General features: G+C 38.6%; 1 protein-coding gene across 5 annotated transcripts; it reads left to right on the forward strand.

Annotated features, from left to right (window-relative positions):
• The first annotated feature begins 20,197 nt into the window (after positions 1-20,197).
• On the forward strand, positions 20,198-120,753 carry LOC149230756 (uncharacterized). 5 transcript variants are annotated; one of them, XM_089379052.1, is made up of 6 exons: positions 20,198-20,464; positions 20,910-22,990; positions 119,824-119,873; positions 119,997-120,094; positions 120,296-120,358; positions 120,489-120,753. In XM_089379052.1, the coding sequence occupies exons 2-6, from the start codon at positions 21,035-21,037 to the stop codon at positions 120,542-120,544; spliced, it is 2,223 nt and encodes a 740-aa protein (XP_089235178.1). In that variant the 5' UTR covers positions 20,198-20,464; positions 20,910-21,034; the 3' UTR covers positions 120,545-120,753. The 5 variants fall into 5 exon arrangements, with proteins under 5 accessions (XP_089235178.1, XP_089235176.1, XP_089235177.1 ...); XM_089379050.1 differs by having other exon boundaries at positions 120,296-120,753; XM_089379051.1 differs by having other exon boundaries at positions 20,928-22,990; positions 120,296-120,753.
• The last annotated feature ends 23,426 nt before the right edge of the window (positions 120,754-144,179 follow it).

Consider the following 144,179-nt stretch of genomic DNA (forward strand, 5'->3'; position numbering starts at 1 on the left):
TAAAACTTGAGAATAGAGAGATAATAAAATGTCATATACTTTCCCAAAACTAAAGAGCATCCCCAAATAAAAATAAAAACTTTGAAGCACAAAAATGACTTGCACTCTTGCAATTTTTTTTAAAACAAATGGATTCACCTTTACAAAGTCCATATAGGAAGTTAACACCTTTTAAATATACAAAGAACCACATTTATTTTATATAGTGAATTTAGATGGTTACCTTTAGTGCTATAATTATAATTACCAGTGTTCTACGAGGACAAGTCCTCCAGGGTGGGGGATGCGCCCCGGTGCTCCCCTACGCTCCGGGATGGGGAAACTCCTGGGAAACGTTTCCCCCACATCCCCTTTTTGGGGATACTTCGGGGGTTTTTTTTTGGCGATGAAACGCGACTCCTATGCAGGGGGGACAGGGGACGTCGGGGGGATGCAAGGGGGATGTTGGGGGGATGCAGTGGGACATCATGGGATGTAGGGGGACGGGGAGATGTCGGAGGGACGTGTATAAGTCCCCCCATTTTTTTGTCTAACAATTTTTATAAAACATAAAAAAAAATACAAATTTAAATATATGAAAAAAAAAAAAAAAAAAAAAAAAATGAAACTATATTGAAACTTGAAACTGGTTAAATTTTTTTTTTAAGTAAATAAATAAATTATATTATATTAAAATTTATAACTTCATAAATAAAATAAAAGCAATAACAAAAATAAAAAAAACTTAAACTATATTAAAACTTAAGACTTAATATTTATTAATATTATTTAGTATTTTTCGAGAAATATTACTAGTATTTCAATGCATGGTTCTTTTTATGTTTACTTTTAGTTTAGTATTCTATAGCTATTTTAGAATTCAACATAATGTCAATGTCATTGTCACATGATGAATTTACTTTTTATTGTTTTTGAAAATTTGATGCGCATTGATAATTTCAATTGTCAAATGATGAATTTATTAATTTAATTTAAATGTACCTTGCATCATGCCAAATGATGAATTTAAAAGGAACATTGCTCAAATGATGGATTCAATTTAGTAATTTACTTTTAGATTTACAATACATAAATGTCAAATGATAATTCATAAATGAGTAATGATGATCATATTTAGTCTTAAAATGTACATTTCATAATTATTAAGATTTTCTATTTAGTTATTGACATTTTTTGGATTTTATTTTTTCACATTAAATTTTCAATAATTTATAATTTTTATGACTATGACGTCCCCCTTTCCTCGAAAATTCCCTAAATTTTGGAATTGTTTATATGTCCCCCTTCCCTAAATATTGGGGTTGTTTATATACGTTCCCCTTGTGCGTATTTCCGCTCCCGCGTTTTCCCGTCGAACATTGATAATCACTCGGACTAGATGAACATGTTCCCCTATAGATGAACATGTTCCACTATATAAATATTAGGAAATGTAGAAGTATGGGAAACATTTAGAATGATAAAAAGACTAGATGAACATGTTCCACTATATAAATACTGGGAAAAGTGGAAGCCTGGTATACATTGAGAATGATAAAATTGTTTTTGATTACATCCTTAGAAAAAAAACTGATGTTTTGAAGTTGAAATCATCAAACAGTTGCTAATTTATAAAAATCCTACTTGATGCTCATTCTTAACCATCTTAATGTAACGATAAAATTAAGAACTCCCAACAAAGAGTCTTTATCATTATCTGAAAGTTGTGCTTGCCATTAACATACACTTTGAAATATTGCCTTGTAATTAGGGTTCCAAACAAAAATTTATTTAACAGGCCTTTTTGTAAACACTTGACAGACGATCATTTTGCAGGCCTTTTTGTAGACACTTGACAGACAAGCATTTTATAGGCCTTTTCGCGAATGCGTGACGGACAAACATTTTGTCAAACACTTGGCAATTAAAGATTTTGTCAAACACTTGGCCGGCATCTTTGGATAAGAACCCTTTTTCTCTATTTTGGCAATAAAAAATTGCGACTGACTGTAGTCCTACGGTAGAACTGCTAGCAGCTTAGGAAATGACAAAACATTGGTCTGCAATCATTTTTTTGAGCCAATATTCCTTCGAACAATTGGTCTGCAATCATTTTTTTGAGCCAATATTTGTTCAAACAATTGGCAGACGTCCTCTCGTAGCGTGGAAACGAGTGTGCAATATGTAAATTAATTTGAAGAAAAAATAAATGAAAACACAGAAGTGGTATTTACAAATAACCCTACGACGAAAACATGACAAGCCTCTGAAACAAAAAACCAGGTAAATTCTTGTGTAATTCTTAAAACAATCTTTGAAAAGGCAAAATTTAGGTAAAAAGCATAGTACTGTTTTGGTCAAAACTGACGACGAGTCTGTATCAAAACGATATCTGTGCGACACCATCACATCAATAATTTGGAAGGCGAACTTACTGGAAGCCTTGGTGACAAGCTGAGTTCTGAGGTCAACCCTTTGGTGGACTTATCTGCAGTCTACTTCATACAAACCAGGGAGCCAAACAAAACCCCTTGAGGAAGCTTGCTAGTTTAAGGAAATTCGAAACCAAGAACCACATAATTTTTATATTGTAATTAGATTTTTTCTTAAAAAATATTTTCTTTCTTTTCTAAATCCTAAACATTTTAATTTTTTGAATGTTTAAAATTATAAATTATGTTAATTAAAAAAATGATAATCCAATTTAGAATTTAATGAATATATTAATTAACGTCCAGTAACATTCACACATATAACCAAGGTAAAGATCTATAATCTTTTATTTGTGGTTTATAATTTATATTAATTTATAATTTATAGTACTCAATTATTTAAATTAATTTTTTTTTTAAATTTATTAAGTTTTTAAATAACAAAATATAGTATAATATATTTAGCATAGATTTTATAACATTTCAATGGCATAGACGCTAAAAGATATGTTTATGATATTTTCTTAGATTTTTATTTTATTATAATTATTTTGGGTTTTTTTAATATGTACTCATATTAATTAAGTTGATAAGCTTTATTTTGAATGAGTTTAGTTAATCTTCTAGTCTAACTTTTTGTTGTGTCCGTGACACATGTTTGTTGTTAAAATTATTTAAGTTGAGGTGGGCGTTGGAAGAATGTAATAGGTGAGATATATTTACGCCGAAGGCATTCCTTTAGGGGACGGTTCGCCACCGACCTTCGTCGTCCGTGGAAGGCCACTTGCAAGCTGCCAAGTGTATGGTTGCCCAGTGAAGTTGAAGTCATGAGTGGAATTAGACGATGATAGGATCTGAATTGGGCATGCTCATGCCATCCCTTAGTTCCTCTATCAGAGATGACGAGTTCCAACTTTTGGTGAGCCTAGTGGATTTTGACGATGACAGTTTAATCAATTTCTCAGATTTCTCAGATTTCGCTGTGGATGACCAACGCGATGTTGGGGAGATGAAGATCATCTTTGGTATCTTCGATTTTGACAACAATGTTCTCATTTCCCCGATGAACATTTGAGGGTTTTCAACAACTTGGGAGAGCGTTGGATTGTTAGAATATGATAGTAGGTGTCGACTCTGACGGTGATGGATACGTGAGCTTCGGCGAATTTATTATCATGATGACAACTTCAACTTTATCTGCCTAATCAAGGAGTGTGCTAAGCTGTGTGGTGACAAGAATACAAAGCAAAAATGTAAACTCTAATTTTGAGGTGAAGATCAAGAGTAAATTTATGTGTAATCGACTTTGAGAATGTAAAAATATTTCTTCCATTCCTCTTGTTGCATGTAAAGGGGTGGTCTGGAATCTTTTAACAAACTATCTATAGTATGATATTCAAATTAAAACTATAACTTATTGAATTGTTGATTTTGCAAATTTTGATTCCCAAAAAAAACTTATCATTAAAGATATATTATTTTAGGTTTACCATGATATTAAATCAAAATTAAATTTAGTTTAGAACAAAAAATTGTGAAAAATTATTAGTAATATTAAGTTATATAATTTTTTATTAAATTATAATTTTTTATAATTAAAAATATTTTTAAATATATAAATGAATTTATCTATTTTTAAAAAAATATGATATTAAAATTATATAATTTTGATTAATAATTAATATTTATAATTAAAAAAAAATTAACTTTATCTCAAATAATAATAATTAAAAAATTCAAACTATAATATATTTATATTATTTCTGGTTTTATAATTCTTTAAACATTATTTAAAAACTAAAACCACATATTTATTTAAAATATATATAATAATCAAATATTACCATTATAAAATAAAACAATAAATTAATTTTTTTTGGAGTAAAATTTGTGTAATCATAATTCTATTCTAAATGCAAGAAGCAATATAATTTTGAATCATAAAAATCAACATACTCAAACTAAAACAATATATCATGTTTAAAATTATATTTGAAAATTTTGATTATCCTATTGTATATAAAGATTATACCGAATATGAAAAAACTATTGATATTAGGTTAACACTTACATGTGAAAATTATATGTGAAAATTTTGATTAATCTATTTTATATAAAAATTATATTGAATATAAAAAAAACAATTTATATTATGTTAAAAATTATATTGAATATGAAAAAATAATTTATACTATTTATAAGTAGAACTTCCGCGTAAATTACATATGACTATTATGGATCACAGAAGCCTCAATTCAACAACTTATATTATGTTAAAGTGTTATGATATTAAATATAAAATAATTGAAAATAAAAATATTCAATATTAAAATTTATATATTTAGTATAAATAAATTATGTAATTTTTTTAGTTATTTATATATATATATATATATATATATATGAGTGGTATTACTATCATTACGGTTATAGTGTATTTAAGTGGAAAAAGTGAATTATTTTATTTATGGAGTTTTGGTAATGTCATTAATGAGATAGAATAATGTGCTTTCTTCTCATGAGTCATTTGAGCTCTTTCTTCACACATTTAAAAGTTGATTATAGTAAGAGCTTCAAAGTCATTGTTTGATATATCTATTTTATCTTCCTTTCCCTCGACCTTACTCTCAATTCCATCGTCAATCATATTAAAATACATTTGAAGGTGGTGAAGGAGTTCACATTATGGTATTTCTCAAGGCAAAACAAAGCAATAGTGAATCAAGCTACAAACTATGAAAGATGCACCCTCTACGTGAATGAGAAGGTGTCTCACCACCCCATTTCTTGAACATGACAAGTGGTGTTGGTTGATGGATGATCGATTGATTTTAAATAATGTGCAAGGGACAAGGTGAAGGCCAAGGTGTGTGAGTTGCATTAAGATCATTAAGTTGAATTGTGTGTTAGGAGGGTACAGACAATACCTGCCTATGTGGAGTCTATTACTGTGGATGTTAATCACAACGAGGCAAATCTTAGGAAGGAGCCCCACTTGTGAAGTAGCAGGCATTAACCCTAGGAACCTTAGTCGATATCTTCTGAATATTCTATGGAGAGTTGGTGAATGCATTGTGTTGTAGGCCAAAGAGTGTGAAGGTGCTACATTTACTAGTGTCAAGGGTCAAATTGCTAATGTGTTTTCTTTTCTTTGTCGTGAGGAATCTGGGGCTTTCGTGGTATGAAAGGGTACATTGAGGTTTTGTACTAGCATCAAGATGAAGACCAAGGTGTGTATGCTACATCAGGGTCATTAAGTTGAATTGTGTGTTAGGAGGGCAAAGACAATACCCACCTATGTGGAGTCCATTATTATGGATGTTAATCACAATGAGGCAGATCTTAGGAAGGAACCCCACCTACGAGGTAGTGGGCATTAACCCTAGGAACCTTGGTTGGTATCTTCTGAATATTCTATGCAGAGTTGGTGAATGCTTGTGTTGTAGGCCGAAGAGTGCGAAGGTGCTATATTTACTAGTTTTAAGGTCAGATCGTCGACGTATCCTCTTTTCTTTATCAGGAGGAATCTGGGGTTTCCGTGGTAAGAAATGGTACATTGAGGTTTTATACTAGCATCAAGGTGAAGCTTCATAGTTTACTAGTATCTGGTTTATGCAAGATGCTCAAATTTTTGGATTAGAATGGTAGTGGAGGGCCCAGTAAGAACCTTCCTATTTTTGTTCATGCCTTTGTAATTGATTTGATTTTCATGGAATTTCTCCCATTATCTCGCTTTTGGTGGAGGACTCTATCATAGCCCCAAATGATGACCTAATCACTTTAGGTCTCGCTGGGTTGTTGTTTAATGAATTTGACATTGGTGGTGGTTTACTCCCTTCACATTTTAAGACAAGCAAGTTTAACATCGAGTTCCCCATTTCTTCATGGTGCATTCAGTATGGTTCAAGCTACCTTAACACTTTGTCTCATACTTTACACAATTGGTTGGGGGAAGCTCATTGGAAGTCTAAAATTTTGGGGAGGCCCTCTACTCATAGTATTTCAAGGATGCATTCTTCCCATTCCTAGGAGAAAACTCTTCAAGAGCTTTAGGAGGAATTGTTGTAGTTGCAACTCAAATACAACCAATTAGCTGCTATAGTTTCCACCATAATGGACATCCTAATAAAAAAAACGTTGAAGCTCCAACAACCTTTGAAGGCCACTTGTAAGCTGCCAAGTGTTCACACTCTTTATCCTATTACAAAATGCCACATATCAAAGCCACAACTACATCATTAAGTGTGTTTTTTTTTATATGTCGTAGTTCAACTGTTTTACATTTTGAAGGTGTGTTTTGATATTTTTTTTTGGTTAAATTTATTTAAAATTGGAGATTTTGTTTGAGATGAACTCTATATCATTAGAGTGTCTCAAATATTTTAATCAGTGTCTCAAATATTTTAATGGTGTTGGATTTATTTATGCATTTAAAAACAAATTTTAAACAACAAAAACACATAATCTAATTAAAAACTATATTAAAATTCACAAATCATATACTCATAATTTAATATATGTTTATTTTATTTAGGGATTTGACGATTACCTCTCAATATGTTTTTAATCATCTAATAAGGTTTTTTTATAGGCTTTGGGGTTGCCTAAACACTCCATCATTTCATTGTTCAACATATGTTTTCTTGTTCGATATATTTCATTTTTCTCATTCATTGATCCCTGTCCACACTAGATATTCCACTTAATTTAGCAATCTCATTGCTCACTGATCCAATTTAACCCAGTAATCACCGCGACACATTCCCCCCCTTACCAACCTCACTGTCAACTAACACATAAGGAATTAGTCTTCAAACGATTTGTAAATATAGAACTGTTAGGCCCCTATACTACTAGTGTGACCCCTTATTTTTATTAGTACAACCACTTATTATATTGATGTACCCATGTAGTGCCCATATTGTTACTATTGTGCCCCACAGAAGCCCACTAGTGTTATTATTGTGCCCTTACATTATTATTGTTATGTCGGCTCTGATTATGTTATGACCCCTTAGACTCCTATATATAGAAAGGAGGTCTTGTCATTTGTATCATCCAAGAATTGTTCATTTATGTAATGTAAAGGAGGTTGCCCCCTTTAAGTGGTTGAATTTTAAGGCGTTGATCTATCTTTTCTATCTTTTTCTTGAGCTGGTTTCATAACATTTGGTATCAGAGCTTTGGATTCTAGGGTTTCGCTGCTCCAAACAGGTCATCATGGAATTTTCGCTATAACTTTTTTTCTACAACATTTCAGAAGCTAAAAAAAAAACCCATTTGCGAAGAAATTGCGCTGAATCTCGGGACGGATTTTCAGATCTTTTCGCACTATACTTGCGGAGATATGATCTGAGGAAGTTGGTCTTTTTGCAGACTCCTGAATTACATTCCAAATAGGTGACTTGGGGAAAATCGTCATAACGTTCTCTCTGAGCATCAGATTGCAATTTTGTAAGAAGGTACAGAAAGAGGATAGACTATAGTTTCTTGTATATATTTTTCAGTGCCAAAGGTTGAAATAGTGACACGTGGCACTCCATACAAGTTTGCTCTTCTAGAAAGGTCTATAATCAGGTCATCTTGGGACATTGTGCATAACTATTTCTTGGAGAATCCAATTTGGATCAGACGGGTGGCATTAGAAATAGGACACAGAGGGCTACTACAAGTCGTAATTTCAGAACTTAAAGATCTGAAAGTACAGAGTTACAGTCATTTCAAGATCGAGCTTCTAAAATCAAGAAAAAGCAAGATGAGGAAGTTTGATGGCAAGGATTCGGTAAATTGGATACTTCAGATGGAGCAATATTTTGATCTACATGGTGTACCACTTTTACAAAAGGTATGTATTGCATCTTCATATTTATAACCGGATCATTATGGTATGAAGGGCTTTGTTCTCTTAAACAACTTGTTACGTGGTAAATTTTCATGGAGGAAATGATAGCACATTATGAGGATACAAAGAGCAACACCTTCTTTAGAGCAACACCACAACAATTGGAAAGAGTAAAAGGGCTTTGTGACATAGTGGAAAGCAAAATTATGGAAACTAGGAAGCATACTCCTCACAACTATAAAGATGGAAGTGTTGTTTCTCCTAGCCTTCCACAACCCACAAGGGTTACACCACAACAATTGGAAGAAAAAAGAGAAAAAGGGCTTTGTTACAATTGTGATAGCAAATGCACTAAAGGTCATAAGTGTGCTGAGAAGAAATTATTTTACATAGAATATGAAGAGGAGGAAGAAAAGGATCAAGAAACATCAAAAGAAGAAGATATAAGCCAGGACCCCACCCCAGAGAAGGAAGAAATGAATCAGACCATATCTTGTAAAGCATTGGCAAGAATTACCGCTCCTCAAACTCTCAAGATAGAAGGACATATGAAGAAGAAAAAGGTGCAAGAAGTGAAAGATCACATCGAGAAAGAAGAAATGAATCCAACCATATCTTGTAATTCATTGGTCGAAATTACCACTCCTCAAACTATCAAGATAGAAGGACATATCAAGAAGAAAAATGTTCAAGAAGTGAAAGATCACACCGAGCATCAAGAAATGAATCCGACCATATCTTGTAAAGGATTGGAAGAAATTACCACTCCTCAAACTCTAGAGATAGAAGGACATATCAAGAAGAAAAAGGTTCAAGCAATGGAATATCACATCGAGCATCAACAATAAGTTCTCCAACTTTTAAAGGATAATGCCACTTCAGTGCAAAATCAAACGAAACAACAGGTAGATCAACATCGTAGTGAAAAATGTTTTGATGTAGGTGATTGGGTATTTTTACTACTACATATCAAGCAAGCTATTTATGAGAAGGAAATGTTGGCAATACTACATGCACTTAAAAAATGGCGACCTTACCGAATGGGAAGACTCTTCAAGGATGAGGATGCGGAAGCATTGTTTTGTGCTATTTCTATTATCCAACGAGATTGGATAAACAAAGAAAGGGATGAATGGAAGAAGGACGAAGAAGTATGGCCACTTATTCAAAAGTTGCAAAAGATCCCAATTCAAACAATATTGCCAGAAATTGAAGAGGAAGGAAAAATCATATTGGAACCTGGAGCAGTCACAAAAACAAGAACTCGACAGCTACGAAATCGATCAATTTTAATGTATCTCATCAAGTGGAAGAACTTACCCACTGAATATTCCACACGGGAGGACAAGAATTTTATACATAAGCATCAAGAACTACTCAAGCGTTGAGGACAACGCTTTTTGAAGGAGAGGGGCATGTTAGGCCCCTATACTACTAGTGTAACCCCTTATTTTTATTAGTACAACCCACTTATTATATTGATGTACCCATGTAGTGCCCATATTCTTACTATTGTGCCCCATAGAAGCCCACTATTGTTATTATTGTGTCCTTACATTATTATTGTTATGTCGGCTCTGATTATGTTATTGTTGTGGGGAAAAGTATCCAACACGGAATGACCCTATCCCACTCTAAGGGTGATAGTTCCTTAGCAACAGTTGAAGCAAAGCTATCTAAATTTACTTCTTTATGACATGCAAGAGATGAAAGGAAGAGATACACTTACCAATGTCTTGCGCAAATGGTCGATCCAATCTCCTCTATTTGCCGCTCGCTCCCAGCTCCAAGTCTTCTCACGGGCCCAGCTACACGAGATCCTGCGAACAAGACAAGAAAAGGAAACTACAAGAAGCATGCATTCATAATTGATTCAAGGATTAGCATAAATCAAATACGCAAGTAAGACAATATACCATTGAAACACATGCGAATAGAAGAACCTCAAATGCTTTATTAATATAAGGAAGTAAGGTTCAGGCGGTGATACAACCGTAAGAGGTCCAATCCAGCATCACCTTCCCGACGGAAAGAAATCTCCTCTTCACCTCCCTCAAGCAATCACCCAATACTCTCAACTGTAAACCAACAACAATTCTTTGCACAAAATTCCGGCCTTCAGATCCCATGGGATGAGATCCTTATATAGAGTTTTGGAGTGAAGATAAGTCAGCTTGATGTGTGACTTGTTGTCCTCTTCAACTCCAGTTGTTCTTCAGTCCTTGAGTCCACTCGGAGTTTCTACCTTCCACTTGGAGTTTTAGAACCTCTTTACTCATCATTAGGCGAATCTTCTGATCCAAGTGTCATTTTGGAAGCTTCCTGGGCACTGGCACATTGAGAAAAGATTCCTCCACATGTCAAAGTACGCCCAGCGTAGGTAGCCTTTGTTGCACTTGCTATGCAGCGCAGGTACACCATAGAGCTTTTGACATTCAGCGCAGATGCTTAGTGGAGCAGCTGCTTTGATCCAAAATTGACTTGTTTTTGAGTGTTTTTCAGTGGAGAACTGATTTGCAGTGCTGTGGTTTGCTGACCTTGTTCCTCTAAGGGTAAGAACAACATGTTTAGGGACTTTGGATCCCTCAGATTATTGACATTTCATGCTCCATGTTGTAAGGCACAAAAATGTCTATAACAGTTGCCCCCTAAAGTATGAGGTCGTTTATCGGGTGAAATGCTTTATTAGGAGGATCCGAAGTTCATTCAATCGTCGGGAGGTGACCTGTAACAAAATACAATACAATACATTATCTTTTCATACTTTCTTTTCATGATCTAGCTGATGCGGGCATTTCCCATGCTCAGCTTTATAAATACATTTGCTGTACATAAACAGACGATCGTCTGATAATAGATTGATAATTCTCTGATTTTAATTATCATCCTTTTAGTAGGATGATCATCTGCTGCACATGTCTATGTTTTTATCTCCTGAATATATATCACAGCCCGGATGGATGAAACTAGATCCGAGGTCTTCAAACTTGTCTGATCTTCACTCTAGTACAAGTCGATCCATGTGAGAATTTCTTGAAGTCGAACATGGAAAGACATCGCTTGATTACCAGTCAATAATGTAAACTGTTAACAAGCGCGAGAGGAATCACCGATAATGATGATGACCCTCAAGGTACTGCAGCACAATTCACGTGGCGTGAATATAGGATCTGACGTCGAACACCACGCAAAGTCTCCCGGTTGAAGGTCATTAATGTATACCTATCGCCGGAAGTGAGAAACTTGCCATTGAGGCATGCAAGCTTCAAAGTACTGAGGGGGTGTTCCTAGATCAACTTCTTGGATAGTGAGCTGATGTCGAGAAGAAGTGATCCGTCAAAGGGGGGCCTTAATGAATCCCACATCAGTGACACGGAACGGAGCTAGTGATGATGGTGAAAACGATCTGTGAAATATGATTCAGGGTGGCGGTCATGGAAGGACGAAAGATGATGTATGGTAGTGGATGGGACCCGGTTGACACTTTCTGAATGACATCTCTTGAACATATAACGACACTGATGTGATGGATCGGTAGCATTACCCCATGTATGGATGGTATGGCGAGACCATGGTGAAGGGACCGGTCAATGATAATAACACAACCCGATATTTACGGAGGCAAAAGTGTCATGTTCAAGAGCGACTTGCTACCATTAAGCTTTGAGGTTCTTCCCAATTTTTCCCCAGTCATTTCTGACCAGTACCTCTTTATTTTTGTCAAGCTTGAGGAGGATAACATATGCTTGTTCTATAACCTGCCCTTCAGGAAAGCCCATCGCTATGTTTTAACGAGCTTAACGATAGGGAAACTCGTTCTTGTCTAAAGACAAGTTTGTCGCTATCTAATATTTTTAACGAGCCCAGCGACAAAGACAACTCGGTCCTTTTCATCTTTAGAGAGTCTGAAAAGGGTACATAAAGTGGACTCCGGGGGTCCTTTTTTGTCATCTAATCCCTTAAGTCCGAAAAAGTATAAAACAATACAGAAGGGATGAATGTTCGATATCTTTATCGAGCCGAACTAGACAAGCGCTCGATCTTTTTGTGCAATAATCCCTCAGGTCCAAAAAGATTAAAATCTAGAGGAGGGATAGCTCTTCCGGTCCTTTTAACGAGCTGGAAGGCCAAAACTCGGCAAACTTTTCATATTTTACGAGTCAGTGAAAAGAGCTCAAAGAAGACTCGTATTTTGAGGAACGAGTGATAAACAGGGATAGCAGCAGATTCCAGGTACAGGTTGGAATTTTCCAATCACGGCAGTGTCACAAGGATGGCTAGGTGAATGATCGGCCAAATGAAAAGTGGAGGTGACGGCGCACAAACATGACCAAGGCTTTTATGGCTAATGAATCTATGGTCTCAAATGTTTATTTACCAGTTCATTTTTTCTGGATGAGCTTGACCTCTGGGGGGGAAGCCTGCTCACATGCTTATGTTTATTTTTTAACGAGCATGAAGTCCGCGTTAAAACTGCTCGGATCTTGCGTTTATTTTTTAAGGAGCATGAACTTCGCCAAAACTGCTCGTTTTTACCAGTCATAAAGTAGGAAGGTCTCCTGGTAGATTGCTCGCTATTTTTTAAGGAGCTTCATCTCGCTATGCTTTGCTCCATATACTCTCTTTATGCAAGCTGGGTATCGACTTATCCTATGGGTTAGAGGGGTTAGTCCTACCTAAAACTAAAAAGCCGCCCGTGCTTGCATTCCAAGAGGTTTGCATGCCCCCAGGTGTAAGTCTAATTTCAAGGTCGCCCCTACTCATCCGTCAAAACCTTTGTTTTTAACGGGTGAGGCCTACCTCTTTCAGGTTACCCAAAGATTGCTCTGCTAATCCTTTCAAACAGAACTTTCTTCGGCGACGCCGACTAGGCGACAGTGAATGACGATGCTCCGCCACACACTTAACTTTAACAAAAGAATCTTTTTCCAGAACAACCCTACTTCCTAACAGCCCCTTCTTCCTCATGAGAGCCGGACTCTTGCCGGCTCTTACTCTTACGAAGATGAAGGAGGGGACGGGGTACGGACTAGTCATATTCTCCCGCGGAAATTCTACTTTACACCCAAGGTTTTCTCTGACCCCAGCAGACCAGGATGCATGCCCCCTGGGTTCCGGCCCTACTTTCCCGAATCACTCGCACTCATCAGGAAGAAGAACCGGAGGTAGAGACCTTTCTTGATCGAAAAGACCATTTAGGATAGGTATGTGACTATTTGCGATGCGTGATCCCGGAAATGAAAGTTGGTCTACGAGCTTGACCATTCTTCCTTCGTATGGAAAACACATTATTCGAAAGAGTGAGGAGACTATTGCTTCCATGCAATATATGTAGTCTCTTCCAAGGAGTAGGTTATAATCCAAGGGTCCTTGGACGACCATCAAATTCATCTTGACAGCCTTCCCTTTCAATGTAATAGGCACATTAGGTAGAATCCCTAATGGTCGACTGGTTCCTTTGTCAAAACCCGAGAGATTCCTTATCTCAAGCAAAAGCATTGGGCAACCCAGTGCTTTCCAAGCAATAGAGGACAGGATACTCACAGATGCCCCTTCATCAATGATAGTCCCAGCCATCACCATTTTGTATATTTGGACTATAATTCTAAATGGTATACTGGCTGGTAACCAGGGTCTGCCTAGTTGGTTCCAATCAAAGGACACAACCAGGTTGCTTGGTGGTGGGACCGAATACACGGCCGGGTATGATCCTGACGATGCTCCTTCCTGCGATAAAGGAGTGGGCACATTGCCCTGATGTTCATCAGAATCGATGTTGATGAAAAGAATCTGGACGGTGTCATCCTTACTCTCCTCGGTAGGGGTGTCAGCTGAAGATGAATCCTCAGTGACTGTGGTATTTGAAGATGAAACTTCTGAAGGGAGAACCGGGTCAACTACCGTTTCGACCTTTGGACTTTTGTCCAGTCCGGATTCAGTGGGTTCATTTTCAGTGACTGACACTTCAGCTGGCCCTATGAGCGGGGCAGCCGTATTTTCGACCAACGAAGGACTTGGCGCGAGTTTTTGGTATCCAGGAGGAAGTAGCAACGGTGCAACCGGTTGATCTTCCAAAACTCTCTTTGCTTCGTCTAAAAAGGGACAACGGCGGAGGGTGTGATTGCCTTCACACAGTTCGCAGGGGAATCTCATTCCCCTTCGTTGTCTAGAACCTTCACTTTCGTTGGTCGACGGTAAGCATTCCACCTGGTTGTCAGAGGTTGACACTTCCGAACTGTGCAAACGAGGGGACCAGTCCCTTAGTATCGGGGAATACCGGGACAATCACGGTGGAGGTGGTCCCCTCTACATATGACACATGGCGATTTGGGCCCGGTCCGTGCTGTGTGTTGATTTTTGTTAGATGCCTTTTGCTTGCCCCCAGGCGCCTTTGGCTCCTTCTGCTTCTTTTCTTTCTTCTTCTTTTCCTTCTTCTTTTCTATGGGAGCTCCGCTTTCGGCGGCTTGACCTTTCGAAGAAGAAGGATCGGAGGAAGGCTTATAAGAAGTGGAAGGCTAGAGGGTAGCTCTAGACTGGTCTAACTGTTGACTCGACTGTTCAGGAACCGTGGTGTTCTGAACTACAGTGGTTGAGAATAGCCAAACTGGCAGGCCAATTGTCAGTCCTGGAAGTGACAACGTGGCCATGTGGGGCGCACCAACTTCTCCCCAAGAGGAGAAAGGGCTAGGGTTCCCATCATGTGGAATCCCTTGGTTGGCGTGTTCCATGTTCCCAACCTCAAGATCAACGCAGGAATAAGGGGTGATTATGTTCCGTTTAGAATGAATTTTATATGACGGCGCTTTAGACACAACTTGCTTTTTCAATTTTTAAGAGTCAAGAAAAAGCTAAAGATGACTCTAGTCTCCTTCGATGTATTAACGAGCCCGAAGTGACAAATGCTCGGATGGAATTTTTCAGTTATAGAGTTTGAAAAAGGCCAAAAGAAACTACTCTGGAGTTCTAGGCAGAGGGTGTGCCAAACCTTTCGCGAAACCACAGAATACGTTTTACGGTACGAGTGGTCGATCTTCGTGAATGCTGTGTTCACTGCATCCCGATCAGTAGGGCGGCCGACACGGCTTCCTATGGATAAAGGCTTTGCTCCTATAGGGGTCCCCCAATATACGCGACGGTACGCGGGGGCACAAGTCCGTATTAGTGCTATCGTCCCTCAGGAGGAAACACCCACCTTCGTAGAGATCGACGGTCACTATGTTTAACGACGCCGGAACACGTCTCTACCTAGACATCTACTGTGTTTCGTTATGTTTCAAAGCGTTGTTAAATAAATTCAGTTCTTTTTAGGTTGATCTTGCTTAGCAGTTTGCCTTTATGGATCACCACGTGATGTATGATACAACTCCTAAATGCAGTCTAAGAATGATAAGCAAGCTTTTTTCAATTCTTTCAACTTATGAAAATCTTAGCTACGGAGGGAAAAGAAAGACATCATCTTTTCAAACAGATCATAGAGCACACACTGATGCACTTTTCCTAAATCGACATGCAAACTGTCAAAATGCACATGCACAATGCAAGTATTTCCTTTCTTCTTCCTTAATGTTGATGTATTACAAAAAGAAAGCTGTTGTATAATTTCGAATTCAATTTCAAGTGAAAGAAAACAAGTTTTTGTCCAATAATCAAAAGAACACCTTAAGATTCACTCGTTTCAACACAAGAAGTACTGAAATTCGAACCATATAACGAAAGCAAATGTTCAAGCAGCTATGAACAGTAATAAACTAGCTCTTAGAATCACAACGACACTTTCTTACAGGCCTAGATCCAAGAGGTCACAGCAAGACTAGTTCACTTTCGCTACGGGAAACTGTGAATGAAAGCAAGAAATACAATCAGAACAATCACAGTTTCTTCATACAACTGAGGTGGAATGAAGGCAAAGAAAGGTAGTTTCAGCTGGGTATACAGGTTGACAACAGGCTGCAAAAACAATATTGAAAACTGGGCAACAGACAGTAGGGAACCCCAGTTGCACAAGGATAAACTGGATCAGCGCAGGTACTGCACTGTCAATCTGACATGTAGCGCAGGTAGCCCCTTCGGGACCTGCGCTGCAGCGCAGGTAGCCTTTGCTGTAGCTGCACTGAAGAGACAACTCTCATCTCTCTCAGATTCCGGGTCACAGTTTGCTCAAAAATCAATGGTTTTTGGCCAAATCAGAGGCTATTAGCCAAGTATACACTAGAGGATGATTAAGGAAGATGAACACTATCACAAAGAGCTAAAAAGAGTCCTTGTGGATCAGCTCTTCAAATCGTAAACATGCCCAACACTGAGCTAGAGTAGCTACCCTCTACTTTGCATTCGAAGGATTCGAATGCAGTTCGATTCGGTACTCCCTTTGTTTAGGAAATGAATAGCAAGAAACACAAGCTACCAACAAGACACGATCCCCAGCAGAGTCGCCAGTCTGTTGTGGGGAAAAGTATCCAACACGGAATGACCCTATCCCACTCTAAGGGTGATAGTTCCTTAGCAACAACTGAAGCAAAGCTATCTAAAGTTACTTCTTTATGACATGCAAGAGATGAAAGGAAGAGATCCACTTACCGATGTCTTGCGCAAATGGTCGATCCAATCTCCTCTATTTGCCGCTCGCTCCCAGCTCCAAGTCTTCTCACGGGCCCAGCTACACGAGATCCTGCGAACAAGACAAGAAAAGGAAACTACAAGAAGCATGCATTCATAATTGATTCAAGGATTAGCATAAATCAAATACGCAAGTAAGACAATATACCATTGAAACACATGCGAATAGAAGAACCTCAAATGCTTTATTAATATAAGGAAGTAAGGTTCAGGCGGTGATACAACCGTAAGAGGTCCAATCCAACATCACCTTCCCGACGGAAAGAAATCTCCTCTTCACCTCCCTCAAGCAATCACCCAATACTCTCAACTGTAAACCAACAGCAATTCTTTGCACAAAATTCCGGCCTTCAGATCCCATGGGATGAGATCCTTATATAGAGTTTTGGAGTGAAGATAAGTCAGCTTGATGTGTGACTTGTTGTCCTCTTCAACTCCAGTTGTTCTTCAGTCCTTGAGTCCACTCGGAGTTTCTACCTTCCACTTGGAGTTTTAGAACCTCTTTACTCATCATTAGGCGAATCTTCTGATCCAAGTGTCATTTTGGAAGCTTCCTGGGCACTGGCACATTGAGAAAAGATTCCTCCACATGTCAAAGTACGCCCAGCACAGGTAGCCTTTGTTGCACTTGCTATGCAGCGCAGGTACACCATAGAGGTTTTGACATTCAGTGCAGATGCTTAGTGGAGCAGCTGCTTTGATCCAAAATTGACTTGTTTTTGAGTGTTTTTCAGTGGAGAACTGATTTGCAGTGCTGTGGTTTGCTGACCTTGTTCCTCTAAGGGTAAGAAAAACATGTTTAGGGACTTTGGATCCCTCAGATTATTGACATTTCATGCTCCATGCTGTAAGGCACAAAAATGTCTATAACAGTTATGACCCCTTAGACTCCTATATATAGAAAGGAGGTCTTGTCATTTGTATCATCCAAAAATTGTTCATTAATGTAATGTAAAGGAGGTTGCCCCCTCGAAGAGGCTGAATTTTAAGGCATTGATCTATCTTTTCTATCTTTTTCTTGAGTTGGTTTCATAACAAGAACTCTACCTTAACTTTTTCAGTTTTCATGTTCATGCTATGAAAGTATTGCCAGGCATTGTTAACTAGGCTTCCGCGGCAGCATGCAGATAAAACACCAACAAGGGTCACATGGTCTCGCTTCAAGCCATAGTGCTTCATTTTTTCAAAAAGGCTCAGAGCCTCCTTCCCACACTCTTGTATCACATATCGCACAATCATTGCATTCCATGAGACCACATCCCCGCCAAGCATTTCATCAAACACTTTACGCACATTATATATAACACCACATTTGGCATACATGTCTAGGATTGCACTTGCCACAGTGATATTATACTCAAATCCACTTTTAATTATCTCTCCATGGATATGTTTCCCACAACCCAAGGATGCCAAGCTTGCATAGGATGCCAAGCTAGCTTGACGCCTATCCTATACATATTTTGAAATAACTTTAGGGCGTCTTCGAACAACCATTCTGCACAAACTTTGTAATCATCACATTGTAACATGGAAACACATCCTTCTGAGGCATTTTCTTAAAGAGCTTGAAGGGCTCATAATATTTATTTGATATGGGCACTAGGCTAGTTTTTAATGCATATGATTACAAATTATAAATTAAAAGGAAAAAAAGACAAAAATACACTAAACAAACGAAATTTATTATAACATTTATTATTTTAAACCAAAATACAATTGTTTCAATTTAGTACTTCTATTGACCATTCTTCGCACCTTCTGGGGCAATTGCTAGTTATGTTAATTAGATTTATTCTAGGTTGTTGAGAGGGATGATTGTAATCCTCTCCACTCAAGTTCAATGACTTTGCTATAATAACTTCTAGCTTTGTAAAAAGTTGCATGAAGTAATACAAATCAAATGTAGTTGTATGAAGTGCTCCCTCCCATTATAAATTCATCTTAAATTTTTATCACGGACATCCAATTTTTTAAAGCATAAGTTTTTATAATTTAATTCCATATCGTATATTAATTATTTCCTATTCTATAAAATTAAATGATAAAAAATAAAATCTAGTTTTTTTAAATAATTTTTTTAATCATTTAATTTTATATCATGTATTAATGTTTTCCATTTTTTATTAATTTTTTTCTATTAAATAACACAACAAATATATATTAAAAAAGAATGTAAAATTAGAACTCACAAAATATAACTACTAAATTTACTTAGAATAATAATCTCACACACATTTTTAATAATCTCACATTCCCTTTTTTTCTAGACTAAGCAAGGCACAATTACATGTCATATAATATAATGTTTGAACCTTGAATTTCACAATTTATTAAGCTTAAAGGCTCATTCTACAACCCAATGTTATGGTGATGTGTAAGTATGCCCGTTCTCACTATGGAGTTGACATGTGTTTTCTTAAAATACAAATAAAATATTCTCTAAATAAAAAACAATGCCCCCAATAATAAAAAACATAAATGAATATGCTATGCATGTTTAGCTAATTTTCCATATGAAGTAATATAATTTCATGTAAAATAATTAGAAGTAAAAAAAAGTGTTATATTTTGCACTCTAAAAGAAGTTTTAAGGTGAAGAAATTTGATCCCTCTAGGCTCATGTTAGATCCAGAGTTACATGGATCTAGATTAGTATCGCCAATTGAGTTGTCTTGGCTCACACTCCCACTCTTAGCATATATTCGATGAGTGGTGACCATGAACCACACTTGACTCTACAACTATAATATGATTTCTACCTAAAGAATTTCAATATATATTAAAATTATTATTAAAATATAAGAAACAACCAATTGAATTGCCTACACTGACCTCACACTCCCACTATTAACATATATTAAAATTATGTGAAGCAATGGTAGATCGAGTGGTCGAGAAATTATGTAAAGTAATGATAGATCGAGTGATTGAGGTGAGTTATTAACTCTCTCACCACCTGTAAATGACATGCTTAGCTTATATTGATGAGGCACCTCAAACACAACATGTTTAAGTCCTATTGATCAAACACAACATGATTAGCTCCTATTAATTAAACAATGAGCAAGATTTTCACTATCTTGACAAACATATATTAAAAATAATTATACATCTTATTAATTTTAGAGAAATAAATAATATAAATATATTTAATTTTTTCAATGAAATAAATATTATAGCTATATTTAAAAAAAAATTCCAACTCGTCAATGAAATATTCTCATGATTACACTCCTTACGCCACCACTAATAAATTTACTTTTCAGTAAGGCTGACCAAGGACGAAGCAACGCCACAACTACATATTTTAGTTTTGACCAGATGAAGCCGCCAGCTTGGAAGATTCGAACTCCAAATCCCAAATTCTGGTAAAACCCGAGAATCAAGAGATAACGGAAGGATGTAAAAATAGAAAAACTTAAATACAACAATGTTGGAATCGGGCGACAAGATGCAGTATAAAGCTGGCGTATAACGCCCGAGAGCGTTTAATAATATATTTTATCTCGATCAGCCCCTTTCCTGGCAAACTGTGCACCTCTGGCCTTTACGGCGCACAAATCGACAAAGGATGCAGCAATTTACAAACCAGGTATGCAGTTCTGAACTGTCGATCTGTGAATGCGAAAGCATGTGTTAGGCCGTTTGGCTTCGTCCATGCCAGAATTTGCTGCTATCTTTTTGAAAGTGGCGAAATGGACAAATTTTGTTTATTTTTAGCTTCTTGTTTTAAAGAACGATGCAGAGGGTGTGAAGATTTTGGATGCGTTTGTGCGAATTGAAACATGAGAGAAGTTTTGTTCAATTTGAGACTGCATTTGTCGAAATTGATTTAAAACTTTTTTCAGAAGCAAATTGATTTAAAACTTGTGACTGAAGAGTCGGAACTTGTGAAAAGAGGCAAAATTGGATTTTATTTTGTCAAAATTGACGTTCAGGAGGTACTATACATCTAAATAGAAACAAAGTCTGTAGAGAAAACGATAAATTAGATAGGACATAGCATTCTGAAGCATTTTTATGTTAATCTTGGCTAGACGACGCGGCCTGTGCAGGCGAAGGCAAGAAAATTGAAGGAGCCAAAAGATTTTTAAAGAAATGCTAGTAAGAGATTGCAGAGATAGGGTTTGTTATAGTTATCTCTGTTTACGAAGGAGAGCCAATGAACTATGATTGCAGGAATTCACTCAAGCAGTTTAATTGCAATACCACGGGGATGGCCGTACATACTTATCAATGGCGACGGCGTGTGAAGCGAAAGCTGGAAGGTGATTTGGAACAGATAGAAGCTTCGACACTTGCAGAGGCGGAGACGGACATCGGGAATGAGTTGAATGCATTGAGAGAGGCCCTTCGGAGCCAACATCAGGCGATAGAACAACTGCAGAGTGAGCTAGAGGAAGAGAGAAATGCTTCGGCATCTGCAGCAGACGAAACGTTAGCTATGATTTTGCGTCTCCAGAAAGAAAAGGCTGAGGCGCAGATGGAAGCCTCTCAATTCAAAAGGTTTGCTGAGCAAAAACTTGCACATGATCAACAGGAATTGTTGTCCTTAGAAAATTTGCTCTATAGAAAAGATCAGGCGATTAAAGCGCTGGAGTTTGAGCTTCTATCTTTTAAGCATAGGATGTTGAGCCTTGGTTTTGACGAATTTGAGGATGGGAATATTAGGTCTCCTGAAAGGTCTGGGTTGAATGACAGAGAGGGCTGTTTCTCTACATCTGAATATTCTAACAGGAGGATAAATTCTAATACGGAGACAGTAGATAGCTTGGATTTCTGGGATGGACAGACAAGAGACTTTGTTCACAGTGATGCCAAGGAAGCAAAGAGTGGAAGGATATGTCTGGATAAATGGAGTGATGCTGCAAGTTCTTCGCGGCCACAACACGCCCAGGGAGATGCATTCTTTTCGGAAATTTTGCCGGGACATGGCTTCGATTGTGGTCCTTCCAATCTGCTGTTTTCAGACGACTGTTCTTGTTTGAATGAAGCAAAATACCTTAATTTGAATGGAAGGCATGGTTGCAATAAATTTGATGTTGACGAGGCAGAGAACATAGCAGTAGATGCCATTGAAAAGTCCCTAGCAGACGATAACCTAACTCTATGGGAATGTGTTGAGAAGTTGTTCCAGAGGGTGCAGCAGCTAGAGAAAGGGACACACAACGATCAGTTGGATATTGAATGGGTTGCAACAAGGAAGGTGCTTCAAAGAAATCTAACAGCCTATTCAGCTAGTTTGAGAGATGGGTCGAATAAATCTTTTCGAAGGCTTTCCAGCAAGGGAGAAGCTGATGAAGAAAGTTCAGGTGGGAGTGATGGATTATCAGATCCCAATGTCAACAGCTCATCTTTAGGAGAAAATGTTACTGAGTGTGAGAATGAAAGAGACAGAAAGTCTGGTATGAGTGATCTGTTTGAAGACCGAGATTCATCTTCCCAGAGACATGGCTCACACAATTTGACAAAGAAGGTGCTAGAGACCAAACCAGTGCCCAGTTCTGAGGAAGGAACGAAGTCCTGTCAGAGGCTCTCTGCAGAGGATGAAGTGGTGTCTGACAGTCTGATGGTCAAAGAGATTGTAGAAGAAACTGACAAATTGGACATGGTAGGCATGTTGACTCCAAAGGAATCAATCTCCATAAATGCTTCTTTTACTCAACCTATGGATGATGAAAACAACATAAAATCTAGCAGAAGTGATGTTTCTGACCAAGAAAACATAACTACAAGGTCAATAAGATGCAACTCTCCGAAAGGGAATGGGGCATATAATACTGTCGTCGGCAAGGAAGTAATGTCTGTACATTTTGATGGCGACATATATACAGCAGGGCATGTTGTTGACAGTCATCCTGTGGAATTGAAGCCTGAGACTGAATATGATTCTGTCCAAGCTGAAGTTAAACAACTTATTCATAGAATACAGTCATTGGAAGAGGAGAGGGACTCTATGAGACAGGCAATTCAGTATTTGAAAAGACAAAATTCTCGTTTAACACAGTTGAACAAGATGGCGCCAGAGGGTTATGAAGGACAGACACCAGATAAAATCGACAATGTTACAAGACGGCTGCCTCCACCGGAAGGCTCGTCATTTTTTTCTATAATAAAGGTATCTTTGTTTTTTCTTCTAATGTTAATATAATTCTGTTTTCAGTAAGCTAAATTCTTTTAGCTTCTCTTTCTCTTTCCTGATTAATGTTTGTTCTTTCAATATCTTTCAACGCACAAAAGTATATAGTTATTCTATTCTATTTGTTGGCATGTATTTTCCAATTATGATATGCTTTCTTTGTTTTGGAAAACTTACATGCATGGCCCAGTAAAATATTGGTTTGTACTGTGGTGCAAGCCTATCCACTCTGCTATAAGAATATATACACAAATCTCAACATTAGGTTCACCGTTCAATACATTCATTAGGATGATGGCTGTTGTTGCGGCTCTAGTTTTTGTTGAATTTTACATCTGCAGGAGAGAGATAAACACAAGCATGCACCCATATATCAAAGACCTGATCTAAAGTGGAAACCCATAGCCGGGAAAACCACACAAAGATATATACATTACCCTTGGCCAATCCAGTGAACACCAGTCACTTGAGGCTCTTTTTTTTTTTAGACAAAGGTCGGGTGCTATGCATTAATCTGAAAAAAGGAGGAGGCTAGAGCCTTACATAAGATGCTTCAGGAGCATTTTGAGGCCAAGGAATTACAAAAAGGAATTTTTCCTTGGTCCTTACTTTAGCTGGACTGTTCCTATTGCTACTTATACTACTATAGATTTTAACATACTGCTGTCCCCAAAATTTACATTTACAAAACATGGCTAGTCAATCTCGATGTGGCTAATCTTTCTTGCAGTTGATCCCTCTGGATCCTGTTCATCTTCGATTGGCTTGGCGCTGGAGGAGGATGCAACGTCTTTCTTGTCCATCATTTGCTTGAGAATTTCAATCCGCTCTTCAGCGTGGCAGCATCTGTTGTGTAGAGTACTGAATTGTTCATGAAGGGAGTGGACCCTGTGCAGAAAGAGGTTCATCTCTGCTCTATACTTATCGTGAAGGATTTTGACTTGCTCTTCCAGCCGATTCTCCAAGCTACGGACTTGGTCCTCCATCCGATTCTCCATGCTGCGGACTAGGTCCTCCAAGGCTCTCTGTTGAGCTCAGACTTCATTAAACTCCATGTTCAGGTCCCGGCAGTGGAAACAATCCTCGGGGCGTTCCATTGACTCCTTTGTTTGAATAGTGGCGCTATTCCTTTGCTTTTGTCCTTGATGCTGTCGGCTCGCTTTGCTGTTAAAGGGGGTAGTTCTACTCAGGCTCTCGGGAGTATTGCGAGCACTTAAGAGAATGCTATTAGAATGCCTGAAGCTGTCGCTTATACCGCTTGGGGATCGATTAAGCTTGGCAGCGCTCCCACTTTTTGATAGAGTGAGAACGAATCCTCTAACACACTCTACAGCATTCCTTCTTTCTGGCTTACAGAGATAGGCTGCAAAATAGGCTTCTCTCCCAAGTTTACCGCAGAGAATTTCGACTGTGGGTTGTAGCTTTTGCGCTAAAGGGGTATTTAGAGAGTTTCTGCGAATACGAAGGCGGGAGAGGGATCTGCTCTTCCCAATGCTCCACTGACTGTTTCTGATCATATCTTGACTGAATTCGATTTTTTTGTGGCAAGGACGATTTTCTGGTCTATGGATCGTGATTCCCCTGCCTTGAAGTGAGCTTCTGAGCCGACTGCTGATACAATTTCTTTCAATCTGGTCTGTTCTGACCTCTGATCTAGTGATTTGGTTGCTGTGGCAGATTCTATTGGGTAGGGTGCCCCGAGTGCTGATTAGATGTGCGTCCTTCATGGCAGCGATTGGATAGTTAAGTGATCATTGCAGCTGAGTTGGCCTTTGGGTCTATCACAGGCCTTGTTGGCATGGTGGTCAGCCTTTTTGTTGAGTCCCCTTAGGATGTGAAAGTAATGGGCTTCCTCCAGCGTGCTGTGCAGGACTTGGTTTCTGCTGTTGATTTGTTGCAGCAGTATATTTGGCGAAGTCCGCTTTTGCTCCATGAGCCAGATAATAATAGCAGAGTCACCAAAAACGTTCACTTTCTTGATGCCTAGTTTGATCACTTGATTGAGTCCTTGAAATAAGGCCAGACCTTCGGCCCGATTGTTGGAAAGATTACCCAATCCCCATTCAAAATGCAAGATAGGCTCACCATTTGCGTTGCATATGAGGCCTCCTGCGCCTGCAAGACCAGGATTAGACTTTGAGGCACCATCGAAGAAGAGGCAGTATTTGTTGCAGTTGTTCAACCAAAGAGCAAATTCTTCTTCCTTAGGCCTCAGCTTCCAAGCTGTAGTTGACTCCTTTAGGCTCAAATTATCCTTTTCTTGATCTTGGGCGCTGATGATGCTACCATAATTAATCAAATTTCTTTCTTCTGCACTGTAGCTGCTGAGATTGACTTTACTGTGGGTACGAATTGTCACAGCCTCTACAGCTAAGCTGATGGTTTTATGACACATAAATCTGGAGTTGTGTCCTTTGTCTTGGAATACTTTCTTGTTTCTAGCTAACCATATGCTCCACAGAAGAGTTAATGGTAAAGTATTCCATATCCTCTGTGATAGTTTACTATTCTTGCTCTTCCATGGGCAAAGTTTCTTCCAATTTTGGACTGTCTCTGCTATGGATGACTTAGGATTCCATTCTACTCCCCCTAAAGATGCGATATCTTTCCAACAATTTGCAGCTACTTGGCATTCCATAAACAAATGCTGTATTGTTTCTTCCGCTTGAAGACAATTTGGGCACCTGGAAGGGCCTAGGATACCCCTTTTTTTGAGGTTCTCAGCTGTTAAAATCTTACCTTTCAGGAGGAGCCAGCAGAAGAATTTTACTTTAGGGGGGCCTTGCGCTTTCCAAACCAATCTCCAATGACTCCATGTGTCCTGTGGGAAGGCACTAGCACATAAATGGTGGTACCCTGCTTTGGTTGTGTACACGGTTCCTATGGGGTCCCAACGAAAACTATCTTTGCCTCCTTTATGAGTCGGAGCCTTACTGTGCAGGTGGTTTTTTAGAGCGTTGAAGCTTGTTTCCAGATCCCTTGGGTAGTCCGGCAAGGTCCAGCCAATCCAAGCTTGGGAGGAGCTTCCCCACTTAGTGATTTGGGCTAAGCTCCATATTCCTCTGTTGTTTAACCAATTTATGGCTGGAATTGCTTCTGCATTGGATCCTATAGGGCTTTGGCCTAGGATTCTGTCTTTAGAAATGCTGATGCTACTTCCCTCTCCTGGAACTTTGGAGATGTGCTGAGCCATGAGCGGGATAATTTTCTTACATAATTTCCAGATGTTGGAGCTGTCTCTGTTGGGTATATTAGTTTCCAGAAGCTTGTGCCTAGAGCTGCTGAGATACTTGGCTTCTAAGATTGATTTCCACCAAGCTGTATTCCCAGTGAATAGTCTCCAAACAATTTTAGCCCCGAGAGCTAAATTCAAAAGATTTGGGGACCTTATTCCAAGGCCTCCTTTTTCTTGGGGCTGGATGACATTTTTCCAACCAACCAAGTTGAACTTTCTCTTCTCCGAATTCCCTCCTTGCCAAAGGAAAAAACGAAGGGCCTTTTCTAATTTATGATGGAAATTCATTGGAGCTTGTAGCAATGAAAAGTGGTAGATAGGGAGAGAAATCAAACCTGATTTGAGAAGAACAAGACGTCCTACTGGGTTCAGCCACATGGCTCCCCATTGTTGGATTTTCCTTTTGATTTTGTCGAGGATTTCGTTCCAAGTTTCAGTCTTCAGGGGACCCTTACTCACCGGCATCCCTAGATAGGTGAAATGACTCCAATCGAGCTTGTAAGAGACCTCTAAAATATTAGCAATACTTTGAATGGTGTGAGCTGTTGCATTCCATCCATAGATGCAGCTTTTGACTTGGTTGATTCTTCCTCCAGAGCAGTCCATGAATTGGTCCATGATCTTTTTGAAGCGCCTTGCAATTGTGTTCGAAGCTCCACCCATCAGGAGGGTATCGTCAGCAAATTGTGAATGATTAATATTCTTTGTGCCTTGCTCAAATTGGATACCTGTAATTAAGCCTATTCTTCGGTTGTAGTCCAAGGCTTTGCTGAGGGATTCAGCCATGAGGATGAAAAGGTAGGGAGAAAGGGGGCAGCCTTGCCTGAGGCCTCGGGAGGATTGAAAGGCTGCACAAGGTCTTCCATTCACCAGAGGTGAAATCCAAGGATTAGAGATACAAGCTTGGACCATATTGATGAAGGAGGTATTGAATCCTATTTTGTTCAAAACAACAAGAAGGAAGGAGTGTCTGACTCTATCGAAGGCGTTGGCAAGATCAAGTTTAAGGATGAATCCTTTTTCCTTTCGACTAAGACTAGAGTGGATGGCTTCTTGTACCAAAAGAATGGAATCGGAAATGTGCCTGTTGGCTAAAAAACCTCCCTGGTTTTCCGAAATTAAGGAAGAAAGGAGAGGCTTGAGTCTTGAGGATAATATTTTTGTGATTATTTTATAAGCAGAGTTGCAAAGGGATATGGGCCGGAATCTAGAGAAGGTGGTTGGCCTATTCTCTTTTGGGATGAGAGCTAAATACGTTGAGTTGGTATAGCCCCCTAGTTTGCCTTTCCTAAGGACCCAACGAATCATCTTGAGAAGGTCCTTTTTAATCATTGGCCAATATTCTCTGAAGAAGCTGATTGGGAACCCGTCAGGACTTGGGGCTTTGTCCGGATGGAGACTCCAGACAGCCTTTTTGACTTCATCCTCCTCGACTTCTTGGGTGAGGTTGTTATTCATTTCTTGAGTAACTTCTCTGGTCATATGTTGGAGGAAGTTTGAGTGAATTTTTGTCCTCTGTTAGGAGAGATTTGAAATGGGAGGTTGCAGCAGCTTTTATGGAGTCTTGGGTTTCATGATTGATCCCTTCACTATCTCTGATTGCGTTAACTATGTTTCTTTCCTTCCTGATTGTGGCTTGTTTATGGAAATAATAGGTGTTTTTGTCACCATCATGCAGCCAGGTCTGCCTAGATTTTAGCCTCCATTTGATCTCCTCATCTCTAGCTGTTTGGCGCAGCTCTGCATACAATCTGATCTCTTCTTGTCTTGCTTGCTGAGTGAGTCCTTCCGCTTCAATACTTTGCTGTATTTTTTCGAGGTTTTGTTTGATATCCTTTTTTAAAACCTCGGGTTCCTTGTAGTTGATCTTTGCCCAAGTCTTGAGAGCCTGCCTAGTTTGCTTCAATTTTGTTTCCCAAATGAAAGTTGGGGAGCCCTCCACGTGCTGAGACCAAGCTTGCTTAACTATATCGCGGGCTGCTGGAATTTGGTTCCAAAGGGTGGAGTATTTGAAAGGGAGGGGGCCGAGGTGACTTTGGCTTTGCAAGGTAAGAGTAATGGGGTAGTGGTCCGAGGCGGAAGTATTGAGGATGTCTGACTGCCCGTTGGAGAATGAGGACAGAAAGGCGATGTTAACAAGGAAGCGGTCAAGTCTTTCCATAATGTTACCAGCTCCCAACCGCCTATTGCTCCAAGTATATTTGCGATTCTTGGGCTTTAAATCGACCAAGTCCTTTTCTTGCATGATGTGTTCCAGCCGGTTTCGGAAATGATCAACGCCGAAGTTCCCTCCTCTTTTTTCATTTGAGTGCATGACCAGATTTAGGTCCCCTGCTAGGATGAGGTTGTTACCATTTTCTTCTTCTAAATCTTCCTCTAAGGTAGTCCAACAAACTTCTTTTTCCCTGTAGTGGTTAGGAGAGTAGATGTTGTAGATTTTTACTTCAGCGCCATTGTCCTTGCTTTCCAATTTAACACTTATCCAATGCTGTTGTGTTTTGATGAGGCTACAGCTCCATTTGCTTGTATTCCACATTGTTAAAATACCTCCTGAAGCTCCTCTTGCTTCACTAGTGCAGCCACCATACTGTTTTTGTTGGCCAATGAATCTGCTGATTTCGGACTGTTCTAATTTTGTCTCTTGGATGAGTAAGATATCAGGCTTTTCACTTTGAATTAACTCCTTGAGGGCAGCCTTTTTGGAGGGGTGCCCTAATCCCCTGCTGTTCCAAGACAGCACTTTCATCATGATTTACCAGTGGTGTGCAGAGGTGCTCGCCTCTCTTTGCCTTTGATATTGTTTTCCTTGTCCGAGATTCCTAGAATGTAGGTTTCAATCGGTGTCTGTGATCCCATTGCTATATCCTTCTGCGCACTTTCTTCTCTTTGTTGTTTTGCCGACTTCCTTCCTGGCCCATGTTTTTTTGGAATCTCACTAGATGCTCCTAGATCCTTTGATAAGCTTCTTGTGATTCTTGTTGAAGTAGTGTCCGGGGAGGGCGGAGAGGGATGAGGGGATGAGGGGATATGCTGATCTGATAAAGGGTCCTGAGGAGGTTCTTCTTCAGAAAGGGATGCGAAAGGGTTTGAAGAAGGAGGGATGGAGGGATCAGAAGAACGAGGAGGAGAGGTGGGGAAAGGACGAGGGGCTTGCTGTGAGGATGAGGGTGGGCGCTGATTAGATGAGGGATGATGGGATGGTCCCAGTTGTTCAGATTCAGATTGTTTGAAGGATGAGGCAGATTTTTTTCTTTTCACTGTTTCCCATTGGTCCTCCTGCTCTGATGATTCAACATTTATAAGTTTTGGGCATCTGTTAGCAAAGTGTCCGTATTCATGACATACCTTGCATTTGAAGGGTATCTGTTCGTAGTCCAGCTGTTGGATATGGCACCAGTCGTCCACGTTCAATTTGATTGCTTCCGGTAGGCCGCGTCCCAGATCTACTTCGACACAAATTCGCGCACAGGCTTGCATGTTGTCCTTGGGCTCACTGCGGTCTATATATTTTCCTACCGTGTTTCCTATTGCCTTGACCGAGTCATCTCCCCAGCAATGAAGAGGGAGGTGAGGAAGCCTGACCCAGACAGGAACAGCGCTTGGAATATCTAGTTCTGGGTCAAAGTCCGGGGTCCATTTGTTGAGATAGAGGCCCCGGGAGTCCATGAAGTAAGGCCCATTTCTAAATATCAAGTCCTTGTCCTCTTTGGTTTCAAAGTGGAAGGTGAAATAACCTCTTCCACAGAACCTTATTGAGATTTTCCCCTGAGTCTTGTCTGCCCAGTTTCTCTCCACCCACCGCTGAACAGTTTTGGGTGAGGGCCATAAACCTGTAAACTGGCCGATTAATCCTTTCTCTGCAAGAGATATTGCTGCCATGCGAGGGATGGTCGGGGGCAGAAGAACTTCTTGAAGCACATCGAGTTTTTTAACGAACTTGGTAGCCGTCGGCCTTGGCCTTTGCTGAGGCAGAGATTTGATCAGGTTCGAGAAGGCTTGCTGCAAAGCTGGATCCCCCCCTGGTGGATCCGGGGGATCCATGGGGATCTAGAGCCGGCGGGATCGCTGGTGCGAGGGTTCTGATCGATGGAGGCTCAGGCGCTCAGGCGCGCGCGCGTTTTTTCTCAGTCACTTGAGGCTCTTTACAATTGAGACAATATGCCAGTTAAATAGGCTTCCTTCACGTGATTATCATGTGCCACCATAAACCACTTACAGTAAACTGACCTTTGATTGAAGTGAGGTTAACCTAAGAATCCCACGTTTAAGTCTATCTGAGAATCTGGGATTGCTATAATAGCCCCCTTACTTGTATCACCTAAAGTCAAGTCTCAACCTTAATAGATGAATCCTTGAATCAAGGTCTTCACATGCAATATTTTCACGTCATTCCACCTGGCCCAGTGTGCTTCTGCTAACGCTTGCTTCAACCACTGGAATTTCGTCACTGTTGTGTGGGAAGTTCTTCAGCAAAGACTTTCTCATTTTCAGTCTGTAGGATGGACTGCACAACAACAACTGCAAATTTGCTGCCTCTTTCATTCGTCATTCCAGCCTACTGGGAAACCATCATGCTTTCTGCATCAAATTTTAACCTAATGAATTCCATACCCTTTCTCCACGTCTCCCATTCTCAAACCATTCTCGTGAGAGAGTCTAGGTCTACTTGGGCTTTGATACACTTTCAAATTCACAAGAGAAAATAGCAGAAATAACAAGCAGACATAAAAGCCAAGATTTATGCTGGAAACCCTTTAATCAAGAAAACCAACTTCCAATAGATATATTTATTATTGTTGGCCAATCTGGCCATTCAATGCACTTTACAATGGAGACAATAAGCCACACACATTACAATGGAGACAAGAAACCACGTAAATAGGTGACTGTGTGCTAATACTGTGTGCCACTGTAAACCACCTACAGTAAACCCACCCTTGACTGTGTGAAGATAACTAAACAGTTTTGATGTCAAAGAGAAAAATTGTAGGGCAATTAATTTGATGTATAAGTTCTTATTGTTGTACTTAGGCATCTAGGATAATATATAAAATTAAATGATGAGCAGAAGAAAGTTAGGCAAGAATTTAAGCACCTCTCTTTTAAATGGCAATGCCACTCAGACATGGAATAAGGTAGTCAGCCTAAATTAGGGGGCATGCTAGCCATATTAGTAGTAAGTCAGCATAGAGAAGGTCGCATGACTCTAATACAAAAATGGTATAAAGAATTGAGACTCTCTCCTGATTTGTTCATTGCTTCATTATCATTGATCATTTCCATATATTTTTGCATCATTTTCTAATCTTTGGGCTGAATTAAAGTGATTTTGTATCAAAGATGTTGAAGAATCTAGGGCAGTTAGTTAACTAGATTCTTCTAGGCATGATAACTATTTGTGAGGTGTTTTCAATTTTTCTTCTTATTCCATTCTTCACTTATTATTATTAGAGTGTGTCTTCTTTAGTTCATCAAATAGCTACCAAAACAAAGAGACAGGAACACAAGATGTTGGCTTTCTGCCAGGGTCAAAATCTCTCCCTCTTGGGGAGGAAAACCCGCACAAAATTCTTCTTATAGAGATTCCAATTGATGAATACCAAGACCTTTGACCCTTGACCTATTGTGCCACTCCAAGACCAAGGCACCAATCCTCTTCTTTGTCACTGCTGAGATCATCATCATGACTGCTCCTTCACCGAGATCACTGCTGCATCATGACTACTCCTTCATTGAGATCATTGCTGCACCGAAGTCTTCATTATAATCTTTCATGACTGTGATGACACCTTGATGTATGATGAGATCCTTTCTCTAAGTTGAGACTGTGATCATCCTTGTTACCAGAACTATGACTGTATTGAAAACTTCACCGAGTATATGATTTTGTTCTTTTCACTGAGATCATCCTTGTCATTGTCATGCTGTGCATACATCTCTGTAATACTTATGCCGAGAGTGTGTACTCCTATATATCATTCATCCGACAACCATAGATACTTTCTCCATCCGAAATACTGTAATAATGTCTCCATCCAAGATTCCTGTAACACTTAACTTAACCCAGATTTCAGAGAGGAATGCGAGATCTTAAGACTGCGATTACTTACTGTAATCTCCACCGAAACTTCAGAGATATCCGAGATTCTGTCTGCCTGCACCCATCTGAGATTTCAGAGACTTGTCTGAGATTCTGTTCTGCACTTTTGCAGATACCCTAGCTGGGTATTTATAGTAGTTCGTTCTCCATAATTAGCTGACGTGTCCATTGAAAAGATGTGTCTATTATTTGAGCCGACTTGTCTTTTATATATATTTGCAGGCTGACATGACTATCTTCTTCATCGTTTAGCTTGCAGACTTCTTCTTGTGCTTATCTTGGAGGATTGTGCTTGTCTTGGAGGGCCTTTTAGACTAGTAAACATTTACACATAGGCTGAAGAAGAGCTCCTTACACATGACTTTGATTCTTTGACTTTCCTAGACCTATGAAGTGAGCAAGAAACTCATTCTTATAATTTACAAAAATAATATTTCTTTTTCTTGACAAGTACAAAGATCAAAATTACATTTGTAAATACCAAACCTAGTTACACTTTTCTTCAACAAAAGAGTAGGATAATCCCGAGGATAAGTGAGACATTAGTGTCTAGAGGCAATATTTCATTGTTTTGGGTCATTTATGGGTGAATTTCTCTGATAGAAGGAAATTGTCTTCCATTGCAGCTTTGCGACCTCTTGTATGTCTTAAATTTCAGACATTAGAGAATGGTGACCTACATATTTAAGCATAAAAGGAGAATGCTTAATTTATGAAGTAACCTTATTGATTTTGTCATACATTGCTGAATTTTTGCCTTATAAGGAAACTACCCACGATTTTGTTACAGGAAACCTAGTTTATGGGTGAGATCTATACTCGTAGAGAGGGTTGTTGGATAATTCTACATATTATTAATAGTGTTTATATGAAGGGATAGTGATTTGCATATCATGTGAATGCCTTAGGGGCAACTGATTCTAAACATAGAACTTTTAGAAATTGCCAAGGTTCTTTACTTGTAACTTGGAATGATCATAACTTTTGCATTTGAAGTTTATAGCATATTGTTTCATACTTAATTTTGGGGTATCTCAAAATATCTACATGTTAGCATAGTCAAAATTTAATCTAGGCACCTCTACTGAAATATTGAACCTAATGGTTTGTGTGTGTGCTAAAATGAAAATTCCATTATTCCATTAGCCTACTAGTATATTGTTTATGAAAACATTACGACTTAAAAACTCTCTGACTTAAAAAAACATTGAATTCCATTAGCCTACTAGTATATTTATTGTTTATGAAAACATTACGAATTAAACCATAAAGTTGTTAGAAGCTATGCATTTCAGCACTTTTTATCCTTTTTGGAGGGTAGATGTGAATCATAATGTGGCCACTTTTAATTCACATATGTGAGCTAAAGCAAAACAACACAATAGATAACCCAATACATTAGCTATTCTGCGCTCACTAGTGCACTCAAACCAAGAGACAAGAAACAATCAAACAACACAGATATTTCTGACTGCCAGAAAGTCGATAATGATCATTCCACTAGTTTGATACAGAGTAGATCCAAACTCTCACTTAGTCGCCTCTTATTCATGCCATCAAGTATAAATAGCTAACTTTTGTAGTGAGTTAAGCTACTTGGGTCCACAGGTTGACCCCCAAGCTAGTTTACTACAAATTTCATTATTTTATATTACTTTTCATTACGTGTCAGAGTACAAGCAAGATACTAGCGTGTTTAGCATGATACAATAAAAAATATACTAAAAAACAAGGATATGTGGGGTTTCTCACTCAAGTTATCAATCTGGGCTCAACTGTACCCATTATTTCCCAAAATAATGCACCAAGCACTTTAAATCTTTATCATTATTCTAATGTTAATAAAGAGTATCATTAAGGCAAGGATCTTCAATATCTATTTCATCAATTGAGCTATTCTCATCCTCACTTGTAACTTCCTTTATAGATTCCTCAAATTCCAGGGGCTGCCACCTCTTATCTTTTCCACAGTGCTGAAAATGTTCTTTAAAAGAGAGTTCTTGAGGATACTTTCCAACATAACTTTACCATAAATTTTTTAAATTAGATATTCATCAATGAGAACTAATGAACTTATTACCTGATGCATGTTCACAACTGAAATCTGGAATACAATGAACACAAAAGCGAAAAACCACGATCAAACAAGTACAAGAAACTTGAAGATTTATGATTGCGCAATGTTTCACTCTATTATTGACATATCTATATTTAGAGTACTCGAGAACTGAAATTGATATGTACATGCAAAAGTGACATACAAAGCTTCTATCTTTGCGCTTGTAAATAAAGCTCATCCAAAGAAGGAATACTTGGATGAGAAGAAAGATAAAAAGTTTTTATATATCCACTTCCCATCTATTGAATTATGGATAATTTTGACTTTGATTATGAAGTCTCATCATTTCCTTCCTGGTGAGAAATTTTTATTTTCCCGATTTCTGTTGATGGTATACCCTTTCCAATGAAAGATGTAATACTCTGTAGGTGTGTAGTCGGGTTTACAGTATGATCTTGTGTGTTTGCTGATAGTAGCATTGGAAGAACATCTTCTGAATGTTTTGTGCTTAAAAAGGGCAAAATACTATGAGGTCTAAAGGAGTTTGAACTTTGAAGTGGAAAGATGTTGAATGTCCTCCTTGCTGTATAACAGATCTTAAAGTAGTTAGTTGAAGCACTTGTGTAGAAGATATTTTGTTCAGTCATTTGGGTTGAGGTGAACCTTGAATAGGAGAAACTGCACAGATAATGTTGGGCATTGATGGTTGTAACTTTATTAGCTCTGACATGTGTGGGAGCAAGAAGTTGAGCGAATCCTTGTCAAGAGCAAGATAAGATTGCTTGTTGTATGAAGTCCTGCTTCCTGCTTAAGTGTGTAATACTCAATTTCTAGAGATTCCCATGAAGTGTCTGGAAAACTTCTAAGGGAGTAGAAGACTATGAGAGAAATCTTGAATGGCTGGAAGGAGAGATGTTGATTAAAGTTGAGATAATAAAAGCGGATGGTGCAGAGATGACTTTTGATTGAGTCCACAACATTGAAGGCTCATTGTCCAGTGGTGAAATAGTATGCTGTGTCTCAACTACCTATTGGGCTTGGCAAATTATCAATCAACTGTGTTTTTGAGAGACTGCAGGCATGAAAATAGGTCATAGTTGAGGTTGTCTTTACTAATGAGATTCCTCATGTTTTCTTTGATTTGTAATGTTGTTACTCTCTATAGGAGTATGTTGATTAGGGACAGATTCTGTTGACATAGGATGTTGATTATGATTGGGTGTAAAATGTGTTGTAGTTATGGGCACAAGGGTCAAATGTATGATGCCTTTTGCCTCAAAATCTAGCAGGTTTTGTGAGAGACCTCAAAAGACAAGGGTTGGACTAAGATACAACAATAGGGTGGAGGCCACTATCACCTCAACACTCCACCTTCTGCTCTTTAGTGGAATTTCACCATAAGGGAGGCTTCTCAATATAAGCCACCTAACAGATATTCTCAGGCAATAGCTCAAAGGTGACAGTTTTAATAGGCTCGGTTAGGGTACTTAGACTAAGAACAAAGTTTAATCCAATGTATTAAGGAATAGCGTACCCTTTAAGGAACCTACAAGGAAGGCCTATAGCCTAGGATTTGGATGATATGCTCCACAAGTGGCGCACTTAGGCATATAAGACCAATAAAAGGCTTGTAAGAAAGATATGATCAACAAAAATGGAGCCACAAGCCTTCAACAAGCCCTAAGTTGAAGCCTTGATGCTAGATTAAGGTTCCCTAGGGTAGAATTGCCTAGGGTTTGTGACATCAGCCCTAGGGAGGCTATTCCAACCATGCAAAATACATGATTTAGGTGCTACAAGGTTTAATTAACAAGAGAAACCTCGAAACAAATCAACACTTCAACCATAGTTGAATTTGGTCCTATGCCCTAGCCCTAGCCCTAGTCCTAGCGGCTTGCCTTGAAGGGCTGAAATTGGTTAAGAGAGAGGAAAGAATGAATTTTTATTAGTTTTGACCATCTATGTGGAAGCAAGTGCTTGCAAACTACTTGGGTAATGGAGTCTAAAGGAAAATTACTATGGAAATATCAAACCCTTGAAAGGAGTAAGGGGAGAAACCCTAAGTTTCCACTTTTAAAACCTTAGCTATATTTCAATACGGAGATAGAAGCAAGAGAAAAGCTCTCTAGGAGGTTCTCAAGGGATGTTCAATATTCTTAATTAAGCATGCAACATTTCACCAAAATTTTCATACAAAATATGCATTTAGACAAGGAATATAGGAACCCTAGCAAGGAAATTGCATACCATAACCACAAAAAATATATTAAATAATAAAAGTACTCACAAGATACCAATGAACAATCCTTCATTATCCCAAATTGACATCTGCATAAAAGACTAGCCTCCAATAGCAAAATATCCACAAAGATAACATCTCCACAAGAGTAGCAAGGTACAAGAGCTAGGCGGAAATCTTCTAAGAGGGCGAAATAGTCTACCAGTGATGATGAAATAGTGAGGTGACCTTTTATTTATATGAGGATTACCTCACCTAAATTTATCGAAGAATCCCCTAAAACAAGTTTGATAATGAGTAAACATAAGTAAACCTTGGATTACATGCCAACCTACCAACTCAACATGAAATTATGCCGAAATAGACCCACACGTGTGAGCCATAAGCCTCTAAGATGATGTCATGCCCTTTTTGGGCTCAAAAACTATGTGATGGTGAAGAGAAAGTTGAAGATGTCTCCAAGCATCATAATCATCCATCATTTGAGGAGTAGTTCTTAAATCCAACCTTAAAGTAGCTCAAAAGGTCCTAAATCAAGCTTGGGTGCCCCCCATGTCATCTCCATGGGTCTCCAGGGGTCAACGCAGAGCCTCTTTTCTCCACCATTAGGGCTCCATTAGGTGCAACAAGCCCTCCCTAGTTATCTCATGGAAGACCATCCTGATTCCTCATAGGGGCTCTGAAACATGGCCTTCCCATTAGGCAGTGTTAAGGACAACTTGGGGTCATGTTGGGTCCAGTGGTGCAATCATCAAGAATCCTCTATGTTAGGCGAAAGAAGATCAATGTCCTGGGTCTTGGGGGAACTTCGGATTGTGCATCAACTGCTCAATTCATCATATATTGCCTAATGCTCTGCTGTAAGTGGGAAATGCTGCATCTACTAAGTCATCCACCTCTTTATAGGGCTTAGGCACTTGTGGGGTGGGTGCCCTCAAGGCCTGTGCTGTTGTGACCACTTGGCTAGACCAACTTAAACTCAAGTGAAAGCAACTATTCATTAGAGACTAAGATCATATAAGCATCTAAGTGGACCAAACTTGTATGTTAAGGGCATATAAGATCATATAAGCATCTAAGTGGACCAAACTTGTATGTTAAGGGCATTTTAATATTTGAAACTGGGATCACCTTCCAATATCTAACTAGACCAAGTATTGTAAAGGTGTTTCCTACCTTGGTAGTGGTGGCTAATAGTCAACCCTATTAAGCGCTTCCAGCCCCCAAGGGGAGGTGGCATTTCCAAGGTTAACCCTTCAATCAATAGGTGTTGGTATAAATAAGTGACAATGGAGGGGAAAGGCTTCATGGCCAAGTCCCATGGTCAAAGGGACCGCTAATGGAGGCATGAGTTACCTTAATCAACTTGCTTTTTTCACCCCTCTAGTGTGCCTTTTACTTCTTCATAATTATGCTTTTATTTCAGGTGCATAGCTCAAGGGTTAGAGCTTGCTCTTTATGATATATCATTCAATTTTACCCCTTAAGATGAGACAATTTATCACTCACCAGGTTTGGGACATGCAAGGGTTCCTTTTGATGAAATGGAGCATCAAGTGCTCAAGAATTGAGTGATGGCTAATGAGGAGGGTAGAGCTCATGCTAGGATTTTGCCCATGCGCTAACTCATGTCTCAACCATCTTTTTCATTTTGATTTTCTTTTCTTTCATTGTAGAGATATTATGCTTTTCTATTCTTTTAGCTGCATGAACCTCCAGGGCATTGTTTTCTCGACCCTACTCAAGGATGTGGATAAGAGGGTGCTAAATACCAATGAACCAATGGCAGGTTAGACTAGAAGAATGGAGATGGTATATAAGGGGTTTATAATGTGACATGGAAAGTGTCAAGTATGGTGTAATGGAGAATGGACATGCTATTTCAATCTAGGTTTGTTAATTTTAGATAACAATGGTATGTTCTATGCTTAGCACAATTTACTTCAATGTTCCTTTAGCAACCCAATAACAAATTCCAATTATTTCTAATTGCAATCAGATAAACCATTAATCACATTGATAGTAAATGCAAATAGAACATAAAATAAATGTAGAAAACAAGAGGACACTGGATTTGGCGGATGCCGGGGAAAAACCCCAATGTGGGGAAAACCCTTTGATCAAAGCTTCTTATTATTATTCAATAGTTCAATAGAGAGAGAGTACAAAAGTCAAATTGATAAGCCCAATTCAAAGTCAAATCAGCCCTGTCAAAATTTTGCAGTCAACTGTAGTCAAACTTCAACCCTAACCAGAAAGTCAACGTTGGTAAAACAATAACAATTCTTCCTTGAAGTAGCTCGGTCTTCCTTGGTCAAACTTGGCCTGATCAAGAGGATAAATTCAGCGCAAAACAACTCGATCAAACTCGGTCAAAGGAGAGAGAAAAATGTTGTAATTTTATGTGGTCAAACAACAGTGAAACCTGAAGTCAACACATGTCAACCAACCCAAAATTCCTTGATTTTTGTGCCCAACAATGCGGCTTGAGAAAACCAAATCTTTGACCCAAAAACCGAAGTCAAAATCAGTCAAATGCACCTTGGTCAACATTGGCAATCTTGTTCCTGAAGACAAAAATTCAACTTATAATTCAGCCCAGAAACACTGTCCTCCTAGCCGCATGTGTGAGAGAGAAAGAGGCTTCCCAAGAGCTGTACGAACCAATCTAATGAAGAGAGAGGAATGTGTGAGTTATGGATGTCCAAATGAGGTGTGGGGTCTCTTTTATTTATACACTTCGTTGTGGGTGAAGAGACACATCCATTAGGCTTCTTGAGCCTACATTAAGTTGAGGCCGACCTAAACAATTTGCACATGTGTTGTCATAAATTCAAAATCACACTTTTGCTTGTCCGAATGAGATGATCTTTATATCAATCTTGGACCTCTCAAAAAGAGGAATCTAATGTCATCATCATCTCCATCAAATGAGTTGTCCCAAGGTGGAATTTGGCCCTAGTTGCCAATTTTAACTCTCCCTCTCAACTAGGGAGAATTCCACCTGCCAATCCCTCTGTCGTCATTATGCCATACTGTTGTCATGTACCATCTCTGTGATCTCTGCTTTGTTGAACCATGAAGAAATAATGAAGAAGAATTGATTAAGACTCTCCAAAAGTCAGTCCAGAGGTAGAACCTCAAATGATCCTAGATCAAGTTGTTGAACACCATGCATCCTAGTCACAGGGAGTACGACAATACACGATGCGTCCATCAGTAGTGGTATGGCTCCTAACCACTTTTTCCAACTCATTGGCCATATGAGAGGTACTTCCCATGAGTCCCAGACTCCATGGATAGGATGTATGTTGGGGCATCGATAGGAGAAGGTGAACCACTCATCCTATGCATATGTCAACTATAGGGGGAGGTGAAGCACTCACCCTACATACATGTGTCCGAAATCGTAGGGGAAGGTGAACCACTCACCCTACACACATGTCAACCATCATGGGGTGTCATAGGGGAAGGTGAACCACTCACCCTGTACATAGTGCATCACTAGAGGAAAGTGAACCACTCACCCTATGGTCGCTCATAGCTCCAAGAAGTACCCCAAGCCCCTAAGAGCTCCCAGAGCTCAGTGTCCAACGCATGCGGGACCCTCATAGGTGGGTCTTTCCACGACTCCAAGTCTCTCACGGAAGGCTAAGAATTTGACCTTCCCTAAGGGCTTCGTGAGAATGTCTACAACCTTCTCATCCGTCCTATTGTGTTGGAGCCTTATTGCTCCCCGTTGTACCATATCTCGGATAAAGTGGTACCTGATATCAATGTGCTTGGATGTTTAGTTTAGGTATGTTCTATGCTTAGAGCAATTTAATTCAATTTTCACAGTTAGCTCAATAACCTTTCTAGTTTAGCAATCACATCAGCATTAAAGTAAACTGCAGATAGAACATAAACATAAATTACAGAAAACAAGCCAAGACAAGAGGACACAAGATGTGGCGCTAACCAGGGACAAACCCCAATGTGGGGAAACCCTTGATCAATTCTTCTTATATGTTCTTCAATAGTTCAGCAGAGGGAGAGAGAGATAGTACATTTACAACAGAAGTCAACACTTTGACTTATCTAGATAAGAGCATAGATCATCTCTAAGAAGATGATACATGAGATCAGTTGAAGAGATGCTACTTCAACTGAGTCTCCAAGGTGACTCCTTCACCTATCATTGTGTTGCATCTCGTCATCATGTTGCACCTCACCATGCTGCACCATGCTGCACTACTGTCCCAGTGTTTGGCACTGTTGTACCTCGTGCCACTGCTGCACCATGCTATCACCCATGTGCTTGCTGTACCATGCTATCACCCATGTGCTCGCTGTACCATCGCTGCTGTGTGTACTTGGTGCACCATTGCTGTTGTGTACTTGTTGCACCAAGTACTATATTGTTGTCCCAATGTACTTGCAACACTATGCTTGCTGCTATCCATGCTTTACCATGCTTTTGTTGTCCATGCTTCACCATGCTATTGTTGTCCATGCTTCACCATGCTACTGCTGTCCATGCTTCACCATGCTTGCAGCTGTCCCATGTGTCATCATGCTTGCAACTGTCCTATTTGCTTGCTCCACCAAGCTTCATTGCTGTCCCATTGTCATCATGCTTGCAACTGTCCTATTTAGACATGTTATACCTTGCTGTCCATGTATTGATCATGTACAACTATACTGTTGTCCCACTGTAACACCTACAACACACATTTCCATGCTGTCACCTACAACACACTTAGATTTCTGCTGCAGATCTTGGCTATGCTTGACAGCAGATTAGGACTTCCCTTTGATAACGTATAGGAGCTCCTCTTGACTGTAGATTAGGCCTCCTCTCCTAGCTGCGTATAGGTCTCCTCATTTGCTGTGGATCTGGCCTCTCTTTGTTGCAGATTTAGGCCTCCTTTAACTGCGGCCAGACCTCTCCCTTAACGGCTGCTAGAGCTCTCCTTCATCTGCGGCTAAGTCTCCACTTAGATCTGCGGCTAGGGCACATTTAACTCAGTTGTAACCCTACCTTAGATCTGCGGTTAGAGCATACTTAAGGCCTCCTTATGACAGTGGATTAGGGCAGCGTATAAGGGCTCCTTTGGACAGCGTATGAGGGCAGGTTAGGGCAGCGAATGGGAGCCTCCTTATTGCTGTTAGGGTATCCCTTTTGCTGCATCTAAGGGCTGTCTCAAACCCTTCTAGAACAACGTATAGATTAGGGCATGATAGGATTGCGTTAGGGTCTGCTGTTAGGCCTCCTTCACTGTGCTAGATCTCCCTTTCCTCCTACATCTAGGGTTTCTTCATTAGGATAGCGTAGAGCCTAGGGCACTCCCTCTAGATAGCGTAGAACCTTTCTCCATTAGGGCAGCATTATCCCTTAGGATCTCCCCTCTCATCGAAACCCAAAGACAAGTAGAGAGGAAGAGATCCCAAGTGAGTGTGTCCAAATGACTTTCAAGGCACCTCTATTTATATTAAAACATTGAGCACATGTGGGGTTTATTTGGTTGCTAGACGACCTTGACAAATTGTCCCATAACACAAATAAATTCATATCTCCATGAATACTTATCGGAATCGGATGATCTTTAGATCAATCCTACACCTCTCGATGATACGGATCCAAGAAAAATATTAGTTGCCATTAATAAGATGACCCACATGGAGTTTGGCCCTAGTTGCCAATTTTAACATTGGAGCAGTCGTGGAACACAGGATTCTCTGAAAGGCGAATCCCACTTTGGTTGTTGCAGAAGATCATGGTGGTATCCAACACGTGCTCAAATAGCTTACTGAAGAGCTTCGTCAACCAAACAACTTCACAATAGGCCATACTAGCAGCAATGTATTCGGCCTCATCGGTGCTTAAAGCAACTGATTTATGCTTCCTGCTCATCCAAGATATTGAAGCAGACCCTAAAGAGAAGCAACACCCAGACGTGCTCTTACGATCCACCACACTGCCAGCCCAATCAACATCAGTATATCCATGTAGCCTCAAATTCCTGGCAGTGTATCTCAAACCATAGTTGATTGTGCCACAGAGATATCTCAAGAGATTCTTGGCAGCAATCCAATGTATGTGATGAGGCTCGACCATAAACTGACTCAATGTATTCACAACGAAGCATATGTCTGGACGAAAGTTTACCAAGAACATCAGGGCTCCCACAAGTTGTCGATACTCAGATGGATTTGCCAATGCGGGCCCAACAACACTTCCACATAACTTCTTGAAGTTGAGTTCCATCGGAGTAGACACAAATTTGCATTCCACCATCCCACATCTCTCGAGTAGCTTCACAATGTATTTTTCTTGAGAAAGGAAAATCTCGCCTGGTTTTTGCTAGACCTCCAAGCCTAGGAAGTAGTGCATCAAACCTAGGTCCTTCATCTCGAATTTGGAAGCCAACTCTCTCTTGCATTGATAAATGAGAGTGTTTGCACCTGTCAGAAAATGATCATCCACATAAAGGACCAGAATGAGAGGCCTGTCCTTTTCAACCTTGAAGTATAGGTTCAGGTCAACTTCACTCCTTGTAAAACCCAACTTCATAAGATATCTATCAATTCTCTCATACCAAGCCCAAGGGGCTTCCTTCAACCCATAGAGGTCTTTCTTCAACCTGCATACATGTGTCTTTCAATCTTGAACTTCGAACCCCTCAAGTTGCTCTACATAGACTTCCTCCTTAAGCGAGCCATGCAAGAAATTTGGTGTAGGCTCCATCCTTGAGAGGTAGCAAGAGAAATGATGGATTAGATAGTGGTGTATCGGGCAATCGGTGCAAATATCTCATCATAGTCCACTCCTTCCTTTTGAGAGAAGCCTCGAGCAACGAACTTGGCCTTGAACTTTTTAGCACTCCCATCAGCTTCATGTTTGATTTTGTAAACCATTTTGAAGTGACCACTGATTTGTCCTTGGGTCCAGGGACCACATCCTAGACACATTCTTCATGATCGATTCATATTCCTCATTCATTGCATCCTTCCAAACTTGGTGCTTCACAGCTTCTTCGAATGTACATGGCTCAGATTGAACAATGGTACTCATAGCAGCTAAGTACCCTTGGTACTTGTTCGGCTTCTTGCTTTCACGAAATGTCCCCCTTGGTGCAACATGTCTTTCAACATCTTCAAGAGTATCTTTGAGCCACAAAGGTCTCTTCCTTGAGCTAGAGGGCTCACTAGGAGGTGGATCAATGGGATCCATCAAGCCTTCAACATCGGGCATCAAATCATCTGTCGAAAATTCATCCTTCTTACCTGCATCGTCATCATTTCCTTTCCTAGGGATAGGAAGATCTCTGACTTTCCCTAGGGCAAAATCTTCATCGAAGGCGACATCATGACTTATTTCCACTTCTCTTTGACCAGACACATAGATTCTATATGCCCTTGAAGTTTCACTGCAGCTCACAAAAATTCCTTTCTTCCTAGACGCATCTAGCTTGTTTCTTTTTTCTTTCGACACATGAAATTATATGGGACAACCAAAAATTCTAAAATGAGAAACACCAAGTTTCTTACTGGTGAAAACTTCTTTAGGTGTCTTGAAGTCCAATGCTTAATGCGGGCACCTATTTTGAACATATACAATAGTGTTGGCAACTTCTCCCCATAAGAACTTCGGTAGGCCTTGGTCATGAAGCATAACATGAGTAGCTTCTATGATTGTTCGATTCTTCCTTTTGGAAACTCCATTTTGCTCAGGAGTATATGCAGTAGTGGTCTCCCTCTTAATGCCAGCTTCTCTACAATAGTCATTGAATTCATTTGACTCATCTTTAGTTCCATTATCGGTCCTCAATATTTTGATCTTCTTCCCTGTTTGATTCTCGACCAAGGCTTTGAAAGAGTGGAACCATTTGAACATTTCGTCCTTCTTCTTCAAGAAATAGATTCATGTTTTGCGAGAGAAGACATCCATAAAACTTTTATAGTACAAGTACCCCCCCAAAGATGTTACAGGCAACATACTTGATAGAGTAGAATGAACCAATTGAAGAATATCGGTGGTTTGAATTTCACTTGAAGGGAATGGTTCCCTTGTATGTTTTCCAGCTGCACATCCCAACCAGCTTGTCATACATCTCCTTAGATGTTTCCAAATTAGAAATATGGGCAACCAAAGGGTTGTGAATGGAATCAACAATAATTTTCTTAGCTTTGACCTCACCTTTCTTGTACTTTTGTTTTTGCAGCAACGGGTGGATTTGGAGGAGGCTCCACCACTCTTCCTTTTGACATAGTCCATAACGTCATTCTCTTCCATAGTCAAATCCACAAACATCTTCCATGCATGATAGTCAAATTTGTTCTTAAGATTGTCATCGGATTTGAAGTATGATGTAGTTGTCATTGAAGCTAGCTCAAAATTATTGTCCAACAACTTTCCTTAGTGATTGCTTTTCTCACTCTTGCTTGGGGTTTGTCTTCACCTGTGCTCTGATACTATATTAATTTAGATAACAATGGTATGTTCTATGCTTAGCACAATTTACTTCAATGTTCCTTTAGCAACCTAATAACAATTTCCAATTATTTCCAGTAGCAATCACATAAACCATTAATCACATTGATAGTAAATGCAGATAGAACATAAAATAAATGCAGAAGACAAGCCAAGGCAAGAGAACACCGGATTTGCCGGATGCCAGGGAAAAACCCCAGTGTGGGGGAAACCCTTTGATCAAATCTTCTTATTATTATTCAATAGTTCAACAGAGAGAGAGTACAAAAGTCAAATCGATAAGCCCAATTCAAAGTCAAATCAACCCTGTCAAAATTCTGTAGTCAGCTGCAGTCAAACTTCAGCCCTAACCAGAAAGTCAACACTGGTAAAAACAACAGTTCTTCCTTAAAGCAACTCGGTCTTCCTTGGTCAAACTCGGCCTGATAAGGAGGATAAATTCAACCCAAAACAACTCTGTCAAAGTTTGTCAAAGGAGACAGAAAATCGTTGTAATTTTCTGTGGTCAAACAATAGTCAAACCTGAAGTCAACACAGGTCAACCAGCCCAAAATTCCTTGTTTTTTGTGCCCAACAATGTGGCTTGAGAAAATCGAATCTTTGACCCAAAAACCGAAGTCAAACTCAGTCAAATGCACCTTGGTCAACGCTGGTCAATCTTGTTCCCGAAGTCTGAAATTTGGCCTATAATTCAGCTTAGAAAAACTGTCCTCCTTGCCACACGTTTGAGAGAGAAAGAGGCTTCCCAAGAGCTGTACGAACCAATCTGGTGAAGAGAGAGAGAAGAATGTGTGAGTGATGGATGTCCAAATGAGGTGTGAGGTCTCTTCTATTTATACACTTCCTTGTGGTTGAAGAGACACATCCATTGGGCTTCTTGAGCCTACATTAAGTTGAGGCCGACCTGAACAATTTGCATGTGTTGTGATAAATTCAAAATCACACTTCTCTTTGTCCAAATGAGATGATATTTATATCAATCTTGGACCTCTCGAAAGGAGGAATCCAATGCAATCATCATCTCCATCAAATGAGCTGTCCCAAGGTGGAATTTGGCCCTAGTTGCCAATTTTAGCAAGTTTTTCCAAGTAGTTCCCCTCCTATAACCCTAACGCCTCAAGGGAGGTCCCACTGGACTAGGGCTAAGGATTAGCTCCCCGGTAAGGTGAGAGAACAAATTTATAGATCTGCCAATCTTCCAGATCACCCCTTTATCCACACTAAATGCCCAAAACAATAAGTATAAGCACCTGATCGCAAAATGATCAAAGTACCTATTGAGTAGCAACCCACCTTCATCTAAGAGGAATGTTGGATGGTGAGAGGTGCATGGTTGACGCAAATGATAGAGGCATATGACATATCGTCGTCAATAATTGAATGAAAGGGGTTGCTAGTTGGCTGTCTAATGTAGGAGAAAAGTTTTCTCCTATAGGGTTTAACACATTTTGGTGGGTAACGTTTGGCTTCAACTTGTGGACATGAGCTCACTGTAGAGCACATGATCCACATGCTCGAATTGTTGGAAAACATGGAGGCTTGTAGATTAGTACTTATTTTCCTTATCATGATAATTACTTGTGATGTTAGTTGGTTCTTTATTACCTTTTTAGTTTTGTTCATCAAACGATTACCAAAACAATGAAGATCACAAAGGCATAGAGTACACAAGATATAGGTTCTAAGCCAGGGCAAAACCTCTCCAACGGGAAAACCCATAAAATGCCTTCTCATCTTCTTTAGAATCTTCTTACAAAAGAGACTTCCAAGACCCAAAGACCAAGACAAGAAACCCTCCAAGCCCCAAGCTAGCCCCCAACAAGATCTACCTTGAGACAAGTTCAGAACTTCAATACCTGCTTCCTTGATGCTGCACCTTCACCCTCTGCAACAAAATTTTGGCCCTACAATTTTGGCCTTTTGCAACTGCTTTAGAATTTCGGCTTCCTACAATTGACAGCTTCACAAACCCTAGCAAGACAAGGAAATATATTCTTTGATAGACTTTGACTCCTACTCCTTTTCTTTGTCCTCCCAACTACTCTTCTTCACCTTCGCTATTGCAAATCGAACTTGCTTGAGATGAGTGACCAAATGAATCGAGCTTCACTCCTTTATATAGCCTTTCTTGAGGGTCAAATTCCCTCCCTTCAAGTCGACTTGATCTGTTCCCTGTGCCGACTTGGTCTTGGGCTTATCCATGGCTTTTTCTTGACAAAATAACTATTTTCCTTCATTACAATGAGTCCAAATGGGACTATTACACATGACCAATATTATTCTTTATCCTAGAAAGACCTAGAAGACCTAAAAGCATAAAGAACATTCTTTTGATTCAAACTTGAGTATGAAACCCATGTTAGAAAATCAGAATGGGAGGAAGAATTTCTTATGTTGACAATTACTTGTGATATTCTTGTATTCTTATTAGCTTTCTTTAAGTTCTTCTTTTATTTTCTTGTCATCAAGCAATCATCAAATCAAAAGCATGAAGATTAGTGACACCAAAAGTAGGCACTCTGCTAGGGACAAAACCCCTTTGCAGGGGAAAACCCAGTCAAACTCTTCCACTAATTGATTCAAATCAAATTGAGACGAACCAATACCTTTGACTAGACCAAAAGACCTTCCTCACTCCACCAAGTCAGCCTCCCAAGATGATTATGCAAATTCCAGTAGTCTCTTCTCGTCAACCATCGTCAATCCAGTTGCTACACAGAATTTCGGCCCTCCAACTCCTAGAATTTCAGCGTTCCTGCAATTCTGAAATTCTCGACCCTCCTGCAACGCAGAAACTTCACACGTGTGGTAGTATAGAGAGAAAATTCGGCTTCCTTTTGCTTGACAAATGTTTCCTTCTTCTTTGATGGGATTTCCTCTTCTTAGGTATTTTGCTCTTCTTTTTCTCCTCCTGCAACTGTAGATTGAACTTGCTTGTCTTGTCTTCCAAATGCAGTGGAGTTGTTGCCTTTATATAGTGGTTTCTATCTCCCTTTGAAGCTGACTTGTCCTTAATGAGGCTGACTTGTCTTCTTTGAGGTCGACTTGATGGAGGAGGTCTATTTGACTCAATTTACATCAAAAATAATTTTCTTTCTTTACAAATAAATCCTAGAAAGGGTCTATTACATGATGACATGGACTAGGACTTATGACATAAACCCTAGAAGCCTACAGTGGAGGCTTTCGTTAAAAATAAAGATAGTAAAGCATGAAACCCATGCTTAATAAATAATTTTCTTTTATAATAAAATTTCTCTTTCTTCCTTTTGACAAATAAATTACATCATGACTCAAATACAATTATGAAGATCGACACTAGTTACATTCTTCAAAAACCCATACTCCAAAAATAAAATATAATTTCTTTTTCTTTCTTTATAAAGAATATACAATGACATGAATACAATTACATCATAATGAAGACCGAACCTAGTTACAATTTTCAACACCCCCTCTTAACTAGAGAGGTATTCATGGTACAAGGAACCTCAATCTTGAAGCATTCTCATAAGAAGAGTCAGATTGATAAGCCATCTTTTGTCAAGCTTCTTTATCATAACCAACACTATCCCTAAAGGCCTTATCTGGACAAACTTATCTTTAATTATGAACATTATGCTGGGAGGATTTACGTGAGCTGCCACACTACCTCTCAAGGCACATACCCTATCTGAATGTCTACAAGGTATGCCCTTTTAGGACTATTCTTATCTTTGATTCCAAAACTTGGATCCTCAAAGAATATCGATCCTCTTCGGCTACTCTTATCTTGGATGCCCTACCTCATCTTCAAAGGGCATTGGCCATCAACTTCTTTTCTTGGATTCTCCAATCCATAAGAAGTTCAAATCTAGATGCTTATCCAATCTTGCAGACTTCATTCTTTCTTTATGGCCTTCACTAAGACTTACGACTGTTAGTCCTAGTCTAGTGCCTGACCCATAAAGACAAGAACTATTCGATATCACTCCCTCTTAATCAAGGAAGAGATATCCACCAAGCCAAGCTTATCTCTCAAGTACTCAAGCTTCCTATTTGGTAATGCTTTAGTCAGTATGTCTTCAACCTGTTCATCTGTAGTTAGATAGTGCATCTCCACAACCTGATCTCGTACCAAGCTTCTGATGTAGTGGTACTTGTTCTTTATATGCTTTGTCTTAGTATGAAACATCGAGTCTTCCGTCAATCTTATGCAACTCTGATTATCACAATGTATCCATGTAGGGCTAAGTGGTCCTTCAAACAAGTCTGATAGCAACTTCTTGAGCCAAATTGCTTCCCGACAAACCTTGCTTGCAACAACATATTTAACTTCAGCACCACTCAAAGCAACTGTATCCTGATTTCTACTCATTAATGAGACCAAGGAGGATCCTAGGTTGAAGCATTCACCTGTCGTGCTTCTTCCGTCTGTCTCATTGCCATCCCAATCTAAATTTGTATATCCCATGAGTTGGACTTCATTACCAGTGTACTAGAGGCAGTGATGGATAGTCCCACGTAAATATCTTAGGATATGCTAGGCTATAATCCAATTATCACGTTTTGGCTCCGTTAGGACCCAATCAATTGTCTGTAGCAAGTAGGATCCACTGCACTAGATCTTGAACTCCTCAACTTCTTTAAATTGGTAATCATAGGAGTCATCATAGGCTTGCAATCCATCATGCCATACTTTTGAAGCATCTTGATCACATACTTACCTTGACCAAGATATATCTCTCTTGGCTTCTGCCATACTTCTAGTCCAAAATAATAATGCATAATCCCAAGATCCTTCATATCGAATTTGGTTGCTAACCGCTTCTTAGATTCCTAAATCCGATGCTCTACACCTATAACTAGTAGATCATCCACATACAAGAGTATGATAACTAGTTCACCCTAGACCACCCTGATATATAGGTTGGGGTTTGCAATACCCTTGGTAAAACCAAGTCTCAATAGGCATGCATATATTCTTGCATACTAATCCCTAGGTGCTTGCTTTAAGCCATATAGAGCCTTCTTCAATTTGCAAACATGAGTCTCCCTCTGATTTATTTCAAATCCTTGAGGTTGCTCAATGTAAGCCTCCTCATCGATGGTCCCATTCAGGAAATATGTCTTTACATCCATTTGATGGATGTTCCATCCCATAGTAGTAGCCAATGAAACCAATGATCTTATGGTTGTATACCTAGCTGTGGAAGCAAAGGTTTCTTCATAATCAATTCCTTCTTTCTGTGAGAAGCCTCTTGCTACAAACCTTGCTTTGTATTTGTCTATGCTCCCATCTACAACATGCTTTATCTTGTAAATCCATTTTGAAGTGACTATAGATTTGTCACTTGGCCTAGGGACAATCTCCCAGACATCATTCCTCATTATGAATTGGTATTTGTTCTACATAGCATTCCTCCACTCTTGATGTTTAGCTGCACCTTCATAGGAGGAAGGTTCCGCTTCAATAAGCCTTGTCATGTATGCAACATATCTAGAATACCTCTTTGGTCTTTTACTTTCCCTGGAGGTTCCCTGATGTTGTATGTCGTTCTGCTTCTTGAAGAGTAGTTTTCAACCAAATAGGTCTCTTCCGACTTTTTGGGATAATCATTTGTTGTATGTGTTCACAAGGACCTTCAACATTTTCTTGAGTAGATGTTTGCTCTTGACCATGATTGTCCCTAGAGATATCCTCAAAGATAGGTATCTCTTCTCCATCATAGTCAATTGGAACATCCCGTGATTTCTTGTAAGCTATGCTTTCACCAAAGATGACATCCATGCTTACTTCAATTCAACAATCCTCCTTGATATAGATTCTATATGCTTTTGATGAAGCACTCTATCCCACAAAGATGCCCTTAGACTGGTAGGATCAGGCTTCTTTCTCTTGTCCTTGGGTATATGAATATACATAGGACACCCAAATATTCGAAGACGATCCACACTTGGCTTCTTTCCTGTAAATGCTTCTTTTGGAGTCATGTTGTTAGGGATCCTATGAGGACTTCGATTTTGTAAGTACATAGCTGTCATGCGTGCCTCTCCCCATAGAAATTGAGGGAGATCTTGATCATGTAGCATAGCCCTAACACATTCCTCAATAGTTCTATTCTTCCTTTTTTCCACGCCATTCTGTTCAGGATTATAAGGAACAATGAGCTCCCTCTTAATCCTTGCTTCCTTGCAAAAAGATATTAATTCTTTGGAGGTATATTATCCACCATTATCGGATCTCAGAGCCTTGATCTTTCTCTTGGTTATGTTTTCCACTTCATTCTTGAACTCCTGAAACTTTTCGAATACCTCATCCTTGTTCTTGAGAAGGTATAACCAAGTCTTCCTTGAGTAATCATCTAGGAAGGTTACATAATATTGATGCTCACCAAGAGACTTTATTGCCATAGGTCCACATACACCCGAGTGTATGAAACATAAAATTTCCTTAAATTTGGTGTCACTATTTGCAAATGGTTTCTTTACGTTCTTGCCTAGAGCAAATCCCTTACAGGTCCCATCATGTTCTTCCTTCAATTTGGGGATACCATTGACCATTTGACTTAGAGATGGAAAATTCTTAAAGCGAATGTGTCCATACCTTCTATGCCATAGTTCACAAGGACTCACATCTAAGTGAACTAGAGCCTGGGCCAGAGGTATATAGAGTCTATATAATGTCCCCTTACGAATCCAAATTACCCTAGCATCATCAATACTTGAGCCCTTACCCCAAACCAAACCCTTGCCATCAACCAAAGCAATTCTGTCACCTTTATCCTCTAGACAAGAAATAAATAGTAAGTTTTTCTTCAAACTTGGAACATATAAAAGGTTGTTGAGGTGAATGCTTCCACCTGAATCAAGCTCCAATGATGTAGACCCAATGCCTTTCACTAGATAGCTCTTATTGTCTCCAAGCTAGATAGAATGAGATAAGTTCCCCTTAGATAGGGTTTCGAGTTGACTGCATTCTCCCGTCATATGTTTAGAGGCACCACTGTTAATAACCCATACATTCTCATCCTTGAATGTGTCGGATAAAGTCGAGAACAAACTTCCATCTTCAATAGACAATTCTTGAGATTTCCAAGAACCTTGAAACCTTTCCTTATAACCCTTGCAATAGTGCCAACAAAGATGTGATCTTCAGGCTCCTACTTGCACTTCAGCTCTGATTCCATGTTGGAAAATATGGAGACTTGTAGTTTAGAACTTATTTTCCTTATCATGATAATTACTTGTGATGTTGGTTCTTTATTACTTCTTTAGTTCTTTTCATCAAGCAATTACCAAAACAATGAAGATCACAAACAAACAAAGTACACAAGATATAGGCTCCAAGGCAGGGCAAAACCCTTCCAAGGGGAAAACCCAGAAAATGCTTCTCTTCTTCTTTAGAATTTGCTTACAAAAGAGACTTCGAAGACCCAACGACCAAAGCCAACAAACCCTCCAAGCTCTAATTCAGCCCCCAACAAGATCTTCCTTAAGATATCTTCAGAATTTTGATACTGCTTCCTTGATGCTGCAACTTCGGCCCCTGCAACAGAGTTTCGGCCTTTTGCAATTGCTTTAGAATTTTGGCTTCCTGCAACTGGCAACTTCACAAACCCTAGTGTTAGGGTCCTATATTTCATAGGACGAATTGTTTTTACCTGATGATTTATATTTGAAAAATGTAAATAATGTTTCATGTTTGAAATTTAGTTCCAATAAAAGAAAAAATAAAATAATATATATATATATATATATATATATACATACATATATATATATATATATATATATATATATATATATATATATATACATATATATATAGAAAGAAAAAGAAAAATAAATTGTAGGGGACAGAAAAAATAGAATAAAGAAAGAAATGAAAGAAAAGAAAAGAAAAAACAAAAAGAGAAAAATATATGAAAATGTCCCCCTAGGTGAGCAAGTCTAAATGCCACCAAGAAAAATCAAAATTGCATGAAAGCATACTGCAGGAATTTTTGTAAATAAAGTGTGTAGCTTGTTTAAATGCCACATTGTAAATAGGAAAATTAGAAATAGTTAGTCTAATCACATTGTTTAAATGTGATTAGGCTGAAAATAAACTTAATTACGTGAGTAAATAAATCAATCACATAGTTTAATCGTGATTGAGCAAGATTAGTGGGGTTAATCACACCATTTAATTGTGGTTAACTTACAAAGAAAAAATAATCAAAAACCTCAAAAAAATGAATAAAAGGGGCTTGCAAAATCAAATGCGCCCTAGGTTTGATTAATTTGGTTTAAATTAGTTAAATTTGATTTGAAATAAATTAATCATGTGGTTAAACGTGATTAATTATTTGTAATAGCATATATTATTCATAAATGTTTCAAAGGTTTAATAAAATTGGAATGTTGCCAAAAGGTTGTGTCAACATATGATTATCAACTGCACAAGAATCAACTGTTGAGATCTCCCCTTCCCGGATCAAATGCGGGGGTGTGTTTTTGGGCCACCTGAGCTCCATCTTGTGTAATCCACCGGGGCGGGGGGTGACGAAAGGGTTGGACCCACTCTTCTACGTGTCACCCCCACAGCGTTTTGTACCCCCCCTTCCCCTTTGCCTTTTCACTCATTGCGCCCACACCCCCCCCCCTCCCTCCTTGTGGTTAACTGACAAAGTAAAATAATCAAAAACCTTTGAAAAATCAATAAAAGGGGCTTGCAAAACCAAATGCGCCCTAGGTTTGATTAATTTGGTTTATATTAGTTAAATTAGATTTGAAATAAATTAATCATGTGGTTAAATGTGATTAATTATTTGTAATAGGATATATTATTCATAAATGTTTCAAAGGTTTAATAAAGTTCGAATGTGACCAAAAGGTTGCGTCAGCATATGATTATCAACTGCACAAGAATCAATGGTTGAGATCTGTTAAAATTGGCAACTAGGGCCAAATTCCGCGTGGGTCATCTTATTTATGGCAACTGATAATTTTCTTGGATCCCTCTCATCGAGAGGTGTAGGATTGATCTAAAGATCATACGATTTCGATAAATATTCATGGAGATATGAATTTATTTGTGTTATGGGACAATTCGTCAAGGTTGGCCAACAACCAAATAACCCCCACATGTGCTCAACGTTTTAGTATAAAAGGATATGACTTGAAAGTCATTTCACACACACTTCGCTCTTGATTTCTCTCCACTCGCTTTGGGTTTTAGTGGAAGAGAAATCTAGGAGGATGAAGCCCTAACGCAGGAGGAAAGAAGGCTAAAAAAACTGCTCTAGCCATAGTCCTAAAGGATCCCCTAACCGCAATCAACAGAAGGTCTTGGCCGCAACAAAGGAAGGTTTGTTTCATGGGTCTTTTGGAGGGTCGAGGTGTTGTAAGTGAGGCCGAGGTAGCTCCTTTGAGGGCTGAGACAAGGGTAGACTGTTTCAGGACAGCGTGGAGGTATTCTTAGGTGCCCAACTCTTGGTGAAGGGTAGTGTAGGCTGTTGTGGGTAAAGCCGCAAGCCCTACAAGCTGTTTGGAGGGCAACACATGATGGTTTGAGTGGGCTGTAGGTGGCAATGGAGGTCTGTGGTAGGCCGCAGGCCTAGCCACTCCAAAACAGGGCAGCGTGGAGGTGTATTGAGGGTTGTCTATGCCTAGAACAACATTGAGGGGAGCCACCACTTCTCCAAGGGTAGGCCGCAGCTAAGGAGGGTTGTCTTGGTGACTAATTAGAGGTTATTACAACAATCATATATACCCTAACCAGTCACAGTCATAACAACAACAATCAAAACTGTTGACTTACAGCGGATAGGTGGTGTTAGATGTTTCATGGTGGATACATAGGACAACAAGAAAACATAGTGATGCAATGTTTCATGGCAAGCAAACATAGTGCTGCAATGTTTCATGGTGGATACATAGGACATCGAGTACATAGTGCTGCAATGTTTCATGGGGGATACATAGGACAAAAATGTACATGGTGCTGCAATGTTTCATGGTGGATACATAGGACAACAAACATAGTGCTGCAATGTTTCATGGTGGATACATAGGACAACAAGTACATAGTGCTGCAATGTTTCATGGTGGATATAGGACAACAAGTACATAGTGCTGCAATGGTTCATGGTGGATACATGGGGCAACAAATACATGGTGCAACAATCATAGTGCACTAATGGCACATGGGACAACAGTGTGGCAACATGGTACAACAGGTGCAACATGGTTCAACACAGTGAGGTGCAGCATAATGATGAGGAGCAACACAATATTAGGTGCAACAAGGCGATGGAGTCACCTTGGAGAATCAGGTGAAGCAGCATGTCTTCAACTGAGTTCAGCTACCTCATGTATCATCTTCTTAGAGATGATCTATGCTCTTATTTAGATAAGTCAAAGTGTTGACTTCTGTTGTATATGTACTATCTCTCTCTCTCTCTCTTCTAAACTATTGAAGAACATATAAGAAGAATTGATGGAGGGTTTCCTCACATTAGGGTTTGTCCCTGGCTAGCGCCACATCTTGTGTCCCCTTGTCTTGGCTTGTCTTCTGCGATTTATGTTTATGTTCTATCTGCAATTTACTATTATGTTGATGTGATTGCTAATCTGGAAAAGATATTGAGCTAACTGTGAAAATTGAAATAAATTGCTCTAAGCATAGAACATACCTAAATTTAACAAGATTGCCCCTGCCCGGATCAACAACGGTGGAGTGTTTTCGGGCCCCCTAAGCTCCATCGTGTTTTATCCACGGGCGCGGGGTGGGGGACGAAAGGGTTGGACCCACTCTTCTACGTGTCACACCCATAGTGTTTTGCACCCCCCTGCCTTTTCACTCATCGCGCCACCACCCCCCCGTTCGAAAAGTCTTCCAACGTTGACCGCTCACCCCTCCACCAGTCCCTATCCGCCACGACACCCTTCTCGACCCCACTCACCGTCTGCCAACTCAACCTTGCGGACCCCACTCCCACAACCTTCCCTTTTGTTTAAACTGTCTCGAGAATCCGTCCTACTCCCAATCAAAGGCTACCATCTGGTACTCCCCTCCCCACGTCAACAAACCATTACGCCAATTAAATCTCTCCCGCCCCGTTGCAAGGGAGCCACTCTCGATAACGGTAAAAACCAAACGGTAACTTCAAAATTACCTTATTAAGCACCGTTAAGCCATAAAAAATTCCTTTCTTTCGCTGTTTTGCATGACCTGTTCAAGTTTTCAATCCTCCACGCTGTCGCAGTAACCAGACAATTGCCCAACGACAGTGATCCAATCGCTATTAGAGACCCCACTCCAACATTCTGTTGTCAACTTCCTATTCCAGGTAATCCTAGTGTCGTCATCCCTCTGTTTTTGCTTTTAAAGATCGATAATGCCTCCTAAGAGTAGAACCCCTAAGGACAAGGGAAAGAAACTAGAGGAAAATCCCATGTTACCCCCTCCTATTGATCTGGATCATCTACCCTTAGTCGATTTACAATATAAAATCGCTGAGACAAACTATGAGTTCGACTTGTTCGAATTTCACAGTTGGTTGAAGTAGAAATTCTTAGACCAAAGTTATGAATTGAATCTATGGGAGTCTATCCTCCCCCAATTCATGTTCCCACAAACCCATCATTTCTTTGAGCTAGTCTCTTGGTGTCAATTGAGCTATGTACCCTCTCAAAGAGAAATTATGAGCCGTAATGGTGAAATTCTGATCACCATCACAGCTAAAGCCATATCTCAAATGCTCCAAGTACTAATTCCAGAGTCTTCCAAGCCACTGTCAGTAGACTCTCTCACAAAGTTCTACAAGAACTTAACCTTCCCACAAAGAGCGAAGATATTTGAAATCTTTCCTCCTGAAGATGCCCAATTACCTAAAACAAACCCTCCATACTCATCTTCTATGTTCCCTGAGGTAACCAAACAAATCGTCACTATCATTTCATACATTATCGGTTACCACACTGATTAGTGGGTTGATGAGGCCATTGGTCCCTTCTTGTCAAATTTTTACCACTGGTGAGAAATCTGTTATTTTTAATTACAGTGAATTTATTGCAGATGCAATGCATGATCAATTCATGAAGTTTCCTACAGAGGGAGCTTTCAAATATTCTGTTGTTTTAGTTTACATGTTTATTTATCATCAAGCAGACATGTTTCCCTTTACTTTGCAGAAGATGGATGAGCAGGGTAATGCTCAATCAGTCATACATTAGACCTCTCTGGTTAGGAAAAACTCCACAAAGTCTACTTTCACAGGTTGTGTTGATCAGTTCTTGTACACGGTTATTTGTCTACTACATAGTGATTGGGAGCCTAAGATAGGAGTAGATATTCAAAAGGTTTTGCATCTTAGTGACCAGGTGAAGATAGGTGACTGGTATTTATACCAGAACTACACTAAGATTAGAGTCTATGGGTGTGAATTGCCACCCTATAGGCTGCCAAAATTTGTTCCCATGAGATTGTTCTCATTAGAGTACATCAAACAAATGATACATATGGATGACTTACATTTTGTGGCAGCTAAGAAGAAGGCACAATTTAAAATCAAAGCACAGGTTGGACCTTTTGTGTGCAATACTAAAACAACTAGTAAAGAAGTGGATTTGCTGTTGAAGAAATTAAATTTCAAGTTGAGCTTTACTTGGTCTTATGACCCTTTTGGTCTAATTTCAAAGCTAAGGGTGGAGCAAAAGACTACTCCCTACACACATACTCCTCGGCCAGAGATTGAGCAATACATGAACAAAGATAAATGGGAGGAGAACACCTTGCAGGAAGCTGAGGAATAGATTTTATCTACAATGACCTCTCAGACACCAGTCCCTCAGGAGAAGCATGATAAAAGGGCCAGAGAAGAAGATTCTTCTCTAGTGACGAAAATTGAAGCCAAGCAGTTCTTAATCTATACAAAGAAGCCTAAAAAGAATCCACCACTAGTTTTTATGCAGGATGAAGAAGGACATACTACTTTAGTCATGTCAGGTAAACATGTTTCAACAACATCAGAAGACATTTTTGTAGGTACAAGGAAAGATGACATCTTCACAGGATCACCCTCTTCATCAACATCTATGGATCCTCCTGAAACACCACAAACAGGTGACTTGGCTCAAGCCAATGCTGAGCCTAATATTTTTGCCAAGTATAGGGTAATCAAAAAGAGGAATGAGATGCTGAAAGCCACAACCTACACACAATTTTGGAAGCAGACAACCACATCATAGCACAAGCTCCTTTCAGCATTTGACACCGAAAAGGGCAAAATGCAAATTGCATTCCTTGAAGCTAAAGTGCCAGTCCCAAGGACACCAGCAAATTATAAAGAATCTGTGTTTAGTTTTGATGCACAACAAATTCATCCAATAGATCAAATGGACATGCACAAACAAACCAGTGAAATGATGTACTCTACACTAACTAATGTTGCCATGTCCGCTTCTAAGTTGTAGGTACCATTAAACAACACACAGTGGAAGACTTGGTGATCAAACTGTCCCAAAGATATAAAGGCAGTAGAAGAGCTTGTGAAAAGAAAGGATGCCGATATAGTAGCATTGAGGAAGCAACTAAAATTGCCTACCACAGAAGATCCACAGGGTAAGGAAGTCATAGAGATAGAAGAGGATATGTTCTGAATAATGATTGAACAAAACAGTGAGATTCGGGACATGGAAGTAGAACTAGAGAATTTGCTCAAAGAAAAAGAGCAGGCATCACAATTGGCCTTAGTTCCACTAATAGCAGTCCCAATATAAGTGACCACAACCCCAGGAGCATCTAAATCAACTTCAACTCCAGCACAAACATCGGATTCTGCAAGTGAACTTGTTAAAGCCATGGACAATCTGTCCATTCAGGAAATAGAAATTGCTAAGTTAAAAGCTCAACTCAAGACACTGGCAGAACATAAATTAAAAATTGATAATTTTTATGTGGCAGAGTTGCAGAAAACCCATTAGCTTAATCTAAAAATTGAACATTTGCAGAGTGAATCAGTGATGACTCAAACTCTGGCCCAAGCTAGAGAAAACATATGGACAGAGATCAATGAAGCCATAACATAAATATGGCCTTCCATACTAATTATTTTCGAGCAACAAGAATTAATACAGAGGTCCAAAGAGGTAATAAGGACAAAACCCTGAGGAAGCAACAACAATTATCAAAATCTTGAATTCCAAAAACAGAGAAGAATTAGAGCATATGGGAATTCAAGACAGGACAAAGACTATTCTAGAAGTGAAGAGGATGCACACCAAAAGAAACCTTATGCTACAACTGGACAATAAATGTAAAAACCTAGAAACCAATCTTTAGAGATTTTATAAGAAGATCTAGGTACTCAACGGAAAGGTCTACCAGGACTGATTGGTGTGGGAGATAAACTTATGAGCTTGACAGAGTACCAGGAGAAACTATGCACTATTTCCCAAGACAAGTCAAGATTTGCAGGTATAAAGGGGCATATAACAGGGAAAGCATTCCTGGAGGCCTTAGATTTCGACTTGTTCATTAGTCATGAGCTCATACATTTGTTCATCATCAAACCAACATTCTAGAACTACACAAATGTGGATGAGAGCTATAGAAAATTAGTTAAATTTTCTATCCCAAGTGAAGACAGATGGGACAAGTTGTGTGAATTATTTGAGTAATTGTTATCTTTGACAGCAAGGCAAACAACGCAGCCAAGTTGGAAGCTCAGTCATCAACAATCATCCTCAACAATAGGGCTAGCAGTTCCAAAAGTTCGAAAATTCCTTAAATTTTGTACTACTTTTGTAATCAGTTTTTAGATATTATTAGGATTCTATCTTGATCTTTAGAATCGAGATATTTTGTAATATTTTCTACAAGTACTTCATAATTCGAAGTATGAAGGGTTGGGACTTGTTTTGAAGAAAAGGACTTGTATTTTAAAGCAGCTCACAGAGCCACCATTGATCAGATTTTCAGTAATACAGTGCAATCATTATAGGATTCTTGTGTCATTTTTATTGGTGAAGTGCATCTCTCTTTGTCAATTTTTTTTCTCTTTATTATCATATGTGATTCTAAAATCTGAATTATTCTAAGAAGATAAAGAAGAAAATTTGTTTAAATGTACACTCTGTCTCTGGCTTAAGAATAATTTTTATGTTTTCTACTGAAGATTAAAATCAAAATTCTTAACTGCTCTGTTTTTAATTGGATCTCTAAATCTTTTCCTCTCCTTCACATCATAGATCTTAAAGGATCCAGTGAATTTGCCTAACTTGCCCTGTAAGTTTAGCCTGTAAACTTTGTATTTGATCACCTCAAACCTGTGAGTCCATTTGCCCAATGGGCTTTCTTCCCGGTTTCAACCCAACAACACAAAAAACCCAAACCTGAACTTAATAGCTAGCCTAATATCTTCAGTCAAACAAAGCTAAAACATAAAGAGAGATCCCTCTCTGAAACTAGAAGGGCTAGATTCCTAGTTTCCAAAGTGGTTTTGTGGTTACCTTTGCGATTTTTTTCGCAACCTAAAAAATTACGGAGTGATAACACCTAGCGAGACAAGGAAAGAGATTCTTTGATAGACTTAGACTCCTGCCCTCTTATTCGTCATCTCAACTACTCTTCTTCACCTTCGCTATTGCAAATCGAACTTGCTTGAGATGAGTGACCAAATGAGTCGAGCTCCACTCCTTTATATTGCCTTTCTTGTGTTGAAAAATGTAACTAGGTTTGGTCTTCATAAATATATTTGAGTCATTATTTAATGTATTATCAAAAGAATGAAAAAGATTTTTTTTATTATTATTACAATGACTTATTAAAGCATGGGTTTCATGTTTGGGTCATCTTTTATTAGTCAAAGTCCTCATTGTGGACTCTTAGGATTTATATTGAGTCATTAGAGTCATTGTACATTTTATGAGACCCTTCTTGGGCATTTGAATCATGTAGAAAGATTTATTATTGAGTCAAATTAGGTATTTGACACCTCCACACCAAGTCGGCCTCAAATAGGGCAATTCAACCTCACCTCAAGCCTACAAATACAAGGAGATTGAATTCATTTGGAGCACTCTCTCATTCACACACAAGTTCGATATTCAGAAGAAAGAGTTGGAAAAGTGCGAAGAAGGAAAGAAGGCTAAAAGAAGTGTGAAATTTGAGAAAGACGAAGGAAAAGAGAAAATCAAAGTTTTGGGCTCTCTCTCTCTCTCATTTGGATTCTTCTGGGAGATCGAAGTTTTTCTTGTCTAGTCAAAGCTGCTGCTTCAAGGTTGAAATTCTGGGTCGAAGTTGCTGGAAGATGAGGCTGACATGGTGGTTGGAGGAGGTCTGTGTCTAGGTTGAAGAGTCTCAAGAAAACTATTGAAGGAAGAGATTTTAACTGGGTTTTCCCCTAGATAGAGGTTTTGCCCTGGCAAAGTGCCTACATCTTGTGTCTTGTGTTTTTGTGATCTTCATACATGTAATTTGGTAATTGCTTGATGAAAGATAATATAACAAATAAGTAAAGGAAGCCGACATAATTCACAAGTAATTATAAAGAAAGAGAAATCTAACCCTAATTCTACTAGCATTGATTTCTCAACATCAGAGCTAAGGTCAAAGAAGATTGAAGATCACTTCGTTGGCTTGCAGGAAATGATTAATCCCTCTATGATAAGAATGGGATTCAATACTGCAGGAAGCTGGATCAAGAAGATCTTCTACTAATTATTCAACAAGGTCAAAAGTCAAGGGTTCTTAGTTGCACTTACAAGTTCACTTAATGATGATAATGCATGGATCATTGACAGTGGCGCATCAAGGCATATGACAGGGGAAAGTAAACAACTTCAAACTCTATCAAAGGAACCATCTTTTGATGTAGTGGAATTGGGTGACAACAAAAGCTATGTGTTGAAATTTGGTACCGGAGGACAGGTGGTTCCCTTAGGCTTTGATCTTTGGCCTAGGGAAAAGTGTCCAAAAGAATTTAATTTTTCTCCTAAAGTGACTTTATAATTTTATAAAGTTAAATCTAATTTAAAAGTGACTTTAAGTGATAAAGTTATTAAGTCTAATTTTAAAGTGACTTTTATAAAGTCAATGAAAAATTAGAAAGGAAAAGTGACTTTGGAAATAAATGACTAAGTGGGTCTTTATTAAAGTGGGGTGAATTAAAAAATAGAAAGTGAGATTTAAATGAGCATTTAATCTCAACCATTGATCTAAATCTATTTCAGCCATTGGATTTAGAGATCACCCAAAAGTCACTTGGATCACCCAAAAGTCACTTGGAGTTATATTAAAGGAGGAAAATGAGGAAGAGGTCATTCATTCTTTCATGAACAGATTGGGAGAAGGAGAGCAAGAGAGCAAGAGAGATTTCTGAGCAGGAAGGAGAAGGAGACAGCAGCTTGGCACACATTCCAAGGCAGCAGTTGAGCAGATTTGTACAGCTGATTCAGCACATAGTGAAAGACAGATTTTTGCACAAAAATCGAGGAGCAGTTTGCTGATTTTTCTGCACACAAAACGGAGGTCGTATAGCATTTATTGCTGTCCTGTTTGCTGTAATTTCCAGATTGCTGTGAGGCACGGGAAAGGAGATAAGTTGTAAATTTGCTTGCTGATTTTTTGCTGAATAATTCTCACTGTAAAAAGACAATTTTCAGAAATAAAGAAGAGCTCTCAAACTGGTTTTCCCCAAGAGTTGTAGGGGGTTTTTCCAGGGTCAAGTTGACCAAAAATATCAGTGTTTTAATGGCTGTTTTTAATTGCTGATTTTTAATTCTGCAATTTCCAGCATTCTGAAAAATTTCCAGAATTTGTGATTTCAGCAATATTTATTTTTTTCAGTCTGTTAAATGTATGGTTATGGGAATGGGCATTTAACTACATGGGAGAAATAAGGAGAAACTGAAAACCGGGGTGGGAAAACAGAAATTTTTACATGGTATCAGAGCTTGAGTGCTGAAGGGCAGTTTGGGACAGCAAAAGGAAAAATTACAGTTGCTGATTTTTTCATAAACAACAGTTTTATCTTTACTACAGCAGTGCTATTTTTCAGTTTTAGGACAGCAGGATGTCATTGGGATTGAGGGTGGAGGATAGGCTGGATGGGCATATAAATTACAGCGTTTGGAAGGAGAGAATGCAGAGTATCTTTGAGGAGGCAGAAGTCTGGGATATCATGGTGCATACCGCACAGAACCCTGTTGTTGTGCACACTGATGTTACTCAGTTGGCTGAGTATAAAAATAAGAACAATAAGGGTAAGAGGCTGATTCTAGACGGAATCAAAGACCATTGCATTCCTCATGTGAGAGGAAAGAGCAATGCCCATGAGATGTGGACAACATTGTCCAATCTCTACCAGAGTACCAATGAGAACCAGAAGATGGTCCTGAAGGAGAAGCTGAAGAACATTAAGATGGGTAATGATAGTGCAGCTGGATATCTCACAAAGATTACCAATGTGAGAGATGAGTTGGCAGCGATTGGAGAGGCCATTCCATCCACTTAGTTGGTGCGTATTGCAGTGAATGGCCTCCCCCGTTCATGGTTGAACTTTGCTGATGGGGTTTGTGCACGTGAGACCCTTCCCACATGGGAGAGGTTTTGGGATGATTGCATTCAGACAGAGATCAGGAAAGGACAGCTTGGGGCAGCCAAGCCAGTTGAGCAGGATGAGGATGTAGCACTGGTGGCAGGAGGCAAGAAAGGCAAAGGGAAGAAGCAGGCTTCCACAAGCAGTGGTGGGGGCAAAGGCAAAGGTAAAGGTAAACCGGGGAACACACAGAAGGACTATTCCAAGGTGAAGTGTTGGAATTGTCAAAAGATGGGACACTATGCAGTTGTGTGTCCGGAGAAGAAGAAGAAGAAGGGAAAGAACCAGGACGTGGCAGCTTCAGCTGAGATTGAGGACTTTGCAGGTCGTTTTGACCGGGAGTTTGCGTTCACTACATGTGAGTCCTCTAGTGCAGGATCACCTGCCACACAGGTTCAGAGGGAGCATGCTTTTCCCTCGATTAGCGGAGCATCTACAGGTATTTGGTATGTGGACAGTGGGGCTTCACGTCACATGACAGGAGTCCGTGAGTACTTCTCAGAGCTTTCAGAGAGTGGCACTGATATTGAGGTAGTACTCGGTGATGACAGAGTTGTTAGAGCAGTCGGGGTGGGGACAGTGACATTTCAGAGGGAGTCCAAACCTCCCTTGAAGGTGTCAGAGGTTCTTTATGTGCCAGGGATGAGGAAGAACCTCATATCCGTCTCAGCTTTGGAGGACAGAGGATATGACGTACTGTTCAGGGGAGGATAGGTGTTGATGTATCCCAGGGACACTCCAGCTGATTCAGCTAGAGTGATAGGTGTACGCCATGCAAAGGTGTACAAGTTTGCATTTCAGCCCCTTTTGGCATTGAGCAGTAGTACCGACAGCAGAGCTAGCAGTTCTGAGCTGTGTGAGATTTGGCACCGCAGGATGGGACATATGTATCATGGAGCCTTGAGGACATTGCGGGAGATCACTACAGGTGTGCCAGACTTCAGTACTGATCACTTTGATACTTGCAGAGGTTGTGCGATGGGCAAATTTGCCAAATCCCCTTTTCCCAGCAGTGACAGCAGAGCGACGGGGATACTTGATTTGATTCATTCCGATGTGAGCGGTCGAATGTCTCATGTTTCCTTGAGTGGGTATGAGTACTATGTTTTATTCATTGATGATCACTCCAGGAGGACCTGGATTTATTTCTTGAAGACCAAGAGTGAGGTCTTCAAGCGGTTTCAGGAGTTCAGAGCTCTTGTGGAGACACAGACAGGCCGAAAGATCAAGTCCTTGAGGTCGGACAATGGAGGAGAGTACACCCTTGGAGAGTTTGTTGACTATTGTGCGGAGGCAGGCATTAGGAGGGAGTTCATTGTTCCTTACAACCCCCAGCAGAACGGGGTTGCGGAGAGGAAGAACAGATCCATCATAGAGGCTGCCAAAGCTATGTTACATGATCAGGGGTTGCCATTGTTCTTGTGGGCAGAGGCCTGCAACACAGCTGTTTACTTGCAGAACAGGAGTCCGCATCGTGCCTTGGGGCACATGACTCCGGAGGAGGCTTTCTCTGGGAAGAAGCCTGATCTTGGTCATCTTCATATCTTTGGATGCATTACATACTCCTATATACCCAAGGAGAAGAGGACCAAACTAGAGCCCACCGCAGAGAAGGGTATCTTTGTGGGCTACAGTGAGACCTCAAAGGCCTTTTGGATTTACATTCCTGCACAGAGGAGAGTTGTTGTCAGACGGGATGTGAAGTTCGAGGAGGACAGGGCCTTTAGGAGGTCACGGGAGTTAGAGTATCTGGATCAGCCAGACCCTCAGCAGCAGTTGAGTCAGTCGCAGGGATCCAGTGGGCAGGGATCAGGAGGATCCGGAGGTACATCTATGAGGATGTCAGGTCCGTCAGTGAGCAGTGGCTCATCGAGCCAGAGGGGTGGTGCTCCGGGCAGCATGCAGAGCAGTTCACAGAGCAGTTCACTAGGGAGTCCACTGATGGACAGTTCACACGGTACCTCAGCTTCTACAGGTTCAGGTGCAGGCAGGAGGACAACAGACAGACAGTCAGGAGTTCAGGCTACTGATGATGATGAGGAGGAGGAGTTTCATTCTCCGGTGGAAGAAGTGCGCTCAGGGAAGAGGAAGCCCAAGTGGCTTCAGGACACCTTGAGAGATGCCACATCTGTTGCTGAGCCGAAGAGGCCGGTCAGAGAGAGTAGACCACCTGAGAGGTTTTGTAGTTATATGGCGATGGTTACCAGCATCCTTGACTCTGAGCCTTCTAGCTATGAGGAGGCAGCTAGCCAGCAGGTCTGGAGAGAGGCCATGCAGGAGGAGTATTCTTCTATCATGAAGAATGATGTTTGGGAGGTGGTGCCGAGGCCTGAGGGCAAATCCGTGGTTACTTCCAGATGGCTTTACAAGGTAAAGCATGCTGCAGATGGCAGCATTGAGAAATTCAAAGCGAGGTTTGTGGCTAGAGGGTTCTCCCAGGTAGAGGGAGTTGATTATGAGGAGACCTTCGCTCCCGTGGCTCGATATACTTCGATCCGCTCCATTATATCGATAGCAGCAGAGATGGGTTGGAAGATCCACCAGATGGATGTGAAGACCGCATTTCTCAATGGCTTCATACAGGAGGAGGTGTACATTGAGCAGCCACAGGGCTTTGAGGTGCATGGGAAGGAGTCCCATGTGTGCAGATTGAAGAAGGCCCTTTATGGCCTGAAGCAAGCTCCCAGAGCTTGGTACTCCAGGATAGATGCATACTTGCAGGGGATGGGTTTCACAAAGAGTGAGGCAGATCCGAACCTTTACTTTATTGTGATTGGTGAGGAGCCTCTCATTCTGGTGCTGTATGTGGATGACTTGATCATTACAGGTGCAGAGAGACTCATAGAGCACTGCAAGAGAGATCTTGCGGCGGAGTTTGAGATGAAGGACATCGGCTTGATGCATTACTTTTTGGGTTTGGAGGTGTGGCAGGAGGAGGGGCATTTCTTCCTGGGGCAGGGGAAGTATATTGTGGACATCCTTAGCAGATTCCACATGGAGGATTGTAGACCCATGTCGACACCGATGATCACCAACTGGAAGAAGCTTCATGCTTCGGATTCCGAGTTGGTGGATCCCACATTGTACAGGCAGCTGATTGGTTCCTTGATGTATTTGGTCAACACTAGACCAGATATCTGTTTTGCAGTCAACACGATGAGTCAGTTTATGTGTGAGCCTAGGAAGGTTCACTGGGTGGCTGCAAAACACATTTTGCGGTACTTGCAGGGGACAGTGGATTATGGTCTGGACTACAGGCAGGGAGATGGAGTGAGATTGGCAGGATACACTGATTCTGATTGGGCAGGTTGTGCTTCTGATAGGAAGAGCACTTCAGGGTGTTGTTTTGGGTTGGGTTCAGCAGTAGTGTCATGGTTCAGCCGGAAGCAGCAGTCAGTAGCACTGAGTTCAGCGGAAGCAGAGTATATGGCAGCCAGTCTAGCTAGTTGTGAGGCCATCTGGCTTCGCAAGATGTTGTTTGGCTTATTTGGTCAGCCGTTGAGACCTTCAGTGATTTACTGTGATAATCAGAGTTGCATTAAACTCACGGAGAATCCAGTATTTCATGACAGGTCAAAGCATATCGGGATCAGATATCATTTCATCAGAGACTATGTTCAGAAGGGAGCTGTGAAGCTTGAGTATATTTCCACTGATGAGCAGGTTGCAGATATCCTTACCAAAGCCTTACCACGGGGCAAGCATGTCTACTTCAGAGACAAGATGGGTGTGGTGAGGAACACCTTCCTCGGTAAGAGGGAGTGTTGAAATTTGGTACCGGAGGACAGGGGGTTCCCTTAGGCTTTGATCTTTGGCCTAGGGAAAAATGTCCAAAAGAATTTAATTTTTCTCCTAAAGTGACTTTTATAAAGTTAAATCTAATTTAAAAGTGACTTTAAGTGATAAAGTTATTAAGTCTAATTTTAAAGTGACTTTTATAAAGTCAATGAAAAATTAGAAAGGAAAAGTGACTTTGGAAATAAATGACTAAGTGGGTCTTTATTAAAGTGGGGTGAATTAAAAAATAGAAAGTGAGATTTAAATGAGCATTTAATCTCAACCATTGATCTAAATCTATTTCAGCTATTGGATTTAGAGATCACCCAAAAGTCACTTGGATCACCCAAAAGTCACTTGGAGTTATATTAAAGGAAGAAAAGGAGGAAGAGGTCATTCATTCTTTCATGAGCAGATTGGGAGAAGGAGAGCAAGAGAGCAAGAGAGATTTCTGAGCAGGAAGGAGAAGGAGACAGCAGCTTGGCACACATTCCAAGGCAGCAGTTGAGCAGATTTGTACAGTTGATTCAGCACATAGTGAAAGGCAGATTTTTGCACAAAAATCGAGGAGCAATTTGCTGATTTTTCTGCACACAAAACGGAGGTCGTACAGCATTTATTGCTGTCCTGTTTGCTGTAATTTCCAGATTGCTGTGAGGCACGGGAAAGGAGATAAGTTGTAAATTTGCTTGCTGATTTTTTTCTGAATAATTCTCACTGTAAAAAGACAATTTTCAGAAATAAAGAAGAGCTCTCAAACTGGTTTTCCCCAAGAGTTGTAGGGGGTTTTTCCAGGGTCAAGTTGACCAAAAATATCAGTGTTTTAATGTGTTTTAATGGCTGTTTTTAATTGCTGATTTTTAATTCTGCAATTTCCAGCATTCTGAAAAATTTCCAGAATTTGTGTTTTCAACAATATTTATTTTTTTCAGTCTGTTAAATGTATGGTTATGGGAATGTGCGTTTAACTACATGGGAGAAATAAGGAGAAACTGAAAACCGGGGTGGGAAAACAGAAATTTTTACACTATGTTGTTAGAGGCCTGGGATCAACATCTTTAAAGCTGGAGAATGGAGCTAAACTACATCTCAACAACATACTATATGTTCCAGGTTTGAAAAAGAATTTTCTTTCAATTTATTGCTTAGAAGATAAAGGGGATAGAGTTGCTTTTGTTGATGGAATGGTCTTGGTTTGGGGAAAAGATTCAAGTATTAATAAAGCTAAGGTTATTGGAGTTCGTGAAGGAAGCTTGTATAGAGTCATTACACCACCTCCTCAAGCCCTAGTTCATATGGAAATCAATCCCATTGAGCTATGGCATAAAAGATATGGTCATCTTCACTACAAGGTCATTCCCACTCTTAATCAACTAGTTCATGGCATCCCCGATATCAAAGAAGATCGTGAAGGAGTTTGTAAGGGATGCTATTTCGGTAAACATACAAGAAAACCATTTTCAAAAGTGAAGCAAGGTCTAAAGAAATATTAGACCTCATTCATTCTGATGTGTGTAGGCCTATGTCTGACAAATCACTTTGAGGTCATCTTTACTATGTGACATTCATTGATGATCACTCTAGAAAGACATGGCTCTACCTTCTCAAGAAAAATTATGAAGTATTTAAAAAATTCAAGGAGTTTAGATTCGAAGTGGAAACCCTAACCGAAAGAAAAATAAAGACTTTGAGATCCAACAATGGTGGGGAATATACTTCTAAAGAATTGATTGCATATTGTAAAGAAGCAAGAATTAAGAGGGAGCTTATTGTTCCCTACTATCTCGAACAAAATGGAGTGGCCAAAAGAAAGAATAGGACAATTGAAGAAGGTATACGAACAGTGCTCCTTGATCCAGGCTTACCAAAATTTCTATGGGGAGAAGCACCAGTTACAACGTTATATATTCAAAATAGAAGTCCTCATAGAACTCTTGAAAATATGACACCTGAGGAAGCATTCACAGGGAAGAAGCCAAGTGTGGACCATCTTCGAATCTTTGGGAGTCCTGCCTATATCCACATTCCAAAGGACAAACGAAAGAAGTTAGATTCTACAAGCATCAAAGAGATCTTCATTGGCTATAGTCTCTCCTCAAAGGCATATAGAATCTACCAGTGTTCCACGGGGACTCGCCCCCCCCCAGGGGTCTAGTTTCCTAGCTCCCCCGCGCTCTGGGGACTTGGGGACGAGAAGGGGTCGTTTCCCTACGCTCCCAAAAAGCAGGGTATGTAGGGGGACGTGCCAGGGGGTTGTGTCCTTGTGCTGAGGGGTCGTTTCTGAAAAGGGGGTCGGGAGGGGGGGGTCGTGGGGCCCGATTTTTTTAAAATAAACTTTTGTCTATAATTAAAATTTAACATTAATTTTAATACTTCAGGGTTTCAATTTGTTTTTTATAAATTTAATTCATTATTTGCCCTGACCCCTCACTCCATTCGCAAGATGTTCCTAGTTCCTCTGTAGCAGAGAGGAATTGGTCCACATATAGCTTCATCCACTCTATCAAGAGGAACAAGCTTATCTCTAAAAGAGCAGGAAGTTAGTTGCTGTGCACAGTGCCCTACGTCTTGAGCATATGAAGACACTTGAGTATTTGAAGGGACCAACAACACGATGGGATGTTGATCCAGAGGATGATGCACAGGTAGATATGGAGGAGAGACTTGATGAGAGACAGATGGGGTTGGTTGGTGTGCCACTTAGCATGTTTGAGAATGCTAGTGATTCAGATTCAGATTCAAATTCAGATGGTGATATGGTTTATCCTGATTTATTCATGTAGCAGCTGGATGAAGAGACTAGTGGGGCATTACCTTGACGCTTGAGCAAAATTATGCTCATTTATCTTTTGATATGTTGATGTTCTTATGTTATTCTGACTCTATAAAATTTTGATTCTTGATGTATCAGACTTGACTTTAGTCTTTTATAATTCTATAAAATTTTGACTCTTGATGTATGATGTTTCAGACTTGACTTTAATAATTTTATGTCAATATTCATTGTTTAGTTTTCAATATTCATAGTAGGAAGTGGAACATCAATAAGGTTTAAACTTTAATCATAATGTATGATGTATGATTATAAATTAGAATTTTAAATTTATATGATATTAGATAATGATATTCATATCAATGATCATACTTTGCAGTTTTTCAATTCAAACCCAATTGTGATAGTGGACTCAATTTATAAATTATATTTTATATTTATAAGTTTCTAAGACCCTGACGTCCCCCCACGTTTCCTAAAAATTGGTGGGGAGCTTTTGCATAGGCCGCTCCCACATATCTTCGCTCCCTCGCCCCCTCGTCCCGGAACCTTGGTGGAACATTGGAATCTACATCAAGGAAGGAAGACATATTGAAGTAAGCAGGGATGTTATATTTGATGAAAATCATGTGTACAGAAGATCGAAGGACATTCCTATTGACTTTGATGACGAAGATATACCTATATTCGAAGAAGAAGTTCAACACGACAATCCATCTACAATTCAAGAAGAAGAAGGACCAAGTGAACCTATTCAACCTTTGATCATGCCAAGCACAAGGAGGAGGCCACTTTGGTTAAAAACTATGCTTGAAGATACTAAAGGATATGGAGCTACGAAAGGAACCTTTATAGAAAGTAAAAGGTCGAAAAGATATTCTGGATATGCTGCATATATGACAAAACTAATTGAAGCTGAACCATCTACATTTGAAGACGCTGCTCATAAGGAATTATGGAAGAAGGCAATGCAGAAAGAATATCAATCCATTATGAAGAATGGGGTTTGGGAAATCGTTCCTAGACCTAGTGACAAATCAATTGTCACCTCCAAATGGATCTACAAGATCAAGCATGGTGTTGATGGAAGTATAGACAAATACAAAGCTAGATTTGTTGCAAGGTGTTTCTCTCAAAAGGAAGGCATATATTATGAAGAAACTTTTGCACCCATTGCAAGGTATACTACCATTAGATCTTTGGTTTCATTGGCTGCTAAAATGGGATGTAACATCCATCAAATGGATGTGAAGACATCATTTCTGAATGGGACCATCGATCAGGAAGTATACATTGAGCAACTTGAAGGCTTTGAAGTAAATAACAAAGATACTAATGTCTGTAGACTCAAGAAGGCCCTATATGGTTTGAAGCAAGCTCCTAGGGCATGGTATCTAAGAATGGATTCATACCTTCTAAGAATTGGGTTCTTGAAAAGATTTGTTGATCCAAATCTCTACATCAAGGTTGTGGATAATGAGCTAATCATTATTCTATTATATGTGGATGATTTATTCATTATAGGTGTGGAGCGAAAGATACAAGAATGCAAGAAGATGCTGGCAACCAAATTTGAGATGAAGGATCTAGGACTGATGCACTATTACCTAGGTCTGGAAGTATGGCAAAAGCTTGGGGAGATTATTTGGGGCAAGGAAAGTATGTCATCAAGTTGTTGCAAAAATTTGGGATGATGGATTCCAAGCCCATGACTACTATGATCACCAATCTCAAGAAGTCGAGGAGCTCTGACTCAAGTCTCGTAGATCCTACCTCCTATCGTCAGTTGGTGGGTTCTCTGATGTATCTGGTAAATACTAGGCCGAATATATGCTTTGCTATGAACATTCTTAGTTTGTTTCAGTTGGAGCCTCATCATGATCACTGGATAACTGCCAAGCATATATTGAGATATCTTCGTGGCACTGTACATCACTACCTAAAGTACAATAGCAAGGAAGTCAAGTTGATTGGCTTCAGAGATTTTGATTGGGGTGACAGTGAGACCAATGGAAGAAGCACTATAGGTGGATGCTTTAGTTTGGGATCTGCCATGATCTCATGGATTAGTAGATATCAAGATCCTATTGCTTTGAGTAGTGTTGAAGCAGAGTATGTGGCTACATGTGAAGTAGGAAAGGAGGTTGTATGGTTGAGGAAGCTTCTAACAGATTTGTTCAAGAAGCCTCTGGATCTTACTGTGATAAACTGTGATAATCAAAGTTGCATCAAGATGTCTGGAGATCCCGTGTTTCATACTAGGACGAAGCATATCAATAATAAGTTCCACCACATTAGGAACTTGGTGCAGGATGCGATCGTGAAGCTACAGTATGTCTCGACAAACGATCAGGTAGATGTTTGAATATCTTAGAAGCATGCTTAGTTTAGTTGATATTGTTGATGATGATAAAAGTTTGGAAGAGATTTGTTGAGGCTTTGTGTGTGAGACACATTGCCTGGGAGGACATCCGACCAACAATATGTGTTGATGTCTAGATCCCGAAGTAGGGAGGGTGGCATTGGTCATAGAGCTTTGACCTCGGATACGCAACTGGATCCCTGGGTTGATGGTTATGGTTAGCTAGTAAGCCTGATGGTACTTAGAGAGGCTGAAAGCTTTAGTCCATCTTAGTCCCACCCGGATAGATTGCCCTGGTCAGGAATCTAGTCCATGGCATCGTGAGTGCCTAAACTGTTGGAGGACCTTGGATAGATTGCCCTGGTCACGAATCTAGTACATGGCATTGTGGTGCCTAAACTCTTCACAGTTCATATGTTTTGAGATCTTCCTTATCCTTAGATTTGTATACGTTGTTATGAATACCTCCCTAGTTAAGAGTGAGTGTTGAAAAATGTAACTAGCTTTGGTCTTCATAAATATATTTGAGTTATTATGTAATGTACTTATCAAAAGAATGAAAAATATTTTTTATTATTATCATTACAATGACTTATTAACGCATGGGTTGCATGCTTGGGTCATCTTTTATCAGTCAAAGTCCCCATTGTGGACTCCTACGATTTATATTGAGTCATTAGAGTCATTGTACATTTTATGAGACCCTTCTTGGGATTTTGAATCATGTAAAAAGATTTATTATTGAGTCAAATTAGGTGTTTGACATCTCCACACCAAGTCAGCCTCAAACAGGGCAATTCGACCTCACCTCAAGCCTATATATACAAGGAGATTGAATTCATTTGGAACACTCCTTCACTCACACACAAGTTTGATATCCAGAAGAAAGAGCTGGAAAAGTGCGAAGAAGGAAAGGAGGCTAAAAGAAGTGCGAAGTTGGAGAAAGAGGAAGGAAAAGAGAAAAATCGAAGTTTTGGGCTATCTCTCTCTCTCTCTCTCTCGTTTGGATTTGTCTGGGAGATCACAGTTTTTCTTGTCTAGTCAAAGTTGTTGCTGCTGCCATTTGCTGGGGTTGAAGTGCTGCTGCTTCAAGTTCAAAATTCTGGGTCGAAGATGTTGGGAGAGGAGGTTGACTAGGTGGTTGGAGGAGGTCTGTGCCTAGGTTGAAGAGTCTCAAGAAAACTATTGAAGGAAGAGATTTTGACTGGGTTTTCCCCTAGATAGGGGTTTTGCCCTGACAGAGTGCCTACATCTTGTGTCTTGTGTTTTTGTGATCTTCATACACACATAATTTCGTAATTGCTTTATGAAAGATAATATAGCAAATAAGTAAAAGAAGCCAACATAATTCACAAGTAATTATCAAGAAAGAGAAATCTAACCCTAATTCTACTAGCATTGATTCCTCAAGATCTTGAGGGTCGAATTACCTCCCTTTAGGCCTACTTGATTTTGTTAGAAAATAAAAAAGGCAAAAAGATTTTCTTTATGTTGATAATTACTTGTGGGATTCTTCTGATCTTATTATCTTTCTTGTGTTATTTTATCTTAGTTCATCAAGCAATTACCAAAACAATAACATGAAGATCAAAGACACTACATGTAGGCGGAAAACCAGGGAAAAACCCCACTCTAGGGGAAAACCTAGTCAACAACTCTTCCTTCAATAGTTTCACGAGATAATCCAAGACTCTTGACCTAGGCACAAACTTCCTCCACACCAAGTCAACCCTTTCTTCCTTCTGTAGATGATAACACTTTCAACAACAACTTCGACCTAGCAGCAACTACTGGCAGCATCAACTTCGACGTAGCAGCAACAACTTCAACCTAATAGAAACTAGCAGCAGCAACTTCGATGCAGCAATAGAGACTTTGATCTTCCTAGAAAGTTCACACGTGTGAGATAGATGGCACAAAACTTCGATCTTGACCTTCCCTGCAATTCTCCTCCTCCTTTTCCAACTTCACACATTTTAGCTGCCTCTTCTTGTAAATCGAACTTGTGTGAGTGAGTATGCTCCAAATGAATTGAATTGCTCCAATATATAGGCTTCTGGTGAGGTCGAATTACCCTGTTTGAGGTCGACTTGATCTCCTTGAGGCCGACTTGGTGTGGAGGTGACAAATAACTTATTTGACTCAATAATAAATCTTTTTACATGATTCAAAAGCCCAAGGGTCTCTTTTAATGGACAGTGACTCTAATGACTCATTATAAATCCTAGAAGTCTTCATTGGGAACTTTGACCTAAAACATGATGACCCAAGCATGAAACCCATGCTTTAATAAGTCATTAATAATAATACAAATTTCTTTTTCTTTCTTTTGATAAATACATTTCATTAAGAGTCAAATACAAATATGAAGACCGAACCTAGTTACATTCTTCAACACTCCCTCTTAACTAGGGAGGTATTCATACTTACATATACGAGTACATGGGAGATCTCAAAACACATGAACCATGAAGAGTTTAGGCACTTATGGTGCCACGAACTAGATTCTTGACTAGGACAATGTTTCTGGGTGGGACTAAGATGGACTAAAGTTTTCAGCCTCTCTAGGTACCATTAGGCTTACTTGCTAACCATCAACCCAGGGAACTAGGTGAATAATGCAAGGTCAAAGCTCTATGACCAACGCCACCCTCCCTACTACTTGGGAACTAGATATCATCACATATGCTGGCCAGATGTCCTCCTAGGGATTTTACACACTCAATGCTCAACACATCAAATCTCTATAACCTCAAGCATGCTTTTCAAAAACTTGGAGAGATTTTCCTGAACAGTCACAACCCCAATCAGTAACAACTTTTCAATTACTCATGAGTAAACACAAACCTTCAGGGTCTTCATACATCTTGATGTTGCTTCACAATTTATCTCAGTAGGAATTAGAGGCTTCAAACAAATCATGACAAAAGATTCCTCAGGCATACAACTTCCTTTCCTGCAACAACATATTCTTCAACCGGATCCTAGTTTCCTTCTTTCAACAAGACCTTATCATTCATTCTCCAATTTCTTCTTCAAGGTATCCATCATGACTATAATATGCCCTCCCTCTCAACTTTGGGAGTTATACTCTTTCCTTTCCCTCTTAACTGAGGGAGATTATTTCCTTTTATGACATCGAAGAATCTTTCATGGCTTCCATTCTTCTTGATCATCATCATTCATATAACTTCCTTCATCATGCATATCAATCAAATCACCTTTACTTATGAATATCTTCAACATCTTGAAGATTATGTACCTGAACAACTTAGATAACAAGTACAACCAAATACATATATAGAATCATGAACTTAACTATAGCAAAATCATACAACAATGAAAACATTAGACTTTATCAAATACCTAAACTTAGTTAGGTTCACAAACAACAAGAGACACATACTTTTATACTTCAACTTCTTGCTAGGGTTTTGTCATAAACCCTAGACTTCATCATCAAGTCATTTGAGCAAATCAGGATAACAATCTTCATTATAACTAGTGTCTTAATATTTCTTCTAGAGATATGACATACTCTACTATAATATATTGTAAACCCTAGAAACAAGTACCTTTACAATGCATCTATCAACTCTAGATTTCATATGTTAGACTACTAGGATTTAATGCAAACCCTCGATTCCATCCTTGAGATACTAAGCCTTAGATGTCAACAAACAAAACCAATCACAACACAATCTAAGGTTTCAACTAAATGACCAACTTCTACTAGGGTTTGTAGTGAAGCCTAGATTTTATCATTATAATGCAAACAATATCATCACATCATATCTTAGAATATCAAACTTTTACTAGGGCTTAGTTACAAACTCTAGAACTCATCAACAACTAGGTTAGCACAAACACAAATCTAGGATAATTATGCACAAGCATATCATAACACATATAGGACAAACTCAAGACACAAATATCAATACATTTAAAGGCAGACATATAATAACCTTGATTAGGTTATGGTTTTGATCAGGCGAACAAATCTTACACCTAGGGTTTCATTCCTAGGAGCTTGCTCTTGATGCATAACGGTTTTGCTCATAAACCCTAATTTACCAAAACCTCAAGGTCTAGGAACACATTACCATCCAACCCTAAAGGACTAGGGCTTTCATAATAATACTAAAACTCCAAACATGACATTACCATCAAAACCCTAAACATCAAAAGAATAGTATTTTTTAGATTTCATTAGTAACCCTAAGTAGACTAGGGTTTTTCACATTAGCATTGACATACCCTTAGGTTAGTGTTTTTATAGAGAACCTATTAGAGTTCCACAAACATGCTATTTTTAATGAGGGTAGATTCAATCTGATGATTAATCACCCAAACAAAAATCTCTACGATTCAAAGGTCTTAGACATAACACTTGTTAGTAATGTAAAGCAGATTTCTTAGAATGAATGAATATACCTTTATAACGAAGAGAAACAAAACTTATAGTTTAAGACATACCTTTGAGTTTAGACAAACCTTATAGGACATCAATTCCAATAGAACTTCTATCCTTTGTCTTGTGAGGTCTTTCTCATAGCCCTTAAGCATATCATCAAGCTTTTCCTAAACAAGGAAAATATAAAAAGAAATGTTATTAGCATCTAGTATAAACACATCTAGAGAAGAAAAGGAAAAGCAAACTTAAAAGATATTACAAGGAGTAAGCTACTTATCTTTGAAAAATGGTGAGGGCTCCCTCTTAATCCAATATCGAGGGATACCTATAAATTTAACAAAACAATTCAACAATGTTTTTCCAGAGCATGTTAAACCTGTAAGTACCAAACATCAAAATACAAAACAATTCAAAAACTTAGAGTAGAAGGATAGAGTCCCTAGCAAATAAGTCTTTGACTTCGGGTTTTTCCTTCTTGTTCTTCTTTGGTGGTCCTTCATCAACAACATTTGCATATTCCCTTTCTCTCTTCTTATTTCTAGGATTTTCAGGACAATCACTTCTATAGTGACCCATCTTGTGACAATTGTAGCATTCAATTTTGGATAGGTCTATCTTCCTTCTAGGCCCTTTAGACGTCTTGAAGTTTCCTTTTTTCTTGTAATGAGCAGAATAGGCATTTGAAACTTTCTCCTCTTCATTCTCCTTGTTGCTTACCAGAAAAATTCTAACCTTTTCTTGACTGCATGCATTCCATAATTGTTCTAATGTAGGAGTTTCCTTCCAGCTGTTGAGACTTGATGAAAAGGCACTCCAGGATGTTGGTAATCCTAGAAGTGCAATGATTACAAGCTCCTTTTCAAGTATTATCTCATCAATTGCCTAGAGTTCATCTCTGATTCTAGCAATTCTCACAAAGAAGGATGCCACAATGTCTTCTTTTGTCATCTTTATAGATCTTAGTTCATTCTTAAGGCTTGCAATTTGACCAAGGTTCTTGATAGTGAATAATTTGGATAATGCCTCATACATCTCTTGAGTAGAATCTATGTTGGATATATATGGAATGAGGTTATCCCTTATTCCATCCACCATTAGTGTCATGGCCAATATTTTTGTTTCCTTGAACTTTGCCTTTTTTGCATCACTTGACTCATGTGTAGGCTTTTTTACTTTTCCTGTTACTAAATCCAACACTGTATTCTTCTCGAGGATGAGGTCTATCCTCTTCTTCCATGCCCTGTAGTTGGATGCTCTTTATAATTTGTTTTCTCCCTTCATTGATTGTCCTTGAAGATGGTAGGCTTGACTTCTTTTATGACCCTTTTGATGACCCTTATTAAAACTTCTTAAAACTCCTTATTCTTCTTTCAATAGATCTTCAAGTTGCCTTTTTCCTTTCCCTTCAACTTAGCTTTGATACCATGCTAGAAAATCATAAAGGCAGAAAGAGTTATTTATGTTGATAATTACTTGTGAGATTCTTATGATCTTATTATATTTCTTGTGTTCTCCTTTTATCTTAGTTCATCAAGCAATTACCAAAACAATAGCACGAAGATCAAAGACACCGGTGTAAGTGGACAACCAGGGAAAAACCCCAATCTAGGGGAAAACCCAGTCAACAACTCTTCCTTCAATAGTTTCACGAGATAATCCAAGTCTCTTGACCAAGACAGTAGCAACTTCGACCTAGCAGTAGCAACTTCGACCTGGCAGCAACAACTTCGATGCAGTGGTAGAGTCTTCGATCTTCCTAGAAAATTCACACGTGTGAGAGATAGATGGCCCAAAACTTCGATCTTGACCTTCCCTGTAAATCGAACTTGTGTGAGTGAGTATGCTCCAAATGGATCGAACTGTCCAATATATAGGCTTCTGGTGAGGTCGAATTACCCTGTTTGAGGACGACTTGATCTCCTTGGGGCTCACGTGGCGTGGTGGTGACAAATAACTTATTTGACTCAATAATAAATCGTTTTACATGATTCAAAAGCCCAAGAAGGGTCTCTTTTAATGGAAAATGACTCTAATGACTCAATATAAATCCTAGAAGTCCTCAATGGCGACTTTGACCTAAAACATGATGACCTAAGCATGAAACCCATGCTTTAATAAGTCATATTAATAATATTAATTTTTCTTTCTTTCTTTTGATAAATACATTTCATTAAGACTCAAATACAAATATGAAGACCGAACCTAGTTTTACATTCTTCCATAGATTTGGTCCTTGGGTCAACTTGGTCTTGGGCTTCTCTATGGTTTTTTCTTGACAAAATAAATATTTTCCTTTATTACAATGAGTCCAAATGGGACTATGACACATGACCAATATTATTCTTTATCCTAAAAATACCTAGAAAGACCTAGAAGACCTAAAAGCATGAAGAACATGCATTTGACTCAAACTTGAGTATGAAACCCATACTCCAAAAATAAAATATAATTTCTTTTTCTTTCTTTATAAAGAATATACAATGTCATGATTACAATTACATCATAATGACGACCAAACCTAGTCACAAATTCCAACACGAATAGGGAGTTCATGAGAACTCCAACAATCCTTGGGTTCATAGACTTGTTACTTGTACACTCAAATCAACTTGTTTGGAAGCATGTGCATTGGGTGTTGATTATCACCCAGGTTTTCTATGATATGATAAAATCCATATAGAAAATAAAATCTAACCAAAATGCAATCTAATCTATAATGAAACACAACATTATGAAGAATGCAATAGTTAGGATGTTGACACAATTTTGCAATGCAACTAACTATATATAATACACCAAGTTATGCTAGGAAAGTATTCCTTCAGGAGTTGGCCATTCACTAGAAGTAGAACAACCTCTCCTTCAAGTGTCTCAAGGTGGTATGCATTTGTACCAGCTAAGCCAGCTACCTTATAGGATCTAACTTAGAGGTTATCAAATTTCTTGTGCATCCTAGGCTTTGATTTCCTTTTATCCCATAAAAAGACTATAGTTCCTGGTTCAAATTCTATAGATTGAGCCTTTCAATCATAGGTGCTCTTAGTCTTTTCTTGATTTTTGCCTGCTTGATTGAGGGCTTTACGTCGGGATTCATCCATCTCAATGATTTGATCAATTCTAGATTGTACAACATCTTGTTGATCGGGGAATGCCTTGAGGCACTCCAACATAGAGAGCTACAATTGGATCAGAAACTTTGCCTCCGTCTCGTACACAAGTTGAAAAGGGTTGAAACCCGTGGAAGTCTTGATAGTTGTGCGATTAGCCCTTAAGGCATACTTGATTTTGCTATCCCAACTCTTCTTGTTTTCACCTACAATTTTCTTGATAATGGTCATAAGGTTTTTATTGCTTGATTCAGCTTCACCATTCCCTTGGGGATAATAATTCGAAGAGTGAGACAACACAATACCATATTTACAACAAAAGGATGCGACAACCATGGAATTAAAAGCTTTAGCATTGCCAATTACAATCTTAGTAGGGACCTCACATCTAGTGATAATGTGATCCTCTAGAAAATCAATCACTACCTGATTTGTGGCTTTCTTTGTAGGGGTAACATCAACCCACTTAGTCAGATAATACACGGTTGTTAAAATCCATCTATGATCATTATTGGAGTTGTCTTTGAATTCATCAATGAAATCAAGGTCCCATTGCTAAAATGGTGATTCGACAACAACGATTTTTAGTGGTAGGGTGGGCAATTGTTTCTTGCCAACGAATAATTGACATGGTTGACAAGTTATGGCAAGTTTTTAAGTGTCACTAAAAATAGTAGGCCAATAATAACTTGCCTCGAGTATTTTGTGGGTAGTAGTTTTCGCTACATCATCCTCGCCACAAAATCCAGCATGGAACTCCTTAATTAATTTATCGCCTTCTCCTTTGTTCCTAGACCTAAGGATGACCCCATCAAGGCTCATCCATCCCGGTCCATCTTGGTCAAGCAATACTTCGTAGATCTCAGTTTTAAATCTCTTCTCTTATGATCAACGAACCCTAGAGAAGCGGATAAATTCTTTAAGTAGTATATAACATCATAATACGATTCATCATCCTCTAATTCAATAGTGATGGCACAAACTTGTCCCTCTTCACCCATTTAGAAATCCTTGGCATCTCTTCTACCAACATTTCCGCTAGACCTTGGGCTTTGATAATTTTATTGGGTCAGATATTTAGGTCATATTCTTGAATCTTATAGACCCATTTTCCCCTTGATCCCAAGCAATCATTTTTGAGTCAAGATGTCCTTAACATCCGAGTAAGGGACATAAGTATGGATCCTATTGTACCCCACATACACCCAAAAATGTGTGAGGGACTTAACTAGAGCATAAGCGTGCTTTTCAATGATAATATATCTAATTTCTGCAACTGGCAAAGACTTGCCCATAAATGCTATTGGTTTCTTGTTCCGTTCATCATCTTCTTGCATCAAAACACCAAAAAACGTGTCCTTGGAAGCAAAACAATAAATAATGAAGTCCTTGGAGTAATCAAGACTAATTAGGAACAAGGCCGATGTTATTATTTTTTAAATTTCTTCAAAGGACTTGGTCCTTTTGTCATCCCATGTATACACTACATCTTTCTTTATCAAGTCATTCATGGGTTTGACTATTTCAACGAAATTTTGAATGAACATTATGAATTTAATATTGCCAAAGAAAGATCTTAAAGCCTTCTTGTCTTTAGGTGGCATGAAATTTTTGATGGACTCTATTCTTTCTGGGTCAATGTCAATTCCGTCTTTTGAAATAATGTGTCCTAATAACTTGCCCTGATCAACACCAAAAATTGACTTCTTATTGTTCAAGGATATACCATACTTTTGACATCTTTCATAAACTTTTCTTAGATGCTTACAATGGTGTCGCCTCTCTTTAGTAGCTACAGTGAAATCATCTTGATATATTTCCACGATTTTACCAATAAGGTCCTGATAAACAAAATCCATTGCCCTTTGAAACAAGGTTACTTGGGAGTGGGAGCGAAAACGGGGAGCAGGAGCGGGAGTGACATTTTCAAAAGCTCCCAGTTTGGGAGCAATTTCGGGAGTGTTTTTTTATATAATATATATTTTTTATATTTTGATGCATATATGTCGACAAAAGCATGTAGAATGACGAATTAGACATAAAAAACATAAAAACATAGATTGAACCATATAACAACAATCATTTAGAAGTTATAATCTTCATCAACCACGTCCACAAGTTAGTAACATACAACATATTGAGTCTCATGATTCATCAATCTTAAAGTTTCAAGCTTTCAAAATTCAATATATAACAGTTGTCATAATTGATCACCAAAGTTGTACTTGTAAGCTAAGTGTAACCATTACAACAAAGAATATCTAACATGAAATGAAATGAAATGAAGCAACTTTCAACTTTCACGATGCATCATATTCATAATTCATTACCAATGAGTTATAATTGCCAAATTCAAACTTCAAACTTAAATTGTCATATATTGTTTCCAAAAAATATGGTAATAAATATGAAAGAATCAACAGTTTTAAAACTACTAGAAACTAGAAAAGACAAGTAAATCTATCATCTACAACTTCCTCTTGTCGCCACGAGAAATCTCTAATTTCTGAGCAGGTTGTGGTGGTCTTCTGGGAGTCTCCTCCTGCACAGTCCCACGACGAGAACCAGAAGGCACATGCCCTCCATGTGAAGATGTACATGGAGGCTGCGGCAGCAAAGGAACAAGACTTGGAACTCGAGCATTGGCAGTGCTACTGGATGGTGGTGGTGGCATGGTTGTTGTTGCTTCATCTTCATCTCTCATAAGTTCTGCTTCTAGTTCTTCAAGATGTATAGCGCCATCCTCCAAATTATCGTCTTCTGGGTGGTTGTCCCAAATTTTATATGTTGGATCCTCATAAGCCCAATCACAATAATGACTCAACAACCTCAAGTTGTAGTGCACTTAAAACAAGCTTTCTGCCCGGTTTTCATTGAGTCTGTTTCTTCTCACATTATGTATGAAGCTGTAGGTGCTCCAACACCTCTCTACAGAAGAAGTATTTGCAATCTGTGAGAGAACTTTTTTTTCCCAATTTTGGCAAAAGTCCCATGCTGCCATATGCTTCCCACCATGTGAGAGCATCAAATCTGTCTCTATCTTCCATTGCATGCAAAGAAACAAACAAACTAGTGCAATTGAAGTATCTACCTAATTCAAGACACAGATTAGCACACTCCTCCTTGTCAAGTACCAACTTGTCTAATGCTTGCATATATCTTGTAGATACCTTTGGGTCTGTATGGGGTTTGACCCTAACCCCACCCCTAGGTGCAGGTTGGCCCAACCAAGATGGAGAGTAGTATTTTGGCATAAGGATATACGTCAAAGCATGTAGTGGAACATTAAGTTTATATCATCGTGTACACACAATTGTGAATCAATGTCTACAAGTTGGGATCATTTTTCTGAACAATATCTTTTATTTGCCCCAACATGGTATCCATCTACTCATACACCTCCCCAATCACTGGTTTATTTGTATCTGCAAAAAGAATCATGTTATAAATGGGCTTGGTGAATTCCAATACTTGCCTCACACGTGCCCAAAATAGACCATCAAGAGCGGTCTCCTCCACCTGTTCAAAACCTTGCTTGTCAGCGGCATTTGTAGCCCTTTCCTTTAATGCCTGCCAATGTGGACTTGATACCATGCTAGCCAATGATTCTCTTACCTTCAAAAGGCGCCTGAAGGTGAGGTAATAGCTAGCAAATCTAGTCTTCACAATCTTCAACAACTCCAATCTTGAGTGACTGTGGAAAATCCCATGGGTATTGCAATGATTTGTAATAAATTTTATCATTTTTTTGCCTCTCTTGTACAAATCACCAATCCATTTGTATTGTTGGTTTTTGTTTTTAATAATATCATTCATTAAAAGGTTCATTGTGTGAACCAAACACCTAGACCAAAATATGTTGGGGTATTTATCCTCAATAATTGCTTCCGTTGCCTTACAGTTAGTAGCATTATCAGTGATGACTTGGATGGCATTGTACGACCCAATATGTTCAATTGTTTCAAGTAATGGTTCTGCAATGTTGATGCCGGTCTTGAACTTCTCTGAGTAATCATATGCTGAAAGAAAGATGACACCACTAACAGACACAACAAGAAGACTTATCAATGGCTTGCCCTTTACATTTGTCCATTCATAAGATACAATGGACACCCCATGCTTAGTCCAAGAATTTGTCATTCTACTCGAAGAATGTGATATTTTTGTTTTTTCATGATCAAGTCCAATGGTTCTGGCCTTGTCATACCTAGGGCTCTTATATCTTTTAGGGGCATCATTTATGGCAGAAACCATTTCATGCCAATAAGGTGAGCAAAGAACATTGAATGGTATCTCGCATGCATAGAGAAACCGATACATTTTTGAATCCACATCCTACACCTTTCATCAAAGAAATCTAATATGGTTCCATGCTATGTTGCAGGAAACGCCAAATTTAGTGGTGTACCAGTACTCGGGACGACCCGAAACGTCGAAACTTCATTGAAACGCCGTCGAAATGCCACCGACTGTACCATATGATGTTTCAAGATTTCAAAATGCTGGACAGTATGGCCAACAACGTTTCAGCGGAGTTTCGGCCTCAACAGGCCAAGTTTCGGCAACCATAAAGAAAAATGGAAAAAATTTTGGGCCTTTTTGGACCATCTCAAGAACTGGAAAGAGGGCGTGGGCTCCATCTAACACCAAAACACACTAATAAACTATTTTTTATGTGACTGTTAGCTAAATTTAGTAAAAAAATTTACAAATGGAATTTTCTAGAAGATGCGAAGAATTGAATTCTCTAGAAACCCTATGAGCCTCTTCTTTTCTTTAAAAAGACACTTCATTCACTCATTTCTCACACATTGTGGACCTCATAAAGAATGGGATGTGGATGCAGAATGTCCAAATTTAGAGCTTTCTCTTTCTGCTCTTGATATTTGTGCCAGTGGTGATGCAAGTGCAACTGGAAGCACTAGTAGAGTTGCCTCTTCTGCTGAACAAGCATCTTGTTCTATTTTTGCTGATGAGGATGAGAAGTTTTATAAGTAATGATATGTTAATGTAGCCATGATTGTCTTTAGTTCATGTTTTATTTTAGTTTTAGCACATATAGCCTCACATATAAAGGCTAATTTTGGAGTCTTGAATGTAAAGCCTCATCTATAAAGGCTAATTTTGGATATTTGCATCATGTATTCATCTGTTGGAGTTAATATAAATTTGGATTTCCTTCTAAAATGCCATTTATATGTCTCATTATTTCTTTTCTTGCAAAATAATGTGTTGTAATTTATTTAATATTGGCTATATATATATATATATATACATACACGACGTTTCGGCTGCGTTCCCATTTTCCGGGGTTCACGGTTCAGGTTGTCCCTATTTCAGAAACTTCTAGACATTTCGACGTTTCATGCAACATAGGTTCTACACCTTAAAGAGATGTTTGGTCCTGTGCCTCCATATCCACTTCTATGGGAGGATGCTGAAGGAGCTCTTTGTGCATGTTGATGTGATTGTGAGCTATGTTCAAAGAAAGCCTTTGATTTTTTAGATTTATGTTGGGCTTCCTCCTCTTCCCTTATGTATTTGGCTCTATCTGTCGCTGACACACTTGCACAAGTTTTGATTCCTATTGGTTTATCTTCATCCCATGACCTTTTCCCACAGAGGTGCCTTCTGGCACGGGTGTATGAACCTATGTAAGTTTTCTTGCAATGGGGGCAATCAAATTTAGTGATTCCGCCCCTTTCCCTCCTTCAAGCCTATAAACATATTTGCACAATGGGGTTTGGTCTTGTTTAGTTTTTTGGGCTGAATCATGTTCACTCTCTTCCTCCTCACCAAGGTACTCCTCTTCGGGGTTTTCATCAAATCCACTATAACCCACTTCTTCATCCTCTTCTTGATCAACCCTCCTTCTTCTACTCTCCAACACCATAATAACCAAAAAAGGAACCAAGAAGAAGAAAATGCCAAGCCATATAACCATGATGTCTGAACTTTGAAGTTTTGAGTCTGAAAAAAAATGGAGAAATGGGGATGGGAAATAGAGAATTTATTTATTTAACAATGAACATAAAAAAAATAATACTAGATTAGAGTGTAGATCCTACCTCTTTGGCCTTGAATCCCAAGCTCCAATCTCCCCTTGCAAGCTCCTCAAGCTCCTCCAAGCTCCAAACTCCCTCTTGCTCCAAACTCTTTTGCTGCTCTTGCTCTCAATGGATGAAGTGAATAATGGGTAGGGGGGACAGTCTATTGATGCTTTCCCCCCTGCCCTTTCCCTCCCTTTCCTCAATCCCTTTCCTCTCTCCTCCTTCGATGTTGACCGTCGCCCTCCCTATTGGCCACATGTCTTTTTTGGACGGGAGCGTTTTTTCAGAGGGGGGAGTGGTCGGGAGCAATCGCTCCCTGACCGCTCCCTCTTCTGTAAAACGCTCTCGAAGTGTATGGGAGTGGTCAAGGAGCAAACGCTCCCGAACGGTCCCCTAAATGCTCCCAAAAAAATACTAGCTCCTGACTAGCTCTCAGATACTTATAGGTTCCCCATGGGGTTGTGAATGCAATTTTCAATTGATCTTCTTCTTTTACTATTGCTTGGTTATAACCTAAAAATCCATCAACCATGGACAATTTTGGACCCAATGGTTTGTTGTTATAAGTTTTCCAAGTTCAGTAAGGGATAATTCTCTTTAAAACATTCTTGATTTAGGTCCCTTTTGTCATCCCATGTATACACTGCATATTTCTTTAACAAGTCATTTAGGGGTTTGAGTATTTTAACAAAATTTGGAATGAACCTTCTCATGAAGTTAAATTTTCCAAAGAAAGATCTGAAAGCTTTCTTGTCTTTAGGTGGCATGATATTTTTGATGGACTCTATTCTTTCTAGGTCAATGCCAATTTCGTCTTTGAAACAATGTGTCCTAATAACTTGCCTTGATCAACACCAAAAGTTGACTTCTTAGGGTTCAAGGATATACCATACTTTCGACATCTTTCAAAATCTTTTCTCATATGCTTACAATGGTCTTGCTTCTCTTTAGAAGCTACAGTGAAATCATCTTGATATATTTCCACAATGTTACCAATAAGGTCCCGAAAAGCAAAATCCATTGCCCTTTGAAAAGTAGAACCTGCATTTAATAGACCAAAAGGCATTCTCAAATACTTATAGGTTGCCCATGGGGTTGTGAATGCAATTTTCAATTGATCTTCTTCTTTTACTACTAACAAGCATGGACATAATTTTGGACCCAATGATTCACTGTAATAAATTTTCCATGTTTGGTAACATATAGTTGTCTTTAAAGCATGCCCAATATAGGTCCATGAAGTCAACAGACATTCTAATATTGCTCGTCTTCTTTCGAGTAACTACAGGATTAGATATCCATGAATAATGTGTTATGGGGGCAATGATTTTGGCATCCAACATCTTTTGGATTTCTTCTTTAACTAAAGAGACCAACTTAGGGTTTATATTTCTTAATTGTTGTCTTACAAGCTTCACCCCTTCTTCAAGAGGGATAGTATACTAGGTGACTTCTTTACTGCTGGCTGGAACTGCTCTATGCACTAGGAGGGAGAACTAGGATTATGCACTCTGTGTAGTGGGGAAGTTTAATGAACAAGGGCTGATGGCTTGTTGACTAAAACTGTGCCATCCGTTGTGACTGAGAGGCAAGCTTGAGGAAGAACTTAGTTTTCTTCAACAATTATTTGGGAAAGGCTGCACTGTCCACTAGAACTGTGCCATGCCGCTAAGAATACAGGCAAAGCTCAGTCTTGGTGCAATGAGCAAGTGTAAGAGGTAAGGGAGGCAAGCCTGCTCACTGTAACTGTGCAGTGCGTAGTACTTGAGGGAAAAGTTCAGGGTATGCGTAGTTTCTCATTACAGAGGTGAAGGAGTGGCTCCACCGCCCACTGTGAATGCGACATGTGCTAGGGAGGCAAGCAAGATTGTATCTTGGGCGCAACTTTCAAGAGCAAGCAAGAAGGAGACTGAGAGATTGCAATGCAAGATTGCACAGGGCACATTTGCAGAGGGTAAGGGATGCACCACTGTTGACTAGAAATGCGACATGCGCTCATCCATTGACTAGGAGTCTAAGTGTGCAAGATGCTAATGTAAGGGAAAAGCTCAAAAATGGTTAAATGTCAGACCAATGGAACACGAGAGGAGAGAACGTACGAACAAGTTCCAAATAGGATCACACACATGAATCCCATCAAACACAAGCCAGAAGGATGCACAATACTCGAAATCATCATGCGTACCTTGAAGCGACAGCAAAGCGACACTTATTTCTAAGTGCGACAATTAAGACATAGCATTGCGATACTTCAAACACAAGTTGTGACACAAGTGTTGGCTACGACCAGAAGGTGCGCTAAGCTGTAGGAATGTGTCTAGCGCATATTCTTATGATACATAAGATCAACTAACGCAGAAGAGAGTGTGTTAGAGTTGCCTCTGGTAATATGCCAAAGTGTCACATGCATAGTGAAAATAGTCAAAACGACACTTGCGACAATAAGCAAACGTGAAAATGACACTTGCTAAAGTTGAAGAAAGTGAAAGTGACACATGCCAGAGTGAAGATAAAGTGAAAACGACACTTGTTAAAGTGAAAGCAAGCAAAAACGACAATCACGAAAGTGAAAGCGACACTTGCAAAACAAAGGTGCACAAAAGCTATAGTTGAGAAAACTAATTGGAATAGTAGTACAATTGTAACCAAAATGAGAGGGAGACTGTCAATGGAGAGTGCGCACTGATTGTCGACATAGGTTGCACAATGTTTTGTGCTGAACATTGCGCAAGCACTATTCCTAGAGATTGCGCAAGCCTTACTTTTAGGAGTTTCGCAATACCTATCTAAGCTTGCATAGAAATAAGTGCATTTTTGAACTTATCAAGGACCGAGCATGTGTGAGCAAGTGACTTTGACACTTAAAATCTAGGAAGAAGACTAAAACATTAATTGACCATGAAGCAACCATGGAATGATAGATCACAAGATCCTCAGTAGGCTCCAAAATTCAAGTGTAGGCAAAATTGTAGAGGGTGTTGATCACAACGTCAACACTTGGTGACACACTCGTAGAACTCCAACTCCTCTATTTAAGCTTTACCCTTAAGTGCAAGGTATCAGTCTTTCAAGAAGTATTGATTCATCGTGAGGATTACCTTGGCTCCCCCATTTGACCTGGTTATAAATATAGTCTCTATTCCTTTTCTCGGTCAAACACATTTACAAAGCTTTCCATCTCACAATTATTTCGATCTAGGATAAGGCTAATATGTAATTGCAAGTTTAAGATAATCAGAGTCTTAGTTTTCATCTCTGGTGTTGCTCCACTGCTAGTGAGCCTGTTCAGTACCTCGACGGAGTCACTACAGGAACACAGGCATTGCTTCGCTGCTAATGAGTCTGGCCAGTACCTCGACAAAGTTGCTTGCTTCACCTCTGTGCAGGAAGCCTTTATCTTCTTTCACCTTTTATTTATTTTACTAGTTTATGCTCATTGGCATTTTATCGGCGTTTATATCGCTTGGGCAAAAGAGGGATCCCAACTTATTGAGAGCAGGAGAGGTTGTTCCTTCAGACACAGTTATATATGTACCTTTGAAATTGATATTCTCGTTATTGATTTTGCCCTTTCCCTTCTCTACTTGATTGGAAAAAAAACAACATTCAATTACCATACCGAGTCAAGGAATGAAGATCCTAAAATGGATGCGGGCATCATGGTTCTGCTTAAGGCTTTCCGTTCAAATGGATCGTATTTTCCATTCGGACGTCATTGACTTTAAAATATGTATAAACCAAGACAAAGAAGAGGATTACAGATTAGTCAAGCATCATATGTCGTCATAATTTTCCTTTTCAAGTTTCACCATATTGTCTTTTGAGCCAAGCAATAGTGTTTTCATGCAGAGTCTTATCAAACAAAAGACAAAAGAAAAGACAAGAAAATACAAAAGCAAGAAAGAAAATGTAAGATTGAATTGAAAGCAAGATGCAGAACGAAAGCAAGAAGAAAGAAAAGAGTAAATGGAGAGCATAACAGAGGGTGGATGCAATGCAAAAGGAAACTAAAATGCAACTAGACCTACTCCTATCCTAACTGGCTAGAAGGTTAGGGCTAAGTGTAATGAAATTTCCAATGCAACCTACTATCGCTCAGTTTAGTAGGGATCCTAAGACGGGTTCCAAAGACACTACTACTAGACCAAGTGGCAACAATGGGACAAGGACCCACTGTCACCTCAGTCGACGTCCCTTGCTCTTTACGGACTTTCACCGATGGGAGGAGTCTCGATATGGTGGAAATCACTAGAATGTTGAGGTCAATAACAATCTGTAATACTATAACGTGATTTCCAAAGTTCACATAAAGGAGAGGCTCATATAATAGGTTGCTTGTTTTAGAAGCAAAAGAAGGGCTCTCCAAAAAAGGCTCGAGGGAAAGAGGCGTAAACCTAGGTGAAAGGATATTCAATAAAAAAAGGTTATGCCTAGATCAAGGTTTCCTAGAAAGGGAGGAGGATCTCTCTTAAGGTTTTGTGAAATATAGATCATACAAAGGCTGGGACCACAAGTGAGACCTAGGGGATCCAAGTGAGGCCTAGGGTTTGGGGTGATCATCAACAATATGACTAGGTCAAGTGAGTATTAGAAGAAAAGGGTCGAAGAAAGGTGAACTTCCAATGAGTTTTTAAGAGCAAATGACCCTAGAAATGCCTCTAACCAAGGAAGGTGAAGAATAGAAACGATTTTGGGGCTAGGGCTTGAGATTTTTCTCAAACTAGCCACAGGAATTGCTGGAAACTTTGAGGGCACTTATAGAAAGGGACAACACAATAGAGTACCAATTTGCAACCCAAAGAGATGTCTCCAATGCAATTTGTGCTAGGCCCTAGTTGGCCTTCTAGGTTAGGCAAAAAAAAGAAAAGGGGAAAGAAAAATAGCTTTAGGGTTGACCATCAAGGATCTAGGACTAATGCCTGGCTATTGGGAGGATTGGAGTCAAATGATCAAGATTCTGGTACTTCGCTCTTCAAGGAGGCCTAAAGAAGTAGCTTCACTACTAATGGATGCAACTACACGGAAACTTCAGACTTTTATACTTCAATATGCAAGATTTGATGGAGTTTGAAGGTAAAAGGTGCACAGCCTACCCCTAGGAGAATTCGTTCTTTTTGCCAATATGAATAACATATGCAACGAGCCAAGATTACAAGTGGTTAATAAATTCATGTTAATTTTTAGGGCACAAGCAAAATCAAAGCATAGTGTTCCATACATAGACACAAATTATCAAGAAATTTGGATGAAAAGAGCACTTACATGTCAATAGAGTATACCCATCCATAACATTTGCAAAATAGAAGCTCCAAGAGAGATAGCAAAAATATTCCACACATCAAAATGCATTTAATCATCCAAATCATTCCACAAATTGTAGGTCCGAAGTCTTTCGAAAGATATATCCCAAATCCAAGTGATGGTGAGGGATCAAATGATTCTGTCTTATGTTTATATGATCCTCCAAGGGATTCAAATCTTAATTATGACTAATAATGCCCCTACAATAAAAATAATGTGCAAAATAACATCCCTTTGGTAACAAGCCCACCAAATAGCTCTATAATATGAAAAACAAGCCTCTTAAGTAGGCCAAAATGATAATAAAATAACTAGGAGGGTCGTTGGAAGGCTTAGTGAAGTTCCTCATGTGCCATAATTGTTAGTTTCTGTAACATCGGATGCGTTCTACCCATGAAATTTGGTGGAGAGGCTATAACACATAAGACCTCCAAAACCCATAAATCGTTTATGGAAATTCCACCTAAAGATGGCTTAATTAGATTATTAACCAATTTTTAAATATTTCCCAAGTCTAAACTTTTAGGGAATATGGTTAATTAATAAGAATTAATTAAGTCAAGGTGCGAATCATGTACAAACTCACACAGATCGACTTCAAGATGATCCTAGCCATTGATTAAGATTTAATCTTGGCCGTTGGTGCTCTGAGAATGGATTATAAGAGGAATTCGATGGGCAGTTGGAGAAGACACACCAGAACACTAGAAGTTCGATTTCCTTAGTAGATCAATTTCTAGAGTAGCAGCAACCAGTTGTTGGAGAGCCAGAGATCGAAGCAGTGAGTGAGGGGCAGGGACAGTGAGTCTGAAGGAGATTTTCCAGATCTGGAGAGTGAGCTACAGGAGGGTCGAGTTACCTTAGTGAGTCTGCATAGAGGTAGCGTAGAAGCTTCAGAGGCAACAATTCAATTTGGATAGATGGAGGGTCGATTCAGTTGTTGGAGGTTGGGAAGATGTCCAGAAGGGACCAACAAGTCATTCTTAGAGGCTGGATTGGGCAGACAGCATGATCAGTTGCAATTCCTGGCAGAGTGTACCAGTCGTTGCGCAGGCTTGACGCAGGGGTTTCGTGGAGCCCATTCAACGCCGGTTTTGGAGTTGGATCAGTGCTGGGTGAGACAAAATTTCTCTCACTAATTTTTGTGGCAAGTTTCTCTTGTAGTGGATTGCCAATTTGTGCATCCAAATTGTACTCAGTTTTTTCACTAATGCATAATGATAAAAACCCTCACTGTTGCACCAATTTTCCCAAGTTGGGTTTTTCCGGGAACAATTGTCCAAAAATAACGGTGTCAATTTTGTTGTGTTCTAGTATTTTCTCAGTTTCTAGCGCTATTATTTCCGCAATATTTTATTTGTGAAGGTTGCAGTGTGATTTATTTGATATTTGTCGTAGCAGATAAATTGTTAAAATAATTAACAATTAGAAAAATAAATTCCAGTTGCTGCAATAGGATTTCAGTTTTGGAATTTTCACATGGTATCAGAGTGTGAGTGATTAGCTGGGAAGCTCAGAAGCAGAGAAGGGAATCATTGTTTAGTGGGAAGAATAGGCCAAAATTCCTAGAGGTTGCGCATTTCATTGATAGGCAGGCCAAATTTTTGGGGTAGAAAATTTGATTTTCAGTTGCAGGGTTGTAGAAAAGTCGAATTGCTCGGGATTGTGATTCCAACAGTCAGAGAGAGCAGCTACAACTCAGATTTTCGCTGAGTAGATTTTTTGGTTGGATGCAATGTGTTTTGCCGCAACAAAACCAACATCGAGTGGAAGAGAAAAGCACACACAACAGAGGGAAATTTTCTCTCAAGGAACTTTGAGTCTCAGAAGTTCAATTTTTTCAGGTAGATTGGCAGTAGCAACTAGCAGATCTACGCATTCCAAAAGGGAGTGTGAGTAGCAGAGCAACAACTAGGTAGAAGGAAAGAGGGGGTTTTCGACAGTTCTGGAGATGACCACAGCTGAACTTATTAGAGATCATGACTGGTTGGAGAATCCTCCAACTATGTCATCTGGAAGGCCAGGATGTCCTTCCTGTTGGATGAATATGGCCTAAAGCTCTACATAGACAGCGTTGTGGCAGTTCCCCAAGATGCAGATCAACTCAAGGAATACACGAAGGAGATGGCGTAGGCGAAGCAATTGATCCTGGATGGAGTTTGGGTATAGTCTCACACATAGCTGGCAAAGATATTGCAAAAGAGATGTGGGATGCTCTCTCCACGCTATATCAGGGCACTTCCGAGCAGTGGAAGGTGTTCTTGGAAGAAAGATGAGATGCATCAAGATGCAGAAGGGGGAAGGTGTAGATCCCTTCCTCACCAGGATTCAGGAGGTCTGAGACCATTTTCCAGTTGTTGGAGCAGTGCCTCAACCAACAGAGCTAGTGAGATTGACACTGAACAGTGTCTCTGAGGAGTGGCAAGTTTTTGTCCAAAGTATAAGCTACCAGAATGGGACAGGATGTGGTCAGATTTGCAATAGGAGGAATTGAGGTGAGCTCCATTAAAGAGCTCCATCAATGGCAACAGTAGCAGCGGATTGAAGGTGGTGAAGGAGGAGGAGAATGTGGCCCTCGCATCAAAGGGTCCTAGTCAGGGACAAGGGGAACAAAGAAGGAAGAAGAAGGACCTGTCAAAGGTTAAGTGCTATAGATGTGGTGAGCTCGGTCACTACAACACACAGTTTCCTCTTAGGAAGAAGGACAAGCCAGAGAAGCAAGGCCAATAGGCAGCATCAACTGAGATCGATGTTGGTAGCCATACCTCCAGGGGTGAGGTGGGGTGACTTGGAGTTGTAGCCCCAAAGAGCTACAAAGAATAGGCAGGGTCCTTGAGGTGTCCACTGGATCATTACCTAGCTACGGGGGCCCACAGTATTCAGTAGCAGGATGGATTAGTGGCAGTTGATGCATTACGTACCAGAGTGACAGTTGACGCATTAGGTACCAGAGTGACAGTTGCAAACTAGTTGCAGTTGGATGCTAAGGAGCGTTGTGCAGTGTTGACAACAGAGTAGGTGGCTTAGTTCAGAGTTAGCAACATCGCAGATTCTTCAGTGACGGTGCAGATGCTAGTAGCAGTCAGAGACTTGGGAGACAGATACATCATACTGAACACAATTGATTCAGTATTTTGGATGCTTCTCAGTTGCAGTAGTTACAGTTGCAACAATAACAGATGAGAGAGATTTGCAGTGTAGATGCAAAGTTAGCAGCAGTATAACAGTGTCAACAACAGCACAAATGCATCATTAGAGTTGCGCAGTAGTTGGTGGGTAGCAATAGCCAGACATCAGCAGTGTGACAAAGGTGATACAAAGACAGGGTGTTGTGGCAGGATGTGCAACACTACAAAGAGAACATAATCATTGCTAAGAGGGAGTGTTAGTTTCTGTAGCATTGGATGTGTTCTAGCCACAAAATTTGGTGGAGAGGCTAGAATACATGAGATCTCCAAAACCCATAAATCGTTTCTGGATATTCCACCTAGAGATGGTTTAATTATATTATTAACCAGTTTTTAAATATTTCCTAAGTCCAAACTTAGGGAATAGGGTTAATTAATCAAAATTAATTAAGTCAAGGTGCGAATCATTTAAAAACTCACACGGATCGACTCCAAGATGATCCTAGCCATTGATTAAGATTTAATCTTGGTCGTTGGTGCTCCAACGGTGGATTATAAGAGGAAGTTGATGGGCACTTGGAGAAGACACACCAAACCACCAGAAGTTCGATTTCTTTGGCAGATCAATTTCCAGAGTAGCAATATTCAATTGTTGGAGAGTCAGAGATCAAAGTAGTGAGTGAGGGGTAGGGATAGTGAGTCGAAGGAGATTTTCCAAATCCGGAGAGTCAGCTACAAGAGGGCCGAGTTTCCTTAGTGAGGCAGTGCAAAAGCTTCAGAGGCAGTTGTTCGATTTGGCCAGACAGAGGGTCGATTCAGTTGCTGGAGGCCGGGAAGATTTCCAGAAGGGACTAGTGAGTCATTCTCAGATGCTGGATTGGGTAGACGACTTGATCAGCTGTAGTTCCAGGCATAGTGTACCAGTGGCTGCGCAGGCTTGATGCATAGGCTAACGCAGGGGTTTCGTGGAGCCCATTCAGAGCTAGTTTTGGAGCTGGATCAGTGTCGGGTGAGACAAAATTTGTCTCACTAATTTTTGTGGCCAGTTTCTCCTGTAGTGGATTGCCAGTTTGTGCATCCAGATTGTACTCAGATTTTCACTGCTGCATAATAATAAAAACCCTCACTACTGCATCGGTTTTCCCAAGTTGGGTTTTTCCAGGGACAATTGTCCAAAAATAACGGTGTCAATTTATTGTGTGTGCTAGTATTTTCTTTGTTTCCAGCAGTATTATTTCCGCAATATTTTATTTGTGAAGTTGCAGTGTGATTTATTTGATATTTGTCGTAGCAGATAAATTGTTAAAATAATTAACAATTAGGAAAATAAATTCCAGTTGCTACAATAGGATTTCAGTTTTGGAATTTTCCGATAATGAATAGGAGGGCTCCAATAATAGTGATGAGGGGGGTGGCCCCTTGATCTCCAAGAAAAACGACCTGTGGTGCTCCCAAGTGGCTGTGATGGGTCTCCAACTGAATCAAACAAGAATGTATCCCATCTGCAATGTGGATGGAACGATGGTGCAAGCCCTTCCTTGTCTCCCATGGTGAGACAAAACCCCATCTGGGCATTGGATCAACTGCCAAGTGTGTGGTGCACGTGCATAGCCGTTTGGACAAGGTGGTCCAAGTGCATCATCATCATTGAACAAGTGAGACATGAGCAAGAAATGAGTGGTGCTGAGGATCCCATGGCGTGGCTATCTGCTCTCTATTATAGTGGAGGCCCATGGCTCTCAATGCCCACCTTATAAATGCCATTAAGACCCTCTGGAAGGCTTGGAGCCTGTATAGAGAGATTAAACCCCAAGATGAAGACCCATCTGCAATCTTGTATAGGATCCAATGCGTCTCCGCACCTTCCAGTACCACAATTCATTAGTGCAATTGAGCAAATGTGCTTACAAATCATGGAACGAAGTGGGCACTTCATAGTGGCACGCCCTTTCATAATGGGCTTTACAATGTACAAGTGTCTCTAGGTTTAAGGAGAAGGTTAATCAAGAACCCTATTAGGCGATTTCAACCTCTAAGGGAGTCATAGGTCCATGGTACATTCGTCATGTGGCAAGTGTCATGATATAATGATGAAACAGAGCGGGGTAGCAGGGGGCTCCAAGCCACATGCCATGGTACAAGGGTAAGCTAGAGTGAGGGAAGCCCACACATGGGTGTATAGATGTAGGTGGGAGCAATCGTGGTACATGGGTTATCCTGACCTTTGTTTTTCCACCCTTCATCATATGCCTTTTTACTTTTATTGATTTTTATTTTTATAACTGCTCGGGGCTCTAGGGAATGAGAACATGATGTGAATGATATAATAGTGAATACCCCTTTAAGGTTGGGCATTTCATCGCCCACCAAAGGTTGGGACAATCATGGGTTCCTTAATGATGTAGGGGGGCTCATATAGGCCCTAGGAACTAGGCTGATGGCCGATATAAGGGGTAGGGCTCATGTTTGGTTTTTGCCCACGTACTAAATTTTTGTCCCAACCATTTTTTTCATTTTATGGTACATTTCTTGTTGTAAGTGGCTAAATTATGCTTTTAACTTTCTTTATAGCTGCATCAACCTTCGAGGCATCGTTCAAGGCTCAACCCAAAGTGTAGACAAGGGGAGGGAGAGACTAACCCCTTGTGGACCCAATGGAAAAATGTGGAACTGGATGGGAAATATGTGAAAATGGGTTATAATGAGAGGAGGGGAGTGATGTATGTGATGTTAGGAAGAAGGACCATGCAACCAAAATTGTGGTTTCGGATGTAGTGCCACTCCTAAAGCTAGTAGCCAATAGAGGATATCCCACATGACTAGGATACAAGGTTAACCACCAAATTGGACAAGGGGACAAGAGTACAGACCAAGCCCATTCTTTCCTTCGAATCCCCCCACTAATCCATGCCTAGGAGTGTCCATAACAAGTAAGCAAAAATGCCCAACTACATAATGAAAGCTATACCTCCGGGGTTGGAGGGCCAACCTTCAAACACACGACCATAACAGATGGGCAAGAGCACATAATGGCCAGCTCAGGTGGTGGAGATGGTGGCACAGCGAGTTATCTGATGGTTGCAAGGGGTTGCTGGTTGTCGACTGAAGACAATCATAGGAGAAAAAATTCTCCTATGGGTGTCACACACTAGTGGTGGGTAACAATTCTAAAGGAAGGGAAGAGAGTTTTTGGGTTTTCCCCTTGTAGAGGGGTTTTTCCCTGGCTGAGAGCCTATATACTGTGTCACTCGTTGTCTTGATCTTCATGTTTTTGGTTTTGATGGTTGCTTGATGACAAGAAGATAAAAGAAGGCATAAAAGAAGCTTATAAGAATTCAATAATCACAAGTAATTATCAAGATAAAGAAATCTTTCTTCCTCTCTGATTTTCTAACATGGTATCATAGCTAAGGTGAAGAAAGGAAAAAGACACTTTGAAGATTATTTGCTCTCTAGTAAGGGTTCAAAAAAGGATTCAAGAGAAGCTTCAAGGTAGATCATAAGGAGAAGAGAAATTTTACTTTTTGAACCTTTGAAGATCTGTTGAAGAACACCATTTGCTAGAAGGAAGAAAGTGTTGAAAGGTAATATAGAATTTTTGGTTCCCTATAAGCTAGTTTGAAGAAGAAAACCTATTAAAGACTACAAAGATATCTAGACTTCATCAAGTGTGACATTGACAAGTTTACCTATGGCATCATCAATGAAATACGAGAGCAAACTTCAAGGAGCATCTAACTTTAGAGCATGGAAGACAATGATGGACCTCATCCTTGCAAGGAATAAAGTATTGGAATTAGTGCAAGGAAAAGTCAAAGAACCCACAAATGATGCTGGAAAGGAGAAGTACAAAGAAAATGACAATATAGCCATGAACCTAATTGTGGATGGAGGTTAATGTTAAAAAATCATAAAGGCAAAAATATTTTCTTATCTTTGGTAATTACTTGTGATGTATTGGTATTCTTCTTATCTTCTTTTATGTCTTCTTTGATCTTTTTATCGTCAAGCAACTACCAAAACATAAATGCATGAAGATCCAAATAACAAGGACATAAGATGTAGGCTCTTAGCCAGGGCAAAACCCCTCTTCAAGGGGAAAACCCAAAAATTCTCTTTTTCCTTCAAGAACCAAATAAAATAAGACGACCAAGACCCTTTGACCATGATCTCCATCCACCAAGCCAACCCTTAAGAATATTCCTTCAAAACAAGACAGAATCTATCAAAAGGGTCAACTCAAGCCAACCCTCAAACTGATCAAATAGGGCTTCGACCCGTTGCTATTTAACATTCAATCTCAGTCCTGCACCTTCGGCCCCGCAGTGCTTCAATCCTTTCGCATGTGTGACAAAAAAGACAAGTTTCAGAACTTCTTCTTCGCTAGGCTTCTTGTCTTCTTTGCTAGGATTTCCTTCACTTCTTGCTATGAGATAGGCTCTTCTTTATGTAATTCACACTTCCTTCTTCCTTCTAGAGTTGTAGATTGAAGTCTTCTTGGATGAATACACAAATAGGTCGAATAACACTTATATTTATAGTGGTTGTAGCTCCCTTAATGAGGCCAACTTGATGGAGGAGGGTTTACATGACCAATTACATAAAATAATTTTATTTCTTTGACAGAATGAGCCCAAGAAGGGTTTAGATCATAATGACATGGACAATGACTCATGACACAAACCCTAGAAGCACACAATGGGTGCTTTGCCCTAAAAACAAAATAAAATGAGCATGAAGCCCATGCTTATAAGTAATTTTCTTTTACAATAATTTGACAAATACATTACATCATGACCCAAATACAATTATGAAGACCGATACTAGTTACTTTTCTCAACATCAAAGGCAACTTGATTCCCTACATTTCCATGCTAGATACTTTAAACAAAATGTGTGATGATCTCTCCACGTTATTTACAATGAAGAATATTGGACAAGTGGCAAGTCTAAAGAATGAACTTTGAATTGTCAAAATGACCAAAGATGATACAATGTCCTCTTACACTTCGTAAGAATTGCTCGTATAAGAGATGAAATACAAGCAGTTGATGATATAATCTTTGATAAGGAACTTGTGATTATTGCCCTTCTAGGACTACCAAAGTCTTAGAATGCCTTTGCAGCTAGAATCAGTAGTTGGCAAAATTCTCCCTCCTTTGAAGAAATGTGGTGTAGCACTAATTAATTCGTTGTAACTGATAATAAAACTTCAGATAAAATTCTGAATGTAATATTTATATATTTATTTGATAAAAATTGAATGATGAATACAAGGCTGCGGCGGTGCTCCTCAAATAGGAGTTGACTGGCCACACCTAATTAGAGAGACATGTCCTTTGGGACTAATGTCTCTTCATTTAACTAATTATTTGCTAATTAACTAATTATAATTAATAATTTATTTATTTAAATAATGCTTTTAATATTTTATTTAATTTGTTATGATTTTAAGTTCATAACATTGCCTTCCCCTTAAGATGCTTTGTCCTCAAAGCATAGGTAGGCCTGGGTGTTGATGCATGAAACGTTCTGATTCCCAAGACGAATCTTCCTCTGGTAACCTCTTCCACTTGATGAGGTATTCCTTTATTGTCTTAAATCGTAAAACTTTTTCTCGGGTAGCAAGTATACCCTCAGGTTCAAGGATTATTCTTCCTTCTTCATCGGTCTTTGGTATTTCTCTCTGTGCTGTTTGATTTTGCCCTAATACTTTTTTGAGACTTGATATGTGAAAGGTATTATGGATTCGGCAATTGTCTGGTAACTTTAACCCATAAGCTACACTACTTATCTTTTTAATTATTTGGTATGGTCCATAATATTTAGGTGACAATTTATTCTTCCCTTGTTGTTTTAGTGATAGTTGCTTATAAGGTTGGAGTCTAACAAAAACCCAATCCCCCTCTTCGAACTCTCTTTCAAAACAGTGTTGGTCGGCTTGTTGTTTCATTCTATTATGGGACATGGTTAGATTTTTTTTTAGTAAATTGATGATTCTTTGACTTTCTGCTAAGTGGTCTTTAACAGCTGGTACCCTAGAATCAAGGAATGCAAAGTCTTTCCACTTGGGTGGTTCGTAACCATATAGGGCTTGGAAGGGTGTCATCTTAGCTGACGTGTGGTATGCGGTATTATACCACCATTCGGCTAGGTGTAGCCACTGTGTCCATCTGTTTTGTTTATCTGTAACAAAACAACGAAGATATGTTTCCAAGCATTTATTAACGATTTCAGTTTGCCCATCAGTTTGGGGGTGATAGGCTGAACTCATATTAAGTGATATTCCTGCTTGATGGCAGAAATCCTTCCAAAATTTCCCTTTAAACCTTACATCTCTATCGCTGACTATGACCTTAGGGAACCCATGTAGTTTGTAAATGTTTTTACAAAACACATCAGCGATTTGTTTGGTTGTGTCAGTCTTTTTAATAGCCATAAAGTGGGCATATTTAGTGAGCCTATTGACTACTGCAAATATTTTATCCTTTCCGTCAGATGCAGGTAGTCCTTCATTAAAATCCATCGGAATCTCTTCCCACTTCTGATTTGGAATGTGTAGTGGATGTAACAACCCTGGAGTTGGAACATTTTTGCTCTTTGTAGTAAGACTTGTAGAATTCGACATGTCCAGCTGCTGGTGAATTGTGAGACTCCCTTAGTATTTTTACCTTAAATTTGGATGCAGGTGTTAGATAAATTCTCCCCTTGTACCATAAGATGTCATTTTTCCACTTGAAGTTGGTATATTGACTGATATTGTTGATCATGGAGTCACAATCCTTATCCTTGGCATATTCGGCTCGTATTTCGTCCAACCATTCCAGAACGACTATCATGGCGGCACATGTTGTGTGATCATCATCCTTACGTGAGAGTGCATCAACTACGACATTCTCCTTTCCCTTCTTGTGTAATATTTCTAAATCGAACGCTGACAACTTCTCCATCCACTTCTGTTGTTCTGTTGATAATGTCTTTTGTTGAAGTAAGTATTGAAGGCTATTGTGGTCGGTTCGGATTGAGAATTTACTTCCAAGCAAATACTGGTGCCATTTTGTCAAAGTGTGTATGATGGCGAGCATCTCCTTTTGGTATGTTGATTTTAAGCCTTCTTGTTTATTAAGTTTCTTGCTCTCAAATGCTATAGGGTGGTTGTCCTGCATCAGTACAGCGCCAATTCCAAAACCAGAAGCATCACATTTGACCACAAATGGTTTGGAGAAGTCAGGAGTTGCTAGTACTGGTGTGGTTGACATCACTTCCTTTAATTTCTCAAAACACTTGTTTGTTTGGTCATCCCATTTAAAAGCATTTTTCTTTAACAAATTCGTCAGAGGTGCTGTCAGGTGTGCGTAGTTTTTTATAAATCTTCTGTAATACCCTGTTAAACCCAAAAATCCCCTTATCTTAGATATGTTCTTGGGTTTTGGCCACTCTTTGATTGCCTTGATTTTGTTGGGATCCACTTGGACTCCTTCCCTTGATATAATGTGACCTAGGTATTCAACTTCCTTCTGCCCAAATGTACATTTTGATAGCTTGGCGTAAAACTGGTTCTTTTCCAAAACAGACAATACTTCTTCTAGATGTTTGAGATGTTCTTCCCACGTCTTACTATACACTAAAATATCATCGAAGAAAACTAATACGAACTTCCTAAGGTAGGGATGAAAGAGCTCATTCATGGTGGCTTGGAAGGTGGCTGGTGCATTTGTTAATCCAAATGGCATGACCTTGAACTCGTAATGCCCTTCATGAGTCCTGAATGCTGTCTTTTCGATGTCCTCTAACCTTACTCGTATCTAGTAGTAACCTGATCTTAGATCTAACTTGGAAAAATATTCTGCACCGTGTAACTCATCTAATATTTCATCAATGAACGGAATCAAAAACTTATGCTTAATAGTAATTTTATTTAAACCTCTGTAATCTGTACATAAGCGGAAAGATCTGTCCTTCTTCTTGACCAATACTACGAGTGTAGCGTATGGACTTCTACTCTTCGTAATGATTCCATGCTTCAACAGGTCTTGAATTAAGCGCTCTATTTCTGTCTTCTTGTGATGGGGATAACGATATGGCTTGACATTAATTGGAGTTGAGTCGGTTTTGACTTCGATAATGTGTTCAATTTGCCTTTCTGGGGGTAACTTCATTGGTAGGTCTTGGAAAACCTTCTTGTATCTTTGGATCAAGGATGAAATCTCTAATGTTTGACGAATCCCTTCTGTTAATAATCCCTAATTATTAAAAAAAGAAAAAAATTAAATTTTAATAAAATTTCAATAAAGCATAAGAAAATTTATTAAAATGAAAAATAAATTAAAAATAAAAATAGAAAAATAAATTAAAAATAAATTAATATAAAATTTTTTAAAAATATTATATATATTAATATTATATATTAATTATTTTATATTAAATAATTTTTTTTAAAAATTTATTAAAATGAAAAATAAATTTTTAAAAAATATTAATTACTATATATTAATTAAAATTTTTTAAAAACATTAATTATTATATATTAATTAAAATTTTTAAAAATATTATATATATTAATATTATATATTAATTATTATATATTAATAAAAAAAAAAAATTAAAAATTTATTAAAATGAAAAATATTTTTTTTTAAAAATATTAATTATTATATATTAAATAATTTTTTTATAAAAATTTTAATAAAATTTCAATAAAGCATAAGAAAATTTATTAAAATGAAAAATAAATTAAAAATTAAAAATAAAAATAAAATTAAAATTGAAATAAATTTAGATTCAAGCCGACCTGTGCTATTCCTTAAAAATTTTATCCTCATGGGTATTTATTCTATCCATTCTGCTCTTCTTTTATCATCATTCTCAAACCCTGATGATGGATCCCATTTGGGATTTGAAACGTTGGTATAAAAATGTTCATACTGTGGATTCTCCGGTCAATGGTTCAAAAGATACAAACCACAGATCTCTTAAATCCAATAATTCCAAGTGCTGACATTGCGCAACAAATGTTGGTGCCCCCTTGCGAATAAGCTTCTTCATCTGTTGAGCAGAGAAGACTTGCGTTGGTGGTGCCTGAAAATCGAACAACCGATATTTCCGTCCATCCCATTTGAATTTAATGAACTGTTTTATGTGGTTTGTTGAATAAGTGCCTAGTGTTCTTAACCATTGTACACCTAAAGCAACATCTACTCCTCCTAGGGGAACCGTATAAAAACTGGACTCTATTGTATAATCGCTTAATTGCAACTTAACTTTATGGCACTTGCCAACTCCATCTATTTGTTTTCCATCTGCTACCATAACTTTTAAGTCTGCTACTAGGTAAGCAAAGATGTTCAATCTTTTTGCAACATTGACATCTACAAAGTTGTGCGTACTTCCTGAGTCCACCATCACAATAACGCTTTGCTTCTTGATGTAACCTTTAAGCTTCAGTGTTTGTGGTTGAGCTATCCTTGTGATGGCTGCTATGGAAATTCGTGGCATCTCGTCTTCTGATTCTGGACTAGGGTTTTCATTTTCTTCATTTTCCTCTTCGTCGGAGCTATCTTTTGAGGATTCCTCTTCTTGCTTAGCTTCATAATTGTACAATTTTTGTGTTGCGCATTTGTGTCCTGGATGATACTTGTCTCTGCACTTCCAACATTGGTCATTTTTTTTTCGACATTAAATTTTTGTTTTCCTTCACTTCGTAAGGGTGGTGGAACGTAATTACTAGTATTCTCTGACGCGATTTTACTCGCCTTTCCTTTGAATTGGCTGTTAGTCCTGTCGTTAGTAACATATGGTGTTTTGTGCAGTTTATGTTTTCGCTCAATAATTATGGCTGCATGTTTGGCCTCTTCAATAGTTCTAGGTTTATGCAATTTTAATTCTTCGCGGATATAATCTTTAAAGCCACAACGGTACATTTTTAGCAACTCTTCATCTGAAAACCCTCTCTGCCTTACTGCTAATACTTCCCACTCAGGAGTGCCTTCACTCACTAATCCTTTTTGCTTCATGTGAACAAATCTCTCATAGACATCATCCTCCTCTTCGTCATGAAACCTTTTTAACAAAGCGCTTTTAAGGTTTTGCCAATTGAATGAGCAACCTATGCATTTAGATGACCACCACAAAAACCGATTGTATGCTTCTGCTTCTAAGTAAGTGGATACAGTGACGACTTTTTCTTGTTCACCGAGCAGAGGGTTTGCTAAAAAAATTGCATCCATCTTATTTACCCATACGACGACGCCCTTAAAGTTTTTTCCATCATACTTCGGTAATTCATTTTTGATTTTAAGATGGTTCTTTTCGGGAGAATGCGTATAATATTGGCTCCCTTCAAAGTGAATTTGGGGTATTTGTTGCTTCTCACGCCTCATGAAGCCCTGCTCTAGGGAAGTCTCCCCTTCTGGAGTCTTGGGGATTTGTGTAGTTGAAGGTGGATTGATCTCTCCGGGGTGCCGGCTTATCATGCCTTTTAAGAAGGAAATCTCGTTGGCCATCTGGTCCTGCTTACTAACTGACTTTTCGATGTTATCCATGCGTTTACATAGCTTATTGATGTCTTCTTGGATCTTCTTCATAATGTCATTGTTGTCGTTCGTCATTTTGTTCCGATTTTTTCTTTTGAAGACCTTTTTTTAAAAAATTAATTAAAATATATTATTTTAATTAATTAATGTTACTTAGATATATGTAATTTTTAATTATATATAGTTTTAAATATATATAATCTAATTAAATATATGTATATTTTACAAATTATATATAGTTTTTAATTATATATAATTTAATTAAATATATGTATATTTTATATACTATGCGTATATTAGGATTTATTTAATCTTTATGGGATATTTCGTTGGACAGTCACATCCCCCCCTGCCGACAGTCACATTTATTGAACAGTCACGAATGGTCACGTTATTTTTTTGACGGTCGACCCTTTTGTGCGGATATCACCGCAGAGACCACCGCAACTGAACCGCAGGTCCACCATAGAGAAAAAAACGACGCAGGCTTCCGCTCGACAGTTCAACATGCCTACCTCCGACTTGTAGCGTGGTTAATTGTGGTGGTTTTGTGCTACAGCCTACACCTCGACGTAGCTATGTCTTGAAAAGCCTACGACTGGCTGCTGTTTAGTTGCAAGGCCAATGACCACACACTCTGTCGGCTGGATAAATCATTCTCCCTAGTATCAACTGATATCTAGCGACAAGCAGAACAAGCAAATCTATCTTTCTCTAAATATTGCGATTTATAAATAAAAACCAAGAGGTGTTTTAGACCCTACCTTAAGTCCAACGCTAGTTTGTGGCAGCCACGCTCCGATCGTCCAAAAGAGTTTCCTTTCAAGAACCTGCAAACACAAACAAGCACACATCAAATAACACCTGCATGGCTAATATAATAAATCATATTCATCATGATGATCAAGGAGTCCATGAAATAAACCATAAAACACATTGAGAAAAATAAACTTGATTGTATTAACTTTGAAAATAAGAAGAACTTTACAACCTTTGGTGCCTTGATGTTGTACAAGCTCCTCCCAGGGTCCAAGCAAGAATCTCCTCTACTTTGACAAGCCTCACACTCTTCCCAATGAGATCAAAAAAGGTATGTAATCTCTCCTCTCAAGCTCAATTAGGAAGACTAAATTCCAACAACATTTACCCTAAAAAATATTCAGCTTTCAACCTCCTTAGTAACCAGCCCAATGCCTCATTTTATAGTGTAAAGGAAGGAGGTTACAGGTCCACCTATGAAGGGATAGAGTCCTCCTTCAAAGGGATAAGCTCCTCACATCAAGGGGTTAGCTCCTTTAGGTATGGGATGCATGAATCTTAAAGGAGCGAACTTGCCACCTCAAGATTCCCTTTAGAAGTTTCCAAAAATAACCCAAAGTGAGTTTTTAAGAATATACTTGCGCCTTTTTTACTTTTACAGGGGTCTGCATCCATTACACAGAGACAGAGCGGTTAGGTACGCAGGGGACATGACCAATAGGTGTGGGACCGCAGGTAATGCTAAGAGAAAGTGCGGAACCAGAGTTTTAGAGATTTTTAAGGGCTCTCTCATTTTTCAAGGCTTGACATGAAGAGCTGAGTTTTAAGACTTGCCAAGGAGGAAAGTATGAGTGGTGATAGACTCACACTGACTGCAGAATGTCATGGTGACAATATTTTGTGTAACAGATTACCCCCTAAAATGCGAAGTCTGTAATAGATGAGGATAATATTTGTCATCTAAGAAGAGTGAAGTACTTTATCATTTCAAGGATCTTCCTGTGGAGAGCCTGGTTGGAACCTGTAAAAATATTCAATACAAAATATATATATGTGATCATATCATCGCTGAGATAGGCATTCCCATACTCAGATCAAAACTGACTAGAGAACTAACTAAACTGCTTTGATATAGGAATGATCTTGTAATACATCACAAGTATAGACATATGTCGACACAGTATGGGCGCAGCGATCTGTTTATGAATAGTCCACTGTATAATGAATAACAAAATTCCTCGCAGCTTGGATGGTGGAAACTAGATCCAGGGTCTTGATTTCTACTTCCCGAAATAGTACGATTCTATCCATGTGAATGAATGTGTCGAAGTCGAACATGGTAGAAACCACTTGATTACCAGTCAATGATGTGAACTGTTAACAAGTGTGAGAGAACCCACCAGTAATGTCAATGGCTCTCAAAGTACTTAGTACAATCCATAAAATGTGAATAAATGAGTTGATGTCGAATATGTCACAGAATCCTTTGATCGAAGGTCAATGATGCAACCTATCGTCGAAGGCGAGAAACCTGCCATTGAGGCATGCAGATTCCAAGGTACTGACGATTTCTAGATCATCTTTCTAGATAATGAGCTGAAGTCGATAGAAAGCGATTCGTCGTAGGCAATCCCACAACACGAAATCATAGATCAAGTTTGAAGAAATATATTTGCAAGGACTAACTCAGGGATGGTCAAGATGGATGACAGATATTTTGCAGATGAATGGTTTATTTGCACTGACCTCTTGAACACATAACGACACTGCAGATGGTTTGGTGACAATTGACCCAAAGCTAATACCCAGAAACCGGCTGAAGACTTTCAATATGGTTTGATTAACTGTTAGGCAAAGGATTTGACAACCCAGGTGAACAAAAAGTGTCGTGTTCAAGAGTGGTTAAATGCTTTTTTAAGACAAAGTATAACAGGTTCATTTTTCTCTCTTTTCCCCCACCATTTCTGGCAAGTACCTCTTTATTTTTGACAAGCTTGAGGAGGATAACATTTGCTTGGTTATAAGCTCATCCTTCGGATGAGTCCAACTTAGTTTAAAATTCGAACCCTAAGAAGGAGTGGTTCGTTCCTGTTTGAAATTGAACAGGTCTTTTACTGTTACATTTTAACGAGTCCAGTATAGGAGAAACTCGGTGTTTTTCAATTTTAGGGAGTCAGAAGAAAAACTTAAGAAAACTCCATGGTTGTCCTTTTTTGTAAATTTGTGTCTCCCAAGCCCGAAAAAGTTGTTGAATCTGAGGTTGACATTGAAAGTGATTCTCCATGGACCACATTCATTAGATCAATTTTGGTTGAAGAAGGTTCGGAAAGCGACTGTACAGCCTGATACGCAATTTCATGGGACTCAAAGGCATCGCATCACCAAATGAATCCACCTCAGACTCGGAAGGTACGATCCAAGGATCATCAATAACAATAGTGTTGGATGAAATCATATGAATGGTTGCAGTAGAAGGCGATACATTAGGAGGAGGAAAGGGAAAAGTTTCTAGTAAACCAGAATCTTTAATCAATCCTACCCTAACATCCTTATAAGGGATAGTTGTTTTATCGACATGCTGGATACTTTCAGAAGAGGCTAGGTCGGATGAAAAATATGTCAGCTGGTCTATGGTTACGATCTTTCCATTATGATGAAACTTTATAAACCGAAAGACCGATGAAACAACAACAGTCATGGCGTAAGACCAACTGCGACACAAGAGAAGGTTGTAATCCAGAGGAGCATCAACCACTTCCACATCTAGATTAACAGTTTTGCCTTCAACCCCTATAGGTAAATCCTGTAGAATGCCAAAAGGATGGAACCCACGACCATCAAAAGCCTTTAGAATCGTCGAGGATTGATTGAGTGTAGGAGAACCAAGCGATCTCCAACACTGGATCGACATAATACACGTAGAAGCTCCCTCATCAATTACAGTCCTAAAGCAAGGTCTGTTTTTGACTAACACTGGAATTTGGAAAGCCATTTGATGAGGTAAGCGAGGTGTACTATTTTCTAAATCGAAGATTATAAGGTTCGAGTCCTGAATATCAACAGCTCCTATAACCGACAATAGCAATTTATGCTATGCTGGGCATGATTGCAGCACCTCCAAAGCCGACATTGCTGAAGGGGAAATAGCTAAATCTTCAACAATGTTATAATTCTGAGCAGCTCTCGCATGCGGATTGAAAGCTGACTTTCGAAGTATACCTTTAGTAGGCGGTTTGATTACTAAGTTTGGATTAGGTTTCTCGATCTGTAGCGGATCAGAACCAGAAGGAGTTGAAGTTGATGGGTTTGAATTAGAAGATTTTGCTTCTTTACCACCAACAGGACTTTTACTGCCATAATCTTGCGATCACGTCGCAATCATGACATGAGACATCATCATTATGGGTTCTTCTGAGGCATTTGAGGAAGAATCGATCATCTTACTATCTTGACTAGGAAAGGATCCTTCAAGACAACAGGCGTTTGAGAACCTTTGACGATCTTCGCAACCTCAACGCGATGTGGGCAGTCTCTTGTAAAATGCTCTTCGTCACAAATGAGACAAAGATATCGAGGTTTACGTTTCTCGTCGGTAGATTCAGTTTTATATGATTTCTCTTTTGAGTTTCGTTTATTTTTCTTCTTCCCTTTCTTTTTACCGCCGGATTTTGATTTGGCCGTAGATGATTCTACGACATGAATATCGGCAGGAATTTCAGCGAAAGAGTCTCCTGTCGGGGAATCTGGTAAAGTTATAATGGGAGAAGAATTATTTGAAGATTTCTTCTTACTTTTGGTCAATGTTACTTGGGAGCGGGAGCGGAAGCGGGAGCGGGAGCGACCATTTTCAGAAGCTCCCGGTTTGGGAGCGAATCCCGGAGCGATTTTTTAAAAATATATATATATTTTATATTTTTTAATTTTTGATACATATATGTCATCAAAAACATGTAGAATGATGAATTAGATATAAAAAACATAAAAAAGCATAGATTGAACCATATAACAACAATCATCTAGAAGTTATAATCTTCATCAACCACGTCCGCAAGTTAGTAACATAGTAACATACAACATATTGAGTCTCATGATTCATCAATCTTAAAGTTTCAAGCTTTCAAAATTCAATATATAACATTTATCATCATTGATCACCAAAGTTGTACTTGTAAGCTAAGTGTAACCATTACAACAAATAATATCTAACATGAAATGAAATGTTATAAAATGAAATGAAATGAAACAACTTTCAACTTTCATGAAGCATCATATTCATAATTCATTACTAATGAGTTATAATTGCCAACTTCAAACTTAAATTGTCATATATTGTTTAAAAAAATATCATAATAAATATGAAAGAGTCAATAGTTATAAAAGCTACTAGAAACTAGAAAAGAGAAGTAAATCTATTATCTATTTCTTATGCTTGGGCCTCTTGCCACCACGAGAAATGTCTAGTTTTTTAGTCTTGTTGCAAAATCAGGATCTTTGTCATTAATATCACCCTCCAAGCATTAATATCCAGAGGTATCTTTGTCATTACCTTTGTATCTGTATAGGGATCTTTGTCATTAATATCACCCTCTAAGCATTAACATAAGATAGAAAAAGCATAGCATGTCAAGTCAAGATTTTGTTTGAGTGATGCGTACATTTTTAGAAGGGTCATGATAGAGGAGTTCGACAACCAATGTCACTAACATCAAGGTACATAGAGGGATTGGTACTCTTGATTAAATATGAGTTCCATACCCTAATACATGACAAAATTCAATGGAAACATTGCAATCCCCCAATCCTGAAATCCTGAAACACTGATAAGTCTGCTGGATTTTGAATGAAATCTAAAATTCTACTTTCTCCATATGAAATCCAATGAGGACGAAACCACTCTCAAACATCCTGAGTCATTTCATGGTAATGTTAAAAATTTAAGTAAAAGGATGAAAATGAAAATTAAAGAAAATGTCACTTTTACTTTAAGAATTTAACATTACCATGAATAGCATATCAATACTAGGGCCTAGACTTGATCATTAAGTTGCCCCACTCAAAAACTATTTGTTTTTTTCAAAAAAAATTGCATTTCGAACATTACTACAAAAAAAAAATGCAAAAAAAGGCAAAACGCTCCCGAAAACGCTCCCGAAAAGGCAGGGAGCGAAATTTTTTTTAAGGAGCGCGCTCCCGAAATCGCTCCCTTTTCGGGAGCGATTTCGGGAGCGCGCTCCCGACCCGCTCCCGAGTCGCTCCCGCCCGGAGCGCGGATCGGGAGCGGGAGCGAGGGGGGGGGGCGCTCCCCCGCAACACTGCTTTTGGTGTTAACTGAACCAATCATACCGTCAGCGGCATGAGACCCTGAAGGAGTTGCAGTTATTTGATTTTGTTTCGGAAGGTTGGGGATTTTTTCGTGTAAAGTACCCGACTGCGTATAAATGAGGTCAAGGTACTGAGCTTGAGCAATTACTTGCTCTTCAGTAACAACTCCTGCCTTAGCTACATCCTCAGTGATTTTAGGTAATAATGATTTAACAAACCATTCTGCTAAAATTTGATCCGGAATAAAAACTTTCACTAAATGTCGTCGACGTCGCCATTCATGAATATGATCTGAAATATATGTGGACGTTGACTGTTTTAATGAAGTTAATAATTCCGTGCCATTGTCATATCTGACAAGCAACTGAAAATGAGTTAAGAACGAAGTGGCTAACTGACTAAAATTATAAAAAGAGGCTCGCGGTAACTCAATGTACCACTTGGCCGCAAGACCAATCAGAGTGCGTTGAAAAAGATGTAAGCAAATTGAATCATCTATAATGGAATTAGATGCACACCAGAGGTGATAAGTCATCACATGGTTTGACGGATCCTCTCCTGATTTACCTTCAAACTTTGGGATATCACTGGGCAACTTATTCGGCATTGGCGGCCAAAACGGAAGATAATTAATCAGATCGTTCGTAAGGCGCAACAAATCAGGCAAGTCCAAAGTTGCAATAAACGGTAACTGACGGTTAGGGTCACGAAAACTCTGGGTCATTAGACCAGCCCCAGGAGGAGGATATCTAGGATAACTTGGAATTGGAATCGCATTTGGGATATTATATCCTCCCGGAAAACCAGGATTAACCGGACCGTACTGGGGTTGTTGAGGTTGCTGATAAGTGTATCCAGGGTACGGTTGATACTGGTAAACTGGGCTTTGAACAGCAGGACTGAATTGGTACTGTCCCTGGTACAGTTGATAAGTGAACTGAGGTTGACTTGTGACAACCGTACTTGGACCAGGTTGTCCTACAGGCATCTGAACCGAAGTCTGAATTGTAGGTCCCGACTGAGGTAAAGATGCTTGAGGAGTTGATGCAGGAACAATAGAAACCGGAGCTGTTGATACTCCAGAAGTAGGTGGGGTAGATTGAACAGAAGCTGCAGTAGTTGCAGCAGTTGTTTGAGGCGGAGTTCGAGGCGAACTAGGCCCAGACTGATGAGCTACACCAGGTGCAGAGGTTTGAATAGTACGCTGGACAGGTTGTTGGGTTGAACCAGAAACCAAAGGTTGTCCAGATTGAGATGACAACTGCACGTTAGGTTGCAAAATCTGTTGAGTTTGAGATGGATCCCACACCATGTTAATCTCCGGGTATGGACCCATAGAAGGTTGAGCATATTGAGGACCATAACCGGGTTGAGGGTAGGGCTGATAATTCAAAGATACATTTCCAGCTCCTTGAACAAATGATTGACCTGAAGGTGGTTGGAAACCTTGGGTTGGGTACTGACCTTGAGGTTGATAACCTTGAAGCACGTACTGAAACTGGGGTTGACCTTGAGGCATATATTGATACTGGGTTGACCTTGAGGTATATATTGATACTGGGTTGACCTTGAGGTATATATTGAGTCTAGGGTTGACCTTGAGGAATGTACTGTCCCGAAGGTATGTACTGTACTTGAGGTTGCCCCCTAGGCGGTAACTGAGTACCTTGAGGTTGCCCCCTAGGCGGTAACTGACTACCTTGAGGTTGTGGATTTGGAATAGTACTAGACATCATAAGAATTTCTTCGACGCTCAATGGTTGAGTTCCGTTATTACCAGCTGATATCCCATGTTCAATGGGTTGAGGAGATGCTCCTGAAAAAGTACCAGTGAGTGACTGATACCTAGAAGGAACAGAAGGACCGCCATATAAAAATGTTTCCGGTGATTGGGAAAACATGGATGACTGTCTCGACATATTCAAAGGAGGATAATAACCTCTAGGTGTTGGATGAAAAGGAATTCGAGGTGGTGAAAAACTAAGACCCAGATTTTCTAAAAAGTTGGTCAATGAGAGGTACCAAGCGTCCCTCCTAGGAGGACTGTAGAAAATTGATTCACGCTCCCTAAGTTCTAAAGTTGGTTGATTTTCAGGGAGACTTATATCTTCTTCTGGACTAACAAGTTCTTCAATAGAAATAAGTCCTGAAGGAAGATTTTGGGTAATGATCCTTCCTACCCTAGGTGAACCAGGACCACTGGAAGTTGGAGAAGAAAATCCTGAGGATGGAGTAGCAGCAAGTTTAGTTTCAGGCTCAGAAATTTCAGGTTTTTCAGCTAATTCACTAGTAGAAGAAATACTACCAGTAACTTCGGAAAATGAAATTGGTTCAAAAATATACTCTGTTGCTTGAACTTGATAATCAGGATGAACAACTAAAGAAGATTCTCTATCTTCCGGTGACCCAACTCTACTGTCACTAGGAGTTACAAGAGCTTGTAGCCCTTCAAGCTGGCTTGGTGAATACTCGGGAGGTTGCCCCCGAGGTCTACGAGATTGTCTCGGTAATTTAGCCACGATTAAAAATTTTAATTACTTCATACGCAAACAAAGAAAAATCTCAATAAAACCACCTAAAGTCTCTAAAGAAACAAACAATCTGAATCACGCGCCTAAAAAATCTAAGAGATCAAACCACACACGAACAGTAACTTTCCGTACCAAAAACACTAGTTGGTGATGAAATCCAACGTCGCAGAATTCAATACAAAAAGGGCGGTTGGAACAATTACCTGACAACCTGCTTAATGAAACAGACTGGCACAAGTTTTTTCACAAAACCATCTCGAGTGAAGAGAACTCCCCAGAGAGTCCAAGTGAGTCTAGTCGACGTCTGCTCCAGGGACAGTGGGATCTTCCCTCCACCGTCACCTTAAGAAAGAATTGTATAGATTATGGTCACTATGGTTACCAACAGAAACAAATATACCTGGGGGAACAATCTACGATCCGATACACACGCAAGGGCAGAGTAACAAAGCTCAATCCCCTTGAAGGCTCCTTGACATAATCCAAGGTTTACCAACAAGTGACCCCAGGCTCCTCGACAATGGTCAATCCGAGGTCTACCGTTTTTAATATGTGTATATCTGCTATCATTTCCAATGAGGAAGGATTGATTACCCCACTGGTTTGGATATGATCTCGTGCTTGACTCCTTTAAGAGGAGCTTCCCAGAGCATAGATGTAACAATTGGAATTTATTTCCTACCGCAAGATATAGCTACTTGTTTGTTTTAACTATTTTGGAAAGTTAATTACTCCCTATTCCAAGATATTAGCCTAAGCTATGTTGGTGATAAGAGCCCTAGAAATAAAAAGATTGCTAGATCAATTTTACTTTAAGCGTTATTTTTATAGGTTGTTTCTTAAGTCAAAAGGAATGGAGATGAAACTTTATGGTGTGAAGACTCGACTCCAAAATACTAAAAATGCACCTAAGATGATAAAATTTCTTTTTCTTCAATGAATTTCTAGCTAAAGAAAGAGTTGAGAATGCAATTATTTGAAAAACAAATATTTCTTCAACATATAAATGAAAAGAAAATATTTTTTGTCTTTTTCAATAAACTCAAAAACGAAACTACTAATTATGCTCACGAAAAAATCCTTTTCTTTTTTAACACTCAAAAACTACAGAAAACAATTTCTTTCAAAAGAGATTCTAAAATTTCTAGAAAACACTCAAAACTATAAAAAACTATGCTTGAGATCTAAAAATTTCTAAAAACCTAATTGAAGTAAAAGCTTTAAAAAATTTCTTTTTGAGGATGTTTTACTTAGTTATTGAGCAAACTAAGGACTAATTCGTTCAGAATAACAAATTAATCAAAAAACACCCAACTATGTTTTCTTTTTAAAAAATGAAATTCAAAACTTTCAAGCAAGTTCTTTCAAAGCTTTGCAAAGAGAAAAACAAGATCTATTTCTCAACAAGGGCAGATTTCACAAATCAGTCAGACTCATCAAGAAGACCAAAAAGACTAGGGTAATCTGAGGTTTCTTAGGCTTCTAATCTCTGAGTTACTACAAAGACCAAGCGAAAATCAAACCAGGCACGCAAAACTTCTAGAAAATCACCTAAAACCAAAATGCCAATGGAATTCACTTACAAGGAAACTTTTGACAAGACACATGCAGATCTGGGCAGAGGCTAACAATCGTAAATAAGTCCTAAGCTTAACTGGATGAAAATATTTTAGGTTTTTCAAAAATTTGACAGGGTCTGCCGGCCTCCGGTATAACCAGATGCGGTATCGCTCTGTGTAGTAAAGTAACCATGCAGAGATTTCCGCACTGTGTTACAAACAGAACGTGCGGTCCTCTTTCAAAAACGTGAAAAAACAAAAAACAATTCAGAATCTAAAAAACTACTCAATCCCACACATCAAGCAAAAACCAGAAACAAGAAAAAGCTTCTCAAGTCAAAGTAACAATAAAGGCAAAAAACCAAAATTCAAGTCCCCAGTATGGTCGCCAATTTGTCGGTCGGATAAATCGTTCTCCCTAGTATCAACTGATATCTAGCGACAAGCAGAACAAACAAATCTATCTTTCTCTAAATATTGCGATTTATAAATAAAAACCAAGAGGTGTTTTAGACCCTACCTTAAGTCCAACGCTAGTTTGTGGCAGCCACGCTCTGACTGTCCAAAAGAGTTTCCTTTCAAGACCCTGCAAACACAAACAAGCACATATCAAATAACACCTGCATAGCTAATATAATAAATCATATTCATCATGATGATCAAGGAGTCCATGTAATAAACCATAAAACACAGCTTATTGAGAAAAATAAACTTGATTGTATTAACTTTGAAAATAAGAAGAACTTTACAACCTTTGGTGCCTTGATGTTGTACAAACTTCTCCCAGGGTCCAAGCAAGAATCTCCTCTACTTTGACAAGCCTTACACTCTTCCCAATGAGATCAAAAAATGTATGTATTCTCTCCTCTCAAGATCAATTAGGAAGACTAAATTCCAACAACATTTACCCTAAAAAATATTCAGCTTTCAACCTCCTTAGTAACCAGCCCAATGCCTCATTTTATAGTGCAAAGGAAGGAGGTTACAGGTCCACCTATGAAGGGATAGAGTCCTCCTTCAAAGGGATAAGCACCTCACATCAAGGGGTTAGCTCCTTTAGGTATGGGATGCATGAACCTTAAAGGAGCAAACTTGCCACCTCAAGATTCCCTCTAGAAGTTTCCAGAAATAACCCAAAGTGAGTTTTTAAGAATATACTTGCGCCTTTTTTACTTTTACAGGGGTCCACACCCATTACACAGAGACAGTGCGGTCAGGGACGCAGGGGACATGACCAATAGGTGTGGGACCGCAGGTAATGCTAAGAGAAAGTGCGGAACTAGAGTTTTAGAGATTTTAAAGGGCTTTCTCTCATTTTTCAAGGCTTGACATGAAGAGATGAGGTTTAAGACTTGCCCAAGGAGGAAAGTATGAGTGGTGATAGACTTACACTGACTGCAGAATGTCATGGTGACAATATTTTGTGTAACACACTCCAGCCACGACGCTAACCAGACACACGCACAGGCACACGTAGCTGCTGTTTATGGAAAACCGGTAGGGCCTGATGGCCGGTAGAACCTGTGGGTGTCACCAGTCTGATGTTGGCTCTGATACCACTGTAGCACTAGTTAATTTGCTGTAACTGATAATAAAACTTCAGATAAAATTTTGAATGTAATATTTATATATTTATTTGATAAAAATTGAAAGATGAATACAAGGCTGCAGTGGTGCTCCTTAAATAGGAGTTGACTGGCCACACCTAATCAGAGAGACATGTCCTTTGGGACTAATGTCTCTTCATTTAACTAATTATTTGCTAATTAACTGATTATAATTAATAATTTATTTATTTAAATAATGCTTTTAATATTTTAATATTTTATTTAATTTGTTATGATTTTAAGTTCATAACATGTGGTCTTCCTGTACTCAAGAAGAAGCTTGTCTTTCCTTGATAGGAGGTAAGCAAGAAGATGAAGAAAATGCCTCAAATGGCTATTCTGCTCATTTCAAGAAGAAAGGAGGAAATAAGAAATTTAAAGGGTCAAAGGAAAATCATGGGAAGATTGAGCTTTCTAAATTAGAATGCTATCATTGTCATAAGATAAGAACCAATACCCCGATAATCCTAAGAACAAGAAGAGAGAAAGAGACCAAGCTACAATTTCCACTGATGATGGATGGAGTCACTTTGAGCCATTATCACATGGGGAGAGATAAACTGTGAAAGTACAAGGTGCTGATCTTAAGGTATTGGATATACTTAAGGTAACATAGGGAGGTTTAGGATTTAGGAATGTGACCTTCCCAAACAATGTTGGAATTGTCCTCTGTGCAGACAATGCATGACTTGTTAGGCATAATCTCCTAGTTGACTGAGAATGCATGCACTGCATGCCATATGAAGAAATCACAAAGATCATATGATTAGAAGTGGAATATCACACACAACACAAACCCCAACCTTCGTTTAAGTGTGTCATTGCAAGTGTGGATGAACACGTCCTATAATATTTACGAGTTATACAAGTTTCCAATAAAGAAATGTAGTGAACAAAATCTAGGCTGCTACGGAAACCATTTCAATATAAGATTTCAAATTGTTATCTTTCTTTCCCCAAGTAGGTTGTGGAGCAAGTACATTAACAACAGGGCCTTCCAATTCCTATCATTATACCTTCCTTCTGTGTGGCGTTGTAAAGGGAGTTAAGGCACTTGCCAAGGTTAGAGGCAAAAGGTGTGGCCCTGTAGGAGCTCCTCCCTCCTTTTGGGCTTGCTACTACTTCTAGGCATCCTTGGTTGCTGGATCAATAGGCATTCCTTTTATTATGCAGAGAGCATATCTAAGTTGCATTCTAAGTTCATGTGCAGCTGCTTAGCTTGATCTGCATGGAAGAATTAGCAACAATGGGGTATGATGAATAAATTGTAAAAAAAAACATTGGATCTTGACTTGCCAAACACACTATTATCCTCCTTCCTACACATAAGAATTTTAACATTCCTTGGCGAAATTTGTTAGGACAAGGCCTAACATCTTTCAATGGTGTTAACTGACTAAAAATAATCATAATTTCGTACATATTAGCACAAGACAGTGGGGATATAGAAAAAAGTCTCTCTTTCTCTTTGTGTTTAATTTTTTTGCTTCACTTTAATAGATATATTATTTTCTTCTGGTGATAGGTCTTAGTCAAGACATCAACCATCAAACACATGCTTTACTAAAACTAAAAATTTATATGCAAACTTTATGACTATAAAAAACTAGTTTAATGTAACTCAAACTACGTTAAAAGTTTAAACATTCTCAAATATAAAACGAAGTTAAACACAATCTGTTGAGGCAAAATAATCTATTCTAAATCCTGTCAAAATGTGCAAATCATTTCTCTAGCTGGATGCATGTAACAACTAGAAGAGAGAGAAAGAAGGTGGAAGAAAATGACAACAATGAATGTTTGAGATATGGGAAAGAACATGCATGCCATTTTTCTGTAATTCATCCTTTTTCTCATTTTCATAGAATAGTTTGAATATCACAGTTTTTTTGTTGTTCTACCATTTTCCTTTTCCTGTTTCAAATATGGCTACTTTGATTGTAAATGCAGCCGCGTTGAAGATCTGATCCTGCAAGATTTTCACTTTGAGGCATCACCAAAAGGTGTACATTGCCAATTCAATCTTTCCAGGGACAAGACATTTCAATGGTTTTGGTCCGATCTTGTAGGGCATAAGCCCAATGGCTATGTCATAGTGGAACACAACCATCCAGAAAAACAAGAGAAGTAAAGAAAACACAACAGTTGTATACACAGTGGGAGCTTGCCAAAGCCTCTAAAACCTTTGGTTCCAAATATTAGCATTGTATTTACTTGCCCCAGACCTTGTTAAGCTTTGTTGCAAAGGGCAAAAACATCTCAAATGGCTGACACATTCCAAAATCGGTTCCCCTGCCAAAGATTTGGGGAATTTCCTATCTTTTGGAGGAGGGCATCACAAATCAATCTTTACACCCTTTTTATAACTATATTGCATGGTTTTTTATTCACGTGGGGAGTAACTAAGAATGTTATTTCTACGGAATACCTTCCATGTTTCATTTTCATCATGATTTTATTTGCTTCAGCTTTGCATCAACTTCAATGTGGGTAGGGAGAGAAATATGCCTTGAATGTCTAGATGTTATGAGTTTTTTTCCCACTAGGTGGGTGGTTAAGAATGCTATTACTAATCAAGACCTCCTCAACATTTGACTAGGCATTGCATCATGCCTCTAGCATTTCTGGCAAATTACACATCAGCTATTGTTCTTGATTATATTCTTGAAGTTATTGTTGTCATCAAGAGGATCAGGGTTGTGATATCTGTTATGTTTTAATAAATTTGGCAATTAATGAAAAACATCTCACATATGGACCCTACTATGATGACCATTTGTTATATTAAAATTAATTTTTTCACCACATTGTTACTATTTTTTGTATTCCAGGTATGTTTGTTTGCTTGAGCAGTTGGTTTAGCTTATTGAAGCTAGTCCTTAACTAATGAATTGACTCTTGCTTTGGAATTTCAGTGGATTTTATCATACATTTTGAGAATAAATGTTTGGAGATGTCAAAGCAGGTAAGCATGGACCTCGGGCAAGCTTTTCTTTTATTGGTCTTAAAAATTCTTGGAAAAATACATATCAAGGTTTCATACAAATTTAACTATTTCTGTTTTCTTTTCCTTGACTTGCTGCCACAGGCATATGCATGGTATTCCATTGCATAGTGTGGGTCTATTACTGCTTCTAGATAAGACACCTAAGAGAAGACAGGGGACATTTATTACAAGAGTTGCAAGTAAGGGAATTCCTTCGATTTTTGCTTCTTGAACTGTGCAGCTGGAGAGTTGAAATGTGTGTAAATCAGCAGGCAGCGTGGTGTCTGAGATAAAGCTAATGGAAGTGGTGTATTTGGCCTTATTTTCATTGAGTTGATTGAACTTCTACAAGATTTATGATGAAAATTCAGAAAGCAGGTGTTGAGAATTCTCCTTTTCAGGTTGTGGATCGGAGTGTGCTGCTGCATATGTGGTCCAGAAGTGTTGTGTAAATACATTAAGAGGTGTGTTTTGCACCTGTAAATTAGACCCCACAATCATCCAAATTTATTTGGATGTCAGTTTTGTTTTTTTATTACAATTTAATTGTGTCTCTATTGTGCAAAATTGACTGGACAACGACTTTTTGTGTAGATGGCATTCCCAAAGTTGTTTTGCTGTACCAGTGGTCCCGAATTCCTTTCTTGTGAAGTCATGCGTACAGGACCCTGGACCTATCAAGTGCATTATACTAGTTTGGTCAACTGGGTCTCTTCTCGTGTACAACAATATAATCAGTGTTTACTTATCACTAAAGTTTGGAACTGGAAGAGCTTTGAAATTATATACAGCATCTATTATAGTGCTAAATATATCAATATAACCTTTTGCAAGTGGCTGGAACCTACCTGTTCGTATACAGACTCGCATGGAATTCATTTCATGAATTGTGTTGTATGATTACTTCCTAGTGTTTGGTCAGTTTTTTTTATCTTATATGGATTGTCGACATAGAGGTTGTGAGATTCGGACTTTGGCAAAAACTTGGCCAGCTTAAGAGTCAGGAGTACTCGGTGACTCGGGAAATTTCAGTCCCAAGATTTGGCAAAATTTAAGGTGAGGAATTAAAAAAAACCAGGAATTTTCTTATAGAAAATATAATACATTTGTAATCGATGAAATTCATAATACAGCAGCATTTTGTGCATCTTGGCGAGTTCTGGCGGATCTTGTTAGAGTCAGTGTGTCTGAGTCTGCTGAGTAAGTTACAGAGTTCAAGAAGCAAAAATCAAGGGAATTCCCTTAGGTTCCAACTCTTGTAACATATGTCCCTCCTCTCCCCTCAGGTGTCTTATATAGAAGCAGTAGTAGATCCAGTAGTAGTGTGCTGCAAGAAGTGGAATCTAAGGGAATTACCTATTAATAGACTTAGTAAACATATAGCAACAATGTTTAGTGACTAATAACAGGTGTCCATGCGCAAGGATCTAGCCTAGATAATCATTATCACTTAGGTTATCTCAAACACTTCTCTTCCACCCCATTCCATGGTAGTGTGCTGCAAGAAGTGGAATCCAAGGGAATTACATATTAGTAGACTTAGTAAACATATAGCAACAATGTTTAGTGACTCAAAACAGGTGGCCATGCACAACGATCTAGCCTAGATAGTCACTATCACCTAGGTTATCTCAAACACTTCCCTGCCACCCACTTCCATACTGGAATTTTTTTTTGGTTTATAAACTATTATGCAATTCCCTAGAAACACCTTGGAAATATTTCCAAGGCATTTGTGGAAATAGAAATATTTCTGAGACATTTATTTTCAAAAATAAAATTAATGTTTTTGGCATTTTCTCAAAAACATTTGCAGTTTTTGGATACTAAATCTTTTAGGGTTCAATTAAAAACATAAAACTAAAACCAGGTACATACTTAAGCATACATATGAAGATTTTCAAATAATAAAAAATAAAAGCTAGTGTATAAAAGTGATTCCAACTCTATACTATATATTATAAATTGTTACATTTGGGAGTTAAGAAACTTATATATATAAAATAACATTTCCTTGCTTGTGGCAATTATGAAGGTGTTATTTCTAAAATGTATCACCATTAGTAATCAAAGCCATTTCCAAATTTCCAATGACTTGGACCACCACCCTCCAAAACATGAGATTCAAATGATAATTGACTCAATTATTGGCTATTACGAAAGATTCAAGGCTCATGTTCGAGAATTTCCCTTCTTTTGTCATTTGAACACAAGCTTGTGGCTTGAATAGAGGTATTATTACAACCCAAACATTAACGTCAATTGCCTTGCGCTTACATGTAAAAGTTGATACTTACATGAAACGTTTGCTTATTAGGGATAGAAATTGGTTCACAAGTAGCTAATGGGGCACAAATACTTGTAAGAACTTAGATATGAGGCTAACTACGAAGGTCTACGTCTACATGTAGATATTGACTCACAAGTATTTACAATAACGGGCTTGGAAATAAGATTGAAATATGATTAGGAAAAATGAGGCACAATGAACCAGTTTTAGATGAATGACTTTAAGGAAGAGACTACATTAACCTAGGAAAGCCTCTCTCACATTCACATACACATATAGGTTTGGCCTCATTAATTGTGTTTGTTATGATGTTTCCATGTCACTTGGGCCCCTATTGAGGCTCTGTCTTAAAAGGAACTTGCTTATATACGAGATTGAGATATGGAAATGTATAACAAGGCACAATGAACCATAGCTAGATGGATGTCTCCAAATAGAGGTTGCATTAACCTAGCAAAGTGATCCTTATATAAATACAAGCCTCCATATTGGTTTGGCCTCACTGATGGTGTTAGTTATGACATTTTCACATTAGTGGGTCCTTTATTGGGGTTGTTATATATAATGCCTCTATGAGAGTAGGGCCTTACAAGGACTATTAATACACACATTTGCATGTTGGATGGTAAGATATATACTAAAACCTCACGTCCTCATTTAATGATAATTCTTATCATCATTTGGCATGCGTGATGTATGCCAAATCATGAATTATAATAATGTTTTGTTTCATATTTTTATGTACCATATGTCATTGCTTGGGAAAACTATTTTTAGGAGTAAAGGCCCAATTATTTTAGAAGAAACTTAAAGTTACACTTTACTTTTTGTTGGGTATAAATAAGTTTTTCTTTTGTTGTGAAACTATTATCTTGTTAAAAGTATAATCAATGAAGTTTCTTTGGATAAATCTTCTCCAAGTGATTCAGATTTGCAGGTACAATCTACTTGGGTGTGTAGAGTTCCCACCAATATTTTTAGATTGGGAAAATGCGGTGAAAGAACAAAGTACAAGTCAATGCACATCTATCTAGAAGGCAATGAGAAAGTCCTTGAAAATTTAGCATTTTTCTTAATGAAGGTAGACCCACAATATCGGCAAAGACCCTCGATTGATAAGATGTCGTGTGCTCCCATACCATGTTTAAACATATAATCCATTTCCTTTTCTCAACCTCTAAATCTCCCTCCCAATCTTTTGTGGTATGACCCGGAACGCCACCCCATACAAAGAGTGCCTTCATAGCCAATCATTTAGGTGAGAACCTCTTTATATGAGAAAAAGATAAAGCTTTGGATATTCTAAGTCAAAATAGTCACTAGCCAATATCCCATTGATTTACAAAACATGTCATTAAAGACAAGGACTACCTTCTTCCATGCTATGAAATTTTCTTAAGAATTAGTAACTTGTATTCTTAAAATTTGTAGAGTTGATAACCTGTTAGACAGGTGAAACAAACCTTGCAAATCAACATTTTGTTTAAAATTAATAAGTTTGAATTCAGGAAAAATGCATATATTGTTCATTCGCAAAATGATCCAGAACATCCCATTTGGTAGACCAAATAGCACCTTGAAAACCAATGCTAGTTGAACCCAAGATCATCTTGTTTGGACATTGTGCAAAGCACCACAAAATTTATGGAAGACACTTTTTACCAGTAAATTAGGACCAAAAGTAATTCCTTGGCAATTTTTTTAAGCTTCACAAATTGGGCATTTGAAAGGAACCCATTGGGAAGATAATACACATGACTTATGTGTAGAATATTGCACAGCGCAATGAGTTAAACAAGAATGGTATATCTTGAAAATATCAATATTGAAATTTACATTGTGGATTTTAGAGATGCTAGTTTAACTTACTTTATTTTCACATTGATACCATAATATACTTAAAGTATATTATGTTTATTATCATAATATAATAAATAAATATCATGAAATGATAATTGTAAGATGCTTTTTATGTTGAAAAGTGTAACTAGGTATTGTCTTCATAATTTGTATCATTATGTATTTTATATTAAAAAAGAAAAGAAAAACAAAATATATATATATATATATATATATATATATATATATATATCTAGTGTTTCATGCTCAAGTCAAATTATTATTTTATTCACGCAAGTCTTTCATGCTCATTATTATTTGTATTGGTCAAATTCAAAGGCTTATTTATAACATAGGGAAAAAAATTCAAATATATAATTTGGGTCAAAATTCTCTCTAGATGCCAAGCCGACCCTACCCCAGAAGACATGTCTATTCGAACCCCTTTGGACTTTATAAATAGAGAATGCATTGAGCTCATTTGGAAGCAAGCAATTCACACAAGAAGTTCTGAAATATCGCAAAAAGGAGGGCCGAAATTTGAAGTTGACAAGAAAAGGAAGGGCTTGGATTTGTGTAAGTTCTACCTTGACACATATCTTATTGAAAGATTATTTCTAATGTTGTACATGTTGTTGGTCTCTTGTTGTTGATGGATTTGTTGTGTTGAAGGAGAGTTTGACTTGGCATCTAGAAAGTTGGAATCTTTTTGTGGTCATGGGTCTTGGATATCTGACTTTGATATGATCTATAAGAAGATAATTTATTTGGGTTTTCCCCTTTGAGGGGTTTTTCCTTGGCTTAGAGCCTATATCTTATGTTTCTTGTTTCTTGTGATCTTCAAGTTCTATAAGTTTGGTAATTGTTTGATGAAAATAACATAATAAATGTTAATAAGAAGCCAACAACATTTACAATCAATTTTCAAAGAAGAGAAATCTATCATAAATCTTAAGCTGCTTGATTTCTCAACATGGTATCAGAGTAGGTATGAAGATGGAGGTCGGAAGATCACTCTGTCAGCATCAAAGTATCATGCATCTTGTGGCTTGACTTAGATTTGTTTTGTGGCAAGATTTATGTTCCTGGGCTCCAAGATTTATGTTGGAATATCACATCTTTCTCTTTAACATGATTGATATTTGAGTGACACGCATTACATGTGGCTCAAATCTATTTATAATGGTTTGAAATATACTGTGGTCTGCATTTATGTAAAATTGTTCATCTATGGTTTGTTCCTGGCTCACTTACAATGTTGAAGCTCGCACTCATGATCACATTTGTGTATAACAATGACATTGTGGCTCGATACATATTATATTGCATTATCGTGGTTTGAATTTATTACACAATTGAAGGTCCACATTTTACAATGATTCCTATGAATCTGAGGCTAATATTCCATGGTTTATATTTATCCTATGTGACTCACATTCTTTGAAGGCATGCTACAATGACTCGGTCTCTACAACACATCTACAATGGTTTGATGATATACTTTGTTGCACACTCGATGATGTACTTTGTTGCTTATATCTGATGAATCACATATGTATTACATAGGATATCTCATACATACATATTGACCTCGCTCTATGGTGACATGAAATCACACTATATTTTCGTGGTATCGAATTCTATACATTGGCATCACTATACAGTGTATCATATTGGCACCATAACAATGTCATCATATTACTAGGACCATAACAAAATTACAATATGGCTCATATTTGATCTATTTATACAGTCTTGAATCTACAATGGTTCGCTATATTATAGAATGGAGGTTCACATCTGTTGAGGTTCATGGTGGATCATTCTATTTTATGAGAATGGTCCACATTTAAGTATGGCTCAGACCCTTTTCTCCATGACTCCTATATGCATTATGTGGCTCGTATTCAACTCAAGATGCTTGCATCATATTTCAGTGGCTCAAAGTTGTGGCTCGCATATCTTATTTATGGCTCATAACAATTCCCGTGTCTCATATGTTAGGTATGGAATTGCTCCCCTATTCTCTGTGCGACACAATAACATCTCTCGATGGCATCACTCGGTATATGATAGTGATAAATATGACAAATGGTATGGCACAATAAATCTGTTGTAACCTATACGACATAAACTTGTCATGTACTAGAAATCTTTATATGGTAGTGAACTTATGCGAAGTTATCAACTTAATTTGCAATCTTAGATTATCTTTGTAGTAAGGAATATGATGGAAGTGATAATCTATAATGACTTGACAGTGACATAGAGAAATTGCGTTGATTCTACATGGCAGTGAACCTTGGCATATCAATGACAATGACAACAATGATGTGGCAGTGATATTCATATAATTGACATATACATCAATTGTGTAAAAGTCGACCAATATATGAATTCTTCAATGCAATAAGAATGCCTCTAGATCGCATACATGTTCCTGTGGCTTTGGCTCATAAGGCTCGAGTGAGGGATGGCTATAATCTACATGAGCAGTGACCTTGATTTATATGACTATGAAGAATTATGATACTTGTGTCCTATGACAGTTTCTCAAGTGACCTTATATAACATACCAGTGACCGTGTTTGACAGTAAACCATGATCCATGATGGCAGTGATACTATAATTGATGTGACAGAGGCATGATTATGACCTACATGACAATGACTTGAAGACTATAAACCTTTTTCCATAACAATGAAGTGGCAGGAATAACAATGATCTCAGAAAAGTCAGAAATTCATATGACAAAGATGAATGAAGTTGATAAATGTGAATTCAAGAATTAGACCAGATCTCTGCAAAGGACAGGTAAATATGTATGTAGAATTTCTTATCTATGTCCTTTAGGTCATAATGATGATCTTGAGAAGGGATTTCATAAATATTAGAGATGGTGACATGTAAGAGTTTGATGATATGTTTCATGTGAAGATTAGATCTCGAGATCAAGAACTGAAATGCATTAGGGTTTTGCAACATACTTGTAGAAGCTTTGCATGATAGATCTTGATGACTAAAAAGAATATAGGGTTTGTAGATCTTACATTTTTGAAGTTTTTTGGGATTTAGGGCTCGTAAACCCTAGATGAGACTTGGATTGGAAAACCCTAGAAAAAAGGAACCCTAACTAATTGTGTTTGCTATAAAAAGGGTCTAGCTTTTGATTTTGATAGGTATGACATGGAGATTAGGGTGGTGAACAAGTCCAAGATTGAGAGGGAGCTAACCCTTCTCGGAAAGATAAGTATTCTACATTTTGGTTATAACTATTTCATCTTTGTACTTTGTCTTTTCGTTCTTTCATAAAGGTTTTAGGTCAAGCCTAACTAGAAAAAAGAGAGTAAAATAACATGGCAAAGCACAAAGATGAAGAAGAAGGGAATTGTTCATTAAGGAAGGTGATTAAAGGACAAGACTTTCACTCACCTCAGTTGGAAGGGGGGCGCTGTAAAGACCCTGATGGATATGATATTAAAGCTTGTTGATTGGTTTGTTCACATTGATTGATGATTGAAATCTAAAGTGTATAAACCAGTTTTTTGTTGCAATATGAGATAGACCATGTAAAGGAATGTTGACCTCAGAGGGAGCAAGTAGCAGAAGAATTATGCGCCTTGAATAGAGGCTACTATCTAGCAACTTTAATAATGATGGAATATAGTTTGGCTCCCTAGAAAGACATATTGTAGAAATATGCAGAGGCTTGAAAGATTTGTTGGATGATGTTGATGTACCTACTGTTGTTTGGTTTGATCATGAAATGCATGAATTGTGTAGATAATATTCTTGATGAAAAGCATGAGGGAATAACTGATATTGGAACACTGATATGAAATTTTGAAAAATATGACGTGGAACTCTATTATGAAGAATAGAAGGCATGTGCTAGTAGTTGTGAGGAAGTTTGGCTCCTTGAAGGTGACAAATGAACCATTTGATAATAAAGTTGTTGGCAAGATCTAGAAAAGTCGAAGTGTGATATGATGTGATGTTGTTAGGAATTGAGAAACCCTATCATGGAAGATAAAGTGTGAAAGAAATTGGTTCCATAAAATGTTTAAATGTCAAAGCCCAAGTATGATGTAATGCAAGAAAGGAACCTTGCAACTACAACTATATCTCTAGGGAAGAACACGCAGTTGATGTATTGATGAAGTATGAGCCCAACTAAGGATTGTGATGATGTCTCCTTGATTAATATGGAATAAGAAATATCCTCTATGTTTGAGAAGTAAGGATATCCTCCCTAGGTGGGAGGGAGTGATGATGGGTACATTATTCTCCATGTGTCATACATTAGTCTAGGACTAATAATTGTATTTCTAGAAAAGCACTGGGAGGGAGAATGGAGGATTGAATAAGAATCTCGGACTAGTACTCCTCGAGGATTGAGAATCCAAGATAGGAAGTAGTCTCGTGGACCGACACTCTTTGAGGATTGGACAGGGTATCCAATATAAGAGTAGTCAAAGAGGACCAATATTCTTTGAGGATTGGGAATCCAAGATAAGAATAGTCCTGGAAGAACATACCTAGTGAACATCCAGATGGGGTATGTGCCTTGAAGAGGTAGTGTGGTGTCCCACGTAAATCCTCCCAACATTGTGCTCTAATCTAGTGGAGAGTTAGAGCTTGTTAGTTAAGGATTTTTTATTGTGTAGATTGACAATGGTGGTTATGATGTTGATGCTTGAGAATGGCTTATCAATCCTACTCTTCTTAAGAGAATATTTCAATTTGAAAAGTATCCTTGTACCTGTTGTGTAATTATGAATACCTCCCTACTTAAGGGGAGTGTTGAAAATTGTAACCAGGTTTGGTCTTCATAATTTGTATCATTATGTATTTTATATAAATTAACGAAAAGAAGAAAAATATTTTTTTAAGCATGGGTTTCATGTTCAAGTCAAATTATTATTTTATTGAAGCATGTTTTTCATGCTCATAATTATTTGTATTGGTCCAATTCAAGGGATTATTTATAGCTTGAAAAATAATTTCAAATATGTATTTTGGGTCAAAATTCTCTCTAGATGCCAAGTCAGCCCTGCCCTAAAAGACATGCTTATTAGAACCCCTCTGGATAGTATAAATAAAGGACGCATTGAGCTAATTTAGAAGAAACCAATTCACACAAGAAGTTCTGAAATATATTAGAAAGGAGGGTCGAAATATTAAGTTGAGAAGAAAAGGAAGGGCTTGGATTTGTGGAAGTTCTGCCTTAACACATTGTTGACGGTGTTGGATGTCGCCAATAGTAAGGGGGTCTCCTCGGTGTGAAATCTCGATTATACCTCACACCATTTGGAGTAGGAGCCCTAATTGGAAAGTATGACTGATTTTCATTATCTTAAAGATTTGCCTTGGCTGCAACAAATGACACAAAAGAAACACATGCACTTCGAGATAAACAAGTATGTTAGCCTTGTGATGTATTCAATTGTAAAGTGTATGATGGTTCTTTCACGAAATGAAAAAGAAAGTGAGCCTTTGAAATAAAAGTAATAGTAGTATCCTATCAAAGACACACATAAATATGAAAGAATCATTACTAATCTTGCGAAATAGTTCACCAAGAAACTACGATCATGAAAGCATAAGACACATTTCAAAGAAGCATACTAAAGCCAATGAAATAATTCATTTTCATTAGTGTGAATTAACATAAGTATACACCATAAACAATGAAATAATAGTCTCATAATCATTTATGACATATGCATGAAAAGTGTGTCGGCTCCAAGAGCTTTGAATTATGAAGTGAAAGTTCCAAGATACACCATTACAACGATACAACACTTGTTCCAATAGTGGAACTTTAAGCCACTACTTTCTTCTCTAAGTCCTATTCTTCTCTCCCTAGCTTGAGACGCCAAGGTGAAAAGTCCTTTGCTTGAGCTATGAGGGTGTATGTATAACAAATGAGGTGACTCTTCACCTCCCTTGTGACTCTTGAGCTCCCCTAATGACTCTTGAGCTTCCATATGACTTTTCAAACTCCTAAGAGACCTTTAGACTTCTACATGACTTTTCACATTCTTTGAGTGACCTTTGGACTTCCACACACTTTACATTTCTCATTTTCTTGAAAATTACATAATTACATCCACAAATGATGTGGCACATGATGACTCATATGACTCTTGAGATGACACTTAGACAAGACATGACTTGGCATTGGCGACATGGACTTTATGATATTAATGTGTTAATGTCAAGATTCTCTTCTTATTTCTATCTTTGTATCTTCATGGTACATGTTGCATGTTCTTCATCTTCCTCCTCCAAAAGGCTTGAAGATATGGAGTCTCTTATGTGATTTTGATATTCCATCTTCTGTCACGATCTGGTGTCCCTTTATCTTCTTATTTTATGATTATCTTATCTTTGCAACTTTATAAGTGTCTTGTTGCATGGTCTCCTTGTCATCCTTCTTGAACATCATTCTATCATGTCAAGATACAATACTTGCAGATGAAATTCACTCATGACAAGACGACATCAGTCTAGAAATCGCCTAATCTAATTGTCTTCTTGCAATTCACTAATTGGACCCGGAACTGAGTGTTGGAAAAAGGAGAAGGCTAAGAGATTGTGCAGTGCACAGTTCTAGGAGGCAGGAGTGAGGGATTGATGACTGTGATTGCGCAATGCGTAGTAGATGGAGGCTTGAGAGACAAGATTGCACAATTGAGGGAGACAATGACACAACGAGGCAGAATTTCCCACTGTGACTACGTAGTGCACATTTCAAGAGAGAGACTAGGCCACTAGATTTTGAAGTTGTGCATTTTAGAGAGATAGTGAGATTTACTGCTGATTAAAACTACACAGTGCACAGTGGGAGGTTGACTGGGAGGCAAGATTGTGCAATTCTGAGAGACAAGAGGTAGTTATGAGCACTATGAATACGCAGTGCACAGTCCTTGGAGGCAATGGAAATGCATTGAATAATTATAGGAGGCAGGGGATGCTGACTGAGGCTTGCAACTGCATAATGTGTAGGTCAGGGAGGCAAAGTGAAGCAAGGTTGGTCGAGCAAGGAACTCTCTGGAATTTGACTAAGCATGGGATTAGTGAGGCAAAGGTGAAACCAAAATAGGAATTGAACATGATCACACACTAAGAACGACCGATGACACAAAAATGAATGCTTAATCACCCAAAATCAACATGAACCCATTGATACAACAACAAAACAACACTTACCTCCAAGTGCGACATTTAAGATACAATTTGCGACACAAGTGACAACAACAAAAAAACAATGTATAAAAATTTGGGAATAAGTTTAATACATGTCTCGATGATAGATATGAACCATTAGTACTAAAGTTTTCGTTTCCTATTAAGGATGCACTATAACTCCCTTTCAAAATGTGTGACACTTCCCCTACCAAAAGACAACACTTCGGTTTTCTTCACAAAGGGACTAGAAAAATTAGAGGACAAGCATGGAATGCCTTTTACTAGTAGAAATGACAACTCACAAGGTTAGAGTAGGCTCCTAAGTTTGAATATAGGCCAAAATTTGGAGGGTGTTGTGGCAGTGACAACACTTGGCGACACGCTGGTAGAACTCCAACTTCTTTGGTTTGGTCTAGCTTTATGCACATGATCTAGTCTCTTAGGAATTATTGATTCAACCTATGGATTTCTTTGGTTTTCCCACTTAACCTGATTATAGATGTAGTCTCCTCTATCCCCTTTTCTCAGTTAAACACATTCACAAAACATGTTGTATCATGATTGTTTCGATTCAGGAGAAGGGTAATATAGTTGTGAGTTTAGGATGATTAGAGTCTTAGTTTTCATCTCTAGTGTTGCTTGACTATAAGTGAGCCTATTCAATACCCCGATAGAGTCACTATAGGAATACAAGTATTGCTTCACCGCCGTCCTGTTCAGTGCCTCAACAAAGTTACTTGCTTCGCATGTCTGTGCAAAATCCTTTCTCTTCTTTCACCTCTTATTCATTTTATGCTTTATACACATTGCCATTCTATCAACGTTTATATTGCCTAGGCGGAAGAGGGATCCTAACTTATTGAGATCAGGAGAGGTTTTTCCTTAAGAGACAGTTATATATACCTATGATATTGATATTCTCAATATAGATTTTCCCCTTTCCCTTCTCTACTTGGTTGGATTAGCATGAAAACCATTGAATCATTACAAAACCGAGCTAAGGGACGAGGTTCCTAGAATAGATATCGATGCCATAGTTATGTTAGTATAGTTGTCATTGATGTCAATACACTGAAGAAGACAAGGACATCAAGGAAATGAAGTAGGTAGGCAATCAATGAAGAAACCAAAACCATGAAGAAGCCCAAAAGAATTATGCGATGCCTCCGATTTTGCACTATTGAATGATCAGTCACATGAAATAATATTTTTATCTATCTTAGAAAATGGATTTCATCATGAGACCTAGACCATCTAAAAGGGCATAATTTTATCTTTCTAATGAGCTATAACATGTCCCAAAACTCCAAACATTCTAAGAGATACAAATTTTTAAATATAAGGAAATTAATTATGGTTATTGAGCCGACCTTACCTCCATAACTCATGTCGGCTTGCATGTGGACGTGGCTGTTCGTTGTGAGGACGAATAGGTGTATATATATGAGGTCTTTGACGTCAATATAGCTCATATAAATTTGGATTAAGGAAGTAGACCAGGAGTTCACATCTCGTGAACAAGCAAGGGCATCTTTCTTGTTCCATACTTTTTTTGTGGAGGATTACGGATCAGGGTTCTCTATGCATCTTCGGACCAGGTTAAGAGAGGAGAAACACCTCAGACAACATCAAAAAAATGTGTTGGAGATCCTCGGATTAGCTTAACTTGATGACTAGATTTGCGGATTAGGCAGGGAACATTATTGCTGGGACGTTGACCAAAGAACAACACCTCAAACTGTCTTCTGTGCACTTTGGACCTGTGCACTTGTCAATCCACTTCGGATTTGTGCACTCATCTGCCTTCTACATATTTCGGATCTTCCCTCTACACATTTTGGATATGCCTTCTACACACAGTCACCTTCAGTCGCACATCCTCAAATTGTGAAATGGGTCTCTCAAATTAGTGTTAGTGCATGTGGAAGCAAGGCTGGACTAGTATTTGAAACAAAGGGACTGTTCAGATGGACTAAAGTATTTTTGGTAGGACAACCATACTTCTTTTTTAGTACTTGAAGACTACATTGCAGTATGCAATGAAATAATGGGACAGTGACACCTTCTCAATCTGGAAACAAATGCACAGTGAAGTAATCCTGAACTAGTGAAGACAGTGAGACCTTCAGTGAAGACATTGAAGATAGTGAGACCTTCAATGAAGACATTCAAGTTAAATAGTGAAGACAATGAAGCATTTCAAGTAAGTTATATTTACACTCTCTATTAAAAACAACAAGATTGGTGGCCTTGGAGTTGGTGCTCCTAAACTCAAGGTAGGTGCCTTGGATAAGATAGGGTCAGAGCCCTAGAGGTCGGAGCCTCATCAAAAATCAAGTGGGTGCTTGGGAATAATTATCATATATTGTATTTATTCTTTTATACTCAATAAAATTATACTTATACCTTTCTCTGATTAAATTGTGAAGAATCTAACTAGTAATAATAACAATTGAAAGGAAGTATTGATTCACCCCCCTCTCAATATTTCCAACATGTTCTACTCAAAGCATTCTTTACGAATGGATCATATTTTCCATTGATACATCATTTACCGTAAGGATATAAACCAAGACAAAGAATAAGAACCAGAATTTAGCCAAATGTTGTTGTGTGTCACAAGGCCCTTTTCAACTTTCGCCATATGTATTGGAACTCAACAAAACACCTTCACACAAGGTTTTATTCACAAGACAACCACAAAAAATATAAGGGAAAGGACACAACATGACATTAACAAAAAAAAAACTAAAGATAAGGAAAGGAATATGTACATAGGGTAGGGACACATCCCTAGACTGCTATTGAAAATATTGCTTGAGATCTTGTCCATTGACAGGAAGACAGCCCATCTTCCCATATAAATATTGGAGAAGATAAGTATGATGGCCAAGCTTGTCATGAAAAACATATGGTATGATCCATAGGGACTAGAATTTAGTTTGTTTACCTATATATTCGTGGGATTTATCCCACTTCAATACCAAGTCTCCCACAATGAAATCCTTATTCCCCACAGACTTCTTGCCAAACCATCACTTGATATGACTATGATGGATAACAAATTTTTCTTTTGTTTTCCTCCTTTCTTCTTGTAACTTCAAGAGAATGTCTATCTTACTCTAAAACTAGAAGACATGGCTTACCTTGATATTCTTGAGAAATTTGAAGAGTTGGGAGGTATACGTTCAAAGGTAGGAGGACTTCTTTCCCATACACAAGGAAGTAAGGGGAAGTTTTTAGAGAGGGTTTCGGCATAACACGGTCAGCCCACAAAGCATTATGCTAGTTCCTTTTTTTAGAGTAAACACTTTTTTTGATAATACATATTATAATTTTATTGGTTGACTCAACTAAATTGTTTCCCTAAGGGTAATAATTGGGTGAATGTTTTAACACAATACCATTTTCTAATGTAAAATCATAAAGTTTAAGCGATGATAAATACGTTTCATTCTAAAAAACAAGTGACGTAGGAGCACCAAACCGGGTGATAATATTTTATAAGGAAGTTGATGGCTTACTTCTCGTTCACTTGTTTTAGAGGAACTGCTTCTGTCCACTAGTAAAATATTTTGTAGCAGTTAAAATATATTGGTGCTATTTCGATGAGTGTGGAAATATTTCACCAATGACATCTAATCCCCATTGTTGAGAAGGTTCTTCTACAACAATGGGATGCAATGGGGCAACTGACTTTCTATCACAACCATCACATCTTTGGAAAACTGAACACATGCGTTCATAAGCATGTGCATCCTTGAATAATGTAGTTCAATAGTAACCAACCTGCACGACTTTGTGCACAGTAGTATGACCCACATAATGTACACCAGTTGGCCCATTGTGAAGATCCTTGATTACCCTTTCTAAATCTGGTACATCCAGACATCTGAGCAGGACCCCATTGTGATGCTTCTGAAAAATTGCACCATGTAGCAACTGATATGATAGAGCTCTGAGTCGAATAGACCTATTTTGTTGTGCTGATAAGTGTGAGGGAAAGGTGAAGATATTGTCGCACATCCATGTATCAAGATGTGGTTGTGTCGGTGGGGGTAACTTGTTCAAAATTATACATTTCAATTTATTGTTCCCACCCAGAAGATTCCTCTTTTGGTGTATTAACTGCTTTTGCTACAAGCTGAAAAATACCATTGCCTTTTATCGTATGAACTAATTTGAATCCAGTTCACCCTTATCTCACCCAACTCTTGTTGTACAAAAAGTGATCTAACTGCTAGGTGAGGCATAAAGATGATGACGTGACTTTTCAGAAGGTACGACCTAAAGTGATTTACCGCCTTGTATACTGCATGGGCTTGTTTATCAATGTTAGGGTAATTTAATTCAGGTCCCTGTAGGCCAACACTCATGAATGATATTGGTTTCTCATTTCCTTGATCATCCTTCTGTGTGAGAATGAATGCAAGAGAAGTGTCAGAAGAAAAAGTATATAACAAGAAATATTTGCCAAAATTTGGACTATACAATGTTAGGGATTCGATGATTGCTTGCTTGATACAGGCGAAGGTATATTTATCCCTTTTAGCCCACTTATAAATTGCATCCTTCTTAATAATATCATGTAATCTGAGATGAACTTGCGAAGAAAGTTGATTTCCCCTAGGAAGGATTGCATGGCTTCTTTGTTCAATGGAAAGGGAATCTAAGTGATAGTCCTGACCACCTTCGGATCCACTTTAATCATGCTCTTTACAATAATATGGCCCAAGATATTTCCCTCAGACACTCCGAAGATGCTCTTCTTATGATTTAAAGATATTTCGTATTTCCGACATCACTCGAATATCTACCTCAAATGACACAAGTGATCAAATATCTTCTTCGAAAATACCATAACATCATCCAAGTACACCAATACACTTTGCCCAATTAAGCCGCGGAATGTGATGTCCATAGCCCGTTGGAAGGTAGCTCCTGCATTAATGAGTCCAAGAGGCATTCACTTAAATGCAAAGCCACCCCACTTGGTCCTTAATGTAGTTTTGTGTCTATCGGGTTCTGCTATTAGAACTTGGTTATATCCAGAAAAACCATGTAGTAACAAGAACATCTCTGACCCAGATACTTTTTGAAGGATTTGTTCTATAGATGGCACATGATAGTTATCCTTGTCTGGTGCTTGGTTCAAATTGCGAAAATCAACACACAGGTCTATCTCTCCGAACTTATTTTTAATGGGAACCACATTAGGGACCCATGTAGAATGACAAACTTTGAATATGATCTGAGCATCCAACAATTTCCTTAGTTCTTTCTAAATGAGGGGTTCAAGCGTAGGATGATTTTTCCTGAATTTCTGTTGGAAAGGGTTTACCCCTTCTTTGATGGGAATCACATGTTGCATTATTCGTGTGTCATAATTTTTCAATTCATCATACGTCGATGAAAAAACATCTTGATACTTCTTAAATAGATGTATAAAAGCTTGTCAGTCTTGAGGTGTGCAACACGTACCGAGATTCACATACTTTGGATCTTCTTTCATACCGAAATTCGCTTGTTCATGTGAAAGGGTAGAACTGTGAGTCTTCGCATTAACTAGTCCCTTGAAATAGTTTTATCGGTCATACAACTTTTCCAAAGATAGCACACCCTTAGGCATGGGGTTTCCTTTGTTTTCCTGAGCTGATCCCTGCAAAGGTTTTCTCGTGCATGTCTTCATCGATGACCGCATCTTGAACACATCAACATTCACCATGAATTCCAATATTTGTTGGTCGTCATTAAAAACAGGAAAACTAGTAATGTCATTCGGCACAGATGGCTTATAAATAATCTCAACTGAAAAACCATCCTTTAATGGTGACAACTTAGCAGCAATGTTAGCTAATGTATTTGTAGCAACATTATGAATATGAGGAACAAAATTAATATTAAAAGCTTGGAAATGTGAAATGAGATGCCATACCTCTTGTTGGTAATGTCTGAGATTAGGTAACACACAGTGAATAGTTTTATGTACCTGGCGTGTAACAATTTATGAGTCACCTATATATTTGAGTGCTTCAACTTTGAGGTCAATGGATTTCTTTAAACCCAAGATGAGTGCTTCATATTCAACAACATTGTTAGTGCACTCAAATTCTAAGTGGCATGAGATCAAATGTTTGTTCTATTGCGGGTTTGTTAAAATGCAACCAGCGCTAGAACCCTCCTGCGTCTTCAAACCATCAAAATGTAAAGTCAAAATGTTAGCAATATTAGGGTTATTTCCTACACTAGTATTATTTACATCTATAATACAAGAGTCATTTGCACCAGTTTGATTGCAAGGAAGGAGTTGCAACTTTGTATCCGGTGGTACGGGTGAAGGCTTCACTAGATAACATTCGTGATCAACCTCTAGAAAACAATTTCCAAAAATTATTTGTGCATAACTGGTAGGCTCATTAGGCACTTCAAGCGTCGCGATGGTATGCTTAATAAATGGCTCACTCTAAACTCATATTTGATTGTTCTTTCCCTTATATAGAAGCCATAAATGTGACCAGTTGGTAGAAAAGTATCCTTACAATATACTAGACCAGTCTCTACTCAACAATAAACCCTAAGCTTCTGGAATGTCCACAATGACTATATCGATACATTGGTGAACTCGATGATCTAATGATAAATTGATTATAACATTATTAAGTTCAAAAACTACCTCTACTAAATATCTATCAAACCGAATGATTGTACCATCGGTCTTTTCCCATTTAGCATTGATTTTCTCAGAAACATATAAAGGCATGACATTTTCAAATGGACCAGAACAACTAGGCAATTATGGACATTACAATTAAAGATCTCAAAAGTTAGAAGAAATGGAGGTCAAGTAGACCTATCATTTACATTTTTTGCATTAACAATGGATTCAAGAATGGATAGAGACTTACACAAAGTTTGAGAAGCATAAATCATTCTATATGACGAAGGCTAAGATGCAGATGCTTGAATGAGAAATTCTCGTTGCCCTGCTACCTTGGCTAGTTCATAAATGGAAATATTTGCATGATCCTTTTTCATGTCTTCAATAATGTTGTAATTAATGTCTTCATCATGAGCAAGGTGTTTCGATGTGGTAGGAAATGTAACTTTGTAAGACACCTCAAGGGTGGTGGACTTGTTCTTTTTGTTTCCAAAAGCACCCTTTTGTGATTGTGTGCCTCAGGACTTATTTTGAGTTCCCTAAGTACGATTACTAGGTGGTAAGTTTTTTTTAACAATTTCTCTCTCACATCTTGCTCAGGCACTGGTCCATTTCTCCTCAAGTTATATTGCTTAGCAAGTTGTTGAGGAGGAGAATCACCCGTTGGGGTCTCATCGACACCTTTTCGACCATTATTAATGATAATATCAAGAGTGAAAATTTCATTACCAATATTATATTTTCCTCTATCGAGGTAGGTTCATCCATTTCTTGCGTTTGCTCGAAATGCTCTTCTACTTTCAAACTTTCAATAACGTTTGCAACCACAATATTCATGTTGTGTTTCCATTGAGGGCGTGTATTTTCTAAATGAGCCTCTTGGTGAAAGATACAATAATTATCCATGCCCAAGTTTTCCACATTGAACATAACATTGGAGCTCTATGTAGAGTTAGCTGGTTGGTTGAAATTCTTCTTAATGAACAGATTAAAAGAGTTATGATTGTTAGAAGCCTTGCTTGACTTCCTCTTAAGTTCTGATACTTTGTTGGTTAACAACTTTAAATATTTAGTCAAGTTGTCCATATCAAAAGGATATTTCTCTTTAGCTTTGGAAAAAGAGGCTTGGGACTTATTAGAAGTGTCTTTGGAGTGTTTTGAATCCTCTTGATTAGCAATAAACCAATAGACCTTAAGTCCTTTCCAATGACAATTGCTTCTACAAAATTAAGAGCTAGAGTTTCTTTTGCAACACGCTTGACAAAAACTAAAATGTTAGTAAGCAAGGCAAAAATGTAATAATATTTTGTAATGGGATCATGTGGTTGTACATCTGTGAGGAATTTATTTAAGATACATGTAAATCTTTGATTGAAATCTTTAACTTTTTCCTTTTCCCCCATCTTATTATTTTTGAGTGCTTTTAATAACATGGTTGGAGTTTTATCATCAATGAAATTTTCTAAGAATAATTGTTTAAACTCCCTCCAGTTATGGATTGAATTAGGTGGAAGGCCATGGTACCAAACCAAAGCTCTAAATTCTAGAGTATAAAAAAAAATCTACAATCAACATCATCTAAGTGTACCTCTAACACGTATATGTAAGTAGAAATCATTGATGTGATCCTCCACCTTTGCTTTATTATCAGGATCGTACTTTGAGAGCAGTTTTTTTGGGATCTTAGGCATGCGATGAAGATTTCCCAGAACAGCAAGAGGCCCTTGGTCCATCCAATCCAATTGTTCATCGGCCATGTCTTCGTTATCCTCCGCCTCTTGAATTTATAATTTTGAAGAGTCTTCTCCTTCACTATTCAAATTCTCATTGTAGTCAGGATGTTTTTCTTCTCTCGGCTGTTCTTTGTCAGAAAATGAAAAATCCTCCCTGTATTCATCTAGATTTTCCTCGATAGGTGGAAGGTACCCTTGTTGATGTGTTCTTTCAGTAGAATCATCTAACTATTTAAGGGTTGCAATAACTAAATATTCCACTAAAGAAACCAATACAACCACAACGAGTTGTTTCTTTCTTTATTGGCTTATGAGGAAGGACAACGACGACAGGAAGCAATCTAAGATTTCTTGCAAATTGATGAGTAACAGGTTGGATTGTCCGGAGTTGAACGTAAGTGGCTTTAAAATAATGTTTAGGACCTAGGTGAGAGGACTCTCCTCTCTCAGGAGTGTGAGTTGGAGTTGAACCCGGATCATTATTGCCTTGCATAGAAGGTTCTTTGTTAGAATGTAGTGAGTTATCAGCCATAATAGGGATTCCCTCCTTCTAGCACAATAATTGTGGATGGTGTTGGATTCCACCAACATTAAGGGGGTATCTTTGATGTGAAATCCCAATTAGACGTCACACCATTTGGAGTAGGAGCCCCAACAGGAAAGTATGGCTGGTTACCATTATCTTAAATATTTGTCTTGGCTACAATAAACAAGTATGTTAGCCTTTCAATGTATTCAACTGTAAAGTGTCTGTATGATGGTTCTTTCATGAAATGGAAAAGAAAGTGATTCTTTGAAAGAAAATTAATAATATTATCCTATCAAAGACACATGCATAAATATGAAAGAATCATTAGTAATCTTGTGAAATAGTTCACCAAGAAACTACGATCATGAAAGCATAAGACACACATTTCAAAGAAGCATACTAAAGCCAATGAAATAGTTCATTTTCATTAGTATGAATTAACATAAGAATACACCATAAACAATGAAATAATAGTCTCACAATCATTTACGACATATGCATGAAAAATGTGCCAACTCCAAGAGCTTTGAATTATAAAGTGAAATTCCCATGATACTCCATTACAACAATACAACACGTGTTTCAATAGTGGAACTTTAAGCCACTACTTGCTTCTCAAAATCCTATTCTTCTCTCTTATGCCTAGCTTGAGAAGCCAAGGTGAAAAGTCCTTTGCTTGATCTATGAGGGTGTATATATAACAAATGAGGTGAATCTTCACCTCCCTTGTGACTCTTGAGCTCCCCTCATGACTCTTGAGCTTCCATATGAATTTTCAAACTCCTAAGAGACCTTTACAATTATACATGACTTTTCACATTCTTTGAGTGACCTTTGGACTTCCACACACTTTACATTTCTCATTTTCTTGAAAATTACATAATTACATCCACAAATGATGTGGTACATGATGAATCATATGACTCTTGAGATGACCCTTAGACAAGACATGACTTGACACTGATGACATGGACTTTATGATAATGTGTCAATGTCAAGCTTCTCTTCTTGCTGCTATCTTTGTATCTTCATGGTAGATGTTGCATGTTCTTCATATTCATCCTCCAAAAGGCTTGAATATATGGAGTCTCCTATGTGATTTTGATCTTCCATCTTCTGTCACAATCTAGTGTCCCTTCATATTCTTGTTTGATGATCATCTTGTCTTTGCATCTTTATAAGTGTCTTCTTGCATGGTCTCCTTGTCATCATTCTTGAACATCATCCTTCCATGTCAAGATACGATACCTGCAGATGAAATTCACTCATGACAAGGTGACGTCAGTTTGGAAATCTCCCAGTCTAATTGTATTCTTGAAATTCATTGATCGGACATGGGATTGAGTGTTCAAAAGAGGAGAAAGCTCATGGATTTCATAATGCACAATTCTAGGAGGCAAGAGTGAGGGACTAATGACTGTGATTACATAATGTGTAGTGGATGGAGGCTTGAGAGACAAGACTGCACAGTTGAGGGAGACAGTGACACAGTGAGGTAGGCTTGCCCAATGTGATTGTGTAGTGCATAGTTTAAGAGAGACACTGGGCCATTGGATTATGTGGTTGCGTAGTTCAGAGAGACAAGGAGATTGTATACTATCTAAAACTACATAGTGCGTAGTGGGAGCCTGTCTGGGAGGAAATATTGCACAATTATGATAGACAAGAGGCAATTCTGAGCACTGTGACTACATAGTGCGTAGTCCTTGGAGGCAATGACTATGCATTGCGTAGTTCCACAAGAGAGGGAATGCTAATTGAGGCTTGCAACTGCGCAATGTGCAGTTCAAGGTGGCAAAGTGAAGCATGGTTGATCGAGAGACGAAATCTTTGGAATTTGACTAAGTGTGGGATCAATGAGGTGAAGGTAAAACCAGAACAGGACTTGAACATGATCACACACTCAGAACAATCGGTGACACAATAATGAACACTTAATCACAAAAAATCAACATGAACCCATTGATACAACAAAAAAAGGACACTTACCTCCAAGTGCAACACTTAAGATACAACTTGTGACACAAGTGACAACACCAACAAAACAACACATAAAGCTTTGTGAATGATTCTAGTGCGTGCCTCTATGATAGATAGGACCCATTAGTACCAAAATTTCCTCTTAAGGATGCGCTATAACTCCCTTTCACAATGTGTGACACTTCCCTTACTAAAAGACGACACTTTGGTTTTCTTCACAAAGATACTAGAACAATTAGAGGACAAGCATGGAATGTCTTTTACTACTAGAAATGAAAGTGCACAAGGTTAGAGTAGGCTCCACAACTTTAAAATAGGCCAAATTTTGGAGGGTGTTATGGCAACGACAACACACATATCTTATTGAAGGATTATTTTTGATGTTGTACATGTTGTTGGTCTCTTACTGTTGATGGATTTGTTGTGCAGAAGGAGGGTTTCACTTGGCATGTAGAGGGTTGGAATCTTTATGTGGTCATGGGTCTTGGATATCTCACTTTGATATGATTCTATAAGAAAATAATTTATCTAAGTTTTCCCCTTGGAGGGGTTTTGCCTCGCTTTGAGCTTGTATCTTGTGTTTCTTGTTTCTTCTCATCTTCATTTTCTATATGTTTGGTAACTGTTTGATGAAAATAACATAATAAACATTAGTAAGAAGCCCACAAAATTCACAAGAAATTATCAGAGAAGAGAAATCTACCCTAATTCTTAAGCCTCCTTATTTCTCAACATTTTATATAATGTATCATTAATATATAATAATGATAAGTCATGCCCCTTGTTTGGAGCCCTAGAACTACCTCTCTTCTACATACTTTCCTAGACCTTTTCTGTTCCATTTTCCCACATCAGTGCCTCATAAGCTATCAAAGATGGTTACATATTGATTATAGGAGTGCATTTAAGTGGTTTTCTAACTATATACTTGTGTGTGCTATTTGATTTAGATTTTTTTCATAAGCTACGAAATATAGCCACTTTCCGCAGCTGACTTGTAATTTCGCAGCTACTTTCATTGTTCTGTAGGTTATAGGTGTCGGTAGGTGAAACGAGGCACGTGGGAAGCTCAAAAATGATCTACACATGGACAAGGTCCTACCTGTTCAGCCGAATTCGTGAAGAAAGGCATTGGTCAAAGGACGGTCAAACAAGGAGTCCTACATCAAATAGGTCTCTGTTTCGACACGTGAAAAGTTCGAGACCATTCCTAGATTTGTGGATCCCTCTTGACAGCTGCAGGCCATCTCCATGACGCAAATCCAAAACCCACCTTTTGTAGATTGAATGTTTATGGCAACCAAGAGGCTGAACTTACAGGTTCTGTCCTGTTTACGTGTCCTATGCTGAAGATTTCTCTTAGAAAAACAATTATCTATTTTCCTGTATAAATAAAGCGTTTGCAACGCAAGTAGCTAGTTCATATATTAAGATTGACGTTGTTGTTTTAGCTTTTGTTTTGCTGTTGTGACGAGAAGACATACTCTCTGTTTTGCAATATAAAAATTTTGTTTTCTTATGACTGTATAAAGCGTGGTTCTGAGGTGACAGCGTGTTAACCAAAGGTTGTGCAGAGGGCCCCTGCTGGATGAGGTTTTTCTTTTCGTTTTTGTAAAGCTTTCATGCATCTTTTCTCTTATTTCTACTGTATATTTCTCATAATTTGTTTATGGTGTTAATCGTTTTATTCCCGCACATGATTTTGCAGCATTGCATACTTGTTCACTAACACTAATTAGTGTTTTTTAGGATAGGTTATGCTCGAGCTTTTTCATATAATTTTTGCATCAAGTAGTGATATGAGATTTTCTTCTCTGCTGAACTTTTTAAGCTTTTCAATTTCAGTTGTTATGCTTTGATTTTAGTGAAATTTGTTTGCTGCTATTAGCTAGTTTAGATATCAAGTTCTTCATGTTATTTGACGTTATCTCCGGTGCCATGGCTTAACCCGAGAAGTTAATTGGCGAGCTATCGTATTATAAGTGAAGTAATTTGATTTTGCTTTCATTAATCTGCAAGTAGGTAGTTTAGATATCAAGTTCTTCATGTTATTTGACGTTAT

The sequence above is a fragment of the Pinus tabuliformis genome, chromosome J (genome assembly GCF_031772625.1).
Source record: "Pinus tabuliformis cultivar Carrire ecotype Pingquan chromosome J, CPIR1, whole genome shotgun sequence".
NCBI lineage: Eukaryota > Viridiplantae > Streptophyta > Pinopsida > Pinales > Pinaceae > Pinus > Pinus tabuliformis.

Bases quoted from the DNA above. Each gene is read 5' to 3' on its own strand.
- LOC149230756 (XM_089379050.1), top strand. From the start codon at position 21,035: ATGAACTATGATTGCAGGAATTCACTCAAGCAGTTTAATTGCAATACC. The intron at 22,991-119,823 runs GTATCTTTGTTT...TTGGAATTTCAG, and splicing joins CATTTTTTTCTATAATAAAG to TGGATTTTATCATACATTTT. The intron at 119,874-119,996 runs GTAAGCATGGAC...TTGCTGCCACAG, and splicing joins GTTTGGAGATGTCAAAGCAG to GCATATGCATGGTATTCCAT.